This window comes from Melanotaenia boesemani, chromosome 15, assembly GCF_017639745.1.
Source record: "Melanotaenia boesemani isolate fMelBoe1 chromosome 15, fMelBoe1.pri, whole genome shotgun sequence".
Taxonomy (NCBI): Eukaryota; Metazoa; Chordata; class Actinopteri; order Atheriniformes; family Melanotaeniidae; genus Melanotaenia; species Melanotaenia boesemani.
The window spans coordinates 2,331,419-2,453,314 of NC_055696.1; the positions used below are offsets into that span (position 1 = coordinate 2,331,419).

Sequence of the window (121,896 nt, forward strand, 5' to 3'; positions counted from 1 at the left end):
ACAGGAACATCACATTTCTCAGCTGCTATGGAAAACTAAGCAGACCACATTAATGCCCTCGCCTCCCAGGCTTCTATTCCCACCCGCCTCCCTCTCCTATCTCTCTCAATCACCCTTATCTTTCTCTCCCCAGCCCTCACCTCCTCTTTCATTTCCGAGACAGTCTATCATTTGGGCAACATGGTGGCATGATTGTGGCTTCCGCTGTAGAAGGAGGACCAAACGCTATCATCACTCCCAGGGCCATAATCAATAGTGTCAGTAATGGCAGTGGCGGGAGGAAAACAGTGGATTGCTGCAGGGTCCTCAGAGATCATATTGTAGGGCTTTGTCTTTTCTCTGGCTCTCCCCACAGAGCTGTTAAATTATTCTGCAGGTGTTTCCACTGTCAGCCTCATTTAACCAAAGGCTGCAACAGAGTGTGTACAGTTATACAAAAGGTTTGCAGCTCATGTTGCCTGTTAAACGTCTTCCAAATTTATTAGTCACACCAAGATTGTGCAATAAATCAAAGGTGTGATTTTCTATAGATACGCTTTATAAAATTCTCTATTATACCCCAGTTAAATTATAATGTGCAACATTTTACCCTTTGTTTTTGATTATTACGGCACTATTTGGCCAGATTTTCCTCAAAAGAGACAGAAGTGTCAAGGGACTTCCTGTTGAATTAAAGGTTAAATACTTCACTGACCCTAGTCCTTTTACATTTCACTGACGCTTGCAATGCGTAGCATTTTCAAGTAGTTTAAATATTACTCTGACTTCCTGAATGTAGCCTCAAAATTATTGCAAGAAGGGAATTGACTTCTTGTGGTATATCACACACAGGTTTTTACTGCAGTAGAATTAAATCACAGAATAAACACTAAGGTTTAATGAATCAGGGAATAATGAAGTAATTTGGTCCTCAGCAAGTCTTAAAAATGCAACCTCAGATGAAGAACATATTGCAACAGCACACCAAATGAAAAGCAATGTGCAAACAATCCATGATTCAGTAGCTTCTACAACCACATTTATCAGCAATAAGGTGAAAGTAAAACGTGTCTCAATGACATGATCAGACTTGCAGTTATGGAGAAATTTGTGATCTGCTGTTCTTGTTGCTTGTTTTAACTGAGGTTTGTGGGTATTCTTCATGTGCAGCTCTCATGACGTCCCACCACAACATTTCAAATAAGCTTGATTCACTTCTTTTTTTTAACTATTCTTCTTTAACTATTTCAACTATATCTTGACTAAACATTCCCCTTTAATCCCACCTTGTAGTTCAGATGTGACTTTGAAAACTTGGATGTGCCTCCATGTTTTTCCAAATAAATCATAATTTTTCAGATTTGGGTTTTTCCCCTCCTTTTTTTGTTCAATTCAGTTCAGCTTTATTTGTATAGTGCCACTTCAGCAATGTCAGTTCAAGCCAATTCATAATAAGTAATAGCCTAGTTAAAGGCAAACCAACAGAACTCCGGCCATCTGCCTCACCGGCTGCGGTGGAAAGAGAGACCAACAGACACTGCAACTTTTAGCCAGGAAGACCTGCTGAGAGAGGTCAGCAGATGTGTTAAAAGATGTGGAAACACTGCATTATCCAATTCTGAAGTGAGCTTTTGATTTTGGCTGAGTTTTTGAATCATTTAGTAAATAACAGCAAACTGTAACGTGTTGTGTTTTTGTTCAGCTGGGGACCAGATTGGGCTTGTTTTTTTTTATTATTGTTATTTCCTGAAATGTTAAAACTTTTGCACATGACTGTACCTCAGAGTGAAATCTTGGATTACAATATCAACCTTACAGCACTTTGCCATGTCTTTCCAGGCCAATACTGCTGATGCTCTTTACCATCAGTGCCTGGAGGGCAATAGTAAAGGAAGTGGTTCTCACAGAGGAAACCTTAAAGAAAATGTCAAGTCAATCACTGTTAAGACATGAGTGGGGATTCACAGAGGACCTGCACAGGTCCTGGCCCCAGTAAGCCACCTGCCTGCACCAGTTAAAGCAGAATGTGTGCTTAAACTACCTTGTAATGATAATATACAGCCCCTTCTAGCCACACCTTCATTATATCTCACTTCTAATAGATAGCTTTTCAGCCCACTTTCAGATTCATTTCCTCGGAGAGCTCTCATAAGACAAAAGTAGCCCATTCGCCCAATAATGTGAGAAATTGTCCATCTCATCTTGTGACAGGTGCTCTGCTGCTGCTCTGTTAAGGTGTTCCTGAGGTTTTTGAGCCTTTCTTTATGAGCTACAAGACAAGCGAGTCATGCAGAAGAAGGCTTGTGATTATGCAACTATAGAGCAGATAAGCTAAAAGACAACGACACAAAAAATATATAAAATCAATTAAAGAATGTTTTCAGAGGATTTATTTATCCGTCCCTTTTCTTCGTAGGGGCTTCCAGAGGGGGCAGATGGAGCAGAAAAGATACAATTTCCCAGCTGAGCACGCATGCTTGGTTTTGCAGGAAGGGATTTCACACCTGAGGTAATGACATAGCGGAGGTAGACGGGATCAGGTTTTTCTTCACCGTTACCCTCCATTTCCCTTTCATCAGGAAAAATGGTTTTACTCTTTAGAAGGTCTTCAGCTCACACATACTTTAAAATAACAACATAGTGTCTATATCCAGTTAAGTCCACTCAGGCCTTCCCTTTATCCATTATTCATCTGGAAAGATCACGTTGTAAAAGACTTACTTCATCAGTCTCTAACAGAACATAGATCTGAACATAGATTCTATATCAATAAATGTCATCACTGATAACAAAAAGTTGTCATTTTTTAATTCAACCATAATAATTATGGTTTAGTCTGCAGTTTAATAGATTCTTTTAGTAAGGAAATAATAAATTTAATGTGTGAAGTATTTTTGCTTCAGTATAATTTTTAAAGTATCTTAAACTATTTCAAGGTCTTCCACAAGACTAGGTCCTGATACAATTATCTGCATTTATTTCTTTCTCTTCATATAAACTAATTCGCACTATTAAATATCATCCCATTGTAACCTAAATTATTTGATGAGGCATGACATTTAGCCATGGCCCTACTTCTTCACATGAATATTAAATGAAGATTGAAGTTTATGTAAAATGGGACTGGTGGATGGACGGGTCGGAGGCCTTTAGTGTGCTTTATCTGTATTAATACATGAAATATAATAAATGATTAGCTGTGTGTTTTTTATTTGGTTAGGTTATATGTGAAGCCTTATTTTTATTTTTTTATATTTAATCATTGTTATGTAAAGCACTTCAATGTGTATTTTATATAGATAAAGTTTGATTTACTTCTTTGTTGAGGCAAGTCTTACTTATCAAATTGCACGGACAAATCTTTCAGAATCCATCCATCCATCCATCCATCCATCCATTTTCTTCTGCTTATCCGGGGTCGGGTTGCGGGAGCAGCTGCCTAAGCAGGGAAACCCAGACTTCCCTCTCCCCGGCCACTTTCACTAGCTCGTCCGGTGGGATCCAGAGGTGTTCCCAGGCCAGCCACGAGATGTAGTCCATCCAGCGTGAACTCCTCCACTTGGGCCAGGACCTCTGGATCCGGAGAGAGTACTCCACCTTTTTCTGAAGTACACTTTTAGAATATTATCCAGATTTAAATACACAGTACCAGTGAAAAGTTGGTAGTTGGATGAACCAGAACCAGAAGAACCCAACTAACACAGTGACATGGTTAACATCTGGTGCTTTTCACAACCTACCTAGTGTGTAATTTCACAGATGAGTTACTCACTGGATTAAAAAAAAAAAAAATCTACACAACATTTAAAAAAAAAAAAAAAAAAGCTTTGCCTAATCCTGGAGAATCAAACTTCTTCGCTCAGTCCTTCTCCAGATCTCGGTTAGCGGGTTTATCGTGTACTGCTTTTCAAAAGGTTTGTACATCTCACCAGTATAAGGTTTTTCTAAAGAGGATTTAACTATGAAGGAGCACACCACCTTTAGCTTTTATTCTTCAAGTCTTTGATTCGCAGTTACATCCTGAAAGACATCCTTTGACATCTTGTGGGATGTGCATGTTTTCCCCCTTCAAGTCAGTGTGTTCATTTATGTCAAATCCTTTTTCCCCAGCTCTCGCAATACCTCCACTATATCTGTCACACTCTTCACACTGGAACTGCAGCAGGAGTTTTCATCGATGATTTTAGACTTACCAGCTGTAAACTTCTCAAACAGCAACTCCAGTGTGCTAACCCCTGCATCAGTGTCTCCACAAGCTTATCGGCTAAGCTCTTCCACATGTTTGATTTTCATATTATAGGGGTGTGTTTTTCTCAGCTCCCCCCAGGCAGTGAAAAACATATCACCTGATCCCTGGGCCAATCTGATGTGGCATGACAAATGGTTTCTTATGTCATCCTACAAGATTACATGTATCCCAAAGCAGTCCAGCACCACTGCCTCTTAAATATCTTATACTGGATTATATATATATATATATCTTATACAAAAGATTATTCCACATTTAATCCAAATGATCTGAATTTAGGTCTGCTAACGGCAGTGTTTCAGCTCTCAGTGAATACTGAGGTACTTGGGAAATATACATTAACAGAACAGAAATACAACTCCTGAGTGTTTCTACATCAGAACAGACTGGAAACACACGGAGGCAAATTCAACCTCAGTACCAGCATGTGTGTTTTTCACTCCTGAAATATGTTCAGTTAATATCAACATCTACTAAAACACTTCTGTCACTTCCTTTTTGGTCATTTACACTTTGTTTAAATGCAATAAATTAAGTTAAAAGTTGATCGTTTCCTGGTTATTAGACAACTTTACTTAGTTATAGTTAGAACTTTTTTGTTTTTGTGGGCCTGACTTTTACAAGGTTACATATTCTTCCAACATGGACATCAGCTGTTTCAGCCTCCATGAACAAACTTCCTACATTTAGACAGAGGACATTTTCCTTTATGGTGGCTTTGGTCAAATTGACCAGACTAAAGGGTGTAAACTAGATCTCTCTGGTATCAAGACTGAACAAAATTAACTTTTGGAATAACAGCACACACACTCTTTTCCTTTTTCCCCACCCAAGAAGTGGGAACATTTACTTTAATTCCACATAAACTTAAAGGCACGAAGGTGGATTGAGGGGTTTGGGTCAGATTTGACTCGAGGACGGTCCTTGTATAAGTCGCCCCCAGTGGAAGATTGTACACGGCGCCACATCTGCCAACAGATACAAAGTACGACTTAATCCGGATCACTGGGGAAACTGTTTTGCGATCAGTCGGAAACTTAGTGTGGAATATAATCACTGATGCTGACTTTGTACTTATGTGATGAAGTGGATCAATAAAAGGACACAAATCTAAACCCCTTGTTCACAAAATGTATTTATATATTTAAGTAAAGATTTTATCAACTTAGGACATTACAGGTAATATTAAATCTATTTTATTATACATTATATTTCTATTTTGTATATATTTTATTTTGACTTTTCTTTTACTATTTCCATTTTATTTCTTATTTTATTTTAAATGTATTTGACATATTTACACAGTTGTATTTTTACATTCACACATCTTACAAATCACAGTGGATCTAGAAAATATTTAATTACAGGTATCTGGGAGTGAAAAACACAGTATTTCACATTATGATAAGAGTAACTTTTCAAGATCTACAAATAATTTCTAAATGTACAGACGTGTACATGTCTACATGTATGTAGTAGCCCTGAACTGACTCACCTCATTGTTCAAACACAAATGAGATCTATTAAGTAAGAAAGGTGTGTATATATGGAGTGTCTCCAGGACCTTAGGGCTGCATGATCCCCCATTTGAGAAATATTGCTTCAGAAATAGTGTGGTGCTGTGGCACACACGTCCTCCTGAGCACTGAGAATCTATCTGAAACAGGTTTGATCATCTACATATTCTCCGATCCCCTCTGACCTTGTCGCATTTCATCATGTTGCAGAAGCCTTATCAGCCTTTATCTAGTGGTCATTCAGGAGACTAAACGCATTAGTCTGCTGAAAACTGTCATCTCAATGGTCTTGCCACAATAGCAAAATCAACACACTCACATCTTATGGCTGTGACACATGATAATTAAAACCCATAATTGCTTTTTAAAATCACAGCATTAATGATAAGACTTCTCGATTGCAATGCATTGTAATCGTGCCATTAATATGGATATGATGACAGTATATTGGGAGCCATCTGTTTGGCTTAGGCAGCGCTGGATGATTTCCAGCAGACACTCATTTCAAGGACTGTATTTTGGCCAGCAACCAGTGGCAGCGTAATCTATGTGCCACCACCAGCGCTGGGAATCAAGGGACCCAAATTGATCCATCAGTCACTTATTCAGACTAATGTTTATTCAGCTTTGCCTCATGTCGTAGTTATTCACACTCACAGATGAAAGCTCCAATAAACAGAGAAAAAAAACGGCAGGGAACGGAATAAAAAACCAAAAAACAGCCACTCTTTTCGCAAGGCTTTAATGTTAGCTTTTTGGGGAGGTAGGTGAATGCCTTGGGTTACCTCTGGGTGGAATCAATTATACAAGCTTCTTAAAAGGCCCTCTTTGGTCTTCACAGAAAAGTACAAAGTGAGCAAACTCCCGAGGTATCTACCATTATTCCTTTTTATGTCCTAACATCAAACTTTCTATTTCTTTTAAAAGTTTTCCGTGCTTAGTGCCAGAGTGGAAATGTGGGGCATTTGAGTTGTTATTTCCAACTTCAATTGCCCCCACCCCCAGTTTCCTTCCCCTCATGACTAATGTATTTCCAGTACAAAAGGCACATGTTGCTTTTAGAGACGCTCTGCAGCAACTCCTGGGTGCTGTCGCTGTTTTTGTGGCTGCTGGAGGGAGCAGGGCATAAAAAAAAGAACCTTTTATTTTGGCTTGGGGCATTTATGACACCTTCATTTTGTGATTTAGTATTATAAAAATGAGAAAGCATAACCATGGCTTTGTTGCTCCTGTATGCTCTACACGAGTCTGGTGGGCCAGAAACTGCTTGGGATTTGTTCTTTTGGGTAAGGAAAAAAAAAAAAAAAACTTATTCGATCCATGAAATTCAGGTCTCGGGTAAAATCTATCGATCATTTTCACAATGCCAGCATTAACATTAGCTTCAACAGGTCGAACTTTAGGATGTTGTAACTGCTCCCTTGACGATGGTGATGATGAAAACCAGAAAAACTATGCACACTCTTTTCTGCAAAGCCTTGTTGGCTACATTTTAAAGCAAACCACGGCTGCCAACAGAAGCAATACAAGACCTCAGCGTATTGCAAACAGCATTTAGAGAACCTTTCCTGCATCTAATTTGCAATAGTTTCTTAGAGTTACAAAACTCTTGAAAGAGAACATTTTTCTTACATTCTCCTAGTTCAGCTTGAAGCATGCGAGTATGCAAACAGCACGCTACTGTCTTTCTATTAAAGCGCTTGCCAGGCAATTTAAATTTTGGATTTTTTTACCTGCTGAAACATTGAGCGTTGGGTCTTTTTTAGACTGTGGTTAATTGGGAAGCCTGCCTACACTCCCTGAGAGCAGAAGACAGTCTGCAGGGAGGAGAGCAACCGACACAGCGCGTCTCATCTCTCTGCAGATTTCTTTATTTCTTGTAATTAATTGCATCTTTAAAAGAACAAAATGTAAATACACCGCTGACATGCTGCCAATTAATTTTCAATCACCATCTTCCCGTGGCTTTCTGCTCAACCGAGGGGGAAATCAAAAGTTTTAGAGGGTGCTACGAGAGCTTTAATACTGTCCCTTTGTTCCTGACAACACATTGTGAAAAATGCATTCAGGCCTGACAAAGTGTTCCTGCTCTGTGTAATCAATTCCCTCAGCTTCTCCCAAAAGAAGATCGGGCGGGGGTGAAGATCCAAGAGAAACCAGGGCCTCACTTGTATTTCCATTTTCTCTGATAAAGTGCAAAAAAAAAAAAAATCTTTTTTCTATCAAGTAAAGTTGATAAAGGAAAAAACTCTGTGCACTGCAAATATGTCTTCACACTGAAGGTGGCTGGTAGATCAAAGGTCACATAACAGACCTCCAGGCAGTGATCAGTGTAAGGGCATTAACCCTCTAAACCAAACCAACAGCCACATGTTGGACTTAATTCTATATGGATCAACCACAACATGAAGCCACCAGTCCAGTTTTACCCCTCCCCTCATCAAAAGACTCAACAACAGGACTCCTATGTTCATAATATGAAATTATGTTAAGTTTATCAGCAAATAACGCAGACAGTTTATTATAAATATGTTATAAATATTCAGAGTGGAAATAAAAACAAAGTGTGGTCAGAACCTCCACCTGATTTAGATAAACATAAAAAAATTAAGTTTACTTAGATAAGAGACTGTCCAACCTTAAGAAGGGTTCCCAAAATGTTCCAGGCAGCAATCCACCTGTGGAGAAATGGCTGGTCCAGCAGAACGCAAATATTTCATGCAGTAAAGAAGCCACATCATTACCATGTTAACAGAAGCACAACAAACATAAAAAGCTGCAATCACATTTACAGTCAGATGAACACATCAACACTCTGATCAAGTTAAAAAGTTTCTTCATTAGCATTTAACCTGAAAATAAAATGTTCCTCATTGGTACAATTTACAGCTGTTTGAGTTGGAAAAGGACAGATGTGGACAGTATCTGTGTACAGAAGATTATACCCAAGTATTAAAATATTTACCTTTCAATTTGACACAGAACATGACATTAAATCTTATCTAAGATAGCAGGAAATCCCATACAGGACATCCTGTAAATCCAAGGTTTGGAGAAGCAGTAGCTTTTAAGTTTGAGCTAATGGGAGATGTAACAGTAACAGTAACAATACTGCAACAAAGTACAGCAAGATTTACAACAGAATGAAGTTTTAACAATAAGTACCACAGTCATTACTACAGTAAGTAGTACCACAGTCATTACTACAGCAAGTAGTACCGGGGTCATTACTACAGTAAGTAGTACCAGGTCATTACTACAGTAAGTAGTACCATAGTCATTACTACAGTAAGTAGTACCACGGTCATTACTACAGTAAGTAGTACCAGGGTCATTACTACAGTAAGTAGTACCACGGTCATTACTACAGTAAGTAGTACCAGGGTCATTACTACAGCAAGTAGTACCATAGTCATTACTACAGTAAGTAGTACCAGGGTCATTACTACAGTAAGTAGTACCATAGTCATTACTACAGTAAGTAGTACCAGGGTCATTACTACAGTAAGTAGTACCAGGGTCATTACTACAGTAAGTAGTACCAGGTCATTACTACAGTAAGTAGTACCGGGGTCATTACTACAGTAAGTAGTACCAGGTCATTACTACAGTAAGTAGTACCAGGTCATTACTACAGTAAGTAGTACCACAGTCATTACTACAGCAAGTAGTACCGGGGTCATTACTACAGTAAGTAGTACCAGGTCATTACTACAGTAAGTAGTACCATAGTCATTACTACAGTAAGTAGTACCACGGTCATTACTACAGTAAGTAGTACCAGGGTCATTACTACAGTAAGTAGTACCACGGTCATTACTACAGTAAGTAGTACCGGGTCATTACTACAGTAAGTAGTACCAGGTCATTACTACAGTAAGTAGTACCACGGTCATTACTACAGTAAGTAGTACCAGGTCATTACTACAGTAAGTAGTACCATAGTCATTACTACAGTAAGTAGTACCACGGTCATTACTACAGTAAGTAGTACCAGGGTCATTACTGCAGTAAGTAGTACCGGGGTCATTACTACAGTAAGTAGTACCAGGTCATTACTGCAGTAAGTAGTACCAGGATCATAGTACCATAGTCATTACTACAGTAAGTAGTACCAGGGTCATAGTACCATAGTCATTACAACAGTAAGTAGTACCAGGGTCATTACTACAGTAAGTAGTACCAGGGTCATAGTACCATAGTCATTACTACAGTCAGTAGTACCAGGGTCATTACTACAGTAAGTAGTACCAGGGTCATAGTACCATAGTCATTACTACAGTAAGTAGTACCAGGGTCATTACTACAGGAAGTAGTACCAGGGTCATAGTACCATAGTCATTACTACAGTAAGTAGTACCAGGGTCATTACTACAATAAGTAGTACCACGGTCATTACTACAGTAAGTAGTACCAGGTCATTACTACAGTAAGTAGTACCAGGGTCATAGTACCATAGTCATTACTACAGTAAGTAGTACCTTGGTCATTACTACAGTAAGTAGTACCAGGTCATTACTACAGTAAGTAGTACCTTGGTTATTACTACAGGAAGTAGTACCAGGTCATTACTACAGTAAGTAGTACCTTGGTTATTACTACAGTAAGTAGTACCAGGGTCATTACTACAGTAAGTAGTACCTTGGTTATTACTACAGTAAGTAGTACCAGGTCATTACTACAGTAAGTAGTACCTTGGTTATTACTACAGGAAGTAGTACCAGGGTCATTACTACAGTAAGTAGTACCTTGGTTATTACTACAGGAAGTAGTACCTTGGTTATTACTACAGTAAGTAGTACCTTGGTTATTACTACAGGAAGTAGTACCAGGGTCATTACTACAGTAAGTAGTACCTTGGTTATTACTACAGGAAGTAGTACCAGGTCATTACTACAGTAAGTAGTACCAGGTCATTACTACAGTAAGTAGTACCTTGGTTATTACTACAGGAAGTAGTACCAGGTCATTACTACAGGAAGTAGTACCAGGTCATTACTACAGGAAGTAGTACCAGGTCATTACTACAGTAAGTAGTACCTTGGTTATTACTACAGGAAGTAGTACCTTGGTTATTACTACAGGAAGTAGTACCAGGTCATTACTACAGTAAGTAGTACCAGGTCATTACTACAGTAAGTAGTACCTTGGTTATTACTACAGGAAGTAGTACCTTGGTTATTACTACAGTAAGTAGTACCTTGGTTATTACTACAGGAAGTAGTACCAGGTCATTACTACAGGAAGTAGTACCAGGTCATTACTACAGTAAGTAGTACCTTGGTTATTACTACAGGAAGTAGTACCTTGGTTATTACTACAGTAAGTAGTACCTTGGTTATTACTACAGGAAGTAGTACCAGGTCATTACTACAGGAAGTAGTACCAGGTCATTACTACAGTAAGTAGTACCTTGGTTATTACTACAGGAAGTAGTACCTTGGTTATTACTACAGTAAGTAGTACCTTGGTTATTACTACAGGAAGTAGTACCAGGTCATTACTACAGTAAGTAGTACCAGGTCATTTCTACAGTAAGTAGTACCTTGGTTATTACTACAGGAAGTAGTAATGGGGTCTTTATGAAGGAACAGTGTTCCTGCTGGAATTACGCACATCTATCTGGAATTTTACTTCCTGCATTGGGACAATGTCTGGGTAACAAAGCTCACATTTTCAGTGAGCTCAACAAACAATTATCTGCAAGGTCGTAGTACACGTGCCAAACGTTGAAGATCCCTGCATTTAAGCATGTGTACACAAAATCAAACGTCCCATTTATCGATACAGAATATTGTGGAGGCCACTCCCCCTTGCGGTGGGCTGCGTCTGCCCTCTGCTCTGAGGTGGCGGCTGGTTGTTCGGTGCTACACTGTCCTCGGTCTGCTTCTTATCCTTGGAAGGGTGCGGTTGCATTTGCATGACCACTTAACACAACTCATTCCTCACATCTTACACTCACACACGCAAACATTTTTGTTGTGGTTGATTTTCAGCTTCTCTTCCTGCAGGTGCTCCTGATCGTTGTTTTCCTGCAGAGGCTGTAGGACGCTGATGTTTTCTGTTTCTTTGCAGGTGTAGCAGCTCTTTATCTTCTTCTGTTTGGGTTTGACTGTAAAGTTTCTGTGAATGTTTTCAACCTTTTGTATCTTGGTCTCCTTTATCCCGTCTTCAAAGAACTGAACAATTGTTCATTTGGGATCATTTTTGTAAAAAATGTTTATATTCTATCAAATTAACCTTTAATTATAGTTCAAAACACCAGTTTTGAAAAGTCAAATACCCAAGACAAACGCGGTCTTTCATGTGGATGGCTCAGCATTAATCACAGCAGTATGTGGGCGTTTTGCTGCATTACCTGAAGTAGCACTCGCTCAATGAGCCACTGAGACCAAAAGAGAAAGATTGCTCTGCTTACTCGATGACTCTTGTAAAACCTGAAGTGGGATTTTCTGCCCCCTCTTAAGGGTTTGCCTTTTATCACCAACAAGTAAACAGAGGCACACAGACCTGTAATGAGAACTAGTGCACGGTGGTGTGCAGCTGGCTAAGTACATTAAGAATTCCATTTAAAAGCTTCCCTTCTGCGATCTTGGGGACATTTCAGAGAAGGGAAACACGCTTTTTCAAATTAAGCTGTTTATATATTAGCAGTCAACACATGAGGCCTGGAAAAGGAAATACCACAAACTACAGATTCAACTCAAAGTTAATGCACACTGTTGCACTAAATCTACAACAATAAGGGAGCCTGTTTACATCTGTTGCATTAAATGACAATTCTCACTTTGCTAAATCAGCTTGAGTCTTGCTTGCTGCACATTTACAACTTTATCAGCCGAGTCTCTCAACATGTTTAATTTTACTGCATAAACGTGGTGATAATGAACATCACGCTTCCTTCTTGTCTTGTCTTTATATTTAAAGGGAGATTTCTCTTTCCAACATACTTCCATCTCCATCCCAGCTCCTTTTTTTCCCTCCTCCACTTTGCAAGAAGTATTTTAGAAGCCGTGTGTTGGAGGCGCAGTGGAAACATCAGCCAAAACAAAACAGCTCTGTGATTTCACCCTCACTTGCTTCAGGCATCTCTCACAGCATCATGAAACTGCAGCAGCACAACAAGCTGTTGCAGAGTGCCTCATAAATGCCTCCGCTGAGAGATGAAAAACCGAGCTCTGGATGCAACTCACTCCAATATGTTCACATTAAAGACTACACAGCATACCGCGCATATTACAGCCATTTGTCTTTTATTACTATCTCTATTTGCATCTCCCCGTTTGCTGGAGTTCATGTTTTGTTTTTTGTTTTTTGGTTGCTCATGAATAAAGTAAATGAGTCTGAATCGCTGAGTATGCTGGCATTTAACATGTCAATGATTAAAAAAAAAAAAGTTTCCCTGAGATTGTTTTAAAAAATGCAAATCATGTGCCATCCTGCTCTTTAACTTCCCCCAATTATTTTCACCACTGACCCTTGAAGGTTGATTTAACAAGCAGACTTGGTGTGACAGGATAGGTTTGTTGTTTTTAGTGTGGCAAGACTGCCCTCTGGTGAATTACTAGGATACATCTGGTTATGAGGGCGAGGAAAGAAAATAACTGAGCTCAAAAACAAATGACACTGAACAGACTTCTCATGCCTGCTGTGACTTTTACCAGAGAAAATACTGCAAATTACAATTAGTTTTGTAGACTACATCATTGTGTAATAGGTCTTCAAATAGTTTACTGAGGATTAGCTTCCAGTGGTCTTCTTACAATCTTAACACAAAACATTTTTCCCCCAAAAAAGTCACTTTTTAAGTTTTTTTTCTGGTAACTGCTGCATGTGATTACATTAAATACAGTATAATTACTTACTGTGTAATTAATCAACCTCGATACCGTATAGTGAATCATCTAGAAAGGAAGTTTATTTAAAATGACAGCATGATAATGTTCAACAATAGGAAGCTTTCCCCAGTCCCTTTAACACCACGCTCCAAGCAGCTTAGATCTGTACTTGCTCTGCTTCAGTTTAACGGGCATAAACTTTAGGTCCGTGTGGAGAATGTCGCCCTCTTCACTTTGAAAAACATTTTCTAGACAATAAAGGTCATGACACAATACCATACAGCAAGTACAACATCAGTAAAATAATAATGCCTGTAGTACTTTATACTGCATTACTGCCATGCATCTGAACAGCATATTACTGACTCAAAGCCAAGTCTTTTAAAAGTTCCCATGTTGTGTAGTAATGAATATGTTTTAAATCCATTAACATCACTAGGTTTTATTACCTCATTAAGAGCTAACCCTCCCTTACTTTAACAGATATTAGTAAAGTTTCCCAAGATTTTAGCTAGCTTTACAGGCTGCTCCTAGTTTTACTTCAACATAAACCAACAATTAAATACATCCGCCTGTGTGACAACAGGGTTTGTCATCAGTCCAGATTCCCACGACTGTCATGGAGTTAGTGAATCAGAGAGTGAACGGTCCATTTCTCAGATAAACTTTTCCCACTAAACTACAGTTATCTGCTGTTATTTCTAAGATGATGGTTTTAGTCTTTAACATTAGTATTTCTCACACGTACACAATTTAAATTTTGCTTACAGTTCTGAAAAGCAGTAAAATGCTGTTTCTATGAAGGGATGCTGAACATTTATGGCAACCTCACAGCTGAGTAGCTAGCCTGCACAAGGAGTCAAATGTTGGGTGCAATTACAAAATCTGTATACCATGTGCTGATTGATTGATTTCAAAAGTAGTTTATGCTGAAGCCAATTCTAGTACTTGTAATTCAAACTATGCAAAGCAGGCTGGAAAGAAAAAAACTTCACTGTCTGTCTCTTTTCCAGGATGTATCATAAAGAGAAATACACAAGGCCTTTTCCACACCTGAAATAAGCAAATTGCCACAAGAAATTTTGATCCACACAACACGAAATCTTTATCATAACTTGGTACTTCAGCATATTAAGACATCCAGTCTGATTCACTTCACCTACTGTACTTTTCTCCCTGTCCCACATGCATATGTTAGACCAGAGGGGTCCAGCTCTGGCACTCAAGACCTGCAAGTTTTAGATGTTTTCCTGCTCCGACACACCTGATTCAAATTATATGGCTCTCCTCAACAGCTTGTCGTAAAGTGCTGCCCAAACATGTTGATCAGTTAATCAGATTCAGGTATGCTACAGTGGCCCTCAAGGACCATCTTTGAACGCCCTGTATTAGACTAAATCAAGTTTATAGTTGGCTTTGAGAAAAATAAGGAATTAATCTACAATAAAATGTTAATTCTTGGTGGAAAATAACTTCACTAAAGCAGGTTTCAACATCATATTTATGTATGTAATTAAAATACTCAAAGTTTTTCCATCTACATGGTAATTCTTGCAGAGAGGGAGAAGTTGGTGAAACTGAAGATGCCTTTTTACAGCAGTTTGAGACTTCACAGAAAAGCACAGCTGTTTCTAATCCAATTAACTCCCTTTATGTAAAACATACTTCAGAGATATGCTTTGCTGTCACAGCGTACAAAGCAACACAATGGAGCCATTTTAGACCCAAACAGGCTGTACTAACGCAAGCCAAGCCACCACCGAAAGGCTAAAAACAGTCAAATATACAGAAAGTACCAGTGAGCCAAAGTTTATACAGTATTCTGTTTTCCATGTGGTTAAACTGGGTTGGGCCTGGTACACACATAAAGATTAAATGGCTGCTTTTGTAATGATTTTGCCTCTTCGTGACCAAGGATTATCTTGTCTTATACGATTTTCCTATGAAGTGATCATTTTATAGGAAAATCCTATAAGACTTAAGATAATCGGGCGTTTGCCATCCTTGGTCAGGAAGGAGCGAAATCGAGACAAAAACAGACAAAAAATTTTTATGTATGTACCACGAGGGTATTCCATCAACGTAGCTACAGAAAGCCAGGCTGTATCAGGAAAGCCTCGCTTGAACTAACACCATCTCTGAATTAAGGCTCAAGCCGTTCCACTGACACATTTCAGCTGCATCTACTAGAGGCTAATCCAAGCCAGGCTTACATAGCCTGGCTATGTGGGAGGTCCTGAGGAACGCAGGAAGCCCTGACGAGTGGATGGTGGAAAAGAGGATCTGCAGAGAACGAGAGCAAACCGAGAGCTTCATTTCCTCAGCAGCTGAACAAAGAATGCTGATGGAGATCAGTGACGTGCGGTGGGGTTCATGGCTGGTGAGGCACTGACTCCTCTGGAGTCATTGTAAGAACTGTAAGAACTGATGAAAAGAGCTTCTTATTTCACTACTCATCCACCAGCATGCAACTACGCCCCCTTAAGGTGAGGCAGAGTACTGCCTGTATCGTCTGCTGACTTTTCTCTGCACTTTATTGTAGATCAGCAGGAATAATTCTCTCACACACACATTAAAGACATTACACAGACTGTGGAGAGTCATGGTGTATAACAAATATTTCTGTAAAGTTCATATTGGATATGCTGAGGAACAGAAACGCGTCATGAAACCAGTTTGTACTGGATCACCAGTCAGAGGAGGCCCAGCTCACCACAGCCTCACCCGGGATTCCTGCCCTGGATCTGATCGGGAAATCCTCACATTCGGTGATTTTTGTGTAGAGTCATACTAAAAATATATTTTTAACACAGATTAGTGAAAAATATTCATGTTTTATTTAATTTTTTTCTTTTTTATCATGACGCCTCTCCTGACCGCACGTCACTGCTGCAGATTTACATGATACAGACAAAGCGTGGGAGGCGGCAAACAACTGCTGACAGACTACATGCGCAAGTTATACAAGTTTCATAGTTCATTCCTCGGTTTATTAATAACACAATAATCAATATGCATCATCGCAGATGCAGCCTGTGATGTCCTGCTCTCAGCAGTGAGCAGGCTGCAGACACAGCACCCTGATGCCCTCCTTCTCATCTCTGGAGATTTCAATCATGTTACTCCACCCTCCTCCTCACTGCCCAAATTCACCCAGTATGTCACATGCTGCACCAGAGACAATAAAACACTGGACCTGTTTTACGCCAACACCAAGGAGGCATATCATTCACTCCCTCTTCCTCCCCTGGGCCGTGCCGATCACAACCTTGTGCACCTCCTGCCTGTGTATAAACCTTTTGTGCACAGGCAGCCTGCTGTCACCCGCACCGTTAAGAAATGGTCCGAAGAAGCCGAGGAGGCCCTGAAGGACTGTTTTCACACAACGCTGTGGGGTGTCTTCAGTGATGCCCATGGGGAAGACATCGACAGCCTCACCGACTGCCTGACAGACTATATTAATTTCTGTGTAGAAAACACCGTACCAACCAGGACTGTACGGAGCTTCTCCAACAGTAAGCCCTGGATCACCCCAGACATCAAGGCTCTCCTGAAGGAGAAGAAGAGAGCCTTTCAGTCCAGGAACAAAGAGGAGCTGAAATTTGTGCAGAGGGAGTTGAGGAGGACGATCAGGAGGGGGAAGGACAGTTACAGGAGGAAGATGGAGTACCAGCTGCAGCACAACAACATCCGTGATGTCTGGAAGGGACTGAAGACCATCTCGGGCTACAAGGAGCCAAAGTCCCAACGGGTGGGAGACCAGGGCAGGGCAAATGACCTGAACTTATTTTTCAATAGGTTTGATCAGGCACCCGCTCTTCCATCGACCCAGTCTCCTCTGCTGCAAACCCCATCAGCTTCTACTGCCTGCAGCTCCGCCTTACCCCCCTCTCCCTCTCTTACAATCTTTGGCTCACACACCTTCACTTCACACTCTGTCCCGTGTGCCCCTCCCCCATCAACACCCCCCTGCTCTGGTCTGTCCTTCACTACATACCAGGTGAGGGAGGCCCTTAAGAAGACCAGGGCTAGGAAAGCTGCAGGTCCGGATGGCATCAGCTCCAGGCTCCTGAAGTCCTGCACAGACCAGCTGTGTGGGATCTTTGGGTACATGTTCAACCTGAGCCTGAAACTGGGGAAAGTGCCAAAGTTGTGGAAGACATCCTGCATCGTGCCCGTGCCAAAAACATCGCACTCAAAGGAGCTCAACGGCTACAGGCCAGTAGCTCTGACGTCTCACCTGATGAAGGCGCTGGAGAGACTGGTCCTCGCACATCTGCGTCCGATGGTGAGCTCCTTCATGGACCCGCTGCAGTTCGCCTACCAACCTGACATCGGGGTGGATGATGCCATCCTCTACCTCCTCCACACCTCTCTCTCTCACCTGGAGAAGGCTGGAAGCACTGTGAGGATGATGTTCTTTGATTTCTCCAGTGCATTCAACACCATCCAGCCCAGGTTGTTGGTGGACAAGCTGCAGCTGGCTGGGGTGGACCATCACCTCACCTCCTGGATTCTGGACTACCTTACCCACAGACCACAATTTGTGAGGGTGCAGGGCTCTGAGTCGGACCGGCTTCTCTGCAGCACGGGTGCACCGCAGGGAACGGTTCTGGCTCCTTTCCTGTTCACCCTCTACACCGCGGACTTCGCACATAACACACCATCATGCCATCTGCAAAAGTACTCTGATGACTCTGCTGTTGTTGGCCTCATTACAGATGGAGACGACAGGGAGTACAGAGGACTTATTCAGGACTTTGTGGACTGGAGCCTGCGGAATAACCTCCAGATCAATACCAGCAAAACCAAGGAGCTGGTGGTGGATTTCCGCAGGCATAACAACTCTCCACCTGTACCAGTGAACATCCAGGGAATGGACATCGACCTGGTGAGGTCCTACAAGTACCTGGGTGTTCACCTGAATGACCGTCTGGACTGGTCGGACAACACCAACGCCCTGGTCAAGAAGGGCAACAGCAGACTGTTCCTGCTCAAGAGGCTGAGGTCCTTCGGAGTGCAGCGCCCACTCCTCAGGACCTTTTATGACTCTGTGGTGGCCTCAGCCATCTTCTATGGGATAGTCTGCTGGACCAGCAGCATAATGGACAGAGACAGGAGGAAAATGGACAGACTGGTGAGGAGGGCCAGTTCTGTCCTGGGATGCCCCCTGGACTCAGTAGAGGTAGTGGGAAATGAGAGGATGACTGCTAAGCTGTCATCCATGTTGAACAGCCCATCCCACCCCCTCCAGCACACCCTGACAGCTCTGAGCAGTTCCTTCAGTGAGCGGCTGCTTCATCCTCGCTGCGTGAAGGAGAGGTACCGCAGATCTTTCCTGCCTGCTGCTGTCAGGCTTCACAACAAACTTAATGCCCGCTAGACTGAAGAATATAACGAACTATACGGACTTGTGCAATAACATATCATTTATCTTACTGTCCATTTTTCACTGCTGTTTTTGCACTACCCATTACCTTGTATATACATCCCCAGACACACCCCCTGTACTGTGTACAGGTTTTTTATTACATTTAGTCATTCATTTATCTATTTCACTTAGTTTTATTATGTTTAAGTACTTACATTTCTTTTTATTATCCTCTTAAATTGTACCATTTGTTGTCTATTGCGTGTCTTCTGCTGCTGTTGCGCTGCAATTTCCCCGCTGTGGGACAAATAAAGGTTATCTGAATCTGAATCTGAATCTGAATCATATTTCGTGAAGATATTATCGTGCATGTGTGCAGCCTACATTAACTCTGTTCCACCAGCAGCAGCATCTTACCAGCAAAGCGAACCTGCAGCAGGTGGAAATAAAGAACCAGAACATGTCTCAGAGTGGGAGGTGTCTTTGAAGAAATGTGTTTGTTCTAAACGTGTTGAACTGTAAATATGTTGCTCTGTAGATACCAAGACAACGTCAAGACCACTGCTACTGGTGGTCCTCCCCCTGAAAACCGTGGGTCTGGTGGTCTGAATGAGCTTTGAATGAAGCGTGCGCCCTCTGCAGGGTCATTAATAAAAGGCCAAGCCATGGTAACCAGAAAGGAACGCTGTCTCTATCTATCTATATCTATCTCCGTCCATCTCTTTAGACCAGCTTTCTCTTTCTCTATCTCTCTTTAAACACCCTCGGCCTGTATGGACGGGGCTCAGCTGATCCAAGTTTTACTGGTAGCCAACCAGAGACAGTGGAGGTTGGGTTCCTGAACCTGGGGAGGGTTAATAAGGTATTAAATATTTTTAATGAATACCATGTTCTTTTTCATTTCATTTCATTTCATGTTCAGTGCGTGTTTCTTTAGTTACAAGGCGCTGACAGATTTATTGATATTTATTTATATGATATGATTTTTTTTTAGCTTTTATACCAGAATGAGTGGCGGGAGCGCAGCATTGTACCAGGTGGAGCTTTCTTTAGGGAGTCTGTATCAGACCTTTGAGACAAAGCTAAGCTAAGCTTGGACGTTAGCCTGCCCACAAGCAGGCTAGTTCTGGTGCATCAGTTACCATGGTTACTCAGCAGCAGGCTAGTTCTGGTGCATCAGTTACCATGGTTACTCAGCAGCAGGCTAGTTCTGGTGCATCAGTTACCATGGTTACTCAGCAGCAGGCTAGTTCTGGTGCATCAGTTACCATGGTTACTCAGCAGCATTCAAAGAAGCCACGTTTATTAAACGGAACTCTGGCTTAAATGGGCCAGATTTACCAAGCTAAGCCCGGCTTTCCCTTCTTCCAGCTTCATGGAATACCCCTTGGTCCACTGTTTTCTGACAACTTGCCAAAAGTAAACCAGCTCTGGACCAGAAATTGTTACCAGATTTTCCAGCGATTAAATTTGTGCTATTCTGGATGGAGAATCAGCTGGTTTTGCTGAACTAAGTCTCACTGTGAACAATAAAAAATAGTCTGGATTTAAGCAAGACACGTTTCAGGTAAAATTTCAGGACAGCCTGTGCAGAGATACAGTATGTCTGTAGAGATATAATAGAGATTTTGTTGGTGTATTTCCAAATTAATTCCATGTTAAACGACCTGAAATGAACAACTAGAATTAAAGCTCCAGAGCACAGGGCTTTTCTCATCACAAATAATCAATCCAGCAGTTCAGTCTTCCTCTTCATTCCTTGTACTGTCAGCTTTTCCCAAACTCGTTAAAGCGAACGAACCGCTAAATCCTACAGAAACCGGCACAGGTGAGCACAGCTGGCGAGCCCAGGTGTCAAAACAAAGAATTAAACTTACCTAAAAAGAAGATTTCCTGGTCTTTTTTTTTAAGCAGAGTCATTTGTTCCATAAGATTCAGCTTCCTTTAGACTCATTCAATGTTATCTTTTTTGTTCACCATCGTTTGTTAATTTTCGTCTCAATCGACAGCAGCTGCGCAAATGTGCGCATGTCTATAATTACCATGACTCAGCATGCTGTGCACGCTTAATTATTGACTTCAAAATAAGCAATTAGTGGTCTTTAAAACTAAATGTATATTTGAAATAAACGTATGAGTTGAATGAGTATATGCGTTAGTGTAATTTTCTAAGAAATGAAGTTTGTGAAACCATGTTACTAAAAACTGTCAGTACAGATGATATAGTAGTTCTTCAAAATTCATTTGGTATACAAATATGACGTCCTTCTAACCAAAGACTGAATATGAAGGTTATTGCTCTATAGCAGTCTTTCGTAATCCTGGTCCTCAAGGACCACTGCCCTGCATGTTCTGGTTCTTTCCAACTCCAGCACACCTGATTCAGATTAACTGAACTGCTTGTCAAGTTCTTTGCAAGCCTGCTAACGAGCCATTCATTTCAGTCAGGTGTGTTAAAGATGGACATCTCTAAAACATGCAGGGCAGTGGTCCCCGAGGACCAGGATTGAGAAACACTGCTCTATAGGGAGTGGTAGCCTAGTGGTTACAGAGGTGGACTTGTGTCTGGAGAACTTGGGTTTCAAGTCCCCCCCAGCTGGCAACTAAGGTAAACCACTGTGGACCCCTGAGCAACGCCCCCCAACTGCTCCCCGGGTGCTGGAATCTGGCAGCCCCGGCTCCTAGCAGCTAGGATGGGTTAAATGCAGAGAAACAATTTCCCGGCTTGGGATTAATAAAGAATAATATATAAATAAAAGTGTACTGGGTGATGCTGCAAGACTTGGTATCGATCTGATGCCTTTAATTATTGATCAGGATTATGATCATAATCAGAACTGAGAAATCTAAATTTAGTTTTATAAAGATATTTGGATCGAGCCGTCTAGCCCTAATTTAAACCTCTAACACTAAATCTTGACTGCTGCACGTGGACCAGTAGCTATGTGCCCCGTGTTGTTTCAGTGTATTACAGAGTGAACTGATTGTGTCTTGTGTGTACTTTATTACAGAGTGTACTGTTGGTGTTTTTGTTGTGTCAGCTGATCTGCTTTCATGTTTGGCTCTGCAGACTCCAAGTGCCTCCTGGACAATAAGTCCAGACCTTCTAAAAACTAAAGGGTGAATATCTGCACATCTAATGTAAATTCTTCTGTGTTCTCATGATGCACACGACTATAATTTCTCCTTTTCTAACTGGATTTGCTATTTTATAACTGATAATTGTTTTTAATTGAAAGCTGGTGTTGTGATAGAATAAATACTTATTCAAATCTTGAACATGACACCAGCACTGGGATCCACATTTTCTCCAAAGAAGTACACTTTCTCATGTTATTTACATGTTTTATTTGTATTTAGTGTTATAAGTAATATTCTAATGTAATTAAGAAAATTTGATATAACCATAAATTAAATAAAAATCAGCAACTTTAATCTTTTCTACATGGAAATGATTTTAACACTGAATAGGTTCAAACTGAACACACCGAATATTAAAAATGGATTTTGAGTCAAAAATTTAACTCAATCATATTTAAACTTTGTCAATTCAAAGCCATGTGGAATTAAATTATGGAGAATTTAAAATACAAACTGTGTTTTGCCTGTCAAAACTTTCTATTTGAATAAATTATCTGGTACTTACATTAAGGATAAAATTAGCTGCAGTATTTACAGGCCTGAAATGTACTGCCTTCAGTGTGAGGTGGAGTAAATGTCATGGTGAAGGTGAGGGATGACTGACAGTCATCAGTTGTCGGCTCCGACCACACAGTGGGAAGCTGAGTGAAGAAAACCATGAAACTGTCGTCTCTCACATTCAGAGAGGAAGCTTTTCATCTGGACAGCTGCATCACAGCTGCCAGCTGTGGTTTCTTTGATGGGTCAGGAGTCTGAGGACCACATGGAGGAGTGTCACTGAGCGATCCAGAGGGAATACTTTAAAGAAAAGCCACCAGTATGAGTACCCCATGAGTCAAATATTTCCAATGTTTTATTACAAACAAATACAGTACAAAAGTAAAAGCAAAACTTTCATTTTAGCACTTTAAAGCAAAAGTTACAAGAGTCACAAATTAGAAAAATAAGCTTTTCATGTTCAAAAATTTCAACCTATTCTTTATTTTAGTGCTTTGTACAACTTGTGAAAGAGCAGTTTCACACATCTTCTAAGTACAATCCAAATAATGACATACTTAGTTTCACACAAAAAGCTTTAGTCCAGACTGAGCTGACTAGAATGGATATGGTGACCCATGTGGCACAGAATGAGAGGAAGCTACGACCTGTCATTACCTGAAGGCCCTTAACAAAGGCGACAGTAGAGTCTGTTTGTTGCAGCTGATTGATTTCTGTTGACAGGAGCCCTCTTAACCGCATCTTTCAGAGGCAGTGTTTGAGGTTGTTGGTTAAAGTGAAATCCCTCTGCTCCCAAATAAAACATGTCTGCTCTATAGTCCGTGAAGTGTGGAGCTGATAATGTCCATGAAGGTGGCTTCGATGCAGTAACAGAGCTGGACATCGGGGTCAGCTCCACCCAACTCCTCTGCTGTCTTGTGGGGTAAAGTCGGCTTTGAGGAGCCCCCCCCTGGAAGCACAGCCTCCTGAGGTTTCTGTTTCAGATTCTGCAGACCTAAAAAAAATTAAATAAAAAGATGCTTGTGTTGTCTGTCTTTTTCTTAACTATAAGATTTTATAATTTGATGAAAGATGAAATATTCTTGATATTTGTGGACTTAGAATAAGCTTATATGATGTAATGAGAGACTTTACATCCAATCTCAAAGCTACAGTAGATTCCTAAACGTGTGATGATCCAAACAACGAAAGAAAACTTGTGAATGTAAGCCAATGAATAAAAATACCTTAATATTACCAGATCTCAAATTACTGTCCAACCAAAAATGATAAAATGTACTTACGAGCGATGAGAGGGTCGATGTCCCTGGCTTTGGTGGCCACATCAGAAGCACAAACCTGGCCCACTTGTACCAACAGAGCTGCCACATCGTCATAGAGCGGAGGGAAAGCCTGGCAGAAAGCCACCAGACACGGAAGAGTTGGCATGAAGAAGGAGAAACGCTTGGCACGAGTCAGCACTATAAAACAGAACACAAACATACTTAGAATACACACACGAGCTGTGCAAACATGAGGTACTTGTGTAATAGTCTAGTGCATGGTGCTGCACTATCAGATGAAGGCCAGATGGTGGCATCGAACTACAGCAAAAAAACCTTTGGACAAACTGTGCAAAGCTGAACTGTGATGTACTGTGTTTTCTGGGAGCATATCTAATAATTTGGAAGCAAAAGCAACAACTAAGACTGTGAATCTAACAAGATGTAAGTATGAGGAAAGATGCTTGCTGACCTGTCAGGAGAGTGCCCATGACACTAATGGCCAACCTGGCCACGCTCAGGGATTTGGGTAAGGCATACTGGGTGCACAGGTATGAGAGCAACTGAATGGCAAAGATCTGTGAGGACAAGCACAATGACATGAGCTGCAAGTCTGACACCAATTATTTATTTAGCAAAGAAGCATATATGCAGTGAGGAGCCCCCAGCAGAACTCTTGAATAAATAAAAAAATAAGCACAGCAATGTAAGAGATGCCCTAGCTTAATACATGATAGGATTTAATACCAAAAAAGAGAGGGGAGGGAAAGTCTGAAAGCCTCACCTGCTTCTCCAGCTGGGGCTGGGCCAGCAGCTCTGGGATGAAGTCCAGACAGATATGGATGGAGGGGATGCCTGCTACAGTTAGATGCAGCAGAGCCTGAGGGTAACCCTGACAGAAAAGTAAAGAAAAGGAATTAGTAGCTTATAAAATAACTTCAAGGATACTTTAATAGATCATTTATTTAAGTGGTCATTTACAAACACGAGTACAATCTGACATTTGTGTGAGTGGATGCAAGCACACAGCAGCTTGTGCTTAGCGGTGTGGATAACGGTGGATTAGTCTAACAGGACGGATTGGTTTGACGAAGTCCACCATATGGCTGTCTGATACTTCTAGAAAAGCTGCAATCACTTATTACTTGATGCTGTGGCAGAATGTGATGACTAATGCAGTCAACATGACTTTTTTCTTCAAGGAGAAGTTAAAATATTTTCTTTTTAAAGGGAGATGATGCAGTAAAGTGGGAATGACAAAATGCATCTATTGTATTTACCTGAAAGTGAACCAACTTGGCAATGTTGGGGTCAGCAATGAACATCTGATGCAGCAGACAGCAGATGAGACACCGCACCTCCCGTAAGTCGCTCAGCAGGCCTCCCTCTGGTTCAGGGTCCTCTACGACCCCCCGGGCTGCCGGCCCCATGCTTTCCTGCTTTGATTTCCCTGGCATGGGGCTCTGAATCCTCTTCAAAAGACTCTCTGTGGTGGCTCCCAGATGCTGCTCATCTGAGGTTGGCAAACAAATCTCCAGGAGAATCTGAACTGCTGCACTGTCCTGGAGTTCAACAGACACAAGTTTCCAAGTTTGTTACTTGATGAAATATTTACTAAAATCCTGTGGACTGAAGATACAGTCAATAGTCTTCCACAAGCTTGTGAATATTGGTTAGTGGTTAAAATACCTGCGCAGCTAGAAGGGCATTCTTCAGCTCCTCCCTGGTGACCTCAGGTGTATCCGGCTGTCCCGGCACCCCCAGGTTTGAAACAGTCTGACTTTGCCGATCAAAGTCAGCCGTCTCCTTCAGGTGGCACTGTAGGTGGGCTTTTGAGGCCAGCAGGTAGCCATTGAGCATGTGTAGGACAATGTCCATCAAAGGAGGACACCTGGATACAACAACAACAAAATCAGTGAAATGGTCATTGACAAATATGTGGAGATTTACACATTAGTCTAATTTCCATCAGTCTGTATTTCCACTATTTGTTGTCTTTATCAGCCTTTTCAGAATGTGAACTGGACCAGTATTTACCTGTACACCCTCTGATCACAGCGCAGAACAATCAGAGGATCAACCATCAGGTCATTCTGAGTGTACCTCTGCTGCCGAAGCAGCTTAGCTGAAGGCTGGAGGGCGTTTACTGTCATAACCCACAACCTGCAGCACAAACACATTGGAAGCAACTTTTACTCTTATCACATCAAATTTAATGGAGCCAGAGATTTACACTTATCAGTCTATTTTTCTTCCTTGTTAACAGTTTTATTCCAAAAGTATAAGCACAATGTAAGGGCCACTTCTGTATCAACTGTATTAATTTTGGTACTTAATTTACTGCATTTCACCCTCAATCCCTCTTATCAGACCAATGTTGATCTCTGAACAGAAGGTACTCTTAGAGCTCTAAGCCTTCAGGCAGCCTGCATAGTCACATCAGTCAGTGGATCTATGTGAAATCTGACACGGCTGCCCTCCTAGACTCTTCACGGCTGCTATCGCCTTCCTCTCTGCAACACTCAACATAGGAGAGGAAGCAAGGATGAGACGAAAGAGGGTAAAGGGGGCAACAATCCCTTACATTTACAGAGCCTTTTTCTTCTAAGCTCCTCTTGTTACAGGCCGCTTTTAGATCAGTAGTATGTCTGCTCGTAGCTTAAGGTAACTGTGCTCCCTCAGGCCTTGTGGCACTGAGGGTAACCCTCGTCTCTCAGAAGACTTCACACAAGCTGACACAGTTACTTTGCTCAACAGTTTTTTAACTATTCATACAATAATCAAGCAGCCTTCAGTTAATGGCAACAACTCCTACTGTAAACATTTTACCTTTTACTAGAAACAACTAGAGATACCAATAGCACAAAAGGGGAGAAGTCAAGGGAAATATCCCAAATTGTAGTTAATTAGATATCTTTTAGGGTAATTCAGATTTCCCTACAATCAAGTGATGCCAATAATCCATTAAAACAGACATGATCTAAAATGATGAAAATGTAAAACTTGCTCTCTTGTAAAAGCAACGCTATCGCTCCAGACGATCAGTTATGTTCAAAGCCTGTACCTGCGGGGCATCACAGTGTTGAGACCCATCCAGAGCTTGTTGAGGGTCTGCAGTATGCGGCGGGGCACAGCAGGCTCCAGCAGCAGAGCCATGCTGGCTGTGAGGGCCTCTGCATAAGGGATCAGGTCTCCCGGTGATAGCAGTGTTAAATGCTCCAGGATCTGCATGAGCCTGGGGCTGCTGGATGGCAACTTCTGGAAGGCTTGGGGGTGGTGGGGAGAGACTTCGTCTTAGAATTCCAGAGCATCTTGTATTTCTTTCCCAGTGAGACATTTCTGCCTCATTATTCACAGCTTGCTTACCCTGGTGAAGTTGGTTCTGAGTGTATCTACAAGTATTGGTGGGAAGCATCATCCTCCTCAGCAGGGGCAGGGTACCAGTCACCTCCTCCTCACACACCCAATCCTCCACAAGACACAGGTGGGGGTAGTTGGTGGCAAGAAGTCTCAGCAAGGCAGAGTGCAGACCTGAAATCAGCCACGAGTTTCTTTGGTTTACTATCCAAAATAATTAAGCTTTGAGATAGATGTTCATTGTTCTTATCGTGCATATAGTATAACAAACATGGTTGTAGACATTTCTGTCCTCACCCCCCAGCTCCTGCTGCAGCCCCTGGGCCTGGGTAACCAGGTATTTAATGGGTATCTGGTCCATCAAAGCTGCTGAGTAGGACTTTGGCTTCCTCTGCATCAGTGCTTAAAAACACAAGTGAATGAAGCGCAGATGGTAAAACAGTGAACAGAGCGAGTACATGAAGCAGAAGGAGGACAAGTGTTTTATATGGTTGTGTAAGGACACCAGTGCCACTGTGCCAATGCGTTAAGGAAACGCAGAAGTGATTTTTCATTGATGTGGGTTCATTACCACTGCTGATGGGCTTCATTACTCCCTCCTTGAAGGCTGTGGGATCACTTGGGTAAACAAAGCAATTAAAAAGATGAGCATAAACTCTCACATAAATCTGGCCTAATGAAGGGCAAGAGGAGAGTTCGCTGTGTTAGACAATAAACACTGACTAGCCTAACTGTTAATGCTCAATCTAACCTAAGCCTGTCCTAGTAAGCTTTGCTCCTGCAGCACATTGTGCTTGGCTCTTTGTCAGCCATCCATTCATTCTCTATGAAGCAGCCAACATTCAGTGCCAAGAGAGAAAAAGATGAATGGCTGCCGATCCAGAGTGAGAGTGTCTCCTGCAACTTAACAGAGGACAAAAGCTTCCTTTCTTTTCTTGCTGTCAAGAGCTGTCAAAGCATTCTTTGGAGAAGCAAATAACAATGCTTGTACTTAAAAGTGGCAAAGACAGAGAGAATAAGCAGTGTCACTGGGTCGTGTTTTTGTTGGGATGCAGCTGGCAGTTATCTTATACGTACCCAGCTGTTTAGTGCTAGCCAGCAGGTTCTCTTCAAAAGACAGGATGTAGTAAAGGATCAGTAGCTGTGTGGTGATGGAATAGCGCTGTCGTCCTCCTCGACTACTGTCCCCTTGCTAAGCAAGAGAGAGGCAAAAATAATGATGGTTCAAAGGCTGTCAGCACAAGGCAACTAAGCATAATCACTGAATTTAAGGATGATTACTTGAGAAATGGTTCTCTAAATCAGAATTTCATTTCATAACCAACTCCATCTTGAAAATAGGACTTAAATTTTGTGTAAACACAATTTAAACCTTTGATTTGATTGTTGTGTTGTAGCAGTAACTCACTGGTTATATGATGTTAAACATCCATAATGCTTTACAGGTTAAAACATTCACTCAGTCTGTACAAATTTAGGGAAGAACAGGAATAAAGTAGTGTGTGGTTGCTGAGTTCTATCTATAAAAATTAAATCAACAAAGCAGAACAGTTTCAAGATGGTTTCATTTCCCAGAGGGCTGAGGTAAAAAGATTTTTAGAAAATGTCACTGAGATAAGAGGAACCTGGATCATCGCAGTGTGAATGTGGAAAAGGAAGAGCAAAGTGGAAGACTGTGGAATGACTCACCCCTGCAGAGCTCTGGAAGACGCTGAGGATCTCCTGCTCAGTGATAGGCTGATTAGTAGCTTCAGGGTTGGCTTTGGATGCTGGAGTTAGGATGGAGTTGATGTAGGCATCAATAAGAGGAATCAGTTGGGTGTGGATGGGTGTGGTTGTCTCACAGAGTTGACGATAGATCCAGTCCTGGAAGATTCACACATGGAAAGCAACACAATGAAAGAGTCTGATTTAGATAAATACACTTAGTTAAGAGCACGGAAGCTCAGGTGAATAAGTAAATATACCAGCTATTGAGTTGATTGCGGTACTTTCTGGGGGGCAGTTTCGTCATTTTGCTTAAATAATTTAATGGCCTGCCTACTTAATAATTCAACTCAGTAAATAATGCATCTCAAACTGTGAAGAAACAGGAAGTAGTCATTTAATTCCTAATCCCTTTAAAATAAAATAAAATAATCACATTATATAAAATAAAACACTTTAAATAACTTAACATTTAAAATAAAATAAAATAAAATAAAATATCCTTCTATATTTTAGCAAAGAAACTGTGAAATCATTATAGTGCACGTCGTACCTTAATGGACACTTTGTGCTTGGTGAAGGCACGGCTCCGAAGCAGCTGGTAAATACAGTGAATGGGGAGAAATCCTGTGATGTTGGCACTTAAGTTGTTGGTCACTGCAACCCGAACCGCATGGGCTGTAACCACCTGTACAGCAGGAGTTATAGGCTCATTAGCAATGCAGCAACAATGGAAAATATCTGGAAATGGTTAATGGAAAGAGATCAGCATATGTTTCTGTGCAGTTTGATGCCACTTCATGCCTCCGGTCAGTTACTTTCGTAGTATTAGTACTTTACTGATTCATTTATTAAAGTAACCTTCTGCATCTGTTAGTTGTTTTTTGCGAACTGTGTTTCTATCACTTCGGCAAGTTGTAGGCAAATTGTTTATGCATCTCCAGAATAAAGCTTGGTGATTAAATGACTTATCAAGGAAAACAAAATCATCAGCGCTAAGCGATTATTATGAGGCATTTCATCTTCAGACAATACTGACACTTTCTGTTAAATCTAAAATTTAACCAACATTTAAATCAACCAGGCAATAAATAATTATTAATTAAAATAATAATTGCCAAATAAAAAATAATTAATAGATTAGTAAATTAAAAGAACTGAAAGCTGCAAACTTACATAAATGTATTTAACTATGACAGCAGTTGGACTATCCCTCCTGCATCATTGTTAAACAGCCTGACTGTAACCACAGGGTGTGATAATGATTGCTGATAATGTCATTTATAAAACAAAACACTTCCCAAAAGTTTGTCTCTGAAAACAAGGCAAGTTTGGGTGATCAAAAAACCCATTAACTGATCTCTCAAAAATAAATAGTGACATGAGACATGATGAGGCCCACAATTAAATCCCAGATAATTACCAGGAAGTTAGTCACTGTGAGCAGAAAATGTACGTGAGACACGTCACGTACCTGCTCTGTGAAAATCTCCTGTGTGAAGATGGTCTTCATCTTGCTCAGAGAGCTGGGCTTGATGGCAATCTGTAAGAAGTTAAATGCCCCCAAGAATAAACAAATAAACAATGAAAAAGACTGACAGGGGTAGGCTTGCTGTGAGTGAAAACAACCTGCAGGCAGCAGCGCTGGCGTTTTGTAATTTGCTGCTTTCATATTTCATAAGAAAATTCTACATGGCAGGCACAGCACTCAATTGAAAGGATTGCCTTTGGGGTGGAAATAAACAGGCTCTAAATCCAATTACATTACACATCTTAGTAGAAAATACACTGAGACAGGAAAACTACTTAACACACAGGGTGTAAACAATAGTGCACTTAATAAGTAATAAAAGGGAAAATTGGCCACAGGGTATGAAGTGTCTTGCTAGATAAGTGTATGCTGCAAGTGTTTCATTAGTGATATGGTCTTTATATTCTCTGCAGCTGTAGTAGAGAAGTGGGGCTGATACCTGGTCAGCCAGACAAATGTATTGATCAATGTCTCCCTCCCTCCCACCCAGAACCTCACCTTCATCCCCAAAGTGGAGCACACCAGCTCAATAATGGAGCTGAGCTGGTTGCTATGGAAATACATGGCAACCAGTAATAGCATCTCTCCAAAAGAAGCAGACACGCCTGCAGCACTGTGAGGAGGAAGGCACACACATGCAAGAGAGGCAGTTCAGGAAAGACATTAAAGCTCATTGATAATCCAGCATCTCACAAAACACATTTTCAACAAACTGATTACAATGTTTGGAGACAAACAACCCACACCGTCCATCAGCATGTGGCTCTTTAGCTAACGCTCAAGTCTGACTGACAGCACTTAAGATCCCTGAATATTTGTGATTTATGGCCTAAAGCAACAACAAATATGCACACATTCATGTAACCTGTGATTCATTATTTATAAAAATCAGATTTTTTTCCCCACCTCTCAAAGTATTCCTCCTCTTTTATCATCCAGCTGAGCCACATGACCATCAGCTGTTCTTGTTCTGGAGTGCTGCACAAACACACAGAAGATTCCTCAATTTACATATGAAAAGATAAAATCTTTCAAATGCCACAAGACACAGAGGGGGCTTTTGATAGTCGGCATACATCCTTAAGTAATCGAAATACAATACCACTGAGGGCCAGCTAGGCTTTGTGGTCTCAACTGTTTTGTGTCCTTAAAAAAACAAAAGCAATAACAAGCAGATAACAGGACAAGCTTTACGCACCTGACCAACGTGGGGAAGGCCAGCAGCTTGCAAAAGGACAGAGAAACGAAGCGAACCCCAGCAGGAGTGGCTGGAGGTCGGCTGGTCATCAGCTGCAACAGCTGCTCTGCCTCTTCATCTGTGGGTCTACAAAGTGAATTAAATGGAGGATATGAACTTTTTAAATTAAACTAGCAATTTAAAACATCTCAGAAAAACACAAGAGGAAAGAGCTGAATTTTAATCAAACAAAAAAAAAAGATAAATAAAATTAAGATCCTACAAATCAGGAATGTAAGTGCATCCTACCTGAGTCCTGCAATGCCCATAAGCGCGCAGTAAAGTCGGAGCAAAGCGCTGGCCTTCACCACATGCTCCTCCCTGAGGCCAGAGTACCCTGAGCTCCCTTCATCCTCCATGTTGTCATCATTGAGACAGTGGGTGCTGCGTGAGCGTGGCAGGATGGCGACCAACTCCAGCAGCAACTGTCTACGCATCTGCCACAGCACGGAGCTGCTTTCTCTCTTCCGCTGATAACACACAGAGAGAGAAAGGGAAGACAGGAGTTAAATGCAGTGCGTCCACACAGGTGATCACCTCAGACATAGTGGATAATTGGCTTTTTTCTCCCAAGACTTAAACAGTAGATTCATTTATTAATTGGCTGACATTCAATTTCTGGAAGTACTAACAGAATCTTACATTCATAAAATACAAAACAGATGAATCTAAAGGTGGATGAAACATTTCTCCATGTTTCAGAGGTGCATTTCCACTCAGCTCAAGGCTTTTTTCTCAGAGGGAAATACTGTAAATAATACAGTCAAAGGCAGAAAACTGCTGAAATATGAGCAGATAAAAAAGCACATGATCCCATCTATAGCTAGGATTGCATTTTAAATGTTAGCTTAAACTTGTGACATTTAATTCCGCAGCTCACAACACACAATGGAATAGAGGTGACATTAAAGAAAACCCACACTGGTACGCGGTGCTGAACCTTCATGACAGACGCTATGACACAACAAGTGGTTGCTTTTGTGTTTGATCTTTCAAATCTTATAATAAAGACACGTCAACATTTAAAGGACATTTTGGCAAGACCCCACTAAGTAAGGATTATATGCAGAAATTTCCTGCATGGTAAAGATAAAATAATAACTATTTAGTTATAATTGTCCATGTTGTAATTTACTTATGACTATTTCTATCATTTGTCTTTTACTGTAAAGCAGCTTGACTTTAGGTGCAATAAAATGTGCTCTCTCTATATAAAATAACCATTTTATGTGAAGCTGTCAGTCTTTGAGTCTAACTCAAGGCAATGTTGCTAACTAAAAAACATTAAGAACATCATATAAAGAGAACCCTCCACCCTTTACCTGTTGTCCGTTGCGAATGAACAAACTGAACCAGGTGCGCACTTTGCTGTTGGTACCCAGCAAGAGACCGCTGACATAAGACACAAGCGGACTGACTGCCTCATCCGCTGTATCTGGTTTGTAGTCCAAAGTAAGTGCCACTCCCAAACCAGGCAAGTGACACTCTTCCACCTGGGAAAACACACATTACACAAACATTATTATTTTTGGACAGATTTTTACGTGTAACCTCACAGGTGTGATCATTTCTGAGATCAAAAAGGTTACTGTGCACACAAATTGTTAAATACATGTGGGATTTAGAGACTTTTCAGTTTTTGATTTTCATCCAGATTTCACACAGTGCCACAAAGACATGGTGAGTTCAGGTGCTGGATGAAAGCTGGGTCACTGTGATTCTAATCAGATTTAAATGTTGTTTTCTTCCATATGCTTTCTGTTGGGCAGGTGGCCGGATGGATGGATGGGCACATGTATGCACCCATACAGTAAAGGCAGATTTATACTCGCACGGCGTCTGCGTGCGGTGGGCTACGGTATACCTGATGCTGGTGAGTGTGCGCTCGTACACGGGCGTAGGGGGTATGCGTTGTTTTGGTGTCGTGTTGCAGTTTCTCCTCCTAATCTGAAGGTGGCAGCAGGGGCGGTATCGCCCAGTAAACTCACCAGGTCAGAGTTGGCGGTTACTACACAAATTCAGCGAGAGAACCAGAAATCTGGAAACTTGTAGTTTCAAACTGACCAATCATACGGGAGTATATCCGCATAACCGTCTGGGTAGCAGGGGTGCACATCAGGTCTGGAAGTGGTGCATGTTGGATCTATGCAGCGCCTACAGCGGTGATACAGACGCCTTAAGACAGTCCCTCAAATGTCTGCAGCTGGTTCGTCACAGCACATAACCCGTTCTGGCTTCACCACAATGGCTGTCTACACACTTGTGAATTTTTCTTTCTATGGAGCATGTATTAACATAGCTACCAGTTGTACTAATAAATTTATCTTTAGATTTACACCATCAGTGTTTGCTATACATAAGCAATATAATGAGTGAAGTTAGTGGGAAAACATCATTTATGCATCCCTCTGATGCCCTTTAATGTTAAATCACATTTTACATATTCTAGTAATGTTCATCATTTAACTTTTTACCTCCTCTCTGCATTCATATCGCTCCTTCTTAAATGCGTCTCAGCACGCAGGAGATGGAGTGATGAACGCTCGTTCTGTTAGCTAATGCTATGCTAGGTTGGTATAACCACAGTAATGTTATTGCTAACATAAACAAACTTAAGTTAGGTTAGCAATTTTTAGGTTAGGTTTAGGTTTTAGGTTAGCAATGCAACCTAAATGAGAAGCATGACCGACGAAAACAAAGCACGGGTCTCTATCAGTACAGAAGGCAAACAGAGTTAAAGTGAAACTAGAGACATGTGGAGTTATTCTTAATTTCACAATATCGTTATCAGAGTACCTGCCGTAGTACTGTTGTGTAGTGCTGCCTGGCTCTAGCTGCTGCAGGAGTTAGCAGCGAGGACTGAGGATTGAATGGAGTTAGAGCTCCATCTAGTGGACAAACGGCGCAACGACATCAACGTATTTACTGTTTTATGATAAATTAAGAATATGATCGGCGTTTAATCGGGAAAACTTCGACTGATCATGGTTATTTTAAAAAGGGCTATAATCGGCCGATTCAATCAGCTAGCTGATCAATCGGTTGGGCTCTAACTGTTATACCCCTGCTTGGTCCCTCAGGTCAGTTGATCAGCTGTTCTGGTTTCCAGACTCAAAGCAGAAGCTTAAAGAGGACAACGTCTTCTCTGTCAACGACTCTAAACTATAGAATAATTTATCTTTACCCACCGTCTCCTCATGATCCATTTGTGAAAACCGTTTTAAAGGCTGCTTTTACTCATTGGCCTTTAACTCAATTTTAAACTTGATCTCTTTTTTGTTTGGAAATGATTTTACCTGTTTAATATTTGTATGTTTTGTATTAAATTTGAATTGTTTTTAGTTGTACAGAAATTTGCTTCAGCTGTGACTGCTGTTAAAGCCCTTTAAAAATAAATTGACTGATAGATGCACACAGCAATTAATATAATAAGACAAAATAAACTGGGCAGATTTTCATTTTGCACTGGCCCAAAAACAAACAAAAAACAAATATTTCACTATCTGGATCCCAGTTTACACCATAACTCTATGGGTTTATAGCATCCTATGCTGAGTGACCATGCATGTTATCACCTCCTCTGTCTGTTGTCTGGGATCAGGAAAGAAGCAAAGCCATGTTAACAAACACTAGATATCTACAGTTATGCTGATCAATCTATGAAACACTCGTTGCTGAGAAATTTTCAACACAGCATCACGTCAACTCAAGCCCTACTGTCCAAGCACTTCACGTAAGAGTCCTGCTGATGCATCAGTCCACAAGGCAATGAATTTCCACAAAATCCTGGGGCCTTGCACAATAAATGACCTAGTGTTGTAACCTCTTTGAGAGAAGGAAGGAAGTAAGAAGACAAATTTCTCCCCTCAGGGTTAGCAGCACAAAGTGTATTGCAGCATAAATCAGTAAAGAGAAAAATCCTTTTTACCAACCTTCATGATGTGAGTCAATCTTGGTAGAGAAAAAAAGCTGATGGCACAATAGAGCCCATTAATCGATAATTGTACGAGAGTGAAAAGAAATGACTCCACCATCTTCGGGTGTGATATAAAGCAGAAGAACTATCTTGATTTCCAAAATCATATATTGGCTTTTAACTCTTAATATTATAATAGTGTGATACAGAGATGGAAAAGCAACGCTGCAAAGCTTTAAATTAATTTGTCATTAAGAAAAGCTGCAGAGCCACTTTAACAGTAAATAATTACTCTGAGATAATTAAGTCATGACCCTGCAATACAAACGTTTCTTCTTTTAATCATTTCACAGCAAAGGAGGTGTTGAAAAAAGTACTAACACGTATTCATTTAATTTACACATGAGAAATGTAGGTAAAAACATGGTAGCAGAATAGCTGTGGCACAAATGCACCTTCAGTGGAAAGAGAGACACCTCCAACATAATAAAGAGAATCCATCCCCAGAATAAATCCTGTTTTTCTTAAAGACGCTGCAGATTATGCACAACTCTGGCCTTAGGCAGGATCCTCGCAATTATATTAACAGTGCAACTCACCACCATGGCTCTGATGTTGAGAGCTTGGGAAGGGTTCATCTGACAGAGCTGCCTGAGGGCTTCAGTCCTGCGCCGACCACCCGCACTTTCCTCATCCTGACGCTCTCCATTCTTGATCAGGCCTCTGCAAACTGCAGTGAAAGATTTAACACCCATTTTAACCCCCGGAGGACACTCACAGGTATTTTACATGTTGATCCCTGAAAGTATGATTTGCAGGCTACCATCTACATCCTCAGTGAAAACAAACTTTATGTACACCATTGACGGTGACACAGTGGTTCCCTACCATTTTCAGCAAAGGAGCAACTCATTTTATCTCCACTTCCTCACAGCTGAACGTTTAACAAGCAAAACGCTTTAGGTGGTAAGATTATGGTAAGTTCTGAAATTATACACCTCTATTACTTTTAACATTTTATAATGCAATAAAAAAAATTAAATTAAGTCAGTGGTGTTGAAAATGCCTTGATGTTTCCCCACATTTCAATCCAAGGAAACAAAGTCTCATCTGGGAACAAAACCAAAAGGATTTCTTGATGTTGACTGCTACGCTACACACAAATACGCAACTGACTTTGCTCTGACCCTGTGCGATAAGGAGGCACTGGAGACAACAGGCACTCTACACACACATACACACACAGAGTACTCTGTGTGAATCAGAAACAAGAATGTTAATCATCAAAGGCACACACCCTTGAGCCGGTGACATGAGGATAATTAAGAGGAAAAATTGATAAAAGCTTTGTAAAAAAAGCTAAAACATAAGACAGCACTTCAATAACTTTCTGATCATAATAAAGTCATCGTAGTAAGTTTGTGATGGAAGGTTTAGTCAAGTCCTGTCCCAGCAACAGCAGGCACTCTGACTAACCTTTAGTAACGGCAAATAACCGGCACTTTCTCTTACACTATCTGCTGACAGCCTGCACATTGTTGGAAGGCAGATAAATTACCTTCACTGAAGCTGTCAGGCACGTTGGCAACCAGTAAACACAGAAACCAGTCACCGTTGCGGACATGAAGCAAAGCCTCCGCCACGTCCACGATGGGCAGCAAGGAAGGCAGCTCTACAACGGGAACAAAGATGTGAGACAATCAGTAAATGACCTAAACTCATCATTTTTAACACGGTTTCACAAAAACTTTACCTGCGTTTTTCCTCATCAACGCTTCATCTGCAGCTGAATATGGCCTGGCATGTAGTAGGACTGCACAATTAAGGCCAAAATTAAAATCACTACGATTCTGAACAATACTGAGATCTTTTTTTTTTTTTCGTGATTATTAATAGATTTTCGTGAAAGAAAAAAACAAATCTTTTGCCCTGTCACATAAAAATATATACATTAGGGCTAAAATATATATTAGGCCTATCAAACGTTACATTAACGCGTTAACAGCGGTAACCAATTTATGTGATTAATCGAATTAATATTTTCAACACAATAAACGCATGTGTGACATGGCGAGCCCTTACATCCGTCATTTCTCTGTTATGACGGCGGGACGTGGAGAGACCAGATGAGCCGTAACTCCACTTTTCCTGCATTCTTTTTTAAACTTATCCTGCAGCAACGTGTCTGATCTAGCAGCTCTCTGGTCGTCTCTGTGCAGCAGCTGCTTCCTCCTCCTCTCATGTTATTCTGTGAATCATGATGGCTGTAGGTGATCAGCTGATCGGCTTTTCTCTCTCGCTGCGTGTGTTCATGGTTCAGCTGGAAAGGACGGCTTTATGTGCACCAGCTCGATTTGTTAATGCAATACAGTAAAAACAAGCAAATTTCAGGAAGTCACGAATGGTGATTAATCATGATTAATTTGTAAACTGTGATTAATTTGATTAAAAATTGTAATAATTTGACAGCCCTAAATTTTTATTTATATATATATATATACATATATCCTACATGACTGTTTTTATTCACCTAATTTTATCGATCTTTAGAAAAAGGAAAAAAAGACAAAAAACAAACCCTGGAAGCTGTTTTTCACCGAGCTGACAGACACGTATCTTGGGATTATGAAGTTCACGATAACACTGTCAACAACCACTTGTGGTAAATGACCTGTACAGTATATGTGAACGTGAGCAACTTTGTTTTTAACTGGATTGTAATAACGTAGGCTTTTACTTTGATGTTGTCACACAAAGATGACCGTTGGGAGAATGTGCAGAGAACCCAGGCCCATTTCCCAGGATTAAAATTGTGTTCCTGTTCCAGTTTTATGTCTCTTCGTATGTGCATGCATACCAGACAAGGAATCAATATAAGGTCTTCTCAACATTTTCTTTTCTGGCAGCAGGCCAGAACATGTAAAGGAAGCTGTACCTGTGAGCAAAGTCAGCACCATGATCCTCAGATCAGCAAAACTAGGACAAGTTACATTTAGACAATAACAAGGACGGATGACTGCACTATGTAAGCCAGCATGTTGCTGATCATGAGCTCTTGGATAAGAACTGGTGACAATCGTGAGGAACCACAGTGGGTTTAAACAGCACTGACTGAAGTCTAAATGCTGTTTCCTTCTTTCTTTCCAATGAAAGAATTATTACAAAAATAATCTTTACAATGTGTGTTAGTGTAAATGAGTTTTCATTTTGCACAATTTCTCTGACTAATATATTAACATGCCAAGTAGAAGTCCTTTTAGAAGTTTTTCTCCTGTCACATAAACATGCTCCCTACTGACTGACTCCTTAACACAAAAATCTAAATTCCTAACCACGACCGATCAATACAACCATTAGTACAAACTTTTAATGGACATTTGTTCCTGCAGACGATGAATTTTACTGTCACTGCATCAAGTGAGAAACGTCTTATTTTTTTAACTGTGTAACCGTCATTACAGACGCACCAGAAGAATTTCACGGCCAATAATCATAAATATTTATCAGTTTATTTTGACCAGCACAGACACAGCTAATGATTTTCATTTTTTATTGTTAATGCAAAATGTGATGCCTTTTCAGCAAATATGTCCACGGTACCAAAATTATTTCAATAAATTCTCAAGCTCTATTATTTACATGCTAATGTTTTAACTTAAACTGCCTTTAATGACCCTTTGCAGTGTCATCGTACTCATTACCGGATAGGTACTGAGAAGAGATGCAGCCAAATAAGCTAAACTGTTCATACAAAGATCTCTGTACCTCAAAACATGTTCATTAAATAACTTTACTGTCGAACAATTGAAATCAGTGCCTCATATCTTGAACATTTAATATGTGGACTCATAACTTGTGCAAATATTGCATATTTTACTGCACATGCTGTCCTAAAAATACTAAATATTATTATTCTATTAAACTATTTAATATTTCCCCCCTCTCCTTGTTTGCGTATGCTTACATGGCCAAGAGACATGTGTCCTATGAAGCCATGTTCCAAACTCCCTAAAGTGTGAAATCATCTTAATTGAAATTATTTCAGCATAAATTTTCAGCAACCCACAAAATCTGTCACCAGTAAACTTCAGTCCATTACCTTGAATAAGCACACCTGTGTGTAAAATCCACTCTGGTATCAAAAAAACTCCCATTTACAAAGCACCTCTAAATATAACTAATGGCAAGGGAGGAGCTGGGTACCTGCTTGTAAAATGCAGAGGACATCTGCCACCTCCTCCAAATACACCGGGCTTTCAAAGAGCTCAGAGGACTTTAAGAAAAACTCCCCATTGGAGTCTGCCACCTGGGAAACAAGGGAACAGAAAGAAGATTGCGTGGATCCATCACTTATGTCATCTTAATAGATGAAGATGAAGCTACAGAGAAATATCCAATTTCAGTCAATAAGACAGCAGCTGCCAGAAAATTGGGAGTAATTTCAGATACCAGCTTTTGACAAATGATTAAAGAAAGATATGCAATATTGTCTTTTTGCTTGTAGACCTGTTTCCACTGATATTTAATCATTCTTTCATTTATCGTTCCTGGTTTTATTCTTTGTCTCTTACTATTCGAGTACGCAGTGGATGTCTGTCCCACATTTCTACATTATCAAAAAGGCTGCAGCTCAGATTGAGGCTGGCATTAAACTTTTAAATCCACCATGTCTGTGGTCTTTTAGCAATAAATTATCAATGTTGGCTAAGCAGAGACACTATCTGTAAAAACTTTATCGAGCCGACTGTGAACAATGTAGGATAAAAAAATTTATTATCTTTTTTCGTTATTTTAAGAGACAAAAAACAATCTAAATGTCATGTAATTTCTTGAATTATGAAGTGTACCTTATTCATGATGGCCAGGAGTTCACTGAGAGTCAGACGGAGTCTCCTGAGGGGATCACTATGTTCAAACTCCAGGGTCAGGCCATGCTGTAGCTGCGACACCAGGATGCTTTCACCGTTGGAGCCACCAGCTTTGTGCCTGCCAGAAAAGACAAAACACTGTGTATACAGCCAAAAAGAATGTACGCATGACTGATATGATGGATGACCAAAAAAGTTGTCATCCTTTACCAAACACTGTCATTCTAAGGTAAGACAACTATACCTAAGCTGCTGCTCTTTCCGTGCATCCTGTTCCAAGGCATGAAAGTCCACAGATAAAAGTGCTACAATGGAGTTGACAGCTTCCACTCCAGAGAGCAGGCGGAGGATGAGCTTCTTGTCCTGTGCCCAGGACTGGCTCTGATCAGCAGGCGCACATAAAGCCATTCTTACCAGACAGGGGAGCAGGAGCCTCAGCTCTGGGTCACTTAGGGCACCCAGGCGCACCACATCCACCTTCTGCATGGCTTCAAAAGCATAAGAGCTGACAAACTGCAGCCCTGTGCTGTCTGCCATCTCTCTGTATCTCAACTCTGTGGGAAAAGGCAAAACAATCTGTGTAGAGAGCGCACCTGAACACTGGTCTGGGCTTGTCCTGACCCATTGTGCACTTACAGGTGAAACAAACAAAACAAAACAAAACAAAAAATAGGAATATTGTGCATAACAAATAAATGCTTGAACTTTCTCACTTTGCATATAATGAGCCTATATGATATTTATTTTACTTTTTAATGTTGAGTTACCGAAATAAATTATGTTTTGTGCCATTTTCTAATTTTTGGAGTTTTACATGTAAATGGTTATAGGAACACACACACACACACACACACACACACACACACACACACACAAAGCCAGGCACAGTTCAGATGACAGAGGATGTTTTTCGTTGTGTGGTATTAATATAAATTTATGCATTATTCAAGCTTAAGTTTACACAATATTTTAGCTCACAGACATGATATCTAAATTAATTTGGAAAAAAGGTGGAGTTGTTATAATCATGTTGCTAACAATATAAAAGCTGATTAACGTTTATGCAATTTATCACTGAATGTATTCACTATCGTCAACTTTAACTTATGTAAAACATATTTTACACAAGTCTAAAGACGCGTGGCAAATATTTATCTTTCGTGCTCAATGCAATTATTTAGTGCTTTAAAAAAACCATTTACACTAACCTCTTGGTGGTTTGTTGAAGCTAGCTACTAGCAGAGAGGAGCTAACACTGTTCCCATTGCTTTTTGAGCGATGCTACTAGCAGCTAATGCTAAGCTAAAGCTAAGCTAGCTTGAGGATAATACTTGTGTGCTATATGGCTCGTCTCTGCTGCATTAAAATTCAAATGTAAATACATTGTTGTTAAAGAAAAAAGTCCCCTTACCTCACTTATGGAAATTATTATGGGATTTTCAATTGAAATTTCACCATCAAGGCCTTCCGACCTCGGACTGTGTTGTGTACTGTCAGCCCAACGGTGTAAGTTACCGACAGAGCGCAGCCCTCCAGACTGAGCCAATTACAGACGAGCTCGTCCCAACTGATGCCGGTCGGTTGCTGGACAGTCTGAAGCGTTATATTTTAACGTCATATGTACTTAATTTCCCCCTTATAATAACTACAATGTGTAAAAGTGAGGTTAATTACACTCTCAATGAAGAGAGGAGCAACGGTGACTGTCAGTCAGGAGGCTGAACTACTCCTGCCTTCACTAGAGGCAGCGCTGTGATAAAACTTAGTCTGGCAACTGTTAATTCAGCAGCACGTGACGGCATGTTCGCGTCATTTTTAGGTACTTTTTTATTTATATATACATGGATTAAATAGTCGAACAGCTCAGTTTCTGCACCATCTTAATGCATGGAAAGTTGTGGATGACGTCATGCCTGATAAATTCGTGATTTATTTGCAAAATTATGCTTTAATTACAGAATATCACTATATCTTCAGTTGTCCTGAATACAGTTGGTTTTATGGTTTTTAAAGGCGGTCATAACTTCTTATTAACATATCTAGTCAGAAAAATGAGGTCAATGTCAATCTAGGACATTTTAAAAGGCACCAAAGGAAAAGAGGAGGATCTCTATGATCACAGGTTGCTTACACTGATGTCAAATGTAGAAAGTATCTCGAGAGAATTAAGGGTCAGCTGCATAAGCCTGTGACAATTTAAAAGATATCTTAGTTCCGTTATTATGTGGTTATTTCACTGCTTTCCCCTCTTGGGACTTAACTGTAGCAACACACGTGCAGATCTGGTGTAGAGGCAGATGTGAACTAATAACCATGATTCTCAAATAAGAATACATGGCAAAAATAAAATTTCTAAGGTTTATTAAATAATAAATGTATTTTTCTACACTCAAGAGACCACATACAATATGATGGTCAAATTTATCAAGCCAACAAATGCTGGCAAAAAAAAAAAAAAAAAAAAAAAGATAAAAAATGTCAGTTGATTTCCACTCAAAATGCATGTTTTCCTCCAAAAAGTAAAAATTCAGTGTCTTCTTCTATGAGCAAACACTGCATATACAACAGGCAGCCATCCACAGCTGGTTAAAGTTCATTTACACCACACATGTATTTTAAATGCAGAATAACTGGGATTGGTATAAATGCATCAATAACCAATAAGAAGTGGTTCCAGAGGAGCCAGACCACAGCCGATCAGTCAGGAGAGGTGCAGCAAACTAAAGGGATGTGCTGTAAAAGGACACAGCATGCCTGTCTTCTCATTTTCTCTCCTAAAAAAACAAAAAACAAACCTGAGGTCAGCTACTTCAAGAGATGCCAATAGCTCCTTCCACTCCTATCGGTGTCCTTGTTCAGTTGCACCTCACAGTCCCCTCCCCAAAGCAATAAACACAAGCACAGGAAAATCAGTTGACGCACTTTATTCCTAAAACAGAAGCCACACCACCAAATGCTGGCATGGCATTCATATATAATTATTTATATATATTGCCATTTGGTTTTTGTGTCTAAATGTGCGGTATAAAATACTATATACAACAATGTACCTCTTTATTTGAACACAGTGAAGTTCATTGCTGTACAAGTCCTCTGTAGCTACAGCTTTGCTGTAAGTCCTTCACGCTCAAAGGCATGAACATACAACATAATTCTCCACTCTAATTCTTCTGTACATCGTGACTATACAAATATTCTGTCTTCATTACAAAAAATAATACTCTAAAAGCAACCTACTGGGACTTTTTTTTATGAGAATTTTCCAGGTTGTTTTATTAAGACGGTTACATATATCTTAGACCAGTCGCTTTAAAGCAGGAAGGTGATATGAACCTTCTCCACATATATATATATATATATATATATATATTTATTTATATATATATATATATACATATATATATATATGTGTGTGTGTGTGTGTGTGTATAAGAAGTTAAGAAATAAGACAAATTATACATTTAAAAACTTACAATAAATAAGATAGATGCAGGCATTTTATTTGGATACTATTTCATCCAAAGCATTAAGAAATTTCATGTCTTAAAACCAAAGATCCATTCTTGAGTTAATTCCTTGATCAAAAATGTCCCTTTTCTTCCAATAACTTCACAGGTAGAGTTTCCGATACAGACTGGCAGGTGACAGTGCTGCCATGCTACATACCATGACAATCAAGCTGTCATTCTCTCACGTTCATTAACTGAAACTTTACTTCTGCTTCGCCCCTCTTCTTTATTCCCTAGTTGCTATATGAATGTCTTTAAATCACAGGGACAGGACTGTATCAGCCAGTAACAGCCACAGAGGAAAAGGGCCGGACAGGCTTTGAGAAACCATCCGATCCCATCTTGGTACAGGATCCAGCCCGATGAAATCAAACTTGCTTTCTCTTCTCTCAGATTTTCCCCTTCATCCCTTCCTGTAACAGGCTGCTGGTTACAACATGTTCATGATGAAGTTGTACATCTGGTTGAGCACCACGAAGTGAATGGGCAGACACGATCGCCGGTCCTGTGTGGCTGGGTCACACGTGAGCCAGGAGAGGGCGTTGTACTGCTCCAGCACAAATCTGATTTTAATACACAGAAAATTGGGTTATTTTTCAACTTAAATATAAACCAATCACCAATTCATGTGTTGAAACTGCCAAACAGTAAAAATTTAGTATGAAGTATGTCTTGTTTATTGTCAAATCTCTTGTGGAAAAAAAAAACAAAAAAAAACTTCAGTCTTAAATTAACTCGGTAAGTACAAATCTCTACCTGAAGACAGCGAGGGGGGAGGTAACGGTAATTTGTTCACTTGACTCAAGGAGGAGGGTGTTCTGGTGTTGTTTACCTGAGTACGTCTGAGGTCTGATTGGAGTCAAGGGGGTGGGAGTGTTTGCTATGCAGTAGTTCATCTGATTGCACTGAAGACACATGGAGGTGCAAAGAGGCCTGCAAGAGGGGGCACAGGGAGAGAGGTGTCAAACGCATTATAACGAAGCTATTAACCTTTTATTTAATCTCATCTAAATAATTACACATCTCTCCACTGCAGAGCATACCAGCAGCAAGTCTGTATCCAACTCTAGAAGCAGTAGATAAGGCTGCAAATCTTTTGTGTAATTATACACCAAGGTTCAATTGTACCTCACACAGGCGGTCAAACGCTACAGAAGAGGTTTGCATTTTACAAACAGCTTCCATCTTTAATACATGTTCACACACAAGTGTGGATTTCATGAGCTGCTGCACACTGGCCACAGGTGGTGGCTTTCAGGCAATCTGCAGAAACACTGCAAATGTTCTTTTTCAGATTAGCCAGGATGGATTACAATCTGTAGTAAGTAAGGTGTAATTATGTCCAAACTTTAAACCTTTAACCACCTGCTCTGTTTGGTAGAACACATTTTTCACACAATATTCAATTTAATTGAACATTTGTAGAAATAAACTTGCTTGACTCATCTCTACCTCTTGGTTTGGGTATGTAATACCTAGGGATGCACCAGTACCAGTATCAGGTTTTGGCCCGATACTGTGTGTATGGATGACTCATGCACACACAGTTAACCACTCAGTCGTCACACATGGCTCACACTCCTTACCAGTGCACTGTGATGGGCTTTATTAGTACTTGTATCTGTACTTGGTATCGGCAAGTATTCAAATGTAAGTACTTGTACTCTGAAAAATGTGGCATTGGTGCATCCCCAGTAATACCAAAAGTAAGTAGTTTTTATCCCAATACTGTTCCAAGTTTTTTTTTTTTTTACTATTTTTTACTGTTATCTCAACCATTTAACCAATTCAACCAATTCCTATTTTTCAAAGTAAATGAAGAAAATGCAAAAAAAAATATTTTTTGGTTTGAACTATAAAGGGTTGGAAATTCAAATATTTTTCATTTGCCTCAAGAAACATGCAACAGGTAAAACAAAACTCAGAAGAAGCAGCTCGTATGACTGGTTGTTGATATGTTGACTGATGGAGAAACTCATTTTAACTGGAACTGAAAATTATGCTCTGCTTTGATGGGTAGAATTAGGAAAAGCCAACAAATATTCATTTAACATTTAAAGAAGGGATTATTAAGTCTAACTTGTCTGCTGCAGTTGCCAAATATAGACCTTATGGATTTACTGAAGGCACCTGGTTAAAAGGGTATCAATAAAAACGGGTTTTAGACGGTGGTACCTTGAGGAAAAGCGGACATTGATTCTGAGCCTGCGGACAAGCTGACCAGAACCAGTCAGGTAGAGGGCCGGCCTTCGCCGTGGAGACAAAGTAGCCAAGCGCCAGAGGCTGCTGCAGGAGGTTAGGAACCTCTTCATGAGACTCCATCCGGTCTGTGCTCTGGCCCTGAAACAAGTGTACTCTCAGTATTAGTTTAGTTGGAATTCATCGTATCACATGTACTTCAGTTCTGCTGATGGACTGTGTGTGTGTGTGTATGCGCGTGATGTCTCACCTTACTGCCATCACCTCCATGGTGGTAATGAGAGCCGGGAGAGTGTACTGGTGAAGTGGTTGGTGAGATGTTGATGATGTCTGGATCCACTAACTCGTTCTCCTGGTCCAGCAGGTCAAAGATTCCAATACCATCTGAGCCATCTGAGGAGAGCACGAGAGTAACTTCATAAAACTGCAGCAGATGATGTGGTTATTTTATCAATCAATGTCTTCCTCTTTAAATCTGCAGGTTACAATAAAATGTCTATTTTGGTGGGAAGAACATGTATGGTACAACTTTCGTTAAAATTAACATGCTTTATATTTCAGGCAACAAACTCCTCACAAAGGATAGGCTGAGGACTAATAGACTGGATATATAAACAGGCAGGATTTGCAACAAACAGTAGGGAGGAAAAGGAAATAGTAATTTGATGTGAGTTCGTTTGAGGGTCTTGCAAATGAGATGAGGTGTGCTGAATTACAAACAGCAGGGAAATCTCTGGGAAGGACTGCAAGATAAGACGATGAAGCACCACTCACCGGTGGTGGGATTGAGAATGTCAATGTTGGTGTCGATGTTGGTGTAACTGGAGCTTGCGACTTGGACATAGGCAGAGGTGGGGAAAACCAGGATGTGGGTGCAGGAGGTGTCCTGTGGGGTGCTGAGCTGTGACGTCTGCATGTTTAAGGTGGTGCTCCGGCCAAACACAGAGCCGGTTGACACAGAGTCTGAGAGGAAAGAATGTAAATACCATTAAAAAACAAAACACAAACAAAACAGATTTTTTACCAATTTCATTTCACTGCTACATAGGAATTTTAATAATGTACCAAATCCCCATCCAAACACCTAGTAAATAATTGACTAGGTTATATAAGCTAAACTCACAACGTGAAGTTCAAAAACACACGCACAAAAAAAAAAGAAGTAAATTATGTAAGAAAAAAGAAAATGTCACCACAGCTGTTCCATTTAGTGCCGAATCCCCTATTCAGTCTTCTGAGGCTAACACAACCTTGCTAATCTTTTTCAGCTTGAGAGGTTTCCAGACAGGAGATGCCATCAGCCTAGCACAGCTCAACACAATCCTGGTATGATGCACTGACAATCCCCCACTCGTTTCCCAAAATAAACCCATTGATCTGGCTCTCCATCACACTGCATTGAGATCAATGGGGATCTGAAAGGTAGTGCTTTATGAGCAGAAGGTACACGATCTTCCCTGCCATCAATCTGCTCTGGACAAGGAGGGGACATGCACTGTGATATGTGGCTGCCATCCATCACGCCGCACACACAAACATTAGTGCTGCCTTTCTGAGTTGAGTAATGTCACTCAGATAAGAAGTGTTCATTAAAACAGATACTAAGTTTATTTACAATCTTCACAAAGTGATCATATTGTACCTGGCATGATGATAAAGGACCCCTGTGGCTCCATGGCGACCAAACATACACTGAGGATGCTGGGAGTGTCTGAGGCAGAGATTCCGCACATTCGACACATTTCCTTCAGCCGCCGACTGAGCGACTGGAGGTTTCTCCTGCTTAACAGTATACTCCAGTCTAGGATTTCAAGAAAGGAAAGATACAGGGTTGACATTTGATTATAAAAACATGAATGCTCTGGTGTTTTGGACATTTGAAACGCAAATTTACTACAACAGTCTGCATTACCTTTTAACTCTCCATGCCCTATCCTGCCCAATCGGCCAATCACCACTCTCCATGGAACTGACGTCATCTGCACTAGTCCCAAGCACCAATCCCAGAGCTTCTGCAGGCCGAGCCGCCGAACTGACCCTTTTTTCCTCCGTGCCCTGTACAATGCAATGAAATATGATTCGATTGACTCCACTCAAATAACCTAAATAATGTTTGATACTCAGAAAAATGCAATGGTAAACCTGTATGCAAAATTAAAATTTCTATTAACTTAACATTTGTCACTCGTTTAATTATCATCTATAATTTCCCAGCATATGTTAATGCCAGAAAAAGCCCCAAAAGTTCAAACACCAGCAGGGAGGTCCAGTGGCAAGAAATAGTTGATAGTAGTCCTACCTGTTGGGCCCATCTATGTTGATGATGGATGTCTCCAGAAGCTCCCCATACAGGTCAGTACACGTCGCCAGAAGCCAACGCTGGTCGTGGGACAAACAATATCCTACAAACAGCACGTTGTATTTCTGCGATGCCTCACCAAATGTCTCCCCCAGCTCTGTCTGCTTGTCCTTAACAGGTGCAAGGATGAATGGAGGCGTATATAGACGCAAACACTCCGGTCTCTGTACATGAGAGGGGGAAAAAATTACTTGAGATGAGGGCTTAATTAAAAAAAAAATCAGCTTCAGATACACAAAAAAGGTTTAACTAGCTGTTGAACTTTAACAGACACTCAAAATACATTCTATGCATCCTCATTTTTTTGCTCACATTTTAATATTTTTAAGAGGCAACAATCTCCCTCTCACTGTCCTATATTTACTCACTTATTCTAACAAAACTCTTAAAGGTTTGCCAGTGTGTTAAAGGTGTTAAAAGGTAGAGCTTGCTGCAAGAAAGAAAGTAATCCTAATCAGATCCTGGTCTAAGGTGCCCCTGTGTCTAAACCAGGGGTCGAGATCTCATTATGAAGGTCTCAGGAAGTGAGCCAAGCAGATAATGGAAGGTAAACTCCAGAGTAACAGAGGTTACAAGTTCTTTTCATGTTATAGATAAATAAATAAATGGGGGGAAGACACCTTTGATGATAGTTAGCTCTAAAAACTCTCCCTACAGCGGGAGACTGAGTAGAGCCGGGGCAAGAGGCTGGGTCAGGTTCATGTCTTCTTGAAAAGGTGTAAGCAACTAAAAGGCTGCTGCAGGGGCACAGTGTCAAGTGCCTCTCTGCTTACCAATCCATCAGAGCACTGAGGAGTGCTAATGCTAAGAGCTGAAGTGAAACTGCATACAATCAACCGCCACTACTGTGAAGATAAATCACATCTAAGCAGTTAAGGGTGTAACGACTGAAGCTGGGCTGCAAGTTGTGTTTACCTCTGGGCTCTTCAGTGCGGTGTCAATGGCTAAGCCCGGTCCAAATCCGGTCAGCGACTTGACGTTGGTGGAGGTGGGAAGCGGCCGTCTGCACTGGGCGAAGACAGAGAACGCTAGGGATTTGAGGTGCTGGGCGTAGATATGGCGGTCTTCACCTCGTACCTGCTGAAGCAGGTACTGACATGGGACAATCTAAGATTATAAAGAAAAAAACAGACAAGATCATCTGTAAGATGAAGGCAAGTAAATTATACTTTAATTCAGTTGCAAATGTGAACACAATAGCTAGCAAATAGAATGTGCAAGTCCTCCTACCTGTACAGATATGGAATTACGGATGTGTGGGGGCAGGAACTGAAGCATCTCGAGATAACAGCGTAGCAAACCCAGCGTCCACACGCTGGAGTGGGCTGGCTCTGGCACTGAGCCACCATCAGCCTCCTCGTAGCTGAAGGGGTCCACAATGTAAACAACTATGGCAGGTGGATACGTCACAGCATGGGACTCCCCATCTGTGGGTACGCCTACCTTTTCTCGTTCCAAAGTGCTGGAGAAGACACAAGAAAGCCTCACATTTAGAAAAGCTTAGCCCTTTAGTTTTGTTCACAACCTTTAACAAATTTTAAGCACCCATTGATACTGGAAACACAGAAGAGATAATATGTTGCTTCATAAAACTGTAAGAATAAGCAAAAAGTAAGATTTTATTCTACAGTACCTTTCAGGAGGCTCGATTGTTCCCTGGGGCTGGCTGCTGGAGTTGTCCCCTGAGGTGCCAGTATTCTGGGTGCCAGCCTGCTGTCCCAGCTGTCCACTCTGGGAGCCCTGGTTGCTCATGCTTCCAAAGGAGGGAAAAGAGTTGGGCTTGGCAGATGGTATTGTGCTGCCAGCTTGTCCTGAAAGTGTTGCAAGGCTGTTGGATGATGCTGAGCTGTTTCCAGACCCACCGTTGTTACTGCTGCTGTTGCTGTTGTTAGAAACTGAGGAGCCCTGCTGGCTGACAGTGCTGGAGGTGGAGCTAGACTGTTGTGTGGATGATGACTGGCTGGATGAAGGTGGAGGACTGGGCTGTGTGAGGAGGGAACCGTCTAACGGCTGTGATGCGAGGTATGGAGCTACAGCGAGAAACAGAAATACACAGTTGGAATATTATTAACAAAATTAGAGAGGAAAAAAAAGCAAAACTCACTACTTTAAAAGTCTCTGCCAGCCAATTAAGATGCAGTTTATAAACCGCCTGCCCAAAACTAATAATATAGTGTAAGTACAGAAGACTTTGACACTGGGTGTATTTATATCTGGACAGTAATAAAATCTGATTGAAGACAAAGTTAAGAATTCATCACTCCATGATTTTATCCCATTAAAAAATTAATTCTTTGAGGTTTACAGTTACCTTTGACAACACATTTAAGCTTGTCATTTAATCCAAATTAATGTTTGAGCCCAATTTGGAAAATTCAGCCAATGTGCACCTGATATAAAACATTAACAAGAATGGGACAGACAAAGTGAAAACATGATGCCCTCAGCTACTTCTGTATCTGGTGTGGAGGCATTTAGAAAAAACCAAACAAAAAACTCTTCACTCCATTTCAACCTCCTCCTACTCTGATCTCACTTCTTTGGCATTTCAAAGCACTGCTCTTTAAGCATCCAAGGTTTTCTGGCTAGCCTTTTTTAATATAATGAACTCAATCATACTGACTAAACCAAGAGGAACTGAAGGTTAAAACTAAGCGAAAAGATAGCTGAACCAAGCATTGAGCACCATAATAAAAGTGTAGAACCAGAAATCTGGCAGTTAAATAGCAGTAAAAGTGATTATATGCGGCACGTACCGAGGTTGTGGCGGCACACTTGTGCATAGAGTTTGAGCTTAGTGAAGGCGTCGCAGTTGCCGCTGGCAGCCTTGAGGAACCAGTCGCTGACTGGCTGATCCATGAGGTTTTTGGCTCCACTGCCCCCTACGAGGACTATGCCATCAGGGTAGCCCTTTGAAATGGGCCGGTGCTGACCCAAGCGACAAGACTGTGGAAAAGCAAGACACAAAGGTTAAATGTTGAAGATGGTCAATTAATGAATGGATGACAAATTTACATGCTATTCATTTTAAGTTACAGAAACATTTTTTTCTGTAACTCACAAGTTTTAGATTATTATTCCGGTTGAATTACGCAGCATTATGTAACACAGTGCTAACGTCACTCTTTCTACCTCGTAGACAGCGGTGAGGTCTCGGAAGAAGCTCTTGGCACCGCTGAGTAGGGCCTCATTGTCAGGACAAACAACAAGGTACCCAATGTCTCGCTGGGAGCCAAATGGATCCAGCAGGAGTTTCTCCCAGTAGGGCAGACCAAACGGCGACAGCACCACAAAGTCGTACTCGTATCCCACCAGGAAGGTGGGGATGGGCAGAGGCTCTGGAGACTCGTCTGTGCCTTTGGGAGTGATGGGGAAATTGAGTGTGGGAGACAAACAGAGTGAGAACAGTGGTCAAGCACAGTTAAATATCTGACAGCCCTTCCCACCAGATATGACATCTGGACAACACCAGAGGGAGCACACAGCTACTGATCTGACATCTTTTCACATACCAAATACCATGCACACAAACTTCAAAGATGAGACTAAAAAGCTTTGTGTCAGTTCACTTTTAGAAAGTTTCCCCAGGAATTTTAGACTTAGCAGTCTGAAAAGCTTTACCATAAGAGCCCCGTCCAGCCATCTTGTGAAACTGCTGCCAGGTGAGGGGACCCTGAACGCCCCACGACCGCACCGTCCTCTTCTTCTGGATTGCGTCCTGGAGAACAGGCTGCAGGGACAACAGCACCCGCAGCACATCCTGAGAACACAGCGCACTTACGTCCACTGCTGAGAAACAAAGGTGTAAAAGGAGAAACTCATCAAAACACAGGAAAACCAATACACCGGGGAGCACTTTATCCTAAATTTACTTTACTGTATCCTCCAATTTACCTAGGATAAAGAAAACATGGGATGAAGAGTTTGGGGGTCCATATATCATAAAGATTTCTGGTATTAACATGGTGACAGTATGAAAGTAAAACTACAGAGGGCAGAAAATTGGAATTTAAACAGTTAACTTGATTAAAAGTCTTGTAGTCCTTTTTCCAAATAATTCCCATGTACATTTATTTTAACATTTCTGATGACTTAAGACCATTTTTATCCTTTTAGGAGCAAAAAGATAAGTCTTCTCACCATTTTGTTTGTCCCAGTGGTGCAGGCAGGTGCTCTTCACCAGCGCCTCGTCCACCTTGCCGCCTGACATGTTGTCCATGAACTGTCTGCCATGCTCCAGGGCCATGTAGCAGTCGCTGTGATAGTCCCTCTCCTCCACCCTTACACAAGGGGGTGCAGGGGCCCCACTTGGCCCCCGTGTCACCATGTCATGATCTGGGACTGAAATGGGTGAAAAGGGGTTGGTGCACTGCTCCTGCATGAGCAGAATCAGCTCATCTGGGATACGGTCCCCTCTTCCAACCCCAGTTCTCTCCAGTGAGGAGAGCCGCAGCTCCTCAAAGCGCTTTTCTGCCTCCCTGCTGATGTCCGAGCCCCGGCCGATGATGTCCAGCTCATCCTCCAGGAAGAGGCCCGAGCCATTTCCGTATCGGCGGTTGACCACGGCGCTGAAGCCACAGCTGCAGGGTTCCTGGGCTTCGCTGATGGGGTCGCTCAGGTACACGCCAACGTCAGCTCCTTTGATGTTCATGTTACACACACAGATGCAGCAGCTGTCAAAGTTGCAATCCTTGAAGAGGTTCATGACCGACTCTGAGAGGATGAGCGTGACGTAGAGGCTGTGCGCTTCGGGGATGGAAGGTACCGTGGCCGGTTCCACAGAGTTCAACGGTCTGCAGGTGGATGGGGTGGACGCTGGTGAGTACAGATCGGAGTTCTCGTACTTGAGCGAGCCTTGGACGCTTGAGGGGCCGCGAGGTGTCCGTGGGGTGCGAGGTGTACGGGGCGTGGGGGCTGAGAAACGCGGGGTGGCAGGTGAAGGCAGAATACCAGTGCCACTGTTACTTGGTGGAGCACTGTTTGACATAAAGGGAGTGTGGGTTTGAGGGGTGTAGGTCTGGCTGTAGTCCTGATCCATGATGTTGCCAACACTGTGAATGATCATGAGAAAAGATAGATGAAGAAAGACAGAAAAGAATGGAAGGTTCTAGAGCAGGTGATATTTGTAATTTTGACATTATATTCAGAAAAAAAATCTTATCTCATGTCCTGTACAAGTTCCTGTATGATACAGACAACTGTTCAGGAACATGCCCTGCTCAACATTTTTTTTCCAAGGTTTTTGAGAACAGAAACATTCAGTGCACTGCTTCAGATAACAAACCAGTTTCCAACTGTCTCACCGAATTTGTGAAGACATTTCAAGTAATAAGGCAGTAGGGCAAGACAACATTCACAACAGAAGGAATGCAGAGTGGGCTTTGACTGTGCACATGTTTACACATGAGAGAACAAGAATGCAGAAGAGAGGGAGAAGTGGGTAGCAAAAGGATAAAGCACAGGGGAAGACATTCAATAAACATTTCAACAAGCGTCCCTCTGAGGTAAGGGTTATTTTTGGGCTAGCAAGCAACTGTTAGAGGAGGTAGGGAGAGAGAGAGAGAGAAAGAGAGTGAGAGAGAGAGAGAGAGAGTATACAGGAAAGTAGGAAAGCTACAGAGAGGGAGGGTGAGCACATCATGTCCCTCACTGTATGAGGGGAACAACTCATGGCACAGACCCATTAGAAGGAAGTCCCAGTACAAGCCTCTCTCCAGCAACAGCACGTTCACCATGGGATGAGAATGCAAAGGCAGCACTGGCACCACGTTTTAAGCTCTTTTACAATCCCCCTTTGGACAATGGCCAAATGCTGTTAAGTGCAGACATCTGTCCCTCCCTGCACAATTCACCTTAACCCATTAACGCAAGATCCAGCAGACTATGTGTATCCTACTCGGAGCCAATGGCATGGTTTTATTGTCTCCTTTAGAGCCTGATATGAGAATGTTTTACTTTATATGAGGCAATAATTCTCAATATGTGATCAAAACATCATAGGAAAATATTTAATTAAAATGATTTTAATTTCATGTTTCTATCCCAGTCTTATGTTGTTTAGAAACAATGCTTACTGTTCGTGAACTTTGGTCTAACTGGTGTAGCAGCTTTAGCACATCAATGCTGTGAAACTTACAAAAAGCAAGAATCTGCCCACGTATTAGTTATCAAAATCGTTTAAAACCCGTCCAGCTTTGCTGCCACATTTCCTGTCATGATTCTGTATGATGTCAATGTCAATCATCAGGCAAAAGTACAACCCAACAGCTGAAAACAGCTCTTCGAAATATTTACGAAAAAATCTGTCACCATTTCCAGCTCTGGCTGAGCGCGCTTGTTAAACTGACAGTTCACCTCTGAGTTAAAAGCCAAAACATTTTCCAATCACAAGCATATCGGGAAATGCTTTGGCATCTGCTCCAGGGCAGTTTATACGATTACAGAGTTTGTAGGGTTGAAAATTGCACGGTTTGAGCATTTTATAAAATCAATACAAGGTTTGTTTTGGGATTTTTCCACATGCTGATAAAAAACCGTTTCATGGGAAGCAACAGAGGAGTAGCTGTGCATTTAAGAGGAGCAGTGACAGATATAGTTAAGACACCTCACTGCTATGAGCAGCAAGGTGGCTTGGAGCCGCTGTGGGGGCCCCATCTTGTCACTCCAGTGATAATCCCCATCTTCAACCAAGAAGTCATTTTACACTCATTTCTCTGCTCTGCCTGAGGCAGCCATGCATGGGAAATTGAGCTGCCCGCTAAGGTGGTGTCCAGGGAGAGAACAGTTGGTGTGTGGAAAGAAAGAGAGAGGAGCATGTATGGATGTCTCTCCGTGCACACACAACAAACAACTTGGCACAGAGCTGGGATTTCTTCTAAATTTAAGCCCCTCTATGACCTTTTGCTCAAATTATCATAAATTACGAAGAATATCTGAAACAGGCTGAAAAATGTGACACAACTACCCTTTAAAAAAAATGAGGCATAAACAGCAGCTTACCTGTCTTTGCTGAGGAAGGTCATCACAGGCACAGGGTTGAGCATCTCCCTGCCCATGGTCCAGCTTGGTCGATAGATGCAGTCTTCTGGTATTTTAATAGGTGGGAGACACTGGCTGGGTAACGTCTTGAGAGGCGCGAACATGGAGCAGCCTACAAATGCCTGACACAGCTCTGGCTTGTACACAAAGGAATAGTCCTGCAAGATCGACACAAAAGAGAATGGAAATAGTAATATCTCTATAGACCCTTGTAGAAAAATCTGAATCTAAGGAAATTATGAACACAACATATACGGCAGCTTATTTTCAGACATGAAATATTATTATTATTATAAGACAAAGAGCACACAGAAGCCAAAAATAATAGTATGTAGTCTCAGAGCTATGGAGCACATTGCAGTTGCGTCTTGTTCATGTGCATTTGAGTGGAGCCGGTGTTTGTTGTAATAAAGACTGAACCCTGGATTCCTTGTCGTGGGCGGCCTCCAAGCCAAAATGCGCCCATCACACTTTTTCTGACATCCTCTGCTTCTGGCAGTAAATTGCTGTATGTCTGTCAGTCTGACACCATAATTAAGAGGTCAGTGTTGGTTCTGTTGACAATAACACACAAAGACGGACCTTGATCTCAGATGGTTTAGGACTGCAGAAGCTCTCCTCGACCTCGATCTTGAAGTGACCCCCCAGAGTTGAGGTGCCATCCAGCATGGTCATGCCTGTGCTGGGCTCAATGCTGCCGTACTCCTTGGTGCACACATTCATGGGTGAGTTGCCGGTGAAATCCACAGAGGGAGGTGTGGGAAACATCTGCAAGTCTGCTGAACCTGGTGGAAAAGAGAAACAAACGTTACTGGTGTTAAAGTGCATTATTAAACTATACATCTCAATATGCTCACAGTAAGATAAAATATAATTTGCTTCCTTATATTCAAACAACCAAACTAACATCACCTTGGAACTGGAACAATTTAAGGGAAAAAGTATGAAAATCAGGTGCACGATGTATGCTGTTTTGCTTTGAATACGCGACAAGACATGACAAGCGTGCTACTCTTTTAATCAGCTACATCTCATAAAAAAATAAACGCTTATTAGAGACAAGTCTAACAGGCATCTCATCCAAAACCGATGAAACGTTTACATTGTTAGTAACACTTATCTTGTCATTTTCAGAGGGTTCCTTTCTGCCTTCATGCAGTTCAGTCTATTTACAGAATCCAGCAAAGCTGTTGGAGTTTTGCTGTCACAAAGTTGAAAGGCAGATAAAAAGCCGGAGTTCTCTTTATACACTGCTTTCATCTACACAGGATAAACCTGCATACAAATGATAAGTTTTCTCTTGAAGAGGCTGAATGCAATGATCCAGCAGACGATGCTAACCTGTTACTGTCAAACCATGTCGTAACTGCAAGATGTCTGAAGGACAAACACAACTGAAGGTAAAAGACAAGGGGTTAAGGACTTTGAAATATCTAAATAAACTAAGACAGCGGCTGACCTAAAAGCTACGTTCATTTTAGATCTTTAATTATTGTATCATGTTTTCCTGACAACACACAGTGTGCAGGAGACGACTACACATTAGCTACAAGACACCTCTAGGCTGACAATTATGAGCAAGAGTGATGGCTTGACTTTCACTACAATCATATTGTTCACCACTAGGTGGCAAAGCCAAGCGGGAACATCAAATTCAGATTTATTAAGTGAATTAAGAGATCTGGTGTCATTTCACTCAAGGGCAGCTCCAAGTTTGAAACTGAGGTCAAATCTTAGTGCAACTCTTAATTTACCAGGGAGTTAACAAGCAGGGAAAAGCACTCAGGGATAACAGAAGAGAAGAGACAGATGGAAAGACACATACAAGATCCAGTGTCCAACGTGGATGGCTTTGATTCCTTACTACCGAATCTCTCATCTGTTCCGTTCACCGGTCGTCTGGAGCCAGGCTGTGGACAGAAAAACGAGCCATTTTAGCTCCTGACCGTTACTGTCAAGTATCACCGAGTTCATACAGCTCTAAAATCTTTTACACCCACATGAGCTGCAAGTTAGTATCACAAATTACATCTTGTAGGATTAATAGTGGTGGCAGTGAGTGTAGTCAGTTGATGCAGGGCAGAGAGGAGACACTGCTCAAACACACAACTGCCAGTGGATAAACAACTGCGCACACACGCACACACACACGCACGCGTGCACACACACACACGTGCGCGCGCGCACACACACACACACACACACACACACACTGTCCCAGACCACATTCTGTAATGATATCCACTGCAGTGAGAACCAAGGTCTCCACTCACCGCCAGATCATCCTCATCTGAGTTGAAAAGGTTGTCCAGGTCGTTGATGGACACCACCAGGTCCGTCTCGTAGATGAGGCTGGTGGAGGCCATGCGGTTGTGGGCAGCCGCACGTTGAGCATCTGCACACACACATAAAAGAACAAATTGGTACTAAAGATTTCCGAGTTCAAACTCTTATTCCAAGCAGATTCTTTGCTTCTTTGCAGATTGCTTGAGAACTTAATTAACTAAAACATTTTGCTTTGAGGTATGATTGTTTATTTTGACTACCCAGAATGTCCTCAAGTCACTTTCATTTCCAAATCAAAGTTAAGGTTGATTTCCCTCTCAATTTAGTTTTTTAAATCCTTGTGGCATGACAAATCATTTACATGAGATTTAAATGAGAAATAACCCAGAGTGAATGTTAATTATTTAGGCAACGGAAGTAGATTCCACTGACGTACTGAATTAAAACTGTTTCCATTCGATGTGTAAACTCACAAATCATTCATTTTATTCTTTAGTGTTACTGCATCTATTTCTTTAACGGATGAATGTATAAATGCAAACTGTGCTGCTGCTCTCTTGGCTAGAATGGTCTTGTAAGACAATAAAAAATAATAAAAAATAAGTAAAATAAAAATTTGTCCAAGTAGCAGTCGGAAAGGAACCTGCTGGAAAAAGACTTCTTACCATCTGACTGACCTGTTCCTCCATCTTCACCCTGTCAAAGAAAAACGTAACAGAAAGGTAAGAACAGAGGGCAACTTCTAAACCTGATAAAATCTTGAACCATTTCTTAAAATGATCTTAATTTACAGTTCAGACAGATTAAGTTATTTTAAAAGCTGCAGGGACCCTGACTGGCTGGGGAAAGTTTGCTTTAATAATGTGGTAAAATTTAGAAGTGTGAACTCATTTGGGAACAAAACTGTGATTTTAAATACCACACCATCAAATTGGCTATTTTACCAAAAAGGAAGAAAAGGAGCGATATATATATATATATATATATATATATATATATATATATATATATATATATATATATATATGGATATGAATAAATGAACAGCATTAAAAACAACCACATAAACCAGCAGACTGTAGACTCTGCTTTTTATAAAACTAAAAAGGTGATAGAGCTCTTAAGAAAAAACATGACTTCTTCTCTCTGCTGTGGAAAAAAAAGGATTTCCAGTACAATCCAGAACAAAATCATGATCCAAGCAATGGCGTCTCAAGTCTCCTGACCAGACTTTAATATCTGGGAGGGCCGCCCTTCTGTGTGAGTGTGTGCTCCGATGATGGCTTGTGTGTACACAGTGTGCTGAGCAGATCTAGCTGGGGAACGGGACTGTTATGTCCTTACCATTGATTTCATTACGCGCCAGGGCTGCTTTCTGAGTAACACAGGCTTTAATCTGTCTCCCTTAAAGGCCCACAGAAGCGCACAACATCCACACCAAGGCCACAAACTATACCCATCTATACGCTTTAACCCCTTATCAATAACTCAGTCTTGGCAAGGAAAATGTATCTGAGTCTAAACATCCTGCAAAAAATACATTAAAGTGTCCCATTGCCTTTTTGCTTATACACATTATACATCCTTATCGCTTCTGGTCCTATTCAGCAGGCGCACCTCTTCTATGCAGTGATCAGATCATGCTGCCATTACAGCACATGTCACATGACCAGGAGAGAAGTCAATAGCTCTCCAGTTAAAAGACTGCTTGATTGCTCCTTGATGCTTATGTATGATACACAGAGGACCACAGCACTTTAGGGAACCACCAGAAGTTGGTTTAATAATCTGATGAGATGAAATGGCTTATAATAATTACTTAATCTTTTTCGCCCTATTTCTTTTTTCTTTGATGCCTTCATCCGTCATGAGGAGACTCAAGGTTTAGACAGAGCATCAGGCGTGTAGAAGGTAACGCATAGTAATGAAAATGGCATAATAATGGAAATGTTTCTCAAGTCAAACTGCTTCAAAACTTTAGGAACATTAGGAAATGAATATTTATGCAACAAGTAAATAAAGACAGTAGAAGAGCTTCCATTCAAAAACTGCTCCACAGGAGACTTTAAACTCCACTGGGAACTGAATTCATCCCAACACAGCAGCACAGAGCGGGAGATTGCAGCGGTCTTCAGCAGACCGATGCGAGAAGGGAAATATTTGACTGTGTTGTTTTACTGTTCAGTGAGCCAGGTTTTGTGGCTCTGTAAAGCCTGCTGCAAACATAATGGCCAGAGCAGAAACACAGGGTCTCCCTTTCAAAGGTAGGGGTAAATACCCTTTAAGATGTTGCTTTTCTCTGGAGCTAACAGCAACAGAAACATAAGCAGAGCAGAAGAATAGAGTGAGGAAGAAGAAGTGGGCAGATCAAATCGGAAATACAGAAGTTAAAGGAAATTGGCCCAGCTAACTATCTGGCACTCCTTTGGGCAAAAATAACAAGTGATCCGGGAATGGTTTCCTGCTCCGTTAGACTTGGCCAGTGAAAGCGGATGTATGTAGAAAGTGGTTGCATTGTTATTTTTAGTGCAGCGTTGCTGAGAATGCTGTTGGCCTATTTTCTACCTTGCCTGCTCCCAGATGTTCAAAATCAGCCCTCTTGTCCCCTTTTGCCCTGAGCAACGTGTGAGGAGGGTGTGTATGCTTCCTGTAAAGAAGGCTCGCACAACAAGGCAACTATTTTTCAAACTGTTGCTGCTGTTTTTTAACAAATCCAAAGACTGTGGCTTCGAAAGGGACTGAGAACAGCCTGTGCATTGCTGATTTTAAGAAAGAGTAAAGTTTAGTGAGTTCAGGTCAAGTTGTCACAGTAAAGAATTGTTAAGATGTCGAGTTGCACAAGGTTATAAAGAGCCACCAGCATCACAGGTGGTAGTGTAGCTGCAGAAATACCCCAAATAATTCTCACAAGTTAGTCAACTTGGCATCCCATAAGCATATAAAACCTATGACCCACCCTGCTTCCAAGCAACATTTGAAACAATACTTTTAATGGACTTTGTAAGTTAGGCCTCAAGTACAATTTTGAAAGCAAAACTGTGTTTCTTACACTTTAGTCAACAACCTCAAGCCTATCAACAATAACACAATAATAGAGGCTTAAAACTGTTGGTTAGCAAAACATACAGTAAAAATATAAAGCTCATTCCTAGAGGAAAACATCAAAGATAAAAGTGTGATCAACCCATCTGTGCATGTACAACTAACATGCATGAAGCAGAAATGAAAGCTGGTGTAAATCTTTTGTTGTGGGAGATACAGTTTCAAGTGCGAGTCACACAAAGGTTACCTTTGACGGTGCAGACTTGCACTGCAGTTTGTTGTTATGGAAACAAGTGGCAAAAACTGTTCAATTCATTTGCCTTTCAGTAGACAATTTATTTAGCATATGGGACACAATGTAATCGTTGTACCATGGCCGTATAACACATCCAACATAAGCATCTGAACATTTTTAAAGAAAAGAAAGGTGTAATAAATCCATTACAGCATCCAGCATAACAAGGCTCAGACTGGCTAAACAACATACCTCACTCCTCCACTATGATTGCCTTACCTTGTGTTTTTTTCCTGGCTCACGCTCTCCTCCTGCCTTATCCTTCTTGTTGGAAAAGGTGAACTTAACATCTCCTTCCTCAAAGGCATAGGGGTCCACCTCCAGCTCGTGATCTCCATCTGTTACGGCAGCAGAAAGGTACTGGTTCCTCCTGGCTCGATACATTTGGACACGCTCTTCAGACACCTTAAGTGTCCATTTAGTTGTAGACATGACACTGAAAAGAAGAAAAGAAATTGCTTAAGTTAAGAGGGGGCGGCATAAAAAACAGATTTCCTGTGCAAGTAAATTCTGAGTTTAACATTATCAGAAGACCATAAATAACAGTCTGATCAGTTATTGTAAAATCAAGTTTAAAGCGATAAAAATACAAGGACTTTTTCCATGTTTGCTGTTCAAGCAGATGCTAGCTGAAAACATGTCAGTGTTGTCGTAACATATATGTCAAGCTGCGGTTTTGACAGATGTCACGCCACAAAACCAATGCATCAAGTTTGCTTTCAATTATATTTCTGCTACGTTTCTGAAATCATGACAACCCCAGCAATGCCTGTTCATACACTTGCATCACCTCACCTGTTGCATTGTCATCACTCTTCAAAATCCCTTATGTGCCTATGACTGTGGCCTACTTGTTCCTCATATGTAACAGACCAGGGACAGATGGGGAAGAGTGAGGGGAAAAAAAACTGGCTGCTTGGCAGGAGAACAGGGAGAACTTATGTGTCATCCCTCCCCTTCGCTGGCTCCATTATTTCTCTGTGCTTCTGCCCGCTCGACATGCTTGTCCAGCTCTGATGCAAGGTGATGGTGTGCAGTGGCCTGAGCAAGAGATTAGCTGCCATTCAGAGCTGTGGCTGGAAGGATTACAGCTCACTAGAAAAGGCCAACCAAGTGACCGGCCCCTTGGGATTGCATAACCCCACAGATAATTCCCTATATACACCCACCCTGCTTTCCAGCTGGTCACCCTGCTGTCCTTCACAGTGGACAAACCACAGCTATTTCTTGCCAGCAGCTTTCTCTTGGTGAAAGTTTCTTGCTATAGTGATAACAAGCAAGGCAGCAATACTATCAGCTTCTACTCCACTGCAATAGCTGAGATTTATCTTTATTGAACTCTATCATTACTCTTCATCTTTTTGAGCTCTAGAGTTTATGTGTAGGAATCAATGAGTAGAGCTGGCCCAACACACTGGTGACGTATAATGTCAAAAGGGCAGATGGAGAGAGATTAACGTGCTGTGTGCAGCTAAGCACGGCAGCGGAAACTCTAAAGCTAAAGGATGAAAGGGGTTGAAGTGAGGAGATCTGAGAGAACATGAGTTTGAAACGGAGAGAAGGTGAGTTGTACAGCTTGACTACTGAAAACTATTTTTCCTGAATATCTGAAAGCTGTCAGAGCCTCTGTAACGACGACAGCCTGGATGTTTGACTGAAGCCTTAATCGGCATGTGTCAGAAGAAGAGACAGGGCACTGAATAGTGATTTCTGGCAGGTGACACTCACTCTGTGACCGACACCAGGTCTTGTAATGCTGAGGCCTCCTCCCTTAGCTTGTCTGCGGGCAGCAGTGGCATGAGCAGTTCGATTTCTTTCCTACGGGGAAGGTTAAATAACCTCCACGGCGCATGGGAGCCGTCGTCGTCCTCCAGGCTGACTACTGCACCCATATACACAGTGGGCTCAGGCGGCTCAGAGTAGGTGGAGGTTCCAGGATGCGGGTGGGGGTGATGGGTATGGAAATGCTGATTCAGACATTCTGGCCCTCCATGCTCTTCGCTGCCACCCTTTACCCCGACCAGACAGGGCTCTGGGGGTGACTGGTAAAAGTGTTGACTGTTGGGGGTTGAAGGGTTCTTCATGCCCATCCCTGAATCCTCACCACGCTCACAAGGGTGGGGGCTAAGTGGTGGGGGTTGGGGGGAGTTAGCCTGCTCTGAAGGCCCAGCGCTGATCCCCCCACTATGGAGCTGGGGGGCTTTGGGGATGGAGGTAACATCTGACGAACGAAATCTCCCCCCATCCTGACTCCTCAAGGCCAGCCGCTGGCCTACCGTTGTTTCCGTCTCCATGGATGTTTCGTCGCTGGTCGGGCTGCGATGATGGAAGGGTGTCTGGGGTCTTTTCTGCTGCTTTTCACCTTTTTCTGGCTTTTCTCCTCCAGTTTTGTGCTTGGTTGGAGGTTGGGAGGGCTGGCCTGCTGACTGAGGTTGTCCTGGCGTGCTGCTTCCTCGCTGCTTTAGTGATTTGTATCTATAGTGGAGAAGTTGTAGAGAAAAAGTATAATTAGACATTGAGACACCAAGCAAAAGAGCAGCAAATCTGGAATGATCAAACAGGCCCCAAAGATGCCCAGTGAAGCTTTTTTCCCTGATGACCAGAACTTTGTTGCAGCTCATGCAAAATCTGATTAAACCTTCACATTTGCTTCTTTAACAAATAATGATTAACTCAATTAGTCTCGCCTGCAACATAGACAAACTTACTGGTTAATCACAAAAATCTATTATTGGCACCACACGTAACATGTTAATTAACTGCTAAGACTTCAACACTTTGGCGATAGCAATTTTCTTATTTCCTTTAAAACTAAGAACAGAAACAGAATGATCAATCTTACATCTGACTTAAACTTGAGAGCTCTCAGGGAAAAAAAAACTCACGTCTCTGTATCTACACCCTATTACTTTCTATTGGTACAAATAATGGGTCATTAATCATTATCTTACATTAGAAAAGGACAAACAGAAGCTTCTTTGTGTTCACCAACACCTGCCATCTACCTGCTAATACCACCAAACTTGTCCTGTGCAAAGATCTCTTACAACCCTCCGGGCACACGTCGAAGAGTCTTGGGTCGGCTTTGCCATTTTACCAGCGTTTGTAAAGAGTCGCCACTCAGCTTACTGCTGGGTTAATGAGGAAGCTGACATTTTAATGATGAGTGTTACCTTCATGTTCTAACAGATGGACAACAATGCAAGAAGAACATAATAAAGTTTTCATTTACAAAACAAAGTTAATGGCCATTAAACTGGTCATGTATTTCTCCTCATAACTCTAAAGCCAAAAAGCTGATTGGCTGCCAGCAAATAAGCATGCCTCAGCTGACTCGCCCAATCTACAGTCCAAGTTTGCTTCCAGTCCCAGATGACGATTTCCCAGCAGAAGTATGTAGAAAATGAAAAGATTGAGGTATGAAAAACACAGAGTCCATATCAGTTAGTAATGGCTCCAAAAATATATCACCTGATAGGACGACTTAATGCTGTTTACATGTATTTCTGTTAATTCAACACGTGGCTGCACCTACAGTAGGTGAGGAAAGAGACCAACTGAAGAAAAAAGGTGTTTCTTCACTGAGAAAAAATTAGGTTAACAAATACAGAAATACTATCTGTGGCTTCTTCTAAATTACCACCACAAAAGAGATCTACAGTTTTCACAAAAACATTAGAATATGTAAAGTCATATGCCTGCATGTTGAATGCGTTAAGTGTGGAGATGCTTAACTCGCACTGCATACAGTGAAATTCCCATGGAAACAAACTAAAAAGGTTTTTAAAAGTTTTAAGCTTCTTTGTCAACGAAGAATATGTATGAAAAACACATATTTTTACGACCACTGCAAACCCAAAGACATCCTTCAGAGGACAAATGATCATTTCTTCCTGAGGTTATTCCTCATTAGTAAGAATAAAAATGTCACGTTTACAGAGACACCCTGCCCAGCAGAGGTCTCAGCCTCCCACTGCTCTCACTCACCCAAAATAGTGATAAATTGAGACTAATATGGTTGTCTTTACTTAAATAACTTTGCAGATATTTTGCTGACAAAGGTACTCTAAGCTCAGAAGAGACTGTATAACCTCCTTGAAATCTCTCTAGTGCACATGTGTGAGCAATACCTGCACACAAAGGGCATCCACATGGAAAGCAACTGACCTGGAACAGCTGCAGTAGGATCTCTGCGAAGGCTCCACAAAATCCCAGGCTCCCATTTTCTCCGTCACCTCCTCCTCACAGGTACCATTGGTTGCAGCTGGAAACTTCCGCCTGGGGGAAGAAAAAACAATTGAGGAGCCAAATCCCAGCTTTGAGTTCAAACACTTCCTCAGCCCTTTCATAAAAATGTATTTCATGTAAGGGAAACCCAGCCTGTTTTCATAGAATGCATTGAACACCAATCCTAAAATAACTACGGATCAAAAGCGTGCAGCCTTGTCTAATTTTTCCGTGGTATACAGCGGCGGCGTTTGGTAAGAGCTTTGTGGTGAGGGGCTGATTTCATCACGATCCTTGCAGTGATGATATTTTGGCTGACGATCCGAAAGCTAACTATAGCTGACATTCTGTGCTTGGTCAAGGGGTAACAGATCCCAGGCTGCTCCAAATGTGTCAGACTCACTGATGTTGAAGTACACAACAGAGCACAGGACAAAATCATAAACAAAGTTACTTTTAATTGTTTGTGTTCCTAATAATCATTTAAGCTTCCACAGAATTCTTGTAAAATATAATAGCTTAGATTGATAGTAAAACCAAAACAACTTGGAAATAATTTTAGAGTTTATGTATCAGATTCTTCTGAAAACCCCAAAGGTAATAACAGATTCTGTGGCTGTGATAAGGATGGCTTATAAAAGGTGTGATATTTGACATTTCATCAACATAAAATATGTTTATCAATAAGAAAAGCAGGCTGTTAGAATAAAAAAGAATGCATATAAGAAAATTAGAGCCATTAAGCTGCATCACTGCAGCATATGAAGCAAATGAAAAAAAATGTGGGCAGAAATCTTTTAATCAAATAAAATTAAAAGTTAAAGAGAACTAAACAAAAGATTTTATCATTTAACGGATCGCCACCCATAAGCATGTTTCCATGGCAACGTGACACACACAGGCCAGTACTTCCAACAGGTCTACATATAGACTTTTTCAACAAAGAATCTTTATTTCTCTTCCACAAGTAAAACGATCAGCTTCAGTCAAAAGAATTGATGCTTCAGCTGCGGTGGATCAATGTTTTAATGAATTAGATGACGAAATATGCGAATGATTTAACTGACTGAATATTGATCTGCTCTCATGTTATCCAGCATTTACTTAACATCAGCAAGGTTTTAATTTGGTTCCCATATCAGACATCAGCATAGATTTAAAACGGACAACACTTAAATGTTGCATCAATAAGATTTTGCTACTGGAGGTAATAATAGAAAATAATTAGCTGAAGAGTTGCACCATCGAGGTTAGAAGAAAGCCATTTTCATGAGAATTCACAATTTAGGCTTAACATACAACACCAAACCACCAATCCTATTTCACTGAATACCATTAAACCACAGAGAAGGGCCTTTCCAATAAACATCATCACATTAAATAATCATCAACTCAAAAAAAGGTTAAAAGAGAAAATGAACACAGCATAACGCTGCTGAACTTTGGTCCGTGTGAAATGGCTTTGAGATTAGCCTTTTTTTCCCCTGCCCACCACGACATCTAAAAACAAACAGAAGTCGTGAAACCAGCCTCTCCTGATGGAAATGAAGAAGTTAGCAAATCATTTAGGCTAGAGCTGGAGTGGACCACTCACTTCAGACAAAGTCAAATCATTAACACGTATTATCATCTTGTGCGGATTTAGTGCTTCAATCAGACACCTGCATAGAAAACACACCGGGCAGCACAAGAAGTCTTCTACTGCTGACGTGAATGATTAAAGTCAGTTGTTGGGAGGTGACATGATGGCTAATCATTCTCTGAAGGAAGATCGCAAGTGTCACTCAAAGAATCTTAATATCCATCTTTATCTTTATTAGTAAAATGGTAAATGGACTTGTACTTTTATATATATATATATATATATATATATATATATAATGTGTTCTAACTTTTTTTTTTTGGTATGATGAAGGAATCTAGGTTTTATAAAACACAGTGTCAGACTCACTTGTTCTGGGCTCTGTTGATATTGCATTCTTGCCAGACATGCTCCACCAACTGACTGGCTAGCCGACGTGGAATCTTTCCTCCATGGTGGCTTGTTCTGTCTACACTGAATGCATTGGATGATGAAGGCATCTTAACCCACTTCTGGGTCGAGTGAGAGTCCACTGGAAGGATGAAGGGAGAGGTAAACAGACCGATCGACAAAAGTGGCCAACTCACCTGACTGTGTTCAGAGAAAACCTCAAGTCTCAAATCTACTCTACCTGCACAACTACCTGTGTGCGCCTCTTCAGGTGATGTGGGAGGGGTGAGGGTCACCAAAGACATGGCAGGCTCTCGCTGGGAAGCAGGCACTTGGTGGCCACCCGAGTAGACGGCAGTACAGTGGGAAGACCCCACAGGGGCCACAACAGGGATGTCTGACTGGGGTACCAGCACCAGGCAGGCTGGGTAAACCATACGCACACCACCTACATAAACAGAAGCAGCATTCAGAAATCCAACCAACCAAACGGGAAACAGGCAACTCCACATTTTAAAAAGTTGGGAGAGAGTTATATTTTATATATATATATATATATATATATATAAAAACTGACCAACAAGGACCTCCACAGAGGCCAGAGATTCATCTTCCCAGTCCATGTCCTCCGCCTTGTCTTCTGACACGCCCTCCTTGGCACTGGGACTGATGGGATAGAACTGGTTCCACTCCTCAATCAGTTTCTGGGTGGGGGGGTCTGACATCTTGAATGACTGGCCAGTCAGCGTCCCATTCAGGCCAAATGGACTCAGGATTACTAAATGGCAAAGCGGAGAAAAAAGAAAGAGATGTTAGTAAGAACCAGTACATGTATTCTGCATTATTCTCACATCCTTTTCCACATCTATATTTATTTCTTTTCTTACTCCTCTTCTATTTGTGTGAGTTTTTCCTAACTTTTTTCTTCTATTCTCTTGCCCTTACATTCTTGCATCTGTCTCCTGTTTTCACAATTTTCTACATCGTTACACTTTTCAAAATCATCCACATCATTTTAATGTCCTCTCAAATCTTTCCATTACTTTTTTATCTTCCTATTTCCATCTTTTCTGTAACACCTTCCCTCTTATCTTTCTATCCTGGCCTAAATCCACCTGATTGTCTTTCCATTACAACTTTTCCACCAGCTTTCTTCCTTCTCATACTTACTCATGTAGCAGTCATATTCATCTCATCCTCATCATTCATTTGTTCTTTCCTACATGTTTTCTTTCAGTATCACTCTGTCATCTCCAGCAAAATCAGCAGCGCTCTGACCTTTTTCTTATGCCAATAATTGGAAAGCAGCAGTCTCCAAAAGCCCATAAACACAGGCTTATAAAAAGGGCTGCTCCTTGGCAAACGCACTAGACCTCATGGATGTATGAGAGTCCGACAGAGTGAGCCAATCACACTTCTTATAGAATGGACCAACATTCATCAGCCAACGCAGATAGCCCCATAAAACAAAATGCATAATGCATGTGAGAACAGAAACCATAAGCATCTAAACCAGCAACATGCATTTCTATACACACTGAGTATATTACGCTGAGGAATGTGGAGAGGGGTCATAATGGTACAGTAAACTGACGAACTGTGTGGGTGTGAGAGCGAGCATTTGTTAATGTCGCTCCACGCTCTGCCTTTGTAGTATGTCATTACTAGACTGGATGGCCTCTGTCCCCAGGTATTGATCCAGAGGCTGCCTCGCAAGGAAAAAAAAATGACAGAAAAGTGGCAGGGGACAAAGGAAAAGAAAAAGGTGGAAAAAAGGGAGATGCATCAAGCTTGGTGACTGGGGCACTTCCTTGCCATTTGCATTTATAATCACCAACATTATAATGAAACTACACCCAATTGTACAGGTTATCAGCAGTTTTTAAACAGCAGAGGTAGATTCTACTCTTCATGTGCAGGATTTAAGTAATCACAGGAAACAATGCAGCGGATTTCTGTTCCTTGATATTAGCTTCACTGTTTTACAGTCACTATTTACACTACACTGTATGACTTATATCAACTTGGCACTCCTGTAAACCACCTTTTCTTTTTGTCACAGCTTTTTGTGGTGGATTTCATTATAAAACTGGTGGCCACAGAAAGCACTAGCCTTTAAGGTCAAGACAACAAAACTGCAGCTGACAGAGTAGACTATCACTGGAGGAAGTTAGGAACAATTATTTAAGCTGCTGTACACAACATCCACGTACAGAGGATCGTATTAACCTTGATTAAATCCCCACCCCCCACCCCCCTTTCCCCAATATCAGCATTTCTTGCTGTGCAAAGACTCTTAAAGCCCAAGGCCAGTTGTGGAACAGAGATCAAATTCAGCACAATTATGGAAATGGTTTACAGTTTTCCTCCTCGCTATTCCACCCAACCTCCTCCTACCCTCCCACCATCCTCTTTTTTTCTCTAGCCGCGAGTCTACCTGTGGCTCCCTCAAGACATGTCAAATGTGCTCAGATCAGTGTAATGGGCTGAGAGTTCATTACATTCACTCTGCGCCCTTTTATGAGGTCACATCCTGGAGAGGTCTGCGTGCCGGAGCGCTCTACCGCACAGTAAACCAAGCTTGGCAGAGGTGAGTAGGGAGAGAGAGGGGGGGTGAGGGGGGAAGGAGATGGATGGATGAAAGGGGGTGGAAGTCAGCTCTTCCTCAGCACCATGCTTGGTTAGCCAGGAGGAGACACACTGCAGCAGAGAAAACACACACCTGCTTACAGACAGAGCTACACTCAGCACGCTAATCGTACAGCTCGTACACATTATGTTGACACATGTCTGCGTCATTTGGATACGTCAATGCTCACAAAATATAACCTCATGGATGCAGGTTTTTCAACGAGTCCCTGAGGGTGTCACTATCAAAATGAGGCTTAAACATCATATCAGATCAATATCAAGATTATCTATAACAATAAAGTACTTAAACCATAAGTAGCTTATTTTACAACAGGAAAAATACCTGAACTAAATTACCGAAAAATGACAACACAGAGCAAACACGTATAGACCGATGCAGAGAGTACCTATTGGCTGGTGACTAAGGAGCAATATGATCACTCTAAATAACTAGCACACCCATCAATATCTCTATAGGAATTCATATAATTCATATGCCAGTTGCAATACTATTTTTATTTCAGTCCAAGACGCTAGTCTTTAACTGAGGGGTATTATCACCTCCCTTCAGGAGGGCTATAGAGACAATAAAAGGGTTGGCTATAAAGAAATCACCATGCTAAATGGAAGAACTGATCACTATTATTATTCTGAGTAGGCATACAGACAGAAGATGGCTTTATCACTGAATCCAGAAATGTCTCAGACGAGTCAGTAATGGTTTTTCTTTATTAAAATGAAAAAATGTGCATTTTAAAATGTTCTGAAATATCATTTTGTCAATTTCCAGATTGGATAGATTTATTTGGGAGATGTGTTTTGTGTGGCACAATAAGTCAAAGGAGAGAACATTTATGTGGGTTACAGCTGTAGAATCATTTAGAGTAAGCAGTACCAATTTCTCCTCCCCGAGCCGCCACCTTACCATGGTGGAGGAGTTTGCGCATCCTGACGATCCCAGGAGCTATGCTGTCAGGGGCTTTATGCCCTTGGTAGGGTCACCCATGGCAAACAGTACTCTAGGGGAGGGACCAGACAAAGTGCAGCTTGACAGACCCCTATGATGAATAAAAATGATGGATCCAGGTTTCCCTTGCCCAGATGTGTGTCACCAGGGCCACCCTCCAGAGCTAGGCCTGGAGGTGGGGCACGGAGGCGAGCGCTTGGTGGCCAGGCCTTTGCCCATGGAGCCCAGTTGGGCTCAGCCCGAAAGGGTGACACGAGTTCACCACCTGCAGGAGGGGCCGTAGAGGTCAGGTGGAGTGTGAGCTGGGCAGTGGCTAAAGGCGGGGACCCTGGTGGTCTGATCCTCGGCTGCAGAAGCCAGCTCTAGAGACATGTAATGTCACCTCTCTGGCAGGAAAGGAGCCTGAGCTGGAGTATGGGGTTGATCGGTTCTGGCTAGACATAGGTGGACTCACCTTGAGTTGGCTAAGATGGTGGGGTAGGATGCCGGTAAGGCCTGGCAGATCCAAACGTGTTGTGAGGGTCTGCTGGGAACATCTGGCGGAGTCCCCTGTCAGAAAGAGTTTCAACTCCCATCTCGAAAGAGCTTCAACCATGTCCTGAATGAGGCGGGGGACATTGAGTCCGAGTGGGCTGTGTTCTGTGCCTTTATTGTATAGGTGGCCAACTGGAGCTGTGGCTGTAAGGTTGTCGGTGCCTGTCGTGGCGGAAATCCCTGAACTATTTGGTGAACACCAGCAGTGAGGGATGACGTCAAATTGAAGGAGTCCTATCGGGCTTTATTGGCCTGTGGGGCTCCGAAGGCAGCTGATGGGTATTGCCAGGCTAAGCGGAACTTGGCTTCAGAGCTCGCTGTGGCAAAAACTCAGGATTGGAAGAGTTTGGAAGGCCATTGAGAATGACTACTGGATGGCTTCAAGGATATTCTGGTCCACCATCCGGCGGCTCAGGAGGGGGAAGCAGTGCTCCATCAACACTGTGTACAGTGGGGATGGGGAGCTGCTGACCTCGACTCGGGATGTTGTGGGTCAATGGAGGAATCATTCAAAGACCTCCTCAATCCCACAGACTCATCTTCCGATAAGGAAACAGAGTTGGGGGACCCTGGCATGGGCTCTCCTATCTCTGGGGCTGAGGTTGCTGAAGTGGTTAAAAAACTCCTCGGTGGCAGGGCCACGAGGGTGGATGAAATCCGTCACGAGTTCCTTAAGGCTCTGGATGGTGTAGGGCTGTCTTGGCTGACACGCCTCTGCAGTATCATGTGGACATTGGGGACAGTTTCCCAGGACTGGCAGACAGGGGTGGTGGTCCCCCTCATCAAAAAGGGGGACCGGAGGGTGTGCTCCAACTACAGGGGGATCACACTCCTCAGCCTCCCTGGTAAGGACTACTCAGGGGTGCTGGAGAGGAGGGTCCGTCGGATAGTCGAACCTCGGATTGAGGAGGAGCAGTGTGGTTTTCGTCCTGGTCGTGGAACAGTGGACCAGCTCTACAACCTCTTCAGGGTATTGGAGGGGGCATGGGAGTTCGCTCAACCAGTCTACATGTGCTATGTGAACCTGGGGACTCCTGTGGGGGGTGCTCCTGGTGTATGGAGTCCCGGACCCTCTTGTACAAGCTGTCCAGTCCCCATAGGACTGGTGCCAGAGCCTGGTTCGCACTGCTGGCAGTAAATCAGATTAGTTTCCAGTGTGGGTTGGACTCTGCCAAGGCTGCCCTTTGCCACCAATTCTCATAATTTTTATAAACAGAATTTCTAGGTGTAGCAGAGGTGTTCAGGGTATCCGGTTTGGTGACCTTAGGATTGGGTCTCTGCTTTTTGCAGATGATGTGGTTCGACGGGCAGATCAGTGCGGCGTTTGCAGTGATGCAGACTCTGCATCGGTCTGTCTTGGTGAAGAGAGAGCTGAGCCAAAAGGCAAAGCGCTCAATTTACCGGTCGATCTACGCACCTATCTCACCGGTGGTCACGAGCTGTGGGTAGTGATCGAAAGAACAAGATCGTGAATGCAAGAGGCTGAAATGAGTTTTCTCTGCAGGGTGACCGGGCTCTCCTTCAGACGTAGGGTGAAAAGCTTGGTGATCCGGGAGGGGGTCAGAGTAGAGTCGCTGCTCCTCCACATCGAGAGCACACAGGTGAGGTGGCTCGGGTATCTGGTCAGGATGCCTCCTTGGTGAGGTGTTCCAGACAACGTCCCACCAGGAGGAGACCCTGGGGAAGACCCAGGACACGTTGGAGGGACTACATATCTCGGCTGGCCTGGGAACACCTCAGAATCCCCCCAGACGAGCTGGTGAATGTGGGAGAAGGGAGTCTGGGGTTCCCTGCTTTGGAGATGCCCCCGCAACCGGACCCCGCATAAGCGGCAGAAAATGGATGGATGGAGTACCAGTTTTATATTTCCATTTAATATAGTTTGCACATATTACCCCAATGCTGTTCTGTGGGAAAAAAGAAGAAAAAAATAAAATACCATCAACTACAGAGCCCATATTATTAAAAGAAATATTGAGGGGAAGTCCTTCTACACACACACCCTTCTAACTAATACTTGTAATATCATTTAACAACACATCTATTAATAACCCACAACTGCCTCTACTGAAACAGAGAAAACACCACAGCACAAACCAATTTGCAACACAAATAACTACATTTACAAAATGACACCACAAGCTTAGAACTGCTGGCCAGCCACGTAACATACAGCGTCTGTGGTGGAGCATTTCTGGGTTTAGACTGAATTAAAGAGCAGAGTGCATTAACAAAAATGAGCCACTATGTTGACATTTTATTGGCAATATGACTAATCTAAATGCAGGAACAGCAGCCAGTCAAGGAATAAATGACTTTCTATACATCCTATGTCAACAGCTTCCTGAATGAATGCTTTCTTTTCATTTAATGTCTCCATTATGATTTACACATGTATGACTGCAGGAGAGCAAGCAGCAATGTAAGATCTAATCAAGTAAATAAGTAAAAAACTGTTCTGTACTAGCAGTACAAGTAAATCAACAGTCTGTTAATAAAAAGACTAAGAACAACTTGATAATGTTTCAAGCCCCCTCTCTGAAACAAACCTCAAAAAGATGACTGAGTGACACTTGATAGAAATAATTTGATATCACACAATACAATTTAGAAAATGTACAATTTCCTCTCCCACACAGGTATGACTAAATGTATATTACAGTAATTACGTTAACATGTCTAAGTGGGAGTAAGAGTGAAAAGGCAGGCAATAGTTTTGGGATTCCATACACTTTGGCTTGAGGCAGCCAATGATGGAATATCAGAGCAGCAGATTTTTATAATTACACTACGATATAATTTACAGTGGCAATATCGGCTTCGCTTTCAAACTGGCTGTAAGCCAATCTGTCATGACAGGCAGGCCGACAGAAGATTATATGTGCATTATCTTGGAAGCAGCACCCAACACAGCACCTGCAGACTGATGATATATTTCATACAACAGAATCTGCACATGGCTTGTACCTTTAATATTAAATCCTTGAAAGAAAAATAAATTATGTTAATGGATATGTCACTTACTACTGCACATTTTATCTCATCATTTTAAGCCAAAAAGTATTAGATTGGTTCAAAAGTTACTGTGAAATAAATGGGATGTCCTCCTTAGGTAAAAAATGTAAATAAGTAAATGTCATTTTAAAGCAGGGGGAAAAAAACACTTATAGGCTTCCAGTCCCTTTAGCTCCAACAGTGTATGAGCCTATACATACATGTTCGCAGTGCAGAATGACTGATGTGCAACCAGCGAAGGAAACACACCAGAGAAGAAGAAGAGAATCAGGAAGGAGAACAAAAAAGCAGAAGAAGAATGAAGATGAGCACAACAACTAGACACTGCGCAAACTTTTGAATAAAGACTGTATGCGAGTGTTTAAGGTGTGTCGGGTGGTTGGAAACAACTTCATAGCGATGCATTACCACCACCAAACAGTGTATGAAATTGACGTCAGCTCGCAGAAGTGAACTCTGAACTCAGCTCTGCCCACTAGTGGAAGAACTGACTTAACCACGGTAATGCAAAAGACGCATGGAGGTAATGAGGACGGCGACGTATGACAACGTTTGAAACGGACGTCCCTGTTGATGAACATAAGGGAGCGTAGATGGGTCTTCAGGGTGCGTTCACATCAGAGTAGTCAGCTAGTCTTTTTTTGTAGGAGGAACAGAGTTCACTTCTTTAATCCCAATCAGAATTTGTTTGCTCATTAACAATTCCCCAAATGAAGCTGTTTCTTATCGAATGGACTCAGATTCGACTCAAAAGGACTGGTTTGAATGTACCCCAAACTAGTCATTGTCATTTAATATGACGATGAGTTCAGTGAGATGTTGTTCAGCATGAAATGGGGACCCACCTTGAAATGGGCTGGATGCCTGCTGGGCCAAAGTGAGGTGCTCCTCTGTGAGATGGTAGATGGGCTGGTGCTGATTGATCTCCACACTGGTGCACACATTACTTTCGCCATGTAAGAAGAAGGTGAAGGCGCAGGATAGATGCTCACTGTGAGGAAGAAGAGGAACAAAGAGTGAGAAGAATATCTGGGACCACAATACTTCAAGATGTAAGAGTTAGACATGCAATGAATAACTTCAGCAATATGGGTAGAGAAGTGAGTCAGATCAAATTGCCCAGTTCGTGTTCCTTTTCACAGATAAAGAAGAGATGGCTAAGAGAGCAATGGTAGAGAGAGTTCTGGTTTTTTCCTTTTTAAACCTGTGAAATTTTTTTCAAAGGACAGCGGAATATCTCTTCTCACTCATATTCTGCGTCAATGTGATCTAGACTCAGAAAACGAAAGACGAAGCCAGAGATAAATACAAGGCAGTAATCGAAAAGCAGCTAATCTGATACAAGGGTGCTTCTTGGCTTGTGTGTACACTATTCTGATAGTTGGACCTTTTACTCAGATATCACTGTAGATAGTAATGAAGTGTATGTGTAATTATCAATCCCTTCAAAAAATTACGGGGGATTTTAAATAATCAGGCTTGTCTACAAAGGCCAGACTGGAACCAGCCATTAAGGCAATGCTCACAGGTGGTTTGTGAGTGCAACTGTCTGCTTAGTGTGTGGTGCTGTGTGTAAAACAAAGGGGCAAGTCCTGACTAACCCTGGCATTCAATCCAATAAGCTCGACAACAAAACAGTACATCCTCTCTCTCTCTCTCTCCCTCACACACACACACACATATATATATATATATATATATGTAACAGCTCTTCTGTTCACAACAACGCTTGCCTGTGCCAGTCTGACCTCAAAAGCACTAAACAAAAAAACACAAACTGCAGAAGGAAAGCAAGGACAAGCAAGAAGGAAGGAGAGAGCAGCAGGGCAAATGGAGAGCATTGTCTGCAGGCTTTCCTCTCACTGCCAACACACACCAGTTCAAACGCACTCATACACAGAAAATGAAGAAGACAGCACAAGTGACAAATGACCGAATGCGAGTGGACGCAGTGAATTTGGAAGTGGATCAAAGAGGGGTTGCCTCCCCCTGAGGATTTGGTTAAGCAAATATCAGTCTTCTCTCCCGTCTCTGGTGCTCTGACACACCTACGCTGCAGAGGATTAAAGAGAAGGAGCAGAAAGGGAGAGTGAGGCATATGGAGGAGGGAAAAGAAACGAGAGAGGACTTCAACAAGATAATGCCACCTACATAGTTTAACAGACTAAAGTGGCTCTCATTTCCCACCTTCACCTTCTAGTGTCAGCTAGGACAGAATCAGAACTCCTACAACCTTTAAAAGGAAAATGTGGCTACAGTTAACGGATAGACGGGGCTTTCACAATTAAATAATTGTCTGTAAAAACATCTTATAAAAAATAATCAAATTTTTTAAATGGTCCTGTTAATTTTAATTCCACCAGCTGTCAGCGTTACATTGTTTTCATGCAGATGAATAACGATGAATATGACAATAATTCAATTATGATCATGAATATCTCACAATTGTGATGACATGATTAACTGTTCTCACAAGCTTATAGATACATAGATAGCAAAGCCTAATATTTCATGGATACAACTCATATTCACACCTTTTAAATGAGAATAAGAAAACCTTTATTAGCCCTTCAAGGAAGAAACTGCACTAGTTTTCTTTATTCAATAGTAAATAACCATTAACCACAAATTAAACAGGTTAAGATGTTTAACTAGGTTAATACGCCATTTCCCAAACACTTTACTGCTCTTCAGTTAAGCACACACAGTTGGCTAAACCCTTTATCCAACTGTATTTTCATCAGAAAGCAGCTAACTTAGCATTATCCTCCCTGCAGTTGGCCACACAGACAGAGCAATCCTTCTACTGTGCTTACGTTCATGTTCTGCATCTCACATAACTTTTACACCTTCTGTTTGGATGCATCTCCATGGACCCCTGACTGCATAATGTTTTCACGCAGTACTCTCATGTAGTAAAGATTCAACATCTACACTACTTCAGAAATTACAAAAGGGTTTTTCTGCAAATAAAATCCAGTTACAAATATATTTTCCACTTAATTCAAAACCGCCAGTGGCTGCTGGCTTCATGTGCTCATGTTAGCTTCAAGCCTCTCTCAGTCACGCCAGTTTAAGGTGTTGCATTATATTAAACTTTTTTTTTTTATCTCAAATGATCTCGCTTATGTTAAAGCTGTTACATTTTTCAAGATACGTTCCTTTATTTGTGTTTTCTTATTGAGCGATCCACATTTATTGTCTGGCTAAATACGTCTACATTTTCCTGTTTCTCAATCTGACAAAAGTTCATAAAAATCCATTCCTTCTTTTACTGTGCTCTTGTTTATGAACTCAGCCTGCAAGCATTTTCATTGCTGCAGTCTTGCATGAGAGCCAGCCTCCACAGTGCAAAAGCCAGCAGCATATGCAAGTAATAATTACTGTACAAATGTAAAAAACTGGGTTGTGCTGTGTTCTGACACCCAGGCCAGCAAATTATACCAATTCTCTACTGCTCTCATTAGCTAAGAGCAGTGAACAAAACCTTTAGCTTGCTCCTTGCCTTTGGCTGGAAGTCACTGATGTTTTCTGTGGTTTAAAAAGGAAAAAAAGGCCAACGTAATCAGCTGAAGATCCTATCAGCTTCCATTAATTATGGTTAATGAGTAATTTGATGATAGGCTAATATTATACGTGGCAGGTGTTTGTTACACCTGCAAAAAGGGACCTTGGTGGCTGTTAGTTTGTTGTTGTTTTTTTTTTTGTTTGTTTTTTTTTTTTTTGGGGGGGGGGGGGGGGGGGGGGGTGCTTGTGAAAAGTTGTAAATGTGAGAAAACATCCAACTATTTGATAACTACTAAATTTTCTCTCTTTTTTTAAATGGTGCAGCTCAGTTGATGCACAGTAGAATGGAGGTACTCGTTTAAGACCAACTCTCATGCAAAATAACAGTTGAATTGCAAGTTCAGCCAAGCAACAGCCCCTACATCAAGTAAAAGTTTATATTGTCTGTGTACACACATACAGTTAAGTATTACAACTCAGATTCTTAATAAAAGGTGGAGTAATACTGGACATTTAAATACTGGTATCAGACCTTAGACAAAACAGCAATTATGATCAGTCATCTGACGGGAATCAGAAATGAAAACAGAAGAAGAGAAAAGGACGGCTGGGCAGGTAGGGGAAGGTGTGAAAAGACGAAATGGAAAACAAAAAACATCTGGGGAATTAAACCGCATGCTGGCACAAAGAGCAAAGACGCTTTGTTGGGAAGGTGTGTCACAATGGTTCAGGTAGTAAATTACGCTGCTTTGGCTGCAGTGTGTGCCAGTGGGGAGGTGGGGTGCATAACACCCTACAGCACTAAGACAGGTCAGGTCACCAGCCGGCATGGAGATCAGAATGGAGGAAAAACAGTGGGAAGAACAGTAAAAAAAAAACAATTTTGCACAGCAAGGCGCAAAAATGGTGATAGCAGCAGATTGAGAGAGCTAAGCTATCAGTGGCAAATAAGTTATTCTAGAAACAAAGCTTAATTTTTGAAGAAATTAACAACATCCTGTGCTGTTTAAATACATGGAAGGAAATATAAGGAAGAGAAATGACTGTCACACTGACAGAAACAAAATGTGCCTGTGTACTCTGCAGACAACAAATATATAGCACTACATTCTCCTCCTCTAAAACGCAAAAAAACAAAACAAAAAAAACAAAACTGAAGCTACTCATTTACTAACATCTGTGTTGGCATTGCACTTGTAGGCTTGGGTTAAATGCCTGCCATCTGTGGCTTAGTAGGCAGAAAGACACCACATTTCTCTCACAGTATCATAGCAGATTGAGATCACTTTCTATACAAATATGATTGTACAGGTTTTTCTTCTCACTATCAGCTGGTAAATAAAGATTATCAGACATGCCAGTTGTTGACATCTAAACTTTCTCAGGCTTGTCACAATGAAAATGTGACTTCAAATATACAAACATTATTTACTTCTACAGTTATTGACAATTTCAGATAAGATTAAGATAGCCCTGAAAACCAAACAACCATAATATCATGATTTTCAGCTTGCAGAGCAACTTAAGAGAGAAGCGCGGCTCAAATGTCAACAGCTGCTCGATTAGCGCCTGGCCAAGTTAGCGCTGCAGCGTCAACAACAGCACATGACCCTTTTCTTCACCACAGTCTCACACACAAAGGAAACAGGATTTAGTAAAGCTTGCACTGTGAAAAAGTACAACACGGGCTACTGGATCTGTCAGACTGTGTACAGGAGTGTTCACTATCCTGTCCGTGCAAATGCAAAGCATTGAGCCAATTCAGTTCTTTAGCAAACACATACAACTTGCTGCTGGAACAAACTCAAATTCACAGCCCACAGCATGTGGGAAACATTCACACCTGCAAACAGCAGCTGCTAAGCATAGTGAGATGAGCTGAGCAGGTCAAGAGGTGGTATTAGGAAACCACAACATAAAGTGATTTAATGAGAATTACAATATACGCTGTTGCTTTATTATTAGAAGACACATTTATATTAATAACAGCTACAGCCTGCAGTTGATTAGACTAGCTTAGAGTTAAGGCTGAAAACAGCTGGACACAATCAGATTGTCTTCCAACAAAAAAGTAAAAGTAAAAAAAAAAAAAAAATAAGATAAAAAAAAAAATATATATGAGCTTATCAATTAATCCAATTTTATGGAAACTACATTAAGTTTTCATTTTTTTCATTTCATTATTTCACTGCCTGTCGCAGTGGCTTCCTCATCTTCTAAAGAAACAACAATGTCTTTCTGCCTTAAGTCCAAATTAAAGTCAGAAATTTACTCATTTCACATGAAAACTTCATACTCTGCCTAAGGGTCTCCAGGAATTCCCTGTGGACCCTCATTCGTGGCAAATTGTGTCTGTTATAGTGTGTTGAACCTGCCTCAGGAATCTGATTCTCAGGGATTTCAGAGTGCCATCCTCCCTGCAGCAAGATACTGCTTGCACATTAAAAAACTCCAAGTTTTGTATTAAGTACAACAAAGACTGTGAATTTCATGCAATTAAAACACAGCCTGTCAGCAACACAGTATGCACAGCTGATGGACACAGAAATACTCCCTAAAAGAAACTGGACATTTCTCATCCTGTTTTGTTTGCAACTCCACATCTAAATTATGCAGCTAAAAAGCCTTCGGTGCAGCTTGTCAGAATAAGATGTTTGTAAACTAGATTTGGGGCATCTCCCTTCACATTTTATCATCCCCCTGTCTGTGTGTGTCATGTTGAGAGAAAGCAAAAGGAGAACGGGTTGCAGTCGCAGCCTGAAAAACAGCCACAAGACTGTTTAATCATCTCTTTTCTGTCACCTCGTAGCCTCCCACTTTCCTCTCCTCTGCTCTTCATCTATTAACTGGCAAATGACTGGGGCTGCTCTCTGATCTGCTCTCATCTTCTTCTCTCCTTCCCATTGCACACACTCTCTAGCTTGCTGGCTCTGACCGTCCACAGGCACTCCCCGCTCCACTTCTCAGATGCAAATAGCTGGTGGCCTTTAGCTCAGTAAGGAGACAATAAAAAAAATCCACTGAGGATTTGAAGAGCCGCCGCACACAAAGGAAGGCAGGTGGGTGCGTTTGTTTACAGCTGGCATGCCGTGGAAGTCAGGTGCCAGAGACCAGCGGCGACCTGTGCAGCGGCATGTGCAACAACAGGGTGGATGAGAGGCAGGGAGGGAGTCAAGTGGGTTCCACAGACTGTCACTCTTTCATAAAACGCTCTGTTATGTATCACTAAATCCTGTGATCAGATTTTAACCGTATAGAAATTTAGTTGTCAGCTTTGTTTACCATAATAATAAATAAGTGTATATTACAGCTGATTTCTTGGTGAAACCCTGCTGTGTCAGAACTCTTCACGCTCAATATTCTTGAAAACATTTGACACATTTACCACAAATCTGAATCTAAACCTTGGGGGCTTTCCCTTATCAATTACTTTGTCAATTATTATCTCACCTAATTGGTTGTTTTGAGTACAAAAAGGTCAGAACAATCCTATTACAATTCACTGAAACTAAAAAGCATGTCTTTAAACTACTGTTCCAACTGTAGACATCGATAATCAGTCAGCTAGGATTTTAGCTGATTTGCACAAAGCGATAATCTCATTTCCTGTCTGACAACTGATAATTTGCCACTGCAATGGTGGGAAGAAACAAGAAATTTCTTCCTGAATAAGGCAATTAATATGTAAGCAGCACAATTATCTCCTGTTATCATCTGTATGCAAGCTGGCCGGCACATGAATTTGTAGTTTCTTGTATGTGTTGATAATAAAATAAGTGTCCATGATAACATAGGACAGTATCTAAACTCACTCCTAAATTCGAGTTACAAAAATTGTGTGTTGCATTTGTTTCTATCACATTTATGAAATACTAACACTGAATTTTACTCCTGGAGTTGAACCACTTTAACATCAGTAAATTTTGTCGTCTGAACATGTTTACTGTCAAAATTGTGCCCCAGTGTGACATGTTTTGGTCGTTTTCATTGTTTGCTTTCATCTAAAGCTTATTATGTGGTAACTTCAAAGCCCTGCTGCAATGCTCTGATCTCTCAGCGTCTGAAGACAAAAAAGCTGTCGAGGCAGTAAAAGATGGAGTGATTCTTAAGAGCCATTAGCTTCTGTGCTTTTCTGCATCTTGTACGCAAAGTTTCAAAGGTAATTATGACCCTGGATCTTAGGTGAATTGAAAGTTAGTTGCAGGCCATGGACTGTGGGGTGGGATGAGAGAAAAGTGCTGCAAAGCTGTGACATTCCACAAATGTTTGTTGGGCTTGGCGGGCCACGCTCTAAGAGCTGACCTTCCGTTTAGCTTATGTTCACATTCCCAACACAACAAGTGTGCCTTCCTCTGACAAAATAAGCTACTTTGCTACTGGCCTTTTTTTTTTTTCTTTACTTTTCAATTTAACAAGTTACCTTTAATCTGCCTTGTACCTAAAGGCCTTGCTTTTTGGCAGCTTATCATCATGATCTGAGACATGGGAAAATGTGTGACTGGTCATATGTTGCTGCAGTGACAGAATGTGCTGGCACAGCCAGTTTCTGGTCACACAACAATAAACAAAGTTTCTGGAAATTAAACTTACAGTAATAAGACACAGCATGACTGCATGAATCACTTTAGCTAAGGTTGGTGATGTGAATGAGACTTGCTAAGAAAATCCGCTGTTAAAGCTTTTTCTTGGAACGGGCGAGAAGGTGACTTTCATGAATAACAGCAACACTGTTTAGTTTCCACGATTCTCTACATCACAGAAATAACTAAGGGAAATATTGAATTTTTTTTTTATTTTCATGTGTTTTTGTGAAACAAAAACAAATAAAAGGGGGAAAGAAGGCGCTATGGGGTGGTAAACAGCAGTGAATCAGAGGACACATTTCCAGGGTGATATAATCTTCCCTACTGTCTAGCCACCTGACCACTGGGAAACAACAGCACCGTCTCCTGCCAAAATGATACAAACCCACAAAAAACACACAAGGCGTGGAGACACATACCAGCCAAAGCTCTAGTGCATGGTTTATACAGGAGACTGAATGCTGGGAAAACACTCAACTAAAACTCTTAAGCCCAGCGCTTTCACACATGCAGAGCTCTTTTACTTTGAATTGATTTCTCTGCCACAAATGGAGAAGAGGATGAGCTTCTTTATATACGTCAGATTAAACTTGGAAGGGAAAGAGAAATAGGATGAGATGGAACAGCATGTCCATAAAAAGAGGAGAAATCCGATCCACTGCAAGTGGATCATAACCGCATACAGATACAGCCGGAGCCAAATCAGGATGATTGTGACATAACCCTCGACAGCAAGTCCTGCTCCCACCACACACAAATGGACACATGAGCATGCACACCAGGGCTCCACTTGTGCACCTGTCGTCACAAAAAAAGGCCACAATCACAGGCACATACCTCTGCTCTTCCTTCAACATATTTTCACCATTTGTGCTCATTTTCATGGTCACAGAAACAGAATCCAACTATGTGGCAGCATCTGTGTATATGACTGTGTGCAATTCTCAAAGCATGTAATCGAGAACATGCTATAATATCAGATATTTCTAACTGTAAAAACAAGTGTTAGTGTGTAAAACAAAAACTATTTAATGTCTGTTTAAAAGCCTGAGTCATCCCATTTTCATGACCTAAGTTATATGAGTTGCATGGGCAATTAGTCAGCCTTTTACAGGTCACGCACACAAATAATTCTGTTCTCCACGCCATTTTAGAAAGGACAACTTTCCTTTGTTGTTCCTCATTCATACTGAGGGTTTATTTAATTAAAGTTGTTAACCATGTTAAGCTGTTGAAAACTTCTGTGCTTTTAAAATGGTTTTAATAGTTTCTTTGGATATTTTGCTGCATTCTACAGCATTAAAGGAGGAATGAAGACACACACACACACACACACACACACACACACACACACACACACACACACACACACACACACAAGAGATGAGCTTTAAATACAACCATCTGTCTGAACCTCTGGATTAAAACACGCTATCACAGGAATTGCAGTTTCTTAGAAAAGGACATAGAGGGAGGGAGGGAAAGACAAGAAGGAAGTGACGCCTGACAGATTAGCTATGACGACTACTTTCGCTTGGCCCTGCGTTCTGCCACAGCCTCTGGTCATATGGGAAGATAAGAGGAATGGGAGGAATGTAGGGTACAGCGGCTGAGGAGGCGGGGTGGTTGGAAAAAAAAAAGAAAAAAACCTAGGTAAAACTAAGTCCGTCAATAAAGAAGGAAATCTGTCCCTGCCGGTACCCCTTGTATTTCACTGCTGACACCAAAATGGGTTTCCCAAGAGCTGCAATGCATAAAAAATGAATAAATAATGTCTATTAACCTTGGTAATAGGAGATTAATTCTTTGCTCTCCGAGGGTCTCTAACTGGCAGAGCAAAGGCGGAAGGCAATCAGGAGCAGAAATGAGTGAATAGTCTCATAAGGTGCTACAAGTTTCATTGCATTGCTATACGCTAAATGGGCCATAAGGCAGTACGTCTTGGTCCTTTACCTCAAGGAGATGATTGCTTGTTTTTCTAAGGCATTAGCTTATCATGTACATATTATTTAAATCATTACAATTATATACAAACAAGAAATGCTTGGTTGCTGATGTTTACATTTGGGTATAGAACTAAAAATAGCAGAATCAGTGGCAATAAGGAATTTGCTTTAAATTTAAATAATGAAACAAGAAATATAATAACATACACATAATTGGTATAGTTCATGGATGCTGCATTTAAATCCACAAACCTTAAAGGAAAAAAAAAAAGCTTTTCCTTTACGAGCCATATTTATCTTTTGGACAGGATCTCTCCAGAAACATGATATGTCCATAGTGCCAGGTCACATGGTCCTGCAGCCCAGTCTCCCTAGAGGTCCTGTTGCTGGAGGGACTGATGAGGTATAAGCAAGGACAGAGGGTGGTGGTGTGAGAGGTGGGAGCAGGGTATTTGGGAGGTGCTGAGTTGTCCTGTATGTTTATATGAGTGTGACTAGTCTGTATGCATACTTCTTGTGTAGGCAGTTTCTCCTGATTTTTACATGTGCCTACCACCAGTAGCTCTTATTTAAAAAAAAAAAACTAACTTGTGTGCCAACTCTGTGACTGTCTTCAATGTGGACTGGCTTTGCATGCCAATTCTTGACGAGCATGTTTGTGTGCCTGCCTCCCTGTGTGTTTGTGTTGTGTTGGGAGCAGGGGGGTGGGATAAATTTAGCACTTTAGGCCCAGACTGGAGGCAGTGGCCCTTTATCCTGCACTGTCCTACTTATCAGAGTGCTGCTCTCGCTTCCTTCAGCCACCAGCCACTCACCTCCCAACACTGGGCCAAACAATAGAGGAAGAACAAGCACATCCACATGGCCCTTTGTTTTGTTAAAAAAACAGACATCTGCATATAATTATACAGGCATATTTGTGAACAAGTTTTCATTCATTTTCAGTCACTCTTGTAACACAAGTTGTGGCAAAGTGGCCTTATTCCATAACGGCTTGATTTGTTAATATACAAATCAACATCAAAACACACATTTATTTAAATACACTGGAGCAGCAATCTAAGGCTTGCCTTATTGCAGAGCAGTTGGAATACATTATAGATCTCTGTAAATGCTGCTTTTAAATCCACAACGCTTGCCAAGCAGATAAAACACTCTCATCCCTTTTTGTCCTGATCAAACTGGAACATCAAAGCAGGCAGGATTTAATGTTGCTCTGAATTTTCTCTAATGCAGCCAATTAGGAGCAAGTCAACGAGTTGGTCTGCCCAAAGCTGACCAATAGACCATAAGCATCCTGCTTCACCTTGGAAACACACGATCCCAGGGTGCATTTCCCTGCTGCCATGACAACCAAAAGGAGCTCTCCCTTGCTTGCTCCTTCACTCCCTCCTTGCTTGTGTTCTCTCCCACTCTGTCTCTGTCTCCTGAAGGCAGTCTACCTAGCACAGGAAGGCTCACAGAAAACTAACATGCAGCATAACTTAGAGCAGCCTATCCTCCAGACAAAGAAATTACTGGAAGCTGTAGTGACACAAAAACAAAGGCTCTGACCATGTATTGGCTTAAATAAAGAAAAACGTCCAAGTATGTTAAAAGTGTTTTAAAATAGACTTCTAACAATCTTAAAATAATATTATATATATATATAAAAACAAAAGAATCTTGAGGAATCTTATGTCCATTCATTATTATATCTTGCTATGAAAAAAGACAAGAGCCTGGGTGTTTTATTAAATTCAATGCTTTCCAATCCTGATTATTTTGTTTACTGTGTACGGTTTACTACATGCATCAGGTTAAAATAAGAAATACGGAAGGGGTGATGATGTAAGCATCTCAGCACAGACTGAGGTCTGGTGTCGAGGCACTCCGACTACAGCTTCCACCAAATGATGACTTTGGATGCTGCACAGTAGTTGCATGATAATCGAAGAAGCGTGGGGTGGGGGTGGGGGGGTCCAATGTTTTCCATCTGCAGACATATTTTAGCTGCACACTCAAAAACAATCTTCTTTTAGTGTTTCTTGTTTAGCTGTTTAACATCTGTGTTTTTTTTTTTTACTAATTTACCTTCTTTTAAATCCTTTCATAATTTTTGCCTATGATAGTTTTTGGTTTAAAGTTGTCAAATGTTCTCTTTTCTTCCAAGAAAGAAAAGAAACACATACAAACAGGAAATGACTCATTTGACAAACTGACAAAAAAGAAGAAAAAAAAACACCTTAAGACAGCAGAGAAACACACAAGAAATTATTCCCCATTTTCAGAATTTACATAAGACAAATTTGCTGAGCTCTAAAGTATAATCCACACAATCAGTTATGAATATAACTAAAACTTGTGGCTCTACACTGATATGGAATTGCAGAGAATATGCAGATTCAAAACTGTAAGCTGCATGTTGACATTTTCTTCCAACATCAACATCTTCTTTAATGACATTTTACTATCTCAAGATGAAATACTGAAAGCCATACTGGTAAACAGTCTTTCAGTAACTGTATTGGAATCCCAGATTAGATGTCATTCTTTCCATGATCCACAAAATTGTGCATAGAAAAAAAGGTCATATTAAATTAAAAAGCAATGCAAAACAATATATGAGTACTTAGTATTTATGAGTGCGTATTATTTTGCAAACTGACTTGTGGTTTAGGGAACAAGGTAATTCTATATAGGCTCTGACTTGCTCGTCAATGAAAGGTGAACAAGGTGCTGACAAACTAAATTATGTTAACTTCAAAGAATGAAAGGAGGAGAAAAGCTGTGTAAGAGTGGTAAACAGAAACCAGTGTGAAGTTAATTATGAGACAAAAAGAGAGGGGCTTCACTTAAAAAGAAAAAAGTCAGACACCTGCAGCTTATTCAGAACTCTGCTTCTCAAGTCCTCACTAAGACCAAGAAAGTGAACCACATCAGTCCAGGTCTTTAAAGTTCTGCTGCTGGTCTAGACAGATCTGAATAGTTTAGGACCAAAATACATCAGTGACCTCTTGACCCAGTATGAACCTACCAGAACCCTCAGGTCATCTGGATCCAGTTTCTTATCAGTTCCAGAGTCAGAACCAGACATGGAGAAGCTGCATTCAGCTTCTATGCTCCACATGTCTGGAACAAACTCCCAGAAAGCCTCAGATCAGCTGAAACACTCAGTTTATTTAAATCCAAGTTAAAGACCCACCTGTTCTCTGCTGCATGGACTAGTTTTTTTTTTTTTTTTTAATTGCATCTTTTTTTTAATGCACTTGTATTACTTTCTGCACCCTGCTGTAATGTTTTATGTAAAGCACTTTGAATTGTCTTGTACATGAAATGTGCTATACAATTAAATTAGCCTTTGCCTTCCAATTAAACCATTGCTCTAAAGCAACTAAAGATGGATATATAGGAATGTTGGCTTTGAGGGTAGATATCAGAACAAATTACATCAGAAAATTTAGACTATATAATATATTTAGAAAAAAAAAGGAAACCAATTCTGGTTTTACATGAGTTGAGGGTGAAAGTTCATGGTTAAACTAATTCATCCACTGCTACCAGGTCCCTACATGCAGCTCATCCATTTTTACACACCCTCATCTGACTTCCCCAAAGGCTTTCTGGCACGAATGATCTCTGTGTTCAGCATTATGTAGTCAAACAAAAACAAAGAGCAGCATTACTTGAGCCATAAATGACACACACAGAAAGACAAAAGGGAATTTTCCGTTGCAGTTTAGCGCGTTTTGATTGTTGAAATCCCAGCGTGGTTGTGGAATAGCAGATCATACGAGAGGAGAGAGGGAAAAACATCCTTGACAACAACAGATTCAGGGTGGTTGCACCACTATTTATAACCTGCCCAGTCTGCTCTGTGACAGTAGAGGGGGATGGAGGGAAGGGTGGAGTAAGAGAGAAGAGACTCAGGGAGAGAACCAGACACACAGACAGAGGGTGGCCAGTGAATTCCAGAGCAGAGGAAAAGACCTTTGTTTTGTTTTGTTTTTCCTCCCCCTTGACTGGGGCCCTCTGTAATCAGCATAAAAGGTTAAACAGGGAATAAAGCTTTGGGAAAAATAAGGAAAAAATGCATGTGCACAGCTTAGTGACCCAATCTAATCTATCTATCATTTGATCATACAAATAATAACTTATAATTATCATTTAAGCTGCTTGTCATTGTTTTTGGATGTGATGCCACTAAAGAGTCTGCAGTAAACCTGGTACCTATGCCACTCCACACCTTAATGACAAAGATGGCAAACAAAAACAAGTTTTTACCATTTTAACCCATAATAACACAACTCATCAGCAAACGTATGCACATGCACAACTCTATGTCCCAGTGTGGCCTCTACAATGAGCTGGGACTGGGAAATCTGGCAACAGCACAAAACAAGCCAAAAACAACCGCACACTGACTCACCCACATGCAAAAGTTCACTGGCTGAAAAACAAACCTATATGATTCTAGCCATTCATTTTCCTTATCCAACACCACCCTGCAGTGTGATCAACACCTCACATGTCAATTCTCATTTTCTAGTTATAATCTAAAACCATGCTCTTCTGATCTGTCCATGTGAGGTAAAGTAGGAGTAAAGAGACGGTGAAAAAACTACCAGCATGCTCCATCTGTAACCAATAAACCCCCGACACTGATGGCAAGAAATCTAGCGCAGCACATAGCGAGGAAGAGGACGATGCCTCAGTTGGAAGAAGGGAATGAGGCAGACGACAACATCATAAAAAGACCTTTCACAATCCTTTGCATGTCTTCATTTAATAACATATCAAAAACATCCATTGGTACCCAAATTAAAAACAAACTGAAAAGTGAACTACAAAGCAAGAGGTCCAGAATATAACCGCTGAGCACACATTATGAATCAACAGCGGCCAGCAGCTGTTATTGACATCTATAATTGAGCATGCTGGGATGAATAAACATATTGGAAGTCTCCCAGTTAGCAGTGTGATTTAACCATGAATGGAGACATGCCAGTCAAATTTACACATAAGCCACAGGATGGTTCACACCACAAAGTAGCCTATATCATCACAACTCACTGTCAAGAAACACTTAAATCACAAACACCTCTTTCCAGTTGTACTAAGGCAGGCAACTGTTATTTTCATCCAACTGAGCTGTCGCACAGGGATAAAAGATTCTTCCGCCTGCTTTTATGTTAAATAAACTTGGATACACAGCAACCATTTTTATTTGCACAATATAGGGAGCAGATCACTTTAGAATAAAACGAACGTTCTGGGACCTGACCGAGTCATTTTCAATTAAAGACAATCTGCAAAAGTGTTTTGTTGTCAGCTTTTCAACAGTTCCTGGATAAAAAGTAAAACCTGAACCTGATTAAATCTGAGATTAAAGTCTGACTTGCTGAACTGCTTTATGCTCACTCTGCATAACATTTTAGCAATATTTAGCAGATAAACAAAGCCTCTATATCGCTACCACTTATGTCAATAAACTGTCCGGTCACAGTTAATTTCACAGAATAATAGATACTGTGGCAGCTTATGTTTATATCCATTCTAAAAACAGATTCATAAACCCCTTTCAGACACGCACTGCCTGCCTCTAATTGGACGGTAGAGTGTTGGCACAGCATCTGAATAAGGACCCTCGGGCTTTTATCTAACAGTTTGCAGTGTAGCTGCACTAGGTCCGACATTTAGTACTTTAGCTTTTTTCAACATGGCACAAGTCTTAACTGCTGCAGTTACATTTCTATTGTTCATATTCTCATTTTATTTTGCGTCTTGTAATGTTAATCACAAAGCTGCACTTCAGCCTGAAAAGTGCTGCAGAAATAAATTTGAAACTGAAGTTATCAGAAAAGTCTCAAAAGGATTCGTAGTGTTTTGAAATGTCCTGCATTTTTTCATCTAACACACCATAATGAAAGCAAGGACAGTGTGTTTGCAACAACTATGCTTATTTTCGTGGTGCAAATACAGTCTTCCAGTCAGTTCTATACAACAGCTACTGTTCAGTGAGCTTAAAGAGCGATGTGTTTTACAACCTCTGTACTTGCTGTGATGCTATGAGTTGTGATATGTTGGTGATGTATGGCATGTCGTGACCAACTGTCCTATGTTGTTGAAATGGTTAACTTGGTAGAAGCCCTATCCATAACTGTCACGTGTATATCAGTAGAGAGCCGTAAATAACATTAATAGAAAAGTGATCTAAGTGTGAAAGACTAAATGCAACTGCTTCGACAGACTAATCAAGACATTAATGTTAACGTCTGATGCAGCTGATTTACCTCAGATGAGCCGTGTAACATTACACTTCACAATCAGTGAATGTACGTGGTATTTACATGAGTGCAGTATTTCGTTTGGCAGACAAATTTTTGTTTAACTGCTTTTTGTCCACCACTACTGTATGTTCACGTTATATTTTGTTGTGTTTTTTTAAAGGACAAAATAAACAACAGGATGTTTTTAGAAATAAGGAAATCCATGACACAATCACTATTTGCCCGAACCAAAAACAATCAATTGAAATTATATGTTAAAAAATGGCCAGAGAGAGCAGATGCCGGATGTGTGTTTAAATGCCAACACAACAAATAAAGCATTTGAATGTAACCCAGTGTATCTGGTGGGGAATTGCTCAGCACCTTAGCTGCACCAGGGTACACCACAGTCCAACAACATGGCTTTTTATCAGTGCATTTCTTTGCCATAAGGAAGAGAAAATATGGACGGCTACACAGAACAAGTGGTGCCAGCGTACCTCTTGTTGATGGGTTTCTCATCCTTCTCGTAGGGTTTCACAAACCACTTTCCGATGCGAACAAAGCTGCGATTCATGAGGCAACGCTCCAGCAAGTTGTGGATAGCTTTGAACAGCAGAGTGCGACACTCGTAGGAAAGGCCGTGTTCCCACAGACCATCATCCTCAGCTGGAAATGAAGAAAACAGAGAAGTTAAAAAAAACTTGGTGAGTGGATAGTAAAGCTTTGACAGGTCTTGGTATAATTTCTGAACAACCACAAAGAACTCTCAGACAAACCTCCTCAATCTTCAGATCACAAAAAACAGCTGCAGCAAAAAGAGCTAAATGTTGCTTTTGTCTTGAAGAAATGCACCAGAAAATACTCTTGCACATGGTCAGGTTTCATGCTAAACTTATTGTCACACTGCACTGTAACCCGTTACTCTCATTACCATGTTTAAAAGTTACCCAAAAAAAGGCGTTAAATCATATTAACTAAACATGAATATTTAATTTATTGAGCGGTTTCCAAATTCAGTGTAAAATACTGAAATTTAAGCCTGACAAAGTGTGTTAAAAAACACAGATGTAGTTGTGAGTTCATCTAACCACTAATCGAATTCTTTAGATGCATCTCTGTAGAAGAATTAAAGAAAACGTTGCTGTCTTGCAATCTGATGAGTCCGGCATTCAAAACACTAATGCAGAAACTGTACACTTCCTAAAATGCAAAGCAACAAATCTAACATGGCATGAGAAGAAGTTGGTAAGTAGCCCATGTAAATGAAAACGAGTGTGTTCACTCAGACACATGTTAAATCGAAACCTACTGCTGCCTGCTTTTAGGCTGAGGAGGTTTTAAATGCTTTCTGCTTCTAAGCACGCAGAGTTAAACAGTGTAAAAAAAAAACATCTGCAAATGAAATTATTCACGTAGGCAACAGGCAACAGAAATTTGTGTGCAAGTTCAGGAGCTTTGTGGTGCTACTCAGACTCCAAGTGTATTCTTTGAATAAAACTGGGCATGATAACATATCTGATGTGATAAAAACCCCCATGTGGATTTTCCCTGTCCTTCTATCTCAGTCTCTTTCACTAATAGAAAACACCCAGGTGATGCATTTAAAAATGAACAGGAGCAGAGATAATGCATAACTAAATAATCATTTAGTCAACAAATAGTGAATTTTTGCACAATGACTCAATGTTCACTGATCCTATAATTTGCTGCGAAAGTATGCTGCATTAACTTGTCTTGGTACTTGTCTGTTTGACGTACCAAGACAGTCAAAATTCAGGTCTTACTTGCAGTCCTGTATTCTCTTTATACTGTAAATATTTGGTTCATGCATCACACCAAAAACAAAACAAGTCACTCACCAAAGTCTAACCTAGCTGCTTGGGATAAAGAACTGTGCCATTAGACCTGTATCAAACTTGCTTTCTGAATCACATTCTGCACTGGCCTGGATGCTAGTCTAATCTCATTAACAGCCACTGCTCACATCTTACAGCACTTAAGCTCCTTTCAGTCAGGTCTGCAGCAAACATCTTCCCAAGTGTGCCGTCTCTGCATGAGCACAAACAAATAAATGCAGAGTGTGGCCCACCATTCGTGTCAGTCTGCCGCATGCCAAGTAGGCACAAGCAAGCCCAGAAGTGACTTAATCCAAATTTTATTGAATCATTAAGTGAACTCTTGGCTTGCTGTTGAAATGGAAAGGTAGCTGATGGGCTAGACGATTGCATAGCTTTCTACGCAGGAAATCGCACTGGTTTCCCTCTTTAAGAAGTTTTATAGGCTCTGCGTCTTATTGGTAGGTATGAAAACCTTGTTAAAATAATGCAGGAAGTTGTCATGCTTTTCCCCGAGTTTAAACAAATATATGTTAAGAGAGTACAAAATATCTGATGGAAAAATCTGAACAAAAAAATGTTATTTTAATGTAAAAAGCAACAGTGTACGTAGCCCCATTCCGCTCTCTTCCAAGTGCCACAACCCTTGTCGACAGAGCAGCTTTAACTAGCCTTTAAACCATTACATCAAGCCAAAGGAAAAACAACCTCAGGCTAGCTGCCAAGAAACAGGGAGGTATGTGCCCAACAATTTTGAGAGAAACACACTAATTCATCAGGTGCAAAGTTGTCTTGAGGGATAAGATCAGGAAGACAGAAAAGCAGAGGACAGGCAGGAAAGGGGAAGGAAAACAGCAATTTCCACATTAAGAATTTACAGAATTAAAGACAACAGTACAAAAAGCCATTAAATTTTCTAGAAATCGTGGGTGAAAACAGCATGCACAGGGGTCAAGATATTTTAATAAACCTGAGTTGAATGATTTAGCAGCTGGTGTGACATGTCTTTGAGACATCGCAGGCAAAAGGTCAAAAAGTCAACATGCAAAGAAACTTAGCACTCTTGGGCACTCATGGTACATTAAGAAAAAGAGGAGGTGGATTGGCTCAATTCTATGGTGCAAGAGACATATCAGTGCATCTGATAATGTTAAACAGATGGGAAAACAGGGAGAGCAACCATAGCTCATATATAAAACAAGAAAAAAATAGCAATTAAAGCTCCTGTCCTCCTTAAATCCTCTGTGGCTTCTGCATAACCTGAGAAGAAACCTTCCTTCGTTTACATCAGCTCCTTTTCCTTTTCCAGACCACATTTACCCCGTACGTGGTCCTCCCTGTCACCCTCCCTTAAGCAACAAGAAGCCCTAAAACAGGCGTCTGGTTTACATCAAATGCTCCCAACGACCTCATGTTCACTGTGCAAGGCTTGCTGCAACACTCCCTACTTCACACGTTTCAGTCAAAAGCAAACATTAGTTCCCACATTGATCAATGACATTCACTTAGAATTTACAGTATATACAGTATCTATAAAGATTTAATAGAAAAACTAGAAAAAAACTAAAATCGAGCATGGCTCCAAGGCAGATGCAACTTTGCAGTTTTTAATGGGTTCTCCAAATGGCACACTTCTGCCCAGCCACAGGCTAATAACTGCAGAGTGGTCTCAGGGGAAAAAGAATAATGCTAACTCAAAAACACTTTAAAAACCTGAATCCCTGAACATGTTTGCTAACCTTATTGCTCTTGTCTGCACAAGTCCCTGAGGAGCAGTCATCAGCCTTCTTTGGGACAAAAGCAACAACGGCAGCCTTAGCTCGCATTAACGTTAATCCACATCAAGCATCTCACCATGCAGCAGCTTATGAGGATTGTCTAAATAGGTAACTACTTTACACTCCTATAAGAAAAAATCTGATCCTATATTGTCTATTTAACAGAGCACTGTCACTTGAGCCACGGAAAGTTATTGCCATTCACCAATGCAGGGGTCACAGCTTAGGTGTTAAATAGCAAAAAGCCACAGAAATACTCACTGAGCTTTCTAAATAACATGGGTCACTTAAAATACTAACTTCATGTTTTCATTTAAAATCAACCCATCCATGAAACAATATATTTATCATTTTCTGAGGCAAGGAGACAAATCCTCACACGTGGAAACAGAAATTGGACTATTTTTATTTTAACCTGCTGTACTGGATGTCTAAAATTCCAGCCTGCTTCAGATCTGAGTATGTACATGTGGTAGGAGGGTGGTAAATGGTGGGAAGTGGGCAGTGCAAGGGGCCAAAGATGAGTGGCCTCATTTAGACAAAGATTTATGGGCTCAGATGATGGTTGGGACACTTTCATGTCTCTGCCTCCTGTGAGGCAGACCCAGATGAGCTGACCTTTATAAGAACGCTTACACAGGAGCACAGCAGCTCTATAAAAATTCTCTCATCTACAACATGGAAACAAAGCAAACGCCTTTCAATAACCTTACTATACAGACAATAAAAAGATGCCACAGAGATTTTTTATAGACATGTAAACTTTGGAAAAATTTTTTAATTCTTTAAAAAAATTTAGGGAGATTTTTCTTTAGAGGTGCCTCTCTTCACAGTTGCTCATCTGTGTATACGCAATTAGAGCAGCAGTCAGTCATTAAACAGTGAGATTAATGCCTTGTGATCAACTGTGCTCAGGGGGATTCTACCAAGTCTGGCCAAAAGGTTTTCTCCTCTCTTCTACTTCATCCTCCCATTCCTCCTTATCTGCAAGGAAAGAGAGAGAGGACTCTGTAAAGTCTCCATTACTAATTAATGAATATTTCTTGAGCAGAAAGGGAAAGAAAGAGATACAGAGACGAAGGAGAGAGAGAACAGAGAGAGAGAGACTACACCCAGGGGCCAACTTCCTTGCATGGCCGAATCCCTGTGCTATGCCAGCCAATGGAGATCCATCAGAGAGAGCGGAAGAGGGAGATGGAGCAGGAGGAAAAGAGGAAAACGGAGGGTGGTTCACAGGCTGGAGATTAGCCCTGGAAAATTGATCCCCAAGCACAAAAGCCCTTGGCCTCTTCCACTTTTTCCTCCCAAGAGCTGGTTGTCATTTATTTATTCATCAATCTCTACATTACACACTGAACTTCAGAGCCATCTTTGAAGGAAAAGATCCTGAGCTAAGATTAACCAAGTGTATTGAATTGTCTTTAATGCACATTCACAGCCTCACAAATACAATGAAAGGGACAAACGAACCTCAGGTCTTTGAAGCTTCTGGACGCACTTGGTTCATGTTTACAGCTACAGTGTGGAGAATTTTAAAATTCTGTTTGACTTTCACAGGTTGTCCAAGTCAATAAAATTTGGAAACTCTAAACAATGAGTGGCAGTTCTCCTTTCTGAATCCTTGCCTGAGGCATCTGCTGGGCTACAGTGCTTACAACGGGCGTTATATAATCACAGGACTGAATCTGTACCACAGTCGTCATGTGTCATCACTTCTGTCACTAGTCAGGAGACCACATATGCTGTTACAATCTGTAAAATGGGACTATGAGTGCAGTGTCAGACATCTACATAACAGATGAATTTAAAACTCATGTATTCTAATATGAGCTTGGATTTCCGTTTAACTTTAAAACGGGGTACAAACTTTTCCTAGATGTATAATAGAAGGAGTGAAAAAGAAAAAAATTGTGGTGATGTATTTTAGGCTGACTAACAAAGTGAATGGCTGCATAGTTGCAGAACCAGCCAAATAAACATAATTTACTAAATTAAACACAGCTGATGTTTTAAAAATCATTTGTTAAAAAGTTTACACTAAAAAGGAACCATGTGTACCATTTCAACATGCCACACAACCAATAAAATCAGTCTTCTGAGATATTTTCAAACCAATATAAATTTGCTCCTCTGAATCTTCATTTGCGGGAGTTTGATCTGTGACAGTTTCAGTTTAGATTCAGAAGTTGCTTACTTTACTGGATATGTTTAGGCATTAACTAACTGGGGAGCAAGAAACACACCTGTCATCTTTCACCACAGGTTTGCTGATAATTAGTGCAAAAGAGCTAAAAGAAGTCTGGTTGTCTTGGTCTCACTCATGCAAAGAAATGACCCAAAAGAAAAGTCCTAATCTGGTTTATCTTTTAAGTGTTTTTGACACAGAATAAAAACATCTCCTGAAACACACCACTGAGGGCTACTTGTGATCTCAGCGATGATATATGCAAGTATATGTCCTGTCATCAAACATGTTCATCTTCAAACTGCATCTCTTGTTGATTTGAAGGCAGTTCAATACTTTTCTAGATTTTCTAAGAAAAGAGGAAAACCAGGCTAAACTGTAAGAAAGTGAAACTTTCAGCCAGCATACCCCTCAAACACGACTGAAATATGCTGTTTGTAACTGGATATTCTGCCTTCAAATGCAAGATGGGGTTACATTTATTTAATCCTTTATTCAAATGCATAGAGGAAAGTCATGAAACAGAAGAAAGTATTTAGGGATTTGACAAAGCTTGGAGAACTCTACAAATGACTAGATAATGGCGAAGACCACAAAGTTAAGAAGATCACTGTCAAAACAAGCTTACATAGTGCTGCTTAACTAAGTTTTTCTTCCCCAATCACAGCAAAAAATATCAAGCAATGTGTTCATCAAATTGGTATAACAGGTGGACGATCTCTCCTATCCCCAACACAATTCCTCAGAAAATCTCAACAGATCAGTTTAAACACTGTGATGAATAAGGCCATGTCCACATGGCACTGAAGCCGGTTCAGATGTGAAAACGGTGGCGAAAACTAGGAGAAAGTCTTCAACATCCCTATGACACTGCTGTAGTACAAACAACAAGGCTGTGGGGGGCGATAAAGAGTAATACTCCAAAGCTAGAGCAAAACAACACATGCACAGATAAAAGCTCACTGCATGTTGCAGGAAGTTCAGATGGGAAGCAGAGAAGAGAAGATGGCTGAGGAATCACTGCGAAGCAAAAGAGAAACATTTCTTTGGACTAATGAAGAAGTTGAGCTTCGTCTTCAAAAAATGCTTGACTACGAAGCATAAAAAACTTGAGGGAGGGTGGATTGGGAATCGGCGCGTGTTCGTTACATTGACGTCATATCCTCGAGTTGTGCAGCTTCGCTGTCCACACAGTACCGCAGACGATGGAGGACTCAAACCGATCCACCTTGGTACCTGGCTTCAGACATTGTCGGTTTCATGGAGACTAATCCCTGCTTCATGGGGATGAAAGGATGGTTTGCTAAAATACTTTTGCAGTTTTGCTGCAGTCCAACGTCGTGGGGACGACCCCTAAATGTGAGGACTCCAATGACCAGAGTAGAGGTGGTGCATTGATAATTTGCTCTGGGCAGTAGATGACTGTCTCTACCTTTTGACCTTCACACACTCACAAGATGAAAACACTCATGAGTCCCAAAATATTTCCATCTGATATGTTACGATTTGTCTGTAAATGTAGTCATGTAGTCATAGAGGCATGTTCAGCTGAGGGAAAAGTAAATCAAGAGATCCAAGAGAAAAATGTGGTGTTAAAAGTACGAAAGGAAGATCATGTGGGACTTGAACTGCAGGCTGCAAACAAGAAGCCAAGGAAAATGTGACATGGATGAATTCGCCTCAGACAGATATCAGCACTTACTTTTAATGCTAAATAAATAAATAAACCCATGAGTCTAGTGAGGAGCTAAAGGCAGCCATTTATCTTTCGTGTTAGATGCCCCTGGTCAGGAGACTTTTGATGAGCGAGGACAATGAACAGAACATGGCATTTGCATAAGAATACATGCCTAAATTCAACCAGTGAGATGGGGAGGCACAGTGCTTAATTCAGAGATGGCATTCGCTCGTTGGGAATAATTTCTGCACATGGCCAGGGGAAGATTAGAATTGGGTTTTCTCATTGCGTTAGCACGAACAGGGCGGCCTGTCCAGCAGTGTATAGAAGGGGCTTGGCGGTTTGTTCCCCCTGCATTCCTTCAATGGTGATTAAGAGCCTGACGTTAAAAGATCCCTCAAGTTTTCTGCCCTTCACTACTCCCATCTCTCTAGCTCGCTCCTTCTCCCTTCATCTCCCCAGAGAGAGGGGATTACTGGCACGCTGGTACACACAAATGGCACTTGCTCAAAATTAAAAGACTTTCACAGGCTGCTAATCTAATGAGGGTGGAAAGGGGTGTGGGGAATGAGTGAGTGCCGTTTCAGCTGCCGAAATGAAAGGACAAGAGCGGATTTTCGTGTTTACCACCAACATTGCACTAAACACTAAAAAGAGGCTGAAAAAAAAGAAAAAGAAAAGCTTTCTTAAATTCCTCAGACACTAGGACCAATGGCAAAAAACCTTATCAAGCTAGTGGCAAGTTGTGGAAATTAAAGGGCATCAACAGTTGAGTGCATGCCTTGCAAAAACTAGCAGGTATTTGTCAACTTGCACCTCCAGAGGCAGAACACCTACAAGAGTCCATAAATGCAGCTGACAATCCATCAATCATCCTGCATCTTAGGGGGACAAACACGTCATTTACTTATCTATCAGCAGTTATGTGACATCCAACTTGTTAACAGTTTTGATAAAGAAAACCATCACAAATCTAAGACCTTAGAACCGGGGTGTCAAACTGCAATCCTCAAGGGCCGCTATCCTGCAGGTTTTAGTTACTTCCTCGCTCCAACACACCTGAATAAAGTCAAATGGATCTTGTCAATATCTTCACAATAACCCATTAACTTCAGTCCGGTGTGTTAGATCAGGGAAACAATGAAAACCTGCAGGATACCGGCCCTCAAGGACCGGAGTTTGACACCCCTGCCTTAGAAAGTACACTGTTTCATTCTTGAGTGGAACGCACAGGTAAGTCATGTTGACAGATGTTCTGACAATCCATCAAAGTCAGTAGGGAAAGGAGACCATGCCAGCCAATCGTCAACAGAAGGTAAAAATAACTTTGACGGAGTATCTAATAAACAGATTTTTTTTTTTCTGCGCTTCTAAGATTGACTCAGTTCTAACTGGCATAGAACTAGCATCTTCTTGGCACTGGTTCGTAGGGGGTACCACAGAGAGGGAAAGAGTCTCAAGAAGGGTAAGGGAGATGTGGTTCACAAGCAAGAGGGAGGCAGAATACATCTGAAATCTTTTCACAAAGAAAGACTGGGAGCATGAAATGTTAAAAACAAATAAAATCTCAGGATTCAAGGCTGAAACCGAAACAGATTCAAAGCATCAGAGGTTTATCAAGAACTGAAGGAAGACCACACCTTGAACCAAATCTACCACAAGTCTTGCAAAACATGATGCATTTTTGGTGTTAAAATAAAAGTGCACCTCAAATCAACATTCAGTTATCTAATTTCTAACACCTGAAACACTAAAGATATCACGGTTTAACTCCCCCAAAGCAGCAGAGAGAACATGGCAGCGTCTCCAACAAATTCCAAATATAGATTCTTCATACCGCTCCCTCTTGCTAGAAATGTAGCACACTCCATTAGAGGGTCTGAACCAACCACTCCAGGTTATTACTAGGACCCGCTAGGCTTGAACGAGCTGCCCATCGTACCCTTCAGCTCCCATTCTGAGTCCACTTTAGGCGCAATGTCTCGTAATGTAGGAGGGTCACAGGCAGGTTGTGTTTGGCTCAACCTCTAAAGTTCCATCTACATGACAGAGACCATGCATAAAGACAGCGTTCTCCATCTCCTACCGCAAATGCTACTGTTACTCAAGAGGAAAACGGAGAAAAAGTGTGTGTGTGTGTGTGTGTGTGAGAGAGAGAGAAGGGGTTTAAGATGCATTTGCTTCCTTTCTGCATGGCTGCTTTTGCATACTGTGCTTCTCACTCAAGTTGTGATAGGACTGAGCCCTGTCTTTTATGCCTTCATTTCATGTTCATGCTCCATACAGCAGTAACATGTGACCTCAGCTTTACTCATTCTGCTTCAGATTAAAATCTAAGGTGCTGTTTAGATTTGTTAGCCCTCCTGCTAGCACACAGACCAAAATAACACTACATCATGCCAAGCGTTTCCAAGGAAAGGAGATGCCCTGCAGATGTTGGCATTACCAGTCTGCCTGGCTACATAATCAGCTGGCAGAGGGTAATCGTAGGGGTGTTAGGGAGATATCAGATTACACAGAAAACAACTCCTCTCAATGGTTCTCTCCTGCAGGACACCTCTCTAGTCACAATCAAGCAGTGAAATAATTTTTCTCTGTGCAATCAGTAACGTATCCTGACAGGGTGATCTATGTTCAAGTGTTTCTTTGACAAAAGCTGCTATCTCCACTCTCTTAACAGCCAACATTATTTTCCATAAATATTATCTTAGGTGGATCTAACAAGAAAAAAAGGTCACAGCTGAGGTGAATTTCATGTTCACACTGTTTTGCTGAAGTAACGATGGACTCTTGTAACAGGGTAAATTAATTGCTCTTTGGAACCACATCTTTGCCAAACTGCCCAGTTTCACTGACCTCAATTACACAATCACAACAAGCACCCTGGGCATTGCACCATAACTCACCGTGACCTCCATGAAATGAGAAAGTATTATAAAAAGAATCTATAAATACAGCTTAAAAAACAAACAAACATGAATTCATCCAAAATGACATGTCATATATATGCCTCACCTGTAAGTTCGTGGTGGATGAGATCAGCAAAGTTGGGGTCGTCCCCCCACCAGAAGAGCCAAAGCTCCCTCCGGCCCTGCCGCTGGCTGCGCCGCCATACGCTTAGCACATCGGCCTTCAGGCAACGACTGAAGCTGCATAGGATTGGGTCCTCCTCTGTCACCGGGAAGAGGATGGGAGCAGAGGTGGGACCCTGCCACACAAACCTCTTCCATTTGATCCCCGTCAAGTCAGCCTGCAAGGGTAAGGAGAAGCAGAGAAGAAAATGTTAGTGTGAGTAATCAGTGGTACTCCATTCCTCTCCGTAAACTGTGCTGAGTGTTAAAAGTAGCTTTAATCAGCTCATATCAGGAAGTTCACCCTCCAACTACTTCTACACAGAAACCTTGCAGACAAACATAAAAACAAAAAAGAAGAAAAGGAGAAAATAGGAGGATGAAAAGAAGTGAAAAAAAAATGGAGCACCACTGTGTGTTAATACAAAAAAGAAAAAGCTCCTTAATAAATTGGGACATTTGTTTGTTTCCAGAAAGGACTGTGTACTAGCTTCAGGTGCTTTCAAAATCACCATGAACATGTTGGAAAAACATATTTGAAAAGCTAATGCTGGTAAATGTAGTCTCAGCACCTTAATCCTCATTACTGGTGAGTGCTGGGGGGGTGTTTTGCCTTTTTATAAATGCCGTCTGGCTTTTATAGAGAAAACGTCACACAGGAAAAAAGCCTCATAGGTAGTAAATCACAAACAGGGTTATTAAGTGTTAAAATGGGAACGTTACGCTCCACCGCTGGCTAGTACGACTGTTGCTTATCAACTAGGTGCCGACAGATTACTCGTGTCTATCTAAACGTGCACATACACATAACAAACTACATTAGGACACACAATGCTTTATATACACATTCCTGCCAGCAATCTTGCTTCCTGGTTTATCCCTGTAGAGATTTCGAGTAATCAGAGGTAACAGACTGTTTATTTTCCAGCCGTTTAGCTCCATTTCATTCAGGCTGAGTTAACATGCCTTCCCCCTGTATATTCAACCAATTAATCCATAGCAATTCCAAGGATATCTTAACTCAAGTGCAAAGGCACCGAACCTGAAACCAGTGATTCCCCATAGTTGTGGCAAAGCAGTAGCCTTTTGCCTGACAAGGGATAAGCTGCTAGATTTGTGGTGTTTGTTGGAATGGTGGTGGACATTGTTGTGGACTGTTAAATTGGTATTATATGGCATCAGTTAATGCAAATATGCACAACAAGTTGCCAATCCACATTTATTCAATTATCTTGGATCCTTTTTAATCCAAGAAAGTGCATAATGCACCATCAATAAACAAAGTATTGGTTTAAATTAACTACCTATCACCAACAGAAGGAAAACAAAGTAAATATATTGACTATAGAAAGGCTTAGTTTGCATTAAACTCTTGTCTCAATGTAATGAATCAAAGCAGCTGTCAGAGTCCATGATCAAAACACCTCCCTGATAAACAAAAAAGCAGCAACAAATGCTGACAAGAAGCTCTGAGGTTCAGACAGCAGAGCAAAGTCTGTGTAACGGCAAAGCTGTAGCAGTTAGGCTGCTCTTTCCTGCAGGAGTGTGAGGAGCACAACTTTACACCTGCACCTCGCTCAGAAACATCTGTGCACACAATGGAAAGGGAGGGTGGAAACAACGGTTAACTGTGAAACCGGATCATCAGCAGCGCAGATAGGCAATTAGAAGGTGAACACCCCTCATCAGCTTACTGACCATGTCCAGTCCTCAATGGTATTGTGTATTTCATCTTCTAAAAAGGTTTTGTCTTTCAGTGGCCTTCAGCTTGCCTCAGTTCTTCCCACCGTGTACACATTTATTAAACACTGACTGACATGATTATGTGCAGCACACTGAATCAAGCTGTCTGAAAGCTATGATACTCAAGTTTGAATAACATGACTCTTATTCAAATAAGGTTTCAGTTACTATTTCTTTTTTTGTTGGACCCACTTCCACATGTAAAATACCTAAAACTGATTTTATGTAAATTACTTTCTATTCCCAAAATTAGTTGCTAAATGAAATACTAATTACTGCTGTTATTACAAATCACATCTAAACTACATTCAACAAGTCAATCAAGTTAGAGTAATTGCTTGACATTAAATGTTAATGAAAAGCTTGCGCATGCATTTCAATGTTTAAAACCAAACACTTTATTTGAAGCTACACTGAAAAGAACAATGCAAATTGTTCTTGGCCAAATAAAATTTGAGTACTGCAATTAAGTAGTTGAAATCTGTCAAAACCACTGGAAAGTTTAATTAGGTTAGTCAACTGACAACTTAAGTTACTCAAGAATTAACAAAGGAAAGTACATTTTCAGTCCACAGACCCTCAGCTCACAAACAGTGCTGGGCTGCCTGGATCATTTGCAAAAACAAAAACAGAGTATGCATAGGAAAGTTAAGTTGTTTAATTAACAGACTTTTGTCAGGCGACTTATAACATGGCGCTCAGAGAAAACAGGAATGCTGCTTGTAATTATCCAGTCTTTGCAGGGCAACTGTACATACAAGGCAAAGTGAACCAGCTGACCAAATCCTGTGGGCACGCAGAGTTTGACCTGCTTCATTGCTGAGATTTAGCCACTGTTGCAGCCGTCACAGCTAAAATAGTGATTAATGTTGCTGCTACAGCTGTTGCTGTGCTGCTAAGTTGCAGGAGCAGCAGGCTTCTCTTCTCCTCTTACATTACAGTTCCAGTCATGACCTTTTTTATGGTTGTTTCTGATAACATCAGGACATAGACATCTATACTGCAGTTTTTTCTGCTAAGAAATGAATTATGAATGGCTCCTTCTATTGAAAATGGTATTAAATAAGAAAAGTAACTGATTGCTTTATGTTATTGTCCAGAAGCATTTATCTATAACAAATAATCCCGGTGAATGCACTGTTTACTGCTCTGCCATACCTGACTTCATCATTAACAGAAACAGCCAACTCAATTCTGAATTATGCTGCAATGACAGCTGCAGAAATACACAAGTGTAAGAAGTGTAAAAGTATCAGTTTCATAAAAATTTGCTTCATCACAACCCCTTCTACACTGCAGAGGCAAGTGCTGCAAATATTTTCCAGCGCTGATAACTGTCTGCATGGTAAAGTTGACAAAAGTCACTAGCTTCATTGTGCTTTTTTCCCCCCTTTTTTACTCTGTATATTACTCAGATTCAATCTTTTCTCCTCGTAATTACAGTAAATTTGAACTCAAGTCCAGACACCTGAATGAGCAACTCAGCTCAAGGCTTAGAGGAAGGAGGCTGACCCACACTGAAACTCGATAAAAGTTGTAAAGTGACTACACTGACTTTTTTTGTGGAGGAATTGCTCTGTTCCATTTTGGTCTAGTCTGACTCAATATATAGCAAGACTTCAGCATTAATGAGAAAAGTTATTCTGAGACAGTAGCTCTTATTAAGCACAAGCAACTGTACCTGCTGAGCTTATTTGGGTGAATTTGAAGAACCTGTCTTAAGTCGCTTTCAGTGCAGCTTTTTTCCTCTGGCAAGACTTCAAAGTATCTTTTGTTTGAAAATGAAGCCCAGTATTTGCACTGCTGATTCAGATTGGATCTACCTAATGATGATGGCCGTGCAATCAATTTTTCTACAAATGTTATAGGACCAAATGTCATTGCTGGAGTGCTACAAGTTCATCTTGCATTTAATAACTATTAAGCATAATGAAGTCCAATCTTACATGCTTTTAAAATTAATATGACTAAAATAGGCATGATGAACAAAACACAACATTATTCACGAATTACTTGGAGTCAAATTACGTGATTCAAATGTCAAGACAGCTCCGGTTACAGTTAGCATCTCCGCTTTTTGATGTTACCGCTGTGCTCGTTATGGTTTTGTATTCTCACTTTTAAACTAAATTGTCCTAACATTGTATTAAGTTTGAGTAGAGAAGACTAAAACAGCTCTTCCATGAAAGACTGCACACATCAGTACACCCCATCAACAATATCTTAGAGGCAGATTGTTCTATCAAGGAGAAAATGTGCCTTCTGCAATTGTTAGGTTTGTCCTTTCTAAATAAATTTGTTACAGACTGCATGTAAAGGAGTGCCAAGGATTTTTGTGTATTTACCCTCCAACAATCAAGCTTTCCAGGCTGCGTGCATGATTGTGCTCCAAACATGTAATGAACACACACAGTCTCCTCTCTTAACTGTGTTAGTAATGTTCAGGTATGTGAGCAATGGCTTATAAAAAGGTCCCAGCAGGGTAAGCAATGAGAAGTTTTATCTTTCCTATGCCAAAGCCAAAAATCACACTCCTGCATTAGCAATGGAGTCAAAAGCCAAGGCCACTGGATACAGGCTAGAAGTTTTCCTGAGATGATGCCTACTTTAAGGGAGGGGGTTATGACCTCTGCCAGCTGCTCACCTTCCCTCTGACAACTTGTGGTTCTGGGTTTGTATGGGGGGGACACTGTTCAAACAGCTGTCTTCCTGTCTTTCAAGATATGAGACAACAGGTGAAACTGCTCAAATCATGCCACAGATGCTCTTCTTCTACCAAGTCTATTTCTTAAACCTGTAATTAACCTCTCTTCCCCAGTCAGTCCTGTCATGAAGCAAGCATGAAACTAGCAAGTGTGTGTTTGCATTTTTAGATGAAGAAAATGCAAATTTGTTAAGTTTCATTTGAGCTAGTTCTCACATAGCTCTTGCAATTTGGCAAATCACAGATGCAATGACTAAAACTTTTTATATAGAAAATGCATTAAAAACAGCTTAAAAGGTGGAAAGTAATGCAAGTATAGATATATTGAACTGACACATAAGTAATCCAATAAACCTACTTGCCAAAAGAAAAAGAAAAGTATGCAACAAGTAGTATCATACTCCAGAGGAGACTACCAACAGGAGAAGGAAAGGGGAGAAAACTACCACAATGTGTTCACATTCTTTCTCTATAAAACCACAGAGTGGAGTCTGTTCAGTAAGTGAGTCATAACAGCAGGGGTGTTATGCTTAGTCTCAGTGTGCAGGAAAATGTCAGTCAGACGGGCACAGCACCACAACGGCCAGTCTCTATCTCGCCTGTCCACTGTAGCCAGCGCTGCCTTCAAGTGCTGTCGTAAACACTGTAATTACAAGTTCAGCACATACAGTCCACGAATGGGAATTTTCTGCAGTGAAACGCTACCTATAAGGGGGCGTGCAGCTTGGAAGCTTTGACAGTTTTGCACTTAAGGCAGTGTAGTATTTCACTATATTGTTATTATACTACATTTGTCATCAGCATTACAACTAATGCATTTCCATTCTCACTTCATCACACTGCAACAGCTAAAATCTCAACATGTTTATAATCTTGTCACTGCACTGCACTGTGGTAGGGTCATTTTATCTGAAAGAAAAAACAACTTCTTCTAAGGGTTGCCCTCAGTACTTCACATCATCAGATTAAGGACTGTGGAAGCATGACGTTGGAGAGGAGTGCATTACACTACATGGCTACAAAACAAGTCCAGTTAAGCCTGTTGACAAGCCAATTAACTGCAACAACAAACACAGACTGACTATGCTCTTGATTATCTGGCCAGAGTATGGACTGTACACTGAAACAGCACTTCTTCATTTGCTGTTGTAGCTCAAAAAAGAAGAAGAAGAAAAAGAAAATAAAACGTAGACCACACCATGATTTTATTACATTATTTCTCTCACACAAGAGCTGGGCACTCCAGGAGGGATGAAAGACATCCACAACTATTTAGGGTGATGTTAACCAGCCGCAACCGGTAACATGATGATGAAGAAAAAGATTTTAAGAGTGACCCAGTATAGCTTGCATATATATAGCTACCTGTTTGTTTGTAATGCCACAGATTACATAAACAGCCTAGGGCCTGTGCCCTAGTTGGTGTGAATACTAGAATATCAAGTCCAAGGAGATTAAGTCACTAATGAACAGGTGGTGCCATAATGCATAACCAGTCATAGTTACAACTAAACCCTATAGCAAACAATTATCTAAACTACTTGTTGCAACAACAACTAATTAAAGCTATCGAGGAAAGCTGTGGCTGACTGGCTGTATCGACAAGCTGAGAGGTGACAGTCCTCATTCAGGAGTTGTCAGCATTCAACAAAAACAGTATCTACCAGCAATTATACAAAGGTCTTCCAGTCTGGCATGAAGCTGCTCAGTGAATTGCAATAAGTGTTTAGTTTACGGGTCACCGCTTGATTTTTCCTCTCTCTCTTTAAGTAAACAAACAGTAGACATGCCACCAGAACTAGATAGTAAGTTAATCATAAACAAAGTGTAGAGGCAAATAAGAGAGAGAAAAGTGCCACTGCAACCCACTGGGACAAAGTCGTGCTTCTAGCCATAAAAAACACATTTGTTTCACTTTTATAAGACAATATATTGTTGTGTTTTCCCCGGGAAATATAGTAATATCAAGCTTTAAAAACAAGTAGTGTTAATCTCACAGTGTTCAGTTAGCGAATATCACATTACGAAATGGATAGAAAAGAAGCTGACACACAGCACGTGCCATTACAACTAAAAGACAAAGAGTTAAAAATCAAAGTATAAGTTAAAATTAGCAAAGTGGGATGTCATGTCCTAAAATAATGTGAGCCTGTCAGGGCCTTAAGCCTGGCTAAGCTACTATCAACTGATGCCTCTGTGGCTAACGTTAGCTTAGCCCCCGTTCAGCTAGTTAAAAATGGCTGCTTTCCTTTAGTTTTAAATCTCTTACCAGACAGAATAGATTGGAATGGCAATCCTCCAAGCTGGCCCCGTTTGGTACAAAACAAGAACTCATCCTTCTTCACTGTAAGATCCAACTCTCCATCGTTTCACTTCCCGGGAAATAAAGAACAATTCGCGGATTTGTGTTTTCTGTGATGTGCAAGCTTAATCAACAAGAAATATTTTTTGTAACATTTGGCTGGAGGATAGTTAATTCAACAACCTTCCGACTGCAGTTTCCTCCGCCGCAGCTAAAAGCGGACAAAAGAGACTGTGTGGTCTCTATGTCGACATCTCTAAAGTACACAGTAAAACCAAATTCAAAGAAGAGTAAAATGTTCATAAAACAAAAAGAAAAGGAGAGCAAAGAAGCAACTCTCCCCCTCCCCCTTAGCCCTAAAACGGTCTCCGCTTAAAAAAATAAAAAAATAAAAACGTCCTGTCTCATTCTTCCATCGCAAATTTTAGCTCAAAAATGAAATACATCCTGTTACAACCTCTCGAAATCTGGCACCGGCCTACGTTTTAACGATTATTTCGATCATTATTTCAGTCTCGGTTCCTGTTGGTTTCCATTTGAATTCATGGATTCCTTTCTTTAATGGCGGCCACAGGGACAACTCTGCCTTCCACAGCCTATTGGCTCGTTCGTGGTCTCAGTTTGGTCAAGCTAGCCGTAGTTCCACAGACACGCTTCATCCAGCCGGCTACACATCCGGAAATGTAAAGGTTTGCATTATTTTAACTGACACGAAACATGAGCACGTGCTGTGAGTAGGTTTAACCTAAAATATGTTAGAATTGTTATCCACTACTTTTTTGTACATCAGTGTTTTTTTCTATTGGATATATGAATCTAAACCTTGAATTTGATTTTGTGTAAGTATTTATGCATGCAAATCATTTTTATAGTCTGTGCTGCAGGACGGGACACAAAGTTTCTATAAAGGAAATAGATTTTTACAATTTATATATATATATATATATATATATATATATTCTTTTTATTTTTTCCCTCCTCAAGACTTAATGTCAACTAAACGTTGTTCCTTCTCCTTCTGAGTATTGAAACTGTATGTTCATTTTATATTAAAAACACATTTTTTAACAGCATGTAATTTCCCTACTATACTACAGGACAAGCTGGTTTTAGTCATATTTTCTTTCTATTAATGTATGGCAGCTTGTTTGCAAAGTTATAAATGCTTATACAGATATTGATGTAGCATACAGTAATTTATTTTCCTGAGGTGAAATTAATCAGAAAAAAAAGAAAGGGAAAGGTTAACAAGAAAATGTGTACTTTAAGAAGGCATCTTTATTTTGACAACCTTGATGACGACTTCCGTCTTTAAGTATCGGTACCTTGACACTGTCGTGGTCATGAGGGCTGTAATAACACAAGACTGATGGGTATTGCCACTGGGCCAGCGCAAGTGGCGCTATTGAGCAACAGATTTTGTTACTAATGATCAAACCTTATAAACTTGCTCACTTTCACAGTGCACCACCTAGCGCATGTAATGTTGCACTTGCAACTGAAACGTGCATGCAAGGTGCACAGATGCGTCCTTTGTTTCAACTTATTAAAATAAAATTCGCTCATTTGACAAGAAATTACCAGAATATTTTTCATAAACACAAACACTGTAGTAAAATCAAACATTTATTATTCTGAAAAGTGCAGAAATTAGACAATTGCGAATGATTTTATAATTAATTTTTGAGACACATGATTGGATGGCAAGAATGTGGAACTCCAATAAATATATAAATAAATATCCACATTACATTCATTGTAAAATAAATGAACCGTCTGAATATAAACATACAGAACATACAACGATAGAATTGACAGAATAAAGAAGTTTGTTTAAAGGCGTATATTTTTTTTTGATGGACCCTATAAATGAGTGATTAGTGAAAATGAGGATGAATGGGTTTACTGGTTGAAGGGTTAGATAACCAGTCAGACTGAGTTGTTAAAGTGCAGACAAAACACAGTGAGACTGTGGTTTCTGTCACTGTGACCTCCGACTGAGCTACAATACACCCACTCAAATAGAGCTCAGGAGAAAATGTGTTTACGTATCCATATACAACTAATTCAGGTTATAGGCTTTCAACATAAACACTATGTCTATATTCAAAACAGACATGAATCCATCTGAATAGATCTTTTAATCTGGTAAATCTTGTTACTGTACATTATTTGTTTTGTTTGCTGCAGCCTGAGAACAGCTATTGCACAACCAGCATGTTGCTCAAATATTGTCAGGCTGAATAGTTGGAGTTTCTGAGGGATAAATCAAGCTTTGTTGTCTTTCTGATCATCACACTACCTGACAGGTAGCCCCGACAGAATTCAGGCAGAAAACCTGATGAATGCACACAACTGCCAAAACACAGAAGCACAACAGTGTGCTGAGAAAGAAGAAGTCACTTCTGCATTCACCCAGTAATAAAATAATATTCCCAAGAAAATTTCCTTTTTTTTTTTGCTATTATTTTTACATTAATGATTTTGCCTTCATTCATTGTTTAATACAAACTGCTGCATTGCATTGCCAACAGAAAGCAGTGACAATATTCACTGTTTAAGACTATTTTAGTTTAAAACAAGGCTGAGAATTCATCAAAATCAAGTCCTCAGTGCTCAACAGGTGAGTTGTGCCTTGAGCAGCTATTGATGTTGGGGGGAAATCCGTTTCACGAGAGGGCAAGTTGAATCTGATGATCCTGGGGTTCAGCTCTCAAGTGTGGCTGCATTGAATAGGATCAATTTGCAGCATGCCAGCAGCGATGCTGTACAGTCTTGGAATGATTCATATTAGTTCGCCTGGCCCTGTTTCTTCCAAGATCTTGTCAGGCATCAGAAGGAACTGACAACTCATTACATTTTGTTTCTAGCGTTGCAGAGTTTGGAAAGGTCTGAACCCAGGCAAGCATAAGCAAACCTCACGCAGACCAGTGGCTCTGCATGGACAACATCATTTTATGTGTTCGTGTTTGTAAGCTCACTTAGGGAATAAAAATTTTAACTCTAATTCATCAACCAAAATTTGTTTGAATTTTTATCTAAGACATACTCTTGGCCAGTCTATTGCCTCTCTTCTTCCTGAGCGTCAGCACTATAGGCTTGTAATACATTAAGCTTTTAGCTAGATTGCTGCTAATTATAAAAGAGTGTAAGCAGTTTTGAGCAATATTTTTTTCTATGAATGCAAGGCAGCTGTTTGGCTAACAAGACCATATTTTTGTCTGTTATTCTGTGATTCATTACAGAATAATTACATTCCCCATATGCAACTTTTGTTAAATTTTCTCTTTTTTTTGCCTCTGTCACGACTGCTTTCACTATTTAATCTCTGCATGTCTTTATTATTGTAAACTAAGACATTTACTAAGTCTTTTCTGCCTTTGTAATTTTAAAATGTAAACATCTGGTTAAGTGCACATAAATCAGATCTGTGCAATCATATGCGACAGATCTTTTGCTCTATGCCCAGGAGAAACATAGGCGATATTTTCCTTTTGCAATACTTACCGAAGAACTGAGAAAACCGGAGCTATAAAGCAGGTGATGATAGCGTTTCCTGAGGCCAGAAAACAGCTGCTTTCTCCTGAAACACTGATGGAGTCATGAAGGTGTAGTAGCCCGAAGACAACAAGTGAGGAGATTGATTTGTTCCAAGAACTTATCAGGAAGATATTTCAAAAAGATAACTTGCAGAGGATGAAAAATGTGTTGACACGTCAACTATTTCCTGTATTTCCAACTTGCAGTGATGGTAACAAAGATAAACTTAGTCCTTCCCAAAATATCACTGGCTCTGTTTAAGTCAGTCCTGAACCAAAACTGTTTTTTGTTTTGTTGCTATATTGTGAGAGACATCTATCCACAGAGGCGTCTTTATCCTTGCATGTCAAACACAGGAAATATGTCAGATTTAAATGATATGATTTGGTGTAGATATGATAATTGCACAATGATTTAAATGTATTACCAGCACAATGCATGACAGGAAATTTAGCTCTCAAAGTCTCAAAGGACCTGCAAAATCAGCTTTGTCTGTTTAATCTTATCCTAAAGGGATGAGGAACTCTTTAAACCTTAAATCTCCCCATAGAAATGGATGATAATCTCACATTCTGTGCCCCCCCCCCCCCCCCCCCAAACTTCTTGATGCACAAAAACAATTGTAGCAAGATACCATCTGTATGAGACAGAAAAACACATCTAACAGAGCAATAGATGAGCACAGTTGTCATAGAACACTAAGTAATGTGGACACCAGATTGCTATCATAGCTGTCGATGGGTTTCCCACATTTATCTCCAGCTCCTTCTTATCTAAATCCCACAGAGCCATTCTGTCATGTATATTCTGTCTCAGTCGCACTCAACAATATTGTGGAAGCAAAAGTGGAGATAGTTTGAGGTTGGCCCACTGCTCTTTTGACATTTGATTTAGCATGCTCTGTGGTCCCTGCTAGTCTGCTATAGGAACATTTGTCAGACAGCCTTGCCTCACTGTTGTGTGACTAAATCCTGCATGAGAACGTGAATAATAAATCTGAGATTTTGCCAGAAAGCCAACATGGGCTGAATTTAATGAGAGCCTGTGGTCAGATAAGATGGAGAAATGTTAATTTGACTCAGTCATCTTTAAATATGCTTAAATACTAAAGCATGAAACACTCAAGGTGGTAACACATGCAAAGAAATGTGTGGCTCCAGGTTTGGACATGCTGTAGTGTATTGGCTTGTGTAGATGCTGCTGCTGAAAGATCACAAGAATCAGGTGACATATTTTAAAAGCTTCCTGTAAATCGATGAGACTGACCACCCAGAGAGGAAAGTTTTTCTTTTAGTTTCACAGCTAAATCATCCAGCAATTAAGAGCATAACTCTGAGGTCCGTGCTGCAGGTCAACAGCCTAACACCTGTTTACGAAGGCTAAGTGGCAATATTCTCCTCTGCCTCTCCACAGAAGAGGATCATCAAGAAGAAGGTTATCATCTGTGCCATGCTCAAATAAAGTAGCCCTTTTTCTTCAGCTGCAGCTTTAAAGCACACAGTAATGTGTGCTCTTCACTTTCACTCCCTCCTTCCTTGCCTATTACTCTCTCACACACACAGACATATGTGCACTCGGCTTGTTCTTAGCATTCATGTCCAAGCACCCTCCAATCTCATCTGCAAAGACGGTTTGAAAATAATAAGAGCAAGCACATATGCCACTCATTTGAATAAAGACATTTGGCACAGACTGCAAAATTATAAAGCTGGAGAATAAAGCACCTTGAGCAAATTGACTGAATGAATTTTAAAATTCTTCAGGTTGATCTAAAACAAAAATATGTGAGACTGAAGTAGTTCCTGAATTACACTTCCCAGATTATCAGCTCTTTTATAATAAACAATGAAACAAAATAACATTTAAATTGCACGACAAATTGCCCTGTTTTTCTTTCATATTACTGAACTAAAATAAATAAATAAATAAAAGTATTTCTGAAATGATCGTTTTGTCTTTTTTTATTTTTTCATCAACAAATAAAGTCACTTCCAGATAGTTTACTTATAGATGTTTTTGTGGACTCTCGGTACTTCTTTTTTCTTCACTTGTACAATTTCTTCAGTATTTTTAAGAACACACTGGACACCATGCTAAGATAAGCCAGATGTTCTATACACAGCACTTTGGGAATCACCTTGTTAGTGCAAAAAATACAAATTTATACCTGTTATCTAAAGAAATAGGAACAAACCACATATATTGGTGACAGGCTGCTACCAGCAAAATGCATAAAAGTAAAGAAAAAAGTTACTTTGCAAAGTTGTCTGTTATGTGTAGACACAACACTGGTTCATACCTTGAGTTATGTGCCTTTTTAATACTTTAATGATTAATAGTTAAATGTTAAGTGGCTGAGCAAATGAAAAAGCACATTCCTCTAAAATGGTTAGGTAGGATTGGACAGAAATTATTAAAAAAAAAAGAAAAACTTCATAAGACTCACTGAAAACCTGGAGGACTCATGAGGCTACCTTAAAAGATTACAAGAAAGTCTGACTTATTGGAAGCAAATTATAACTAAATGAGAGGTGGCTTAAGATTAACATAGTACTGTACATAGGAAGCATGGGAAACTGTACTGGCTGTTTTTAAGATAAGATATTTTCAAAGACACAGTCATGCATTCTACATAATCCCTGCAGTGTCAGCTTTGCAGCTTTCCCATCAAGGAAATTTCTGTGGAAAACTGATAATGAATTAATTATTAAAAACTGGGGGCATAGAGGGATGGTAGAAGGAATGCTTTGTAGATGACACACCTTCTTTCTGGAGAAGGACTCTTCCATCACAGGAGCTCAGGTCACTGAGCTGGAAGAAGCTCCACACAAGTTGACTCCTGGGTTGTAGGGGTGTTTATAAATGTTTCCAAACCCTTGTCCTTGGGACCAGTTGGCACGTATGTTTTAGATGTTTCTTGGTTTAAAACACCTGGTTTAAATTAACGGACCATTACCATGTTGAACTTGGCATGCTGGTGGGGTGTACTGGTCTGTTTGGGGGGCTGACACGCCTGTGCAACACTGCATGGAGGTCAATGCTTCTGGATGGGCAAACCAAGGTCGTTGTACCCCACGTTCAAGAAGTGGATATAGAAGGGGCGTTCTAGCTGTTCCAGCAATGTTTCCCTGGGCTGTTGTTTTCTGTTATGCAGTGTTCACATAACATGATGTGAATCAAGTGTACAAGCATTAACCATGCAGATTTTTGTAAATGCCAAAGCATGTAATTTGTTTTCAACATGAACCTGTAACTATATCCATCAATGCCAAGCCTATCCATTTACTTTAACTCCAGTCCTTAAACATAAGCAAGTGAGACTGCAGTGGAAAATTAACAGAAAACGATTGGCATTAAGTAGAAAACTGTGGAAAACAGGATGCGGACTAATGATCTCTGACATTAAAGTCTGTGGATTCCAAGTGTTTGTGGCCAAATGAACCCTAAAAATGGAAACTCAGTCTCATGACATAAGAACACATATGAAGACAGAACACGATCGTGTTCACAAATTAACATGCGTCTGTGTCGGGAGCAGAGCAAAGGAAAACATAATAATCATGCAATTTTGAGCCCATTTTTTAATATAACCGCAGGATGCTGAAGTGTGGACCAACAAAGCTATTTCATGTTCCGTGATGAGAATGAGTTGCCTCAGCCTCTCTGGGACACCATTATCAGAATACTGAAAATGAGAGTCATGTTGTTAGTCGTATCTTGGATCCAGGAGTGAATATGTCTCATTCATCTTGTACCTGCTCTGTACTCATTGATGTTAGAGGGTGGATGGGAAATAACTCAACCAGTCTTTATGTGCATAGTATTGAAAGTAATGGTACATGGACTGTGCTCATATAGCGCTTTACTAGTCTTATTTGACTACTCAAAGCACTTTAACGACATGCCACATTCACCCAAACACACACACACACACACACACACACACACACACACACACACACACACACACACACACACACACACACACACACACACACACACACACACACACACACACACATACAAGCAGTGATTCAGACTGCTCTTTGTTCCTGACCCTCTTCTAATCTTTTATGGGCAGATTTATTAAACATAATCAGGAGCCAGGTTTCAGTTTAGGTGGTTTAAGATTTCCTCTTAGCTCTCAGGTGATGTGGCCTTGTTGATCTCTAACAGTAACTTGTAACACCTACTGCTGTGTTTAGCTGCAGAGAATGCAGGCAGGATGGGAATTGTTATTACAAATCTGAAGCTATGGTTCTCCGCCAGAAAAGGATCCATTGCTCACTTTAGGTTGAGACACTGGAAGTGATTCAAGTTGAAGATTTAAAGTTTGTTGGGTTCGTCTTCATGAGTATGGTTGACATGAGTGCCAGCTTGCAGTGTTACGCTAAGTTGTCAATTCACTGCTTACGTTTCCACCTGAACTGAGAAGTTGGCTGACTTGAAAATACCTGGGCAAGATAAATGATAGAAGATTGATAGATGGATGGATGGATAAAATTAAATATCTGGAATTTAGGGTTCTTAATAAGAGAGATTAAGAACAGCTGATTAAGTAGGTTTAGCAGGGATTGCTCAGTCTATGTCAGAAAAGTGTGACAAAAAGGCACACTGGCAGGAATTCAAAGAAAATATTAGGGTTATAAGATTTATTAAGTGGCACCTGAATTGACAGGTTCTCAGCTTGTGAGAAAGGAAAAGTAAATGTATTAAAATACATTCAATTCAAGCTGCTGCTGCAGCCAAGGTGTTGAAGTGGCTTTAAACTTGGCCTAAACATTGATAGGAATCCTCTTAAATGCAGACACATGCACATAAATGCTAAAATTAAGGGTTTAAGATGACAAAGAGGGAGCAGCCTATTTGTTATTAGTTTGAGAGCACTGGAGAGTGCTGAAGATGCAGAGTGGTTGGCATGGTGCCCTCGCAGCCTCCACTGGAGCTACGACTTGGACTGTGTACAAGCTGGCTGACTGAGGGGGTCATGTACAGCTAACTGTGAACCTTATGTGCTCCAACCAAACATAAGAAAACGTATGTCCTGTTATAATTACAAGGGACCAAGGCACAAGAGCAAGAAAAAAAAAGATGCATCTGTCTTCAAAAGGATGAATGAATTTTTTTTTTTTATGTCAGCTGCTCAAATCTAGCCGTACAACCTGTACCTGACCAGTAAGTTACAACACAAATCTCTTCAGAAAGTCAAACAATGTTATTCAGATGCAGCTGGGCAGAGAGCTGCTCTTTATTAAATCACTTCTGCAGTTAAATAGTGTGAAGTACTTGTCAACTCAGTTGTTGCAACAATGCTTTGCTTCTCTGGGTTGAGGTCTGGCTGAGGTTAGCTCCATGTTCCCTCCCTCAGTCGAGCTGAGGGTTAGTTGTTCGGGTGCAGCCCCTGCTCACACAGAATATTCCAGGCACACAGATAAAGCCATAGCTGTGCCTTTGTTGCAGTGCTGACTAGACAAGAGCCTTTCTGCAGGGCGGCAGCCTTTAAAAAGATGAAGTCGTGAATCCCTGCTGGTAAATGATCTGACACACTTTTTGCCCCTGCAGTCTTTTCACAAGCTCTTGTTGTGAGGCCATCGTTGTTATTCTCTTTCTCCTTTCCCGCTTTCTTCCTCCCCTTTTCCCATCCTTCCCAACCCCTCCCCATCATTTCCCTCGGTCATACAGTTGTACACACATTGCAAGCAGATGGAGGAAAAGGTGTCTATATAGAAGATATTTTTCCCCCTTCTCAAGCAGGCTTCCACCCTGCAGAACCAGCATGGGATTAATAAATTCAACATGGATTTAAAGCTAATGAAATGTGTGCCCCCCATGTCTCCCTCCTGACTGCCAGCAACTGGGAAGAAGGCTGAGCACAGAGCTCCTTGAGATCAGATGGAAAGAGGGAGAGAATGAGATCTTTGTCACAATTACACTTTTAAAGCAGCAGTCAGGAAAAACAGAAAACTGGCCTGCTGTCAGGAGGCTGACCCGGGTGACTGGCTGTAACATGTCTGGCATTCCTCTGTGACATGGTGCTTTGTCATTTTCTTCAAACTGAGGGGAAGGGCCACTTTAGAAGAGACAACATTCACCCTGCTAGGGTGGTTTTTTAATTTATGCTTCTAGCTAGATAAATACATTTTTTAAAAAGAAAACCTTTAAAAAGGGCACATGAAAGCTGCACCCAGTCTTAAGCAAAAGTCTATTCCTGCAATGCAATTCCAAATTCTTCTTCTTATGGAAGCTGGTGACATAAAAAAGACACATCTACCATAGAAGTTATATACAGGTTTGCAGACAGTGCAGTTTTCCCACCATCCATATGGACTGCTACAATTAGATCAGAAACAGAAGCAGGAGGGGAGACAAAGAGGGGGAAAGAAAGAGCAACAGCCAAAAGTGACACTGTGCAGCAGAGATGTCAAAGTTCAGTCAAAGGACATCCTGAGTGGCATATAAAGGTGTGTCTGCAGCACTGTTGATTCAGTAGATGCTCCACAACACCAGCCATGTTTCCAGTTTGAGCAGCCCCTAATTGTTTAATGGGCGGCTGTGTGTGGGATGGCAGCGGCTGCACAGCCCATGTGTTCTCCTCTGTTTGTCAGCTGATTAATATAGATGCCTGTGTACTTGCCAGTAGTCTACAGACGTCTTGATCGAATATAATGACCCATTATCACTTCCACTTGTGCACATATGATCCCCCTATAAGTCCAGTGTTGCACTTTGGCTTCCTGCATTGAGCTGATTACATTAGTTGAACATGCAGGAAAATGTGCAACACTTACAGAAATGTGTACATTAAAGTGTCACTCAGACTGAAGTCAGTATCCTCGTTGCTGAACAACAATTTAAATCCAAGCTCATAAATAATGTCTGAGCATTATTGTAATGAAAACATCAATCAATCAGATTTAGAAACAAATAAGATCAAATATAGTTGCTCTATTACAAACATTTAGGAAATTATTACTTTATAGATCATAAACTTGAATTTAAATTTGTACTGCACAGCCTTCATCAGGCATTTCAGAATGCATTAGCTCTTTAAATAATTAAGCTCATACATGGCATAAACACTGTTACTCTGCACCTCCACTGGCCTTGCAGTGGCAGTACATTTTATGATTACATGAAGTGCTCACTCACTGACCTTTTAAATGCTGAATAAAATGCATAAACAGCCATGTTTTGCAGCAGACTGCATCCATGTTTTATGCAGCAGTATTTATTTGGTTACAGCATATTCTCCATGAAAATATCTATAAAAAGAATTCCACATATGCATGCATCTGCAAGTAAAACATAAAAAACACACCAAAGTCACCAGCACAGCATGCAGTCAATATTTTATGAGATGTGGGTCAATATTCATGAGCAGAGTATATTTGAACATATTAGTTACTAGTCAATAAGTTTACTAAGTGCAGCATCCAAGGTCTCTGAATAGTTTATTCTCACAAGACAATATTGAAAAATACAGTCTCCTCTGCTTGGTGATCAATAGATGGAGTTTACTACATCTGCTCTGAATGAAGAACAGCATAATGACAAAAACCCAGCTGACATCTAATGAGTGCTGTGATGTACATTTCTGTTAATGCAAGAGTTAATACCGTGTTCATGTCATTACTTGCTCAGTGCAAGCCAAGCAGGTACTTAGATACAGGTTATAAGCTGTCAAGGAGACATCCATCTGCACCTCTAGCTAAGGCTGTTCAGTATGTGTATGTGTGTCTGTTCAGATAGGCCTGTGTGCATCCATGTAGAAGAAAATGTGTGCACACATGTGTTTGGAGTCATTATTCACGATGCAATATGCCGTAAATACTCTCAACACAGCACACTCACATTGCAATGTGAACACTTGCTCAACACTCATGCATTATGTATGATTCCATCTGCGACTTACATTCAGTCTGTAGCGTATCTTGTTGTGAGGAGCAATATGGTTGCATTATGTGTGTGATCACTTTGCTCCATTTTCTATACTGGTATCTGCAAACAGAGGGGTTTTTGAATCATCAGCTTTGATCATGGAAATCAAGGCTTTCACTGTAAGTAAAAAAAAAAGACTACATTTAAAGCAACAAATGCAACTTATTTTGTCTGCAAAAAGGCTTTTAAGTGAGACCATCACTTTTTTTTTCTAAATTGTTTTGACTTTTGATCAACTGAAAGGCTGTGTTTTGGCAAGGGTATTTGGTTTGCCCAAGCCCAAGCATGTTTGTTCACTGTCATGATTCCGCTTACCAAGCTGGGGAATGGCACAGCTGCCAGCTGACAGAGTTTGTTTTCTTTATCATCAGCATAAGTTTGAGTACACCACTGCTACTAAGAGTCAAAGGTGCAGGTTTAACTTCTCACAACAGGTGGAGTACACAATTGTGAATCCACTCTGTAACAGATGACTGATGATAAGACTTTCCTGTAATCTCATTGTGTTAATTTTGATTAGAGATAAACATCTGCCACACAGAATCAACCACAGGGGCTCTGTGTTCATTTGGATTTGAAGGCATATTAAACCTGCTTATTGCACTCTTGACACCTCCACTCACTGCCCACACACACATAAAAAGTGTGCAACCCATTCACTCTGGCCTTTTCTCTCTGATCCATGACAGCATGCAACCTGATGAGTCAGAGTTGGCTTCAGTAAGGCATGAATAAGGGGTGGGAGTTGGTTATCTTCTCTCCCACTCTGTGGCATTACAGCCCTGATAAACTGCATCATGGGACATTTAACTCCTATATACAGTATGCAATGCACTGCAAGTGGAGGTTAATGGGGGGAAAAAAGGGCAAAAACGTCCGTGATTATGTTCCTTGGATTTTGTTTGCACTTTCAAGTCTCATCCTGCATCTTTCCATTAAAGCAGAGCAAAATACAAGGCCAAGTTTTTTTTTCTGATATTGTCTTTCTATCTTGCAAATCCTCCCATGAAAGACATTTGTTTAGCATGCATGACAAGAACAGGTAATACTGCCTTGATTTCTATTCCATTGAAGAGGCAAATGTGAAAAGCATCTTTTGAAAAAGCCACAAAAAAGAAATAAATCAGATGTGTTTCCTCTCACACGGTTTACCAAAAATACCAAATACTTTTGAGAATGATACAAATATTAATTTCCTCAATGTCTGCCTCAGTTTTTATGATGGCAGGTCAGACTTTGCCATGAAAATGAACCTAATGCCCAAAAAGCCCATTCTTCCTCTATTAAACATGGTTACCTGCAAGGAAACGTGCAGAGTCGTCATTGTTTTACATAAAAAGGGCTTCACAGGGAAAGATAGATCACACCTAAATCCCCATTTAATCAGATCATTGGGAACTTCAAGAAAAGGGCAGCACAGAAGCCACCAGAAAAATTATATACTCACGAACTGCAAAGCTTAATGCTCATTGGTCACTGTTACAGCCACATGATGTGACGCAACCTGACACAAAACGAAACAACTGCTTTTAGTTTTTAAGTCAGGATTGTTAAACTATTCCAGAATGGATGTGGACCAATTCTGCTGTAACTGGTCAGATAGTAGATCATATCCAAGAAGAAGCTGGTCAGTCACACGTGTTAATTGTTTAGATTTGTAGTGTTTCCTTACCCCCTTATGTACATCAAGTCTTGTCTGAGACAGGCAAAAACCACCTCTAGTAAGCATGTACAATTTGGGGAACCTTAGTAGTTTCTTCTTTTTTCTCCACCTTTTCTGATTCATGTAATTTACATGTAGATCTAAAACAGTAATAGAAACGGCAAAAAGTAAATAAATAAATCTAAAAAAATCCATTTAGGATATTTCTTTGTGATTCCGTTAGGAATCTGTCAAACATAGTGAGCTGTAACACCAGGAGTCCTGACCGCTGGATTTCCACCACCTGTGTTCATCAAAGTGGGAGTAAGGCAGAGCTTGCTCCACTGAGCTCAGGAAGAACCCTTAAGATTAAAAGCCCTACTAGCCTTTTCACCCTTTCTGAGAAGATGTGTAGTGAAAAATAAATAATAAAATTAGTATATTATCGGAGTAAAGTTTTGGAGTAAGTAGATACGACATTAAAAAAATCTTAAGTGTTACTGTGTTGAATTTAACAACTAGCAAATGTAAAGTGATTTTATCCCTAAATTCCAAGCCCAACTCTTTATTTATAAAGATTTAGGTATTTTGGGAATGAATAAAACTGAAGTCAAAAAGAGGGACATTACCACTGTATGTGTAGGCAGT

At 40.9% G+C, this 121,896-nt stretch overlaps 2 protein-coding genes across 4 annotated transcripts; both read right to left on the reverse strand.

The window, feature by feature from the left end:
- Positions 1-22,928: 22,928 nt before the first annotated feature.
- ints2 (integrator complex subunit 2) lies at positions 22,929-42,214 on the reverse strand. The gene is made up of 25 exons (XM_042008646.1): positions 41,883-42,214; positions 40,716-41,025; positions 40,451-40,589; positions 39,807-39,909; positions 37,162-37,275; positions 36,203-36,333; positions 33,010-33,180; positions 31,937-32,157; positions 31,649-31,774; positions 31,357-31,428; positions 30,949-31,063; positions 30,394-30,462; positions 29,473-29,607; positions 28,902-29,078; positions 28,290-28,404; positions 27,510-27,614; positions 27,222-27,386; positions 26,920-27,121; positions 25,893-26,018; positions 25,545-25,746; positions 25,136-25,417; positions 24,640-24,747; positions 24,328-24,433; positions 23,877-24,053; positions 22,929-23,587 (listed from the first exon to the last, which is right to left on the reverse strand). The coding sequence occupies exons 2-25, from the start codon at positions 41,006-41,008 to the stop codon at positions 23,406-23,408; spliced, it is 3,636 nt and encodes a 1,211-aa protein (XP_041864580.1). The 5' UTR covers positions 41,009-41,025; positions 41,883-42,214; the 3' UTR covers positions 22,929-23,405.
- Positions 42,215-43,379: 1,165 nt separating this feature from the next.
- med13a (mediator complex subunit 13a) lies at positions 43,380-108,715 on the reverse strand. Of its 3 annotated transcripts, XM_042008052.1 has the most exons (31): positions 108,312-108,715; positions 108,096-108,198; positions 101,324-101,558; positions 91,330-91,498; positions 75,391-75,536; positions 67,976-68,176; positions 67,640-67,846; positions 67,378-67,540; positions 65,367-65,477; positions 62,928-63,674; positions 61,419-61,635; positions 58,528-58,558; positions 57,850-57,971; positions 57,402-57,486; positions 56,159-56,361; positions 55,538-55,734; positions 52,679-53,589; positions 52,160-52,327; positions 51,671-51,894; positions 51,295-51,484; positions 50,172-50,568; positions 49,769-50,000; positions 49,454-49,645; positions 48,479-48,702; positions 48,092-48,234; positions 47,822-47,980; positions 46,954-47,142; positions 46,430-46,572; positions 46,156-46,320; positions 44,813-44,913; positions 43,380-44,543 (listed from the first exon to the last, which is right to left on the reverse strand). In XM_042008052.1, exons 2-31 carry the CDS (start codon positions 108,159-108,161, stop codon positions 44,411-44,413), a joined length of 6,471 nt encoding a protein of 2,156 aa, XP_041863986.1. In that variant the 5' UTR covers positions 108,162-108,198; positions 108,312-108,715; the 3' UTR covers positions 43,380-44,410. The 3 variants fall into 3 exon arrangements, with proteins under 3 accessions (XP_041863986.1, XP_041863987.1, XP_041863985.1); XM_042008053.1 differs by having other exon boundaries at positions 67,652-67,846; positions 108,096-108,715; XM_042008051.1 differs by having other exon boundaries at positions 108,096-108,715.
- Between the last annotated feature and the right edge of the window lie 13,181 nt (positions 108,716-121,896).

Excerpts from the sequence above, each read along its gene's own strand:
- ints2 (XM_042008646.1), bottom strand. The coding sequence starts at position 41,008 with ATGGCAGACAGCACAGGGCTGCAGTTTGTCAGCTCTTATGCTTTTGAA. Across the intron at positions 29,079-29,472 it reads AGCACAAAGTGTCCATTAAG|GACTGGATCTATCGTCAACT; the intron begins GTACGACGTGCA and ends TGAATCTTCCAG. Across the intron at positions 26,019-26,919 it reads AACACTGTGATGCCCCGCAG|GTTGTGGGTTATGACAGTAA; the intron begins GTACAGGCTTTG and ends TTTGTGCTGCAG.
- med13a (XM_042008052.1), bottom strand. The coding sequence starts at position 108,161 with ATGAGTTCTTGTTTTGTACCAAACGGGGCCAGCTTGGAGGATTGCCAT. Across the intron at positions 63,675-65,366 it reads TCCTACTGCAGCTGTTCCAG|ATACAAATCACTAAAGCAGC; the intron begins GTCAGTTGCTTT and ends TCTCCACTATAG. Across the intron at positions 48,235-48,478 it reads AACATAGATGGGCCCAACAG|GGCACGGAGGAAAAAAGGGT; the intron begins GTAGGACTACTA and ends TGCATTGTACAG.